The sequence below is a fragment of the Sciurus carolinensis genome, chromosome 9 (assembly GCF_902686445.1).
Source record: "Sciurus carolinensis chromosome 9, mSciCar1.2, whole genome shotgun sequence".
Lineage (NCBI taxonomy): Eukaryota > Metazoa > Chordata > Mammalia > Rodentia > Sciuridae > Sciurus > Sciurus carolinensis.
Window position 1 is genome coordinate 131,392,302 of NC_062221.1, and position 144,179 is coordinate 131,536,480.

The following is a 144,179-nucleotide window of genomic DNA, read 5'->3' on the forward strand; positions in this document are numbered from 1 at the left end:
TATGGCAGAGTCTGAGTATATTCTCAAAGACTTCTCTAGAACTCTAACATACAATGCTATGATCACATGTCTGAATTTAGACACCTTAGAAATAAAATAAAGGTCATATGCCTCACAGCATTTGTAGATAGCTATTTCTATTTCTTTTTTTATTAGAGCATTATAGTTATACATAGTACGCGGGGTTCATTTTGACAAAATTATACATGCATGGAATTTGATTCCAATCTCCATTCCCACCGTCACCCGCTTTTTCTCCCCTCCTTCCTCCTCCTATTTTCCTTCCTCTATTGATCTTCCTTTTGCCCACGTTATTTATTTCCTTTTGCCCCTTTTATCTATCTATTTATTTCTTTTTGGTTCTGGGCACTGAGCCATAGCTTTAGCCCTTTTTATTTTTTATTTTGAAACAGGGTCTCACTAAATTGCTGATGCTGGCTTCGAACATTGATCCTTCTGCCTCAGCCTTCCGAGCTGCTGGGATTGCAGGCATGTGCACTTATTATTGAGTGGTACTTTCTATACATACATGAAGGTGAAATTCCCTTTGGTACCTTTATATAAACATATAACATGATTTTGTTAGTGCACTTCATATTTCCTCCCTTTCACATCCCTCCTCCCTCTCTGTTGATCTCCTTCTACTCCACTGATCTCGCCTACATATATATGTATATTTCCATTTTTAAAATAAAGTAATTTTAAAAAGAAAAGGGAGAGAATATTATGTTCTATTGAGCACTGTTTTGAGAGGGGGTACTGGGATTGAACTCAGGGGCACTCAACCACTGAGCCACATCCCCAGTCCTATTTTGTACTTTATTTAGAGGCAGGGTCTCACTGAGTTGCTTAGCGCCTCACAGTTGCTGAGGCTGGCTTTGAACTCACGATCCTCCTGGCTCAGCCTCCCGAGTGGGATTATAGACGTGGGCCACCTCCCCCGGCTCAAATTTTTAAGGAACCTATTTTAACCCACATTTCTCTATTGGTATCAAGAATTATACAACATATACAACTACACTTCCCTCTATCATCTCCATAACCCAAGAAATTTAACATTCTCTCTCCTGTTCACCTCTTCGCAACCTAGATTTTGTTGTTGATGAAGGTAATGGAAATAATATGTAATTATTACTTGTTGAGTACTAACTACCATGTACTGTGTTTATTTTATATGCATTATCTTGTTTTTCCCAGGCTCCTAACTATTGCCTCAAATTACCTCTCAGACGTTTTAGGGATTTCTTTTAAACATGTCTTCTATTTTAAGCCTCCTTTAAACAATTTAAAATTAAATGGTACAACCACATCACCGATGTTTTGTTTCTTTTCTTTTTCTGTATTGATGTCTTAAAGCCACTTTCTTCCTGTGACTTCTCTGACACTACATAATTTCACTGTTCTTTTCCTCCTGGATGTTCCTCTCACTACTTTCTTTCTTGATTATCCTCTTCTTCCTAGCCTCCAAAGAGTGGAGGGCCTCAAGACTCAGTCCTCATACCTCTTCTCTCTTCATTTACCTGACATCTTGAGTGATGTTATCTGATCCCCATGGCCTTAAATGCCACCTTTCACAGATAGTTCTCAAATTTATATCGCAATCCTAACCTGTCTCCTTAACTCAACCTCCACTTGGATGTCCAGTAGGCACCTCAAACTTTATATGTCCCAAATCAAACTCTTGATTCTCTCTCCAGACTCACTCTCGCTCTGGCTTTCTCTACCTCTGTGGTTAGCCCCCTGGTCACCTAGGTTTTCAGGTCAAAATATTTAGAATCAATTTTGAGTCCTCTCAGCTGGGCACAGTGGCACACGACTATAATTCCAGCAGCTTGGGAGGCTGAGGTAGGAGGATCACAAGTTCAAAGCCAGCCTCAGCAAAAGCAAGGTGCTAGGCAACTCAGTGAGACTCTCTCTCTAAATAAATACAAAATCAGGCTGGGGATGTGGCTCAGTGGTCGAGTGCCCCTGAGTTCAATCCCTGATACAAAAAAAAAAAAAAAAAAAAAAAAAAAAAAAAAAAAAAAAAATTAAGTTCTCTCTCTTTCTTCTTCTTTTTTTTAATCAGAGATTGAACCCAGGGTTACTTAACCATTGAACCACATCTCCAACTCTTATTATTATTATTTTTTATTTTGAGACAGGGTGTTGCTAAGTTGCTGAGGCTGGCCTTGAACTTGGGATCCTCCTGCCTCAGCCTCTGGAGCTGCAGGGATTACAGACAAGTGCCACCACACCCAGCTTGAGTTCTCTTTTTGTCCACACTCCACAAATTCAAACCCTAGCAAATCTTGCTGGTTTGACCTTCAAAGTCCACCTGCAGTTCCTCTACCGGAATCACCTTGGTCCGAAGCGCCATTGCATTTCTCCCGGATGATCGCAGTGGACGCTTCGCTGTCTTGATGCTGTTCCTCCTTGCTCTGAACAACCCATCCATCCTTTCCGTGCTGCAGTAGGAGCTAGGGCTACAGGGGTAAATAAGCCCGCCTTCCCGTGCAGCCTGTCTCCGCACTGAGGACACAGTGGTCCTTCCTATCTTCCATCATGCTGGAATGTGATGCCAAGTCCTTCCCATGGTCCACAGACCTTAGTGGGTCTGGTCCTTGGTGCCTTTTCTGCTCCGTTTCCCGCTCTCTGGACTCTAGTCTCTCTGGTCTTATCACTTCTTGAGCTTCCCAAGACGGCCTCTGCCTCCATACTGCTCGGAGCACGGGCAGCCTCCTTCAGCTCATGGGGTCTCTGCCCAGCGCGTCCTCAGAGATGCTCCGCCCACTCCCCTCTAGAGAGCAGCCCCTCCCACGGTCTCTTTACTCTACACTGTGTCTTCATAGCTCGCGTTTTTGCCTGTGTGCCAACAAGAGCATGGCAGTGACGAGGTTTGTTGCTGTTTTATTTACTCCTGTATCGCTGAAGGCATGGTGTGCTTGTTCATCATCAGAGGGAAGAAAGGGGTACAAGCGCTGGCTGTGGAGTCAACCTCCTGGGCGCCACCACCAGCTCTGCCACCCTCTGGCTGTAAAACCTTGAATAACTTATTCTTCTACCTTAGTTTCTTTATCTGCATAAGGGGAAAGTACTGGAGAGATTAAATGAGCCACTATATGTACAGTTCTGTGATTCAGAGGAAGCCCTCAGTAAAGAGTGGGTCATTATTATTAATTTACATAATATATTTTTTCTTGATGTTTTTATTCTGCTTCTTTTTAGAATTTGTTCAGAGTAGATCCTCAAGTAATACTGTTAGGAAGGGTAAAGCAACAATGAATGTTGGACTTTCTGCATTCCAAAGACTTTTCCTTTGATGATCATACATTTGGCCCATAGCATGTACTTAATAAGTGTTTGGTATGGTATTTAGTATATGTGAAACCCTCCCTTTCTTGTCAAACTTATTCTGACCCATTTTCATTGGATTACTGTTCGGTAACTTCTTCAGAAAGCACGTGGCGTCGTATGTCATATGAAACTTTGCATGTCCCTGTTTCCTTTTGATGATCACACGCGAGTCATAGTTTGGGAAGAGAGTTCTGGAATTCCTTCAGAATTCTGTCAATATTGGTTCACTCTTCTAGCATTTGAAGAGCATTTCAGTATTTTTCCTGGATAGGCAGCCCCACGTCTCTACTTGGAAGTGTGTAGGATTTTCTATTCTGCTTTGAGATTCAGAAAGCTCACTCTGGCAGGCTCTGTTGACTGTCTTCTTTACTACTCCAGCCTAATGTTTGGTGAGTCATTTTGACATAGATATTCAAGTCTCTCTTCGGCGTAGAAAAATTTCTTTTACTGTTTCTTGATTCCTCCAAGCGAACTACTGTCTGTCGCAATTCACTTCTGTGGTTGATTCTTAGATTTCTCCTCACATCTCACATCTTATTCTTACAATGTCCCTTTCTTTGGTTTTTGTCTTTGGAGAACTTTTGTAGTTCTTCACACATCAAGTTTTGGAAGTGTCCATTTTCCTATCAGTGCCCCTACTGAAGTTATTTTGATGTGCTTAAAAAAAAATCAAGATATATTCTCCATGTTCATAGCAGCCTGCTTTTTAAGATGTAAAATCTCCCCCAAACTAGAACTTTTGAAAGTTCCCCCATGTTTTCTGCAGTATTTCCAATGTTTTCATATTTTTCTGCCTGCAATGACTCTTCCAAGCGGGTTTACCCAGGGTATTGAGCAGACTGTGCACTGGGGAATCACAGGGCTCCTGAAATCCACATTGCATTGTGCCTGGACAACAGTCATCAGAGTTTGAAACAAAAGGTTGGGACTTTTCTTAGTTCTAGTTAGAATTCATTTTCTTCTTTAATGTCATTTTGCTTATTTCCTCTTCTGTAGGTTTTATTTTTTTTTGTGTGTGAATGATAGCTTCACCATTTCACTTTTACTATGTAGACATTAAATTCACGCCCTTATTTTATCGGCAGTAAGGACATAACAGCGGCTGGAATATGAGCGGTACCCTTTCACTTTTCAAGTGTTCACCTGTGAATAGTCTCAGTTGTGTTCTCTTTGGTTCTATCTTAGGATGTTGTTTTACTGTTTTATCAACAAGTCTTTTCGTAATTCTTCTAATGACAGTTCTATAATGGGGGATTTGCACGCACTGTCGGATTAACCTATTATTACTAAATCATGATTTTTGACTGAGACCTTCTGTATAATTATCACTATCCAACCGCTCTGGGAAGACTGGAAATGTGTTTGTCCCTTACTCTCAGAAAACACGCAGTTTGATGGGGAGGGAGCACAGTTAAGCAAAAAAACCTCCATAATTAGGAACAAATTCAGAAAAAGAGATTTAAAAACATATCAGGTCCAGAGAAGAAGGAAATCAGTGAGGGATGAGCGTCATCAACTTCTGCACGGAGACCATGGAATCTTGCATGGAGCTCTAATGGTTAAGGATGGTTTGAAAAGGCAGCAAAGTGAAGCCTGACTTCCCCAGGACAGAAGCAAGCGTGGGAAGGTTTTTGTTGACAGTCAATTTCAGGACTGATTAGATTTAAAGTAGATCAGAGTCATAGATTTTAAAGTCTGGGTCACTAAGATCCTATAGAAAAAACAAAAGACAAGAGGACATGATGAAAAGACTTGGTATAAAATATGATATGGGCTTATTTCACTTAGCATGATGTTCTCCAGCTCCATTCATTCACTGGCAAATGCCATAATTTTATTCTTCTTTAAAGCTGAGTCATATATATATATGAGTCATATATATATATATATCACATTTTCTTTAGTCATTCTTCTGCTGAAGGACACCTAGGTTGGTTCCATAGTTTAGCTATTGTGAGTTGAGCTGCTATAAACATTGATGTGGGCGGGGAAGAGGCATGGAGGTAGGAAGGATAGTAGAGTGAAACAAACATTATTACCTCATGTACATATATGACTGTGTGACTGATGTGATCCTACAATATGTACAATCAGAAAAATGTGAAATTACACTCCATTTATATATGATTTATCAAAATGTATAAACGCATTCTACTGTCATGTACAACTAATTAGAACAAATAAAAAATTAATTAAAAAATGATATGGGAACCAGAAATGGGAAATTCCTAGAAAAACCCTACTTATCAAAATAGACTCAAGAAAAACAGATTTTCAGAATAACTGACAGACCCAGGCGCAGTGGTCCATGCCTGTAATCCCAGAGGCTCAGGAGGCTAAGGTGGGAGGATCAAGAGTTCAACAGCAGCCTCAGTAATGGTGAGGTGCTAAGCAACTCAGTGAAATCCTGTCTGTAAATAAAATACAAAAAAAGAAGGCTGGGGATGTGGTTTAGTGGTCTAGTACCCTTGAGTTCAATTCTCAGTATCAAAAAAAAAAAAAAAATGGCAGAAAATTTGAATCCATTACTACAGAAAGGTATAGTAAATTTTGAATCCAAAACTATTCCATGAAGATTTCAGCAAGCAATTCTAACAAACACATATTTAGGGAAGAAACAATACCAATCTTATACAAGTAGTTCCAGAAGATAGAAAATTGAATTCCCCCAAACCTTCATATGAGGAAAGTGCTGAAACTTGCTGAGGATGTTACAAGAGAGGAAAATTCAAGTCCATCATAATCTAGCATTCACAAGCAAAAAATCCCACACGTCAATCAAATCCAGCTGCATAAAAGATTATACTATGTCCCAATTAAATTTTTTTCTAAATATAACATTAGAAGATCAATCACTGGTATTCATCATGTTAGCAAAATAAAGAAAATTATGACTATCCCAGAGATAGTTTTTTGTTTTTGTTTTTGTTTTTTTTGTGTGTTGGGGATCAAACACAGGGCCCCATGCAAGTCAGACAAGTGCTCTGAACTAAACTCCCAGATCCAGAAATCCTCGTTTTCTTTTTCTTTTTCTTTCTTTTCTTTTCTTTCTTTCTTTCTTTTTTTTTTTTTCCAAATTACTGGGGATTGAATCCAGGGGCACTAAACTACTGAGCCTTATCCTCAGTTTTTTTTTTTTTTTTCCTTGATACAGTGTCTCACTAAGTTGCTTAGGGCCTCACTAAGTTGCTCAGGCTGGCTTTGAATTTGTGATCCTCCTGCCTAAGCCTCCTGAACCTCTGGGATTACAGGTATGTGACACAGTCCAGAAAAACCTTTTGATAAAGTTGTTCATTCATAAAAATAAAATTCTTATAAAATCAGTAGTGGGAGAGAATTTTCATAATCCTACTAAGGCTACTAAGAGGATAAAAAAAAGAGTAATAGCAAACTTGAAACTTACTGGTGAAATGTTAAATGTTTTCCCTTTAAAAATGGGAATAAGACACACAGGTCCATTCTCCTTTTAAACATTGTGCTGGTTCTCCTAGTCAAGGAAGAAAAATAGCAACAAGAAATTAAAGACATATAATTGGAAAGAAAAATATAACATTTTCATTATTCGTAAATGATATGTAGTATATGGAAGATAGCCAAAGGATCAACATTTACAGAAATGCAAATGGCTGAAATAGCCAAGCACTATTTAGAGGAATAGGAAAGTGAAAGAATTTGCTCTACTGGATATTGAGTGATCATGAAACCACAGAAAGTAAATAAAGTGTTTTATTGCATAGACATACAGACAGATAAATGGAAAACCATGATGGGACAATTGGATAGCATTATGGAAAAAAACTAAACTTGATCCATATTGCATACTATACATAAAATTCAATGGCCAGTGAATCATAAATGTGAAAGGTGAAATAAAGCTAGTTGAAAATGCAGAATAATACCTTCTTACTTTGGTGTAGGAAAAGACTTTCAGTCTTTATTAATTTTTGTTGTTGTTTGTTTTGAGAAAGTCTTGCTATGTTGCCCAGGCTGTCCTCGAACTCAAGATCCTTGGGATTATAGGCATGTGCCACTGCATCTTTTGTTTTTAAATTATTTGAATGAATTAATTTATGGTTGTTTTTATTAAGAGTTTTGGAAGACATACCATTGCCATAGAGAAAAGTGAAGCAATTTGCAGAATAATAATACACAATGGGATATATTTATATCAAAACAAAATACTGTTTATTTTTACACATTCAGCCATACCTGCCTAGAGGGACATAGAAATAATTTCAGTAGTATTCAGATCAACCTAAAAACTGTGACAGGCAGAGTATTTGCTGAGGGACTATAGGTATGACTTTTATAACTAAAAACAAAAGGAAGAAAGGAAAAAAAGAAAGAGAAGAAGGGAGGGTGAGAGAGAAGAAAGAAGGGTGGCGGAAGGGACGACAGGCCTAGAGTCTGAGTCACATCACCCCAGACCACAGTGGAGGGGGTCTGAGCAACCTCACTGAGGCTGTTCCCTAGACATTTCTTCCCTGCTTCCACTCTTGAGGCTGCCTTAAGCTTCCAGAATTTGCTCCTACAGACAACAAACATACATGTTTGTCTTCCGTAAGGCAGAGCTGTGGGTAGCTTTGATGGCTCCATATAGCCACTGAGTGGGAAAACATTTGATGACCGCGTGAAATAACTTCCTGATACATTCAGACACCTCACTGTGAGCAGCTGCTGGTAAATCTTGTTTATAAGACTGGTGAGTGCATTTCTGAGAGTCGAGTTATCTCCTCTAAGAATTGTATGCATTCTTAATTATTTAGTTCGCCAAAGTTTCAAAAACTCCAAAGTATAAAAATGGCTGTGCAGTTTGGAGGATGGGGACCTTTCAGGAGAGACGATAATGAAATGTCAAGGAAGAATTGGATCATCGGTGATGGAATGGAAAGTCAAGGACACAACCAAGGAACTGTAAGAAAGGGAGACACCCAACCCCACCAGGAGTGGACCAGATGTGAATGATTTCCCAGGAATGATGGCAGAGCTTGGGCAGGACGTGTGTACGACTCCTGTGCAGGGCAGGAGAGAGAATCTGCCTCTGGACACCCGAAGTTGGAAGCTTCACCTTTCCCACATGACAGCCTCCTGACTGGCCTTCCTGCCTCCCCTGCCCCCCAATCCATTCTTCACCCTCAGGTAGAGTGCTCCTTTAAGAGTGTAAATTAGATCATCTCTTGCCCTGCTTAAAACCCAGCAATAAGGACAATTTTTGTTAAGTGACAGTGCTGTATCCTTATTTTCTCAAGTAATCTTCTAAATCACCTGGGTCCTGGAGTTGTTGCCATTCCCAGCTCACCGATGAGGAGATGAAGGTAAAGGGAGCCTTTCCCAAATTGCTGCAGGCAGGATGGACGGCCCCTCTTCTGTCTCCAAGAATGTTGGCTCCCACGAGTACTGTTTTCTCCACAGCATTCGCGGCCCGCTGAGATTTCTATTTGCTGGTGTGTTTATAGTCTGCTTTTTCCACTAGAACACACGCTCCATGAAGAGAGGTGCTTAGTCTAATTTTTTCACTGCTCTATCCCCAGAGGCAAAATGATGCCTGGCACAGATTTAGTAGGCACGCAATAAAAATGTGTCAGTAGGCACTGGACAGATGAACTGGATGCTGTTCTCACAGGAGTTTATTAAATGTACCCAAGGTGACCAAGATATTAGATTGCATTTATATTAAATTGCATTTAGAGTGAGCTAGACAAATGAATGCATTCAACATGAGATATATATATATATTTTTTTTGAGAGATTAAACTCAGGGGCACTCAGCCCCTCAGTCATATCCCCAGCCCTATTTTGTATTTTATTTAGAGAAAGGGTCTCACTGAGTTGCTTAGCACCTTGCTGTTGCTGAGGCTGGTTTTGAACTTACCATCCTCCTGCTTCAGCTTCCAGAGCCCCTGGGATTACAGGCATGTGCCATCATGCCTGGCTCAACATGATAATTTTTTCTAACTTTACAATAAGAATGATGTGTGTCATCTTCATATAGTTCATTTACCAAGTGCAGATTCTGTACCAGGCATTGTTAGGCAGTGATAATTTAAAATTAAAAAATCCAGGACTTTATCTTAAGGAGTGTGTGTGTGTGTGTGTGTGTCTGTCTGGTGGGACAGGGATAAAGGATGTCACCAAACTGCATAGTAAATACAATTACAGAGACAAACACAGGAGCTGGTAACATAGAGGAAGGGCAGGTCAGTCCCAAGGGGCTTGAGTGGGGTCTCAGGGAAGACTTCAAGAGGAGCTAAGAATGCAGCTGAGTTGGGAAGAAAAAGTGGTAATGCACAGAAGCAACAGGGAAGGAGAACAAGGCTGAGGAAGCAACTCTCCAAAGGCAGAGACTCACCTCGCTTCGGGAATCGCAAGGCTGTGAGCGTAACTGCACAGTGCCAGGCGGGATGTGGCCGCGGTTAGACTGGGTGTGGATGCATGAGCCCTTCCTAGATGACCTTGAATGTCACTGAGTCTCACTTCTCCACGTGGGCTCTCTTTCCCAGTGTCTTCCCATTGGCTGAACAAGTGCAGAAATGCATGAATCAGGAATGTTACCCTCCAGCATCCCTTGCTCCAGGGGATAGTTAGGGTTTTAAACAGGGAAGCGTCATGCTCATGTCGCTGTTCTGGGGAGACACAGGACAGGAGAGGGAAGCCCCAGGCTTGTGAGGCAGGCAAGGTATCGCTGTGGGAGTGCATCTCAAGTGCCATGAGTGAGGTGGCGGAGGAAGGGTTGGATTTGAGAGCTACTTGATGGCTTCTTGGGTGGGAGGTGAGACATGAGGTCACGTCTAGGAGGTTTTCACATTTCTGCCACAAGACCTGGGTGTTGGGTGGTGCCACTCACATATTGGAGAAGCGGAGATATAGGACTCATGCCACTCCAGAGTCTAAATTGCTTTTAGAAACATCTAATGGTCAGCCAAAAGGTGGGGCCTGGAGTTCAGGAGGGAGGTCCGGGCTGGAGGAACAAATGACATCCACAGAAATCAAACAGCACAAGAAGAGCCCAGGGAGGGAGCCCTCCGGGGCAAGGATGCAGTGGTTTGGGGGCTTGTGAGAGGAATTGGTAGGGGTGACCCCAAGCTGCTAGCCAGTGGTCATGGAACCAGAATTATGGCTTGAGGGAACCATTGTCAGATGCAAAAGGACCTTGCCACTTTCACCTTGAGTGGTCCAAGAGTGACCAATAAGCCTGAAGGTTGAAAGAATTAAACCCAGGATAGAATGAGATGGAAGGAAGGGAGGAAACGGCTAGCCTGGAACCCAGCAGGAAGCAGGTGCTGAAAATTCCTTTTTATATAGTGTCTTGGGTGATGTGTAAGGTGGGCCTGCTTCTAGGAACCATGGGGATGTGGCAGTTTCTGCCTTTGAGTAACTAACTTTCCTTGGTACCTCCCAGCTTCTCTTCTAAATATGCCATGGGGTCCTGGTGGTCACCTGCCCCTGCCTGTAGTTCTGCACCCTGCTGGTCCCTACGGTACAGCACTGGAGCAGTCAGCTGTGCCCAGGGGTGGTGCTGATGGAGGCAGAATGCATGTGGGCAGGGGCAAGTCCAGACTCAAGACTCTTCTTTTGGCCCAGAGTCCCATGCTGTTCAGGCCTTTCTAGTCGTCTCTATTTCCTCTTTCTAGACCTAGCCCCAGAGAAGGGCGCCATCACACCCAAGAAATCTGATAGCTGTTTTTTAGTTATTGAAAAAATTGGTCATCGATGTTCAGTCTCAGTCTCCCCAGGTTCTGAGGCCTGCTCTGCCCATTTTATTTTAATATTTTATTTTATTTTATATTTTATTATTTTATTTATTTTATTTTGGAAAAACAGTGTGGGCATGTGCTAAACAAGCCATAAATGATTGGAGAAATTCACTTCGGGAGGCCAACCAAAGGAAGGGTCCTAATTGCAGAAAAAGCCAATGCACAAGGATGTTCATCCAGAAATTAGTTATGAAATGGACAAGCGCAAAAGTGTGAACTGAAACATCCAAGAGTGGGGGTAGGATGGGGAGCTAAGGTTCTCCTGCAGCACTTTCAGATAATTGTGATGAAGGTTCATTGAAAACCTGGGCATCCTCGTGATTGGACATAAAGGAGAAAGTGGAATATAGGATTGCATGTACAGTGTGGTCACAGTGATGTAAATAAAATAGACAAAATATAGATCCATAGTAAGTCTAGAAATCTCTAAAGTGCCAATAGTTGCTGTGCTCAGATTGTGGAATTATGGGAATCTTTTTCTCCCCCCATTTCTCAAATTTTCTGTAATGAGTTTACAGAGATCATACAATAGAAAAATGTCTAGAACAACAACAACAAAACCAAAACGGCCTGGAAGACACAGCAGCCTGGTGTGGTGGCTCCCTTCTCTTGGATTTTCAGGCACTCCGCGGTCTCTGTACTGACCCGTCCGGGGCCTCCTACTTCCTCTGACTCACCTGGGGCTTATCTATTGATCTTTGGAGGTTCACAGAGGCGTAAAGGCTTGGGACTGGGCCTCTTCTGGGAACAGACCCCCTCCCTGGGGTGGGGTGGCCAGCTCCTATCTTGGGGTGTTGGCTTATTAAAATGTGAGGAAACAATTAAATCAGGGCTTTACTGCTTTAAAGGGCAGGAAAGCTACCAGTCAGCTCTTGAGGCCCATTTCCCACAACATACCACCCCGGGTGGGGCGCATGAGGATGTCGCACTGAGCCTCTCCTGGTCCCTCAAGAGACGTGCATGCTATCATGGCCAGGGGAATGGCATCATGGGGCGTCCCCTCAGGGGAACTTTCTGAGCGGAAAGCTAGCAGAGAGTAGTTAGTATAGAGGGCAGATCAGCCGCGGCAGGTAACCTTTCCCCTGAGAGTTCCGGCACCAATGCCGGTACCTGGAAGGTCTGCCAACAAGAGGGAGGAGAAGGACGAGGACCGGGTGGCACCCAGACACAGGAGTAGGACAGCCAGCACGTGCGACAGACAACGATGAGGACAGGTGTTGCTAGGGTTTGGATCTGACTTGTCCCCCAGAAGCTCATGTGTTGAAGGCATGGTCCCCAAAGCAGCCATGTTCACAGGTGGGCCTTTGGGGGATTGATCACGAGGGCTCTGACCTCATCAGCGGATTGATCTACTGAAGAATTTATAGCTGAATGGACCATTGGGAGTGGTGAGACTGAAGGAGGTAGGGAGAGGTTGGAGGAAGCAGGTCGCTGGAGACGTGCACTGGAAGGTTAGAGCTTATCAGCGGTCCCATCCTCTCTCTCTGTCTCTCTCTGTCTCTCTCTCTCTGCTTCCTGGCTGCCATGAGCTGAGCGACCCTGTTCTACCTTGCCATGGGCCCAGAAACAACAGCCAGTGACCATGGTCTCAAACCTCTGAAACCATAAACCAAATTAAATCTTCCCCTTAAGTTGTTTTTCTTAGGTATTTTGTCACAGCAAAAGCTAACTAACACAAATATTTTCCACCTAGTGAGGGAGAAAATCACCAATGGTGCAGCAATGCCAGTTTTTGCACAGTTGTGGGCCCAGGAAAGGGGAAGGTCACCTTTCCCCTCTCGGCTCTGTGATGGAGAAGCTCGAGCTGTCTTCTGTTCCTCCTAGAATGTTTGTTATTCGGGATTCACAAAGGGAATGATGCTGAAGGGACACCCAGGGGAGGGGAGGTGGGGTGGAAGTGGCAGAGACCCATGTCCCAAATGGAACCAGTGCCCTGAAGCTGCCTACTGGACTAACTTGTCCTTTGCAAATTGTGCTTTGCAAACTTGCTTTCTGTTTTCTTCACCTTTGCCCAGGATTCTACAGTTTAAAGAAAAACTGGACCTAAATGATTAAGGTACTAACTGCTAGGGTCAACTATTTCAAGAAAAAAGAATCTTTAGATCTACAGACCCTGGAACATCTGGTGACCTTCAAATAACATCAGAATGTGCAGACCACTGTAGAATTAATGATCACTCTACCACCCACCCATCTGTGGCTAAAAATACATTCCCTTAATTTCCTATATAAACTCTTCAGTTGTGGTTGTTAGTCAATATGGTCCTTAGGAAGCTGGCTCATGGTAATACATTTTGTTCTCTACTATTTCCTTGCTTCTTGACTAATTGGCTTCTGTCCCGTGACAAGCAGACTCCCTCTTGCTTCTTCCTTGGAGACTCAGCCTAGCTGAAGTCTTCAGGTGTCATTCCCAAATGAAACTCACAGGTCGATAACCCCTGCTCAAGGGGACACAGTCCACTATCTGGAGAAATTCTCACCTTAATCTACCACGACAGACTTATTGAGCACCCTTTCTGCATCAGGATTATCCCAGAGGCCAGGACCAACAGTGAAGGGACCAAGGCTTGGTTCCCCAGAGCTGACATTCTGCCGGTGACTCAAAGGCAGCTCTGACCCATTTTGTACTGAAGGATAATTTTGAGGAGCCAGGTCCTGTTTCAGATGCTTTACATTTATAAACTTATTTCATCTTAACAGCACCTCATGGACTAGGGCTATTACTCTCCTTGTTTTTAGAAAGAAAAGTTGATAAAGAGGTTAAGTAATGTGGCTGATGTCATACAGCTGCAGAGAATGGAGCTAGGCTGGGACCTGAGCAGCTTGATTCTAAATGCCACACCCCACCTGAGAGGCTACATTGCTACTTACAAAAACCTGATGTCCCTCTCACATCGTCTCTTTTATGTCCAATGACATGTGGGAGGAGCCCAGGAGTTACTGTTGGCATCTTTCTCTCTGCTGCGGTTTGGATCTTGAGGGTGCCCCAAAGGCCTGAGGGTTAGAGCTGGATTCCAGGCTGGTGCTTTTTGGAGGGTGGTAGAACCATTAAGAGGCAGGGCCTTTGTGTTTAATCTCCAGCACTCCCCTCCCCAACAAAAGAGATGGGACCTATTGGGAGGTCTTTGGATCACTGGGGGCATGCCCTTGAGGGCACTGTGGGGCTCTCACCTCTTCCTCTTTCTCTGCTTTACTTCCCGGCCATGAAGTAAGCAGTTTGCTTTCCCACACACTCCCCCATGATGTGTTGCCTTGCCACAGGTCAAAAGCAACAGGGCTGATTCATCTTGGACTGACATCTCTAAAACTGAGAGCCCAGAGAAATTTTTCACAAGTTGATGCTATGGTTTGGATGTTTCCCCCGAAAGCCTATGTGCTAAAGGTTTTGTTCCCCAGTACATGACTTTATTGAGGTAATAAGAGGTAGCTTAAGAGGTGGGGCCTAGTTGGAAATCTTTCAGGCATAAGGAGACATGCCCATAAAAGCAATATTGAGAACCTGGCTCCTCTTCTTTCTCTCTTTTTGTTTCCTGGCTGCTATGGGATGAACATCTTCCTTTGCCACATGCTTCCTGCCATGATTTGCTGCCTTGCCACAGGCCCAAAAGCAACAGGGTAAAGTGACCATGGATTGAAATCTCCAAAACTGTGAGTCAAAATAGACCTTCCCTCTTATTAAGTTGATAACCTCAAAGCAGACTAACACATCTTTCCTTCCTTATTCAATTACCAAGCCTAGCTGATTTAACCACTTCATTTTTTCTCCAAGAGGCAGACATGTGTGGGTTTGGTCACCACCATGTCCCAGTAAAGCCAAGCTCTTGTCCCAGAGATGCAGAGCACTGGCCTGGGCAGGCTGGAACATAGGCTCCCAGTGGCGCATGGACCCTGCCATGCTGGGTATAGGACTGAGGCCCAGTAAACTAGGGTTGAGGCAAGCCAGGATGCACTAGCCTGTCACCCTGTGTTGGGCCAGATCTGACATAGGGTGGACACACAGTACAGCAGCTCAGAACCCAAACATCCACAATCAATGTCCTCAACCTTCTGCTTACCAATCATCAGCAAGAAAACCAAGTGGGGCAGACCCAAAGGAAGTTCATATTCAAGGATTAAATAATAGCTAGTACTTTTCCAAACTCTGATTAGCATAAACTTGGACAATAGCATTGTCTCAAGTGCTGTACAAACCCCTAGGCTAGAACAACCTTGGGGGCCCCTCTTGCCCTTGCAAGAGTACTGTTATTATTCTTCACACTTGAATAAAACTTATTCCTTTCACTCTTGCCTTCCATTGTCCTGTATATTTCATTCTTGAACCCAGAAAGAAGTTGGCAGTGAGCTGCTGGCGTCTGTTGTGACCTTGGAGGGCACAGCCCACCATTTAGAGCTGCAGCACTGAGGTGCAAAACAGCACCTGGTAGTAGTGGAGAAGAATCTGGCTTTGCTGGCTGTACCCTCAGAGCTGGCCCCGGCAGGCATCACCTGCTGTGATTAGCTGCTAACACTGAGACTCAGCTGCAGAGGCTTCAGCTCGCACAGGCCCCGCCCACCAGCTGAAGTGGAGAACTGAAGTTAGTCTCACACTCTGGGTTCATGAGGCCCAGGCACGTGGAATGACCACACGAGTTGAGTGACATAGTAAACCCCCGACTCACGCGTGTTGTGGAGGAATGGTTTCCCCCAATCTTAACTGCATCACTTCAGTCTGGACAGAGAACGAGCATCTCAGGCAAAATTCCGAGATGGAATCACTTACTGGGTTTGTAGGTCAGAGTTAAACCAGATGATCTAATCCTAACCCGCTCTGCCATTACGTGATGCAGTGCGAAGGCCCCCACCAGATGTTGGCGCCTTGATCTTGAATTTTCTAGCCTACCGATCTGTAAGAAATAAATTTCTGTTCATTATAGTATTCTGCTACAGCAGCACAACATGGACTAAGATACATTCCTGTGGTAAGATTAGGAGTAAGTGTTTAATCACTGTTATAATCTGTGTGTTATTTAAAGAGGTTGAAACATGGATGGCAATCTAACATATTAGAAAACCTGGGACATTAAACTTGAATTTAATTCAAAACATTTAAGAGGATGTGATTAAGTTTGTGGATAGTCTGAAGGCTATATTACTGGGGTACAGTCTAACCCTATGGCTCAAAGATGATAAAAGTTTCTTTTTGGTTTCTACTGTCATGTTACATTCTAATAGCAGGTGGTCCAGAACTGGTAGCCAAACAGTGTTGCTCTTTGAGATCTTCTAAAGAATTGGCTCCTTCTCTCCTTTGCTCTCTCTGGTCTCAGGGGCCATTTTCATCAGTGTGCTCCATGGTGGCTCACCACCACATCCAAGGGAAGTGAGAAAGAAGAGTGTCTCTGACCATTACCTTTAAGGAAATGACCCAGCGGTAGCACTCTTCATATCTGCTGGAGTTCCATTAACCCAAACCTGGTCACATGATCTCACCCTACTGCAAAGGAAATTCAGAAATGTAATCTGTGGTTGGATGGACATAAACCCATTCAACCCAGGGGTTTTAGGTAAAAGAAAACCAAGGGATTTTAGGTAAAAGAGAGAAAAAAAAAAAAAAAAAAAAAAAAAAAGAGGGAGAATTCACATGAGAAAACAGTTGGCAATTACCTGCCATGAATCCTAAGAAAACTTCACTTATTAGATTTATTAAATTTCAGTAATTGCTTAAAGACTTAGAAAGATCTCACTTGTCAGGCTTGTAAGTTTTCCATGTCAGGTGCTTGAATTGTTTTAGAGAATCAGAAATATTTTAATTTTAAATGTACTAAAAATGTTTCAGGAAATTGAATAGTAAGTTTATAAATAAAGTTATTTAGGAGGATGCACTATACCAAACTTGAGTCATTTCAACATTAATTAAAGAAAACTGAAAGTGGTTAAACTTATTTTCATATAGAAATTACAAGGTATCAAAGTGAAAAAACTTCTAAGTTAAACAAAAAGACTTAGAAGAACCTAGGATTTAAATATGATGACTTTAAAACCTGAGTATTAATCAAAACAGGTAACTATAAGGGATCCTCTAAATTTAAATGCCTTCCTCAGATATTAAGTGACATGCTTAAGGGCCTTAACCTTTTGTGTGCTGCTATCATAGAATACCTGAGACCGGGGAATTTGTAAAGAGCAGCAATTTTATTCTCTCATAGTCTGAAGGTTGGAAAGTCCAGGATCAAGGTGCTGGCAAGTTTAGTTTTATCTCAATTTCCAAGGTGGTTCCATGAATGCTGTGTCCTAGGGAGGGGAAGAAGGCTGTGTCCTCACATGGTGGAAGGCGGAAGGGAAGCAAAGCAAACTCTGTCCATGAAGCCCCAAGCACATTTACGAGGAAGGAGCCCTCATGGATGGCCTCATGGCTTCTGAACCACTTCTAACACTGTCCCATTGGATACACTTTGATTATGGAACGGACCCATTCAAACCACAGGAGAGCCTTTAAAGGGGTTTCTGTTAGGACCAGAAGAGTCTGAAGAAGGCATAGCTTCTCCCCAGCCCCACTGTTTGAGACTTTCACCTGTCTCCATGTCAGAGTTACCACAGCTACATTTCTGAATTTGTTACAACCTTCAACACATGCACCACTGCAAGAGATATCTACTGAGCTACCTATCTAACTTCCCCTCTACAGACTAATTCTCCATGCTCATAACTCACACTTTTAGAGGGTTTCAAGGTAGCTATTGGTAGCGATAGTGATATGATTTGACCTACCCTTTAGACCTGGCTGATTGGTCCAAGGGGATACCACTGACCCAAGCTAGGCTAATCAGAGTGCCAACTGAAGAACCTTGGGCTATTTCTAGGTGTTTGGCAGGGTTATTTGTAGACCAAGGAACTGAGAATGCTATCATCTATTGTGCTGACTGAAAAGCAGAGAAAAAATTATGTTGATGAACAGAGAAAAGAGCAAAAGATGGAGAACTAGCCAGTTCCAAGACTGAGTCAGCTGCATAATGCCTTGAGTCCTGGGAGAGGTCTGGGTGCTTATAATTCATCCTTTGACGGTAAACAAGCTAGAGTCAGTTTCTAGTACTTGCAACAGAAGAATTCTATCTAATAAGCATGACAATGTATTACACTCATTTTGGTGAAACAAACTTGTACATTTTATTTTCAAAAGAAATAGTTACTTGGTTGTTTCAATTAGTGGAAAATTTTAGTGTGGACCTGACTTGGGTCATATGTCCAGATAAACCCGTTAAGTCAAATTTACCAAAAATTCAACTCTAGCCTGATAGTCACTTGCAAAATACCCAACGTTGACTGAGTATGTGAAAGTAACAGATGATTAATTACTTGTGACTTATGTAGCATCTCATTATATTAATTTATAGGGAGATACTCAAATCATGAATAAAATATATGCTCTATGGCAGAAACCACATACATGTTCACCATCCTTTCCTGACTAAAGCTACATTTTCCAGCACCTCTTAAAGGTAGGGTTAGGTCATAGAAAGCCATGGAGTATGAGCGTAAGTGACAGGGACAACTTCTGGGCCACTTCATTAAAAGGAATAACACAAGACCTTCCTGCTTCTGGAATTTCATGTGAATGTGGTGCCAGAATCAGGAACAGCATCACAGGATAAAAGCCAGGTGCTATAGAGAGCAACAAGCTGGAAAGAGCCTGGGTCTCCAACCCTACTTAACGTTCAGCACTTTCCATGAGAAAGGCAAACTATCTTGCTTAAGTCACTATACTTTTGACTTTCGTTTCAGTAACTGAACCAGTACCCTAACTATAACATCATCTTTGCATGGAAAAACAAAAAAAGAAATGAGCGTTTCCTACAAAAGCTGTTGTGGCCAATTGCAGGACTTTAATGAGAGTCACTGACTCAAATAAATGCTTATGAAGTCACTGAGGTCTGACTACGGACAGCTGAGCATCCCTGGAAAAACCACACACCCTGGTGAAGTCATCCAGCCCCTGTGTGATGAGAAGACCCCAGAGAAACATGGGGACATTGGACCAGGAAGAGGGGGCTTGGTCAGAAAGCTGCCTTCAGACAGAGAAAGACTTCAAGTAGCAGAGAGGACAGAGTATTTCATATGGCCCCAGGGAACTGAATTAAGGCAAATAGGTTATTTAGGGAACTAAAGCAATAAGATCCAAATAGTTATGTCAGTCAGAGCTCTTTTTTTGGTTGCAGGTACCAGAGATTGAACTCAGGGATATTCAACCATTGAGCCACACCTGCAGTCCTATTTTGTATTTTATTTAGAGATAGGGTCTCACTGAGGTGCTTAGCACTTTGCTTTTTGCTAGGCTGGCTTTGAACTCCTGATACTCCTGCCCTAGCCTCCCAATTCTCTGGGATTACAGGTGTCAGTTAGGGTTCTTGGCTACAGACAACAGAAACAGACTCTGTCTTAGGCAAAAATGAAATTCATTGGAATAATATATGGGGGAAAATCACAGAACTGATCAGAGACCAGGAGATTGTCATGGAACTACGAATACTCTGGAGGTCTGATTACTCTTAGGCAGCATAGTTACAACCCAAGAAGCAGGAAGTCTGGTCAACATGGTGAATGACTTCTAACTGTTCAGGTCTCTGTGCTGTTCACTCAGATTCAAAGTCATTGGTCCAACTGGCTGAACTTGGATCATCCTTCTCTGGCTGAATGTGGGCTATATTGGGGGGAAATCTGGCCCTGTTAATTCTGGCATGAGAGTCAGGCATCACCTCCAAAGGCAGCCAAAATGCTTTGGACAAATGTCCTATGCCACCTCCAAAGAAACTTTCAAAGCATCTGAAGATGCTTTCAAGACCTGTACATCTGTGACCAGCATCTCTGGAATGGGAGGGACTTGTCTATTCGAGGAAGTTATTTCCTTTCCACATTCCATCATTTATGCTTATACAGTCTGTGCTAAATAATTCCAATGATGAAAGGTTCACTGTCTGGAGGGTGTGTCTCAATGTTAAGATGAATCAAGGCTGGGGAGTTTAGACCTTCTATATGTCTGGCATTCAAGACCCTTCAACTCTGGTCTCACTTTTGTTGTCTTGTGATACACTGACAGAAAACTTTCTGTCAAATCTATTCACTCAATGTCACCATGCTCTGATCCACCAAATTGTCTTGTGTCTCATCTCCCTTCTCCTGTTTATCTAAATACTTCTATTCTTCACATTCCAACTTGAATCCATATGTGAAACATTCCCAAACTGTGCCAGCCCAGAGTCACCTCTCTTCGGAAAATTTTGTCTATTCTCTTCATTAGGCAGTTAATCAGTGTCTTCTTATATGTTTTCTATTTTTTTTTTATAATTAATACTTAAGTCTTATTAGACAATTTAAATGCATTTGTCTTCTATTGCTACCTAGATTAAAACTTAAGGACATGGACTTATTATACATATTTTCACCATTTGTAGAACTTAAAAGTCATCCCATGTGGACTTTTTGTTGTTGTTGTTCTTATTTTGGCTTAATTGATTTGAATTCCAGAGTGGGAATAACTGTCACCCCTTATCCAGACAATGACCTAAAATGACTCTCTTCACAGAACAATAACAATGTAAATGATTTATATTTTTCAAGTTTATAAAGTATAATTGGTGCATGATAAACTGTACATATTTAAAGTATACAATTTGATAAGTTTGGACATATATTTATATCCATGAAACCACTGCCCCAATCAAAATAATAAATACATCCATCATGCCCCAAAAGTTTCCGTGTGCCCCTATGTAATATCTCTGCTTCACTTCCATATCAACCAACCATTGGTTTGTTTTATGTCACTGCAAGTTTGCATTTTCTAGAATTATACATAAATAGAATAATTCCATATGTATTTCTTTTTGTGTGTTTTTCTTCACTCAGCTCCACTGAGAGGCATCCATGTTGTTGAATACATCGATAGTTGGTTCCTTTTTATTTCTGAGCAGTAGTCCATCATATGAGCATGTCACATTCACCCATTGATGGTCATTGGAGTAATTTCTTTGTATGAGCACATGCATTTATTTACCTTATGAAAATGCCTCAGAGGAGAATGGCTAGCTCACATGGCATATTCCAGTATGACATTTTAAGAACTTGCCAAATGATCACATCACTTCCCAACAGCAGTGTGCGAGCATTTCAGTTACGACCTTTCCTGCCCAACACTTGGTCTTTTGTCATTTTAATTGCAACCATCCTAATAAGTATGTAGTAGTATCTCATTATAGTTTTTTTTTTTTTGGCGGGGGGAGTACTGGCTATTGGACTCAGGGGCATGCAGCCATTGAGCCACACCCCCAGTCCTATTTTGTATTTTATTTAAGACAGGGTCTCACTGAATCGCTTAGTGCCTCGCTTTTGCTGAAGTTGGCTTTGAAGTCAGGATCCTCCTGCCTCAGCCTCCCAAGCCTCTGGGATTATAGGCGTGTGCCATCGTACCCAGTTCATTATAGTTTTAATTTGCATTTTCTTAAAACTATTGATTGCGAACATCTTTTCATGTGCTTATATGCCATCCATAGGTGGCTTATTTGCCATTGTCTTTAATAATGTATTTGGGGGATTTTCCACGTCCAGCATGTATGAGGGAAAGAGTTTCTGTTGGAGGACGACGGTGCTGGCGATCAATTAATTACTAATCAACTTATCTGATCAATAAACAGAGGAGGCAATACTCTTTTCAAAAGGAAGGGGGTGTGATGGGTAGGACCATGCCAGATCTGGCCTCCAACAAGATGGAGGACCCCACCTTTACCTTTACTTATAGTCACATATGTTAAGGGGCTAAGACCGGGAGGGTTTCTTCTGTGAGGAACAGGATGTGGTGGAGTCAGGGAAGCCATTTGCTTAGAGAATTAGCATGTCCTCAGGGGTGAGCCCCTCTGGACAGGGCCACCTACTCCCCGGCTGTCTGAAACAGTCTCTCATGCTGCCAGTTTCTGGGAGTCAGACCTCAGTACCCCATGGCTCAGCCGAGCCTGATTCTGCTAAGCATGGATGACTCCCCACAATGTATCTATTCAGATATATTTTTTTTGGCCCACTTTTCAAACTGAATTATTTTCCTATTGTTGAGCTCTGAGTTTCCCTGTGTATTCTGGGTATAGATAACTCTCAGATAGTCCTCCATGTGACAGAAATGAGCCTGGTTTCATACCTTCATCGTGCTCAGTCATTGACTGGGAGCAGCCTGAGGGACATATGGCCTCGGTCATAACGCAGCAGTGGCTCCAGAGGGAAACAGCAGGGGATCTGAGCAGCATCGCTTCGTCTGTCACGTGACTGCAACAAGGTATGATCAGTGTGACATGGAGTAAGCACAGATGCTAACAGAATACGCATGGAGGATACCTGAACCAGTTTTTCGGGGTTTGGATAGGTTTTCGGATACACAATTTATACTTTTGGAGTTTTTAAAGTACAATCGGTACTGCAAATTTGATTTGAACAATCATAAAAATTGAAACTAGGAGTTAGCAAAATCACATTCAAACTAGTACCACCACTTTGGACAACCATTTGGAATTATGTAGAAAAGCTGAATTTTGCATACCATGGGAGGTGGCTTTCCATTCCTAGGTCCAAGCCTTTAGAGGAATTCTTGCATCTGTACCTATGGACATGAATCTACACGTACAAGGATATTCCCAGCATTGTTATTTGTAATAGATAACCCCAAAACAAACAACCCAGTAGAATGGATAAATAGTGGTTTAGTGTTACAAAAGAATAGTATCAGCAATGAAAATAAGCTAGATTTAATAGTGGGTTGAATCTCACAAATACAATATTGGGGAGAAAAGCAAAGCACGCAATGTTAAAAAAAAATAAGCTGTTAAAAAAATAAGCTGTGGCTTAGGAATGCATATATTGTAAGGGATCCCATGGAAACCACGCGGGACACGGAAAATCACATAAGGGAGTTTATTAAGCAAACAGAGTGTCTCCCTGCAGGGTAAGAGAGAAAATGAGAGGAAAGAAAGGGAACAAGAAAGGGCGTGCGCTAGAAAGTGTGAAGGCCAGGAGGACAGAGAAAGTGAGTAGGAAAGAGAGAAAGATGAGGAAAGATGGTGGGGTAGCTACATTAAAGCAGTTGAATTCCGCGGGGCTAACAGGGGACCAATATCGGAGAAGGATACTTGCAAGCTGACTGATGAACCAATTGCTAGCTAGGATGTTCACAGATTGACCAGTGGTTGGGGGGCAGGGAAAATGGCTGCACCAGAAAGGGCAGGGGAGCAGCTTTGTGCATTACATATATAATGATAAAAGCAAAGAAAGGGAGTGGGGGAGAGGTTGTGTTTCTACAGAGGCATGGAAGGTAATTCGGGGATTTTTACTAAATTGTTATTCTTTAAACTCTCTATGTGTTTAACTTCATTTCTTTGTATGATATAGCTCATAATATAAAAGGGAAAAAATAGGAGTAGGCTAGCTGAAGAGGAAGGTGGTGCTCTCAGCAGAGGACAAAGGTCAGAGGGAAAGTGCATACAGAACTCTGGGACGTGCGGGATGGGATGGCATGGTGAGGAGTGGCCAGGATGGAAGGGAGAGCCTTATAAACCCCAGGAAGTTTGGACTCTACCCTGAGGGCAATAGGCAACCCCTGAAGTATTTAAGCTGGAAAAAAGTGATTCACATTTGCGTTTTCAGAAAGATCCTTTGGCCACAGTAAGGCGTCTGTCCCTCACCGGAACCAGATGAGCAGCAGTGAGGTGGGAACCAGAGGGGATCTTGGTCTTAGAATGTTGTTGCTGCATGTGGCACTTAGCCAGGGCTCTGCCTGAATCCAGACAGAGCTGTGGGCCCACAGCTGGAGCCCAGTTCAATAATACTACTCTCAACATCTTAGGCCAGGCTTCCTCACCTTCAGATCAATGGCCTGTTGTTCTGCCAGGTAACACCCTGGCCTTATTCATGCTGCAACTAGGGACTTGTCAGTTCTTAATCACTGAATCATTAATAACAGGAGGTTCTTTAGTCTGGTTCCTCTCTAATGTCAACCAAGGTAATATTTGGTTGAGGAGAAAGTGTCATTCCTGATCCCAGAAGCCATCTTATTTAGATTCTGAGAGCTTTGGAGGAAAGAAGAAAAGAATTTAAACAAAAGAAAAGAAAAAGAGAAAGAAAAAAAAAAAGAAATAGGAAAGAAAAGAAAAAGGATTTGAGGATTTGCAAGTAACTGATTATTGCAGAAAGTTAACCCTCTGTAGGAATAATTGAGTAATAACATTATCTATAAAACAATTCGTTCCATTTGCAACAGTATTACAGAGGAACATCTGGTCAACATAGTTATTGAAAGCATTCTTAGTGAAAAGTTGGGAGCTAAATTCCCAAGACATTTCCTGAATATTCTAAGGTCTCAGCAAACTAGGCCAAAAGTGCAAGGTGATTTATTGTGGGAGGTATCATCTGATAGCTGCCGATTATCTTGTAATTTTAATTGTACCTAAGGGATTGTTTTCTTTGCACCATAGATACTTGCTGCTATTGTTGCTGTTAGATTTATTTTTTAAAAAATTAGCAACTCGAAAAACATATACTAGATGCTATTGAAATACTGTATACTGACCTGATATCTTCTTAACTATAAAATATTCCTCAGTCCTGCTTGAAGGGGTTTTGCCTACTGTGAGACATCTCCACTGCAAATGGTTATTTGCTTCCTGAGTTTGTTCTTTGTTGGAATTCCCTTTGCTTCCTACCCATTCTCACCTATCTGCTGTCCTGTTCTTAATAAAAGGAAAGTCCAAAGAAGTTCAGAGCAAGGGCAGGATTGTTTTGTCTAGGCAAATTAGACCCTGAGTCAAAGTATGCTCCCTAACTATTGGGTATAATTTGGTGCCTACAGGACTTGCTTCTTTTACCAAGTCTCTGTTCAACCCTGTCTGATCATGAGGGCCTTCTCCCTGTTGGACAACAGGGGAGGTCCAATCAGTCCCAGCAAATCCTAGCAAGGTGGGTGGGATGATGCTCACACAGGCATGGACTTTGAGACAATTCTTGTACATTGACCTTCATACCAGGAAGTGTTGACTGGTGGTCATGACACCCATCTATCAACATTCCTCGGGGATCAGTTAGATGACAGACTTAGTACAGGCGGAGGGACTATCCTCCCCCTTGTCTTAGTTAAAGCTCTGAAGAGAGTCTATTTAAAGCAATAAAAGATAACACCCCAGTGCATCAAATCACAATTTTGCTATGTAGATTTAGGAAGATAAAACATCCAGAGAGTTTATGAATTGAATTGCAATATGAGCATCAAGAATTAGGCGCTGAGGAGATGTGGGCGTGGCGCGAACCAAAAGTTGGTTCAGAATGTTGCTTGAGAAAAAAACTCAACACCCTGTTTGACATTTGTCCCGTGAGTCGTCCCTCAAACATGCAGTGGGTCGCCAAGTCCCACAGATTCTGTCTCCCAACACTCCTTCCTTCAGCCTCCACCGGGCCCACCCGCTCTGGTCTGCCCCTGCACCCGCTGAGCTACTCTCTGCATTCTGCATACATAAGCCCCCCTTTGAATCTCTTCCGGCCTGATTCCCTCTGTCCTTTCACCTCCAGACTTAAACCCCTTTGTGCCCAGCAGGCCTGGCCCAGGCGCACCTCTCTGGCCTCACCCCAGTGACTTGCTCCACAGCTTATTTTGCCAGGTCCTCCCGAGCTCCTTTGTTCAGCGCCTGGCCCAGGAAGCCCCGCCTCCTGGAGACCCCGCAGATGCTGTTTTATTTGCTGGCAACCCTCTCTGGCCTTTGTTCCTTTTTTAAAAAAATCCAAAAGACTTCCACGTGCGTTCTCCTGGGTTTTGCACCGGTGGAGAAGGAACATAAAGCGGTTGCATACCTCTAACATTATTGACATTTTAACATCAAGAACCCTTGTGGACCTGCGACAGGCTGTTGGGGGACACTTCACAACACTATTGGAAGAAAAACTAACTCTTCAGCAAGTGGAGATGCAGGTCTTATTTTGTCTTAAAGTTGTAGAGTTAAAAAAAAAAAAATAAGTATCTCTTTCCTTAAAAGAGATGGTAAATGTGTGTTTCCCACAAACATAATTCCCTCCCCAAACAAGCTGGGGAGGGTAAGACAGGTGAAAATTATGTTGCAGAAAACTTGGTTTCCCCTTTTTTTTACAAGTGTAGCCCAGATTTGAACCCCTTTCCCCCCACCCCGACACAGAAAAGCAAACTTAGTTGATCAAAATTTAATAAATAATTTGGAAATTGTGGGATTAAAGTTTAAAGAGCTCCCCAAATGCCTGATTAAGAACCATGTTCCACACAGTATTTCAGTCTGTAAGAAATATGACCAATAGTACAGGCAATGGAGTTAGGTAAAAATTAGGTTAGTAGTACCTAGAAGCTTACTGAGAAGAAAAAATGAATCAAAGGCAAGTGGACATTGCTGAAAGAAAGGGTCTGGAGGGAGATGAGGGGGGTGTGTAGGGGTTTAGGAGTGACCAGTGGGGTCACTGATAGAACAGTTAAAAACAAGTTTGAAAAGCTGTGACTTAATTTGGGCCATTGACGGAGAACAGCCTGGCAGAGAATCAGGGTTTTATGAGGTCCCGGTCCTAAGAGCAGTTAGCTATGGAACAATCTCAGGTCTCTGTGAAGGGAGACCCAGGAGATGCCCTGCACTGTGCCACCATGGAGGCTACCTTTTGTCGAGGGAAGATTACAGATAGATGAGAGTGACTATGACAGCTTAAAATTTGACTTGATTCTTCGATGGGAGCATTCCTCCATTAGCTGAAAATACTCATATTCCTTCACTCTCTAAGGGGTGTATTTAGAGACCCAGACTACCTGAGCAGAATGTTCTCTGTCTGCCTTACCTCTTCCCAGTGATATTTCAAACTCAGCTTTCAGAGTACAGGAGGATGGCATTTCCCTGTGGATTAATCCATCAGCAAGAGTAAAACTAACACCAGAGCACAGAGCATAGGATAGGAAGAAGAATCTGGTAAACAAAGGTTTTTTTTTTTTTTTTTTTTTTCCCTTTTTTTTTTTCCCTGAGTTGAGCAAGCCCAGGGCTCTATGTCTTGGAATAAATAATTTACCTTGTTTCCTTATCAGATTCCTTATCTACAGACAAGGAGATCCCTCATTTTATATACTTTCCACTGCCCACCTGCACTGTTTTAGTACACTGGGATCCTGGCTGAGAAGATCAACTGAGTGTTCTTCAAAGCCGAACTCCAATGCCCTTGAATAACAGGAAAGCAGGTTAGGTGCAGGTCCTGCCTTAAATCCCTGCTATTGGGATTCTTCCTTGCTTTGCGGAACGGTCACATGGAGGGGCAAGAAGGGAAAAAGGAATCAGGAAAGGGGGCCAAAGAGGTGAAGGAAAACCCCAAGAGCGCAGTGCAGGGTCATAGGCAGCAAAGAAGAGACCATTGAGACGACAGAGGGGTCCCTGACAACCAGGCCTGGGAAACAGCTACTTGGTGAGCGAATAGGAGACTAATGAACAGTTTGCAAAGGCTGGGAGGAGATGCAGTGGGGTTTGACACTCTTGGAGAAAAGTGACTAAGAAGAAAGAAAAATGACAAGTTGAGAGAGCAAGAGTATTAAAATAAGGCTTTTTTTTTTTTTTTAATTTATGTTTAAGGACAGGAGGAAGAAGCCTGTATCCAAGGAGAATTTGGGTGCTTTAGGGAGGACCAGTTATATGGGTGCTGGTGGTGGGAGACTGCAATCACATAGGAAGGGGGAGATATGGTAGGGCCTTAATAAAAGTTTGTTGATTGACTGATAGTTGCTGGCTAATAAACACTGAGATACTGTGTGGTATTGGGACTAAGTGTGCAAGTCTGGAGTTCTGTGTGATTTGGGGCAATTTGCTGAAGTTTATTAAGTCTCACTTTCCTTCTGTGTAAAATGGGAAGTGATAATACCTATCTTTGTGATGAGAATTGAATGTTAATACATGCAAAGCATTTAAATGCTTCCTGGCTCCTACATAATGAATGCTCAAAATGTTAGATATAGTGTTAAAAAACAAACAAACAGATGTCTTTGAAAATTAAAAATGGAAAACTCAAGGTCAAGTCTCATTAGATAGCAATAGAATATAAGAAGGTAGAGGTGATTAAATTTACCCAAGGTACAGTCTGAGGTTATCTTTTTTAAAAAATAGGACTGGATTCCAACTTCTGTTCTGAATCTTCTTTCCTATTTGCCCTCAAAAGAACTTACTTGAAAATTAATCAAAACTTCTGGTTAATCAAATCTTAAGCCCCCATCATATTAAATGTTTTGGAAATCTTTAGAGGTAGAGGTTTTTTCAAAAAATTATTATTAGTACATTAAATACTGCAGTAATGCTTTATTCTCCTCCATATTGGCTAAAGTTAAAAAATTGATTTGGTGAATTTAAGTTGGTAGTTTCAGTTGGAAGATTCTAAATTTGCAGCGGCATTACCCAAGATTTTAAGAAAAAAAATTTTTTAAATGAAGCCACTTTATTAGTTAAAGAAAGTCATCAGTAACTATTTATTGAAAAAAAAAAAAAGTTGAAAGGGTAGTTACCCTGTTTCTCCCTTTAAGAAATATAATGAGTCTGTGGGTGGTCAACAGCTTGGGAGGGTTTGAGGGGGTGCTGGCTCTGTGGTGAGGTGTTATGCAATCAGGCTAATTTCCTTATACTACTTGTCAAGTTAGTGGGAGGGGTAGAAGTAGCAGCCAGCTCCTCACTCACCCCTGGGCATTAGAAATAAAAACTGTGGAGCTTCCAAGAGGAAATGCTCCAAGTTGAGTCAGTTCATGGTATTGCCTTGGCCTTTGGCTTGGTACATAAATGTTTGGTTCATATTTTCCCTTTCCCAAAGTGGCTCATGTAATTGACAAAAGGAAGAAGAGGTGAAGCGGGATCATCCTAGAAAAATCTGTAACTCATTCTGAGAGTCCAGAAATTCCTTGTTTCCTTCTGTTTAGTATGCCATTCCTTTAAACCAAAGATGAAGGAAGTTGACATTAACTAGGTAATTTGAATTAATTACCTGTGTGGTTTCACTTTAGAATAACACGGGTTGTGAACAAGTCGAAGGACAGGAAATATTAATACCCAGAGTCACAGAAAAAGCTTGTGTTCAAACTCATCCTCCTCATCTGTAGTGCCGAATGGAGGTAGATGTAAAATGGTAAGGTCTCTGGGCAAGGTGACAAAGGTGCTCATGAGTTAATTCACTGAATAACACCAGCACCTCCATCTGTGTGGTAGGAGGCCGGAAGGGTAGTGTGGTACCCAAGAGTGGGTGCAGCCTTTAGATAGTCTAGATCCAAATTTTGTTTCTACTGCTGTGTATGACCTTGGACTAGTTACATTATCTTCGCATGCCTTTATTTCCTAACACCTAAAATGAGGTTAATAGTACATGCTTCACATGGCTGATGTGAGAATTTTACGAGACACTTGTAACGGCCTTAGCATGGTGCCTAATAGAATTTTCAGTAAATGTCTACCAACTATCGTTTAAGCACTTTAAAGTTGACAAATATTTCCCTTACAAACCCATTTAATGGGTCCAGCAAAGGGGAGCCTTAAGGGGCTCAATCTCTAATGGTGGAGCCTGAGAAAATGACATTTTTCCACCAGTGGCTGAAGGGTCTGAAGAGAGCCTGTGTGTGTGTGTGTGTGTGTGTGTGTGTGTGTGTGTTTTCCTGGAGGTCAGGACAGCGCAGGATGTGACCCCTCGATCCCCCCAATCCTCTTCCAGGACAAGCTCACGATCCCAGACAGTGGCTAAACTCGGCCTATCCTTTGAATGAACACTAAGCAAACATTCGAAGAATATTCGATGAAGCCAAAGTATTAGCCTTGCCCTGGGAAGAACTCATGCGTCAGGAGGGCGCGCACTACAAACCCCGGGTCGCCCTCACTGTGTCTGCGTCAGGCACCCTCTCTCGCCGTTCAAGTGCATCAATTCACTCAGAGGCAACACATCTCACTTTCCGCAAAAGGAGCCTGCACAAGGTCACGCAGCCGCCGAGAGATGGAGCTGGACCCGACACCGCGCGCCGCAGCCCACGGCCTGCGCCCACCTCGCCAGGGAGGGGGCCTCGGGTAGGCGCGCGAGGACAGCGGGCTGCGGGCGGGGAAGGCGCGGCAGGCCCGCGAACCCGAGCGGGGACGCTCCGGCCGCGCCGCGCGCCGCCGTGCGCTGGGCAGTCGGGGTCCGACTCGGACACCGCCTTCCGCCCAGAAGGTCCCTCGCGCCGGGGAGTCGGGGGCGAGGGGCGCGCGCAAGGACGAGGCCGCACCGCAGCGCACGCGCACAGCCCGCCCGCCCGCCGCCCAGGATGAGACGGAAGGCATGGAAAGTTCCAGCCGGTTCGAGAGCCGTAGGTAGAAGGCGCGGCGGCGGGGGCGGGGCCACGCGGGGGGCGGGGGCGAGCGGACTCGCGGCTTCGCGAGTCGCTCGGGACCGCGCCCAAGGGGGCCGCGCCCGCGCAGCAGCCGCGAGGACCGTGGGTCCCAGCCCGTGGGCACCGCGCGGAGCAGGGCTGTAGCGGGGGCGGCGGCGGCGGCGGCGGGCGGCGGGCGGCGGGCGGCGGGCGGGAGGGGCGGGAGGGGCGGGGTGCCGGCTGCGCGGGGGCGTGGCGCGCCGAGGGGGCGTGGCGCGCCGTCTGCGCAGCTGCCAGCGCCTTTAAGCCCGGGCTCGCGCGGCCGGAGCGTGCTTTCGCCGCCCGGGAGCCGTTCGGCCCAAGCGCCAGCACTTCCCCGCCAGGTCCCCCTCCAGGTCCCCGCCCCTCCGCGTCCCGGGACCCGGCTCGGTCCGGAGCCGCGCCTAGCGTTCGGGCATGCCCCGCTACGAGCTGGCTTTGATCCTGAAAGCCATGCAGCGGGTGAGTGACCTTCCCTCAGAGCCCGTGTTCCCGCGCGGGGACCCCGCCGCCGCTAGGCCGCCGTCCCCCGCGAGCCGGGGTGGCGGGACCGCGGGCCTCCCCGCGCGGCCCCGGGGAGGCCGGGGAGGGAGGGCGGCGGGCGTCCGCGCGGAGGGGGCGCGCGCAGGCCCGCTCGGCCCGGTCGCGTGCGCGCGGGAGGCGGGGGTGTGCCTGCGCGTGTGCGCGGCCGCGGGAGGGTCTGCCTGGCGCTCGGCCGGCCGGCGGGGCCGGGCGGCCCCTCGGTCCCGGCCCGCGGAGTCCAGTGGAAGGTCCGCGGGAGGACACGCGCGAGCGCCCGTCGTGAAGCTGCTTGTCGTCGGCCCCGCGCCTGCCCGGTCCCGCCTGCCGGCCGCCGCCGCAACGTCCGCGCTCAATAAAACGTTCTTCCAAAGCGTGTTTGTGCAGTTATCTACACCCCTCGCCTGTAATCGCTCTCACGCTAAAAAATCTTTTGACTTCTCTTTTTCTGACTTCAGCGACAGCCCTGCTGCGGGTGCCCTTAGCCCAGTTTCATTCATCCCAAGTTGTGGCCTTGCTTGCGTCTTCCGAAGATTCTTTCACCCCCACCCCCCGCTTTTGATTGATCTTGAGGTGGGGCTTTCAGGTTTGGAGGGATGATAAGCGAACCAGCAGCCCGTTCACTTCAGGTGATGGCGTGGCCGAGGACAGGGGCCGGCGGCCGGCGGAGGCAGCTCTTTCTTCGTCCTCTGTTCTGGGTCAGGCACTCCTCAAGTCGTCGCTGAAATCCCCATTCTTCCGAGAATTTGGTAATGTGTGGTGTATGCACTCCCCTCTCCCCAGCAGGTATAATAAAAAGTAAGAAGCGTTTTACCTGGTCTGCATTTTGGAAACAGCTTTCTACAGCGGCAGGGATGTGGACACATTTTATATTTGAATCGGGCTTTGGGTCATTTTCGGGGAGTAACTGTTAAACCGAGTTTAATTGAACCTGGGATCATCGTCTAGGCTGTATTGAAAAATTAACGATCACGGAGCGTGGGAAGATTGTTAGGAGGTATACTTAGCACATGGTCATCAGGGAAAGGACACCAGGGCCGCTTGATCAGGTCCAGAGAAGGCTGTTCAGGCGTGCCATTGTGTCCCCAGGCTTGGTCTTCAACACTTGGGATAAGTTAAGATTGTATTGTTTAGCCTCTTGATACCCCTCTGTCTTGGCTCATTACCAGAATATACAGCTTTAAAAGGAACAATGAAAAAAGAAAAAGACAAAATTATTAAAAAGGGAACATTTTTACTTATGTGGGGATTGAGCCCTAACTGTGCTTTTTAGGCAGTGCTACTGAACCTGGGAAATGTTGCTGAAATTCCTCCATTACCTTCCTTGTCTTAGGGATTTAGCAGGTTAGGTGATCACTCATGAGGCAGGGGGTATTTGCTCATTTTATAATTATTTTTGTTATTTCCATAATCACAGAGTGCTGGGGACTCGAACTCGGGCCTCCAGCATGAGAGGCAGGCACTCTAGGGGATGAGCTACATGGCCTTCTTATAATTATTTTTGAAATGAAGGTTTTGCACTCTGGTTAGCATGACTTCAAGTATGTTGGTTAAATGTATTTCCTTTACCATACTGCTTGTCTCTCCCCCCCCCCCCCCATCCAGGATTCACAATTCACAATTTCCAGGTGTGGAGCATAGTTTTTATTTGAGTTAGATAAGCCAAGTGTAGTGTATTTGGTTAAAATAATGATAAAATACCTCCCTTGAAATCTTTGTCTGAAGTCAGGGGGCAAAAACCCTTAGAAAGTAGATAATTTAGAACTCCCTGCAGGAGGAGGCATTAATGGCAGTAGATAAAGTGTTGTAACTATGTTGGAAGTTGTGTCCAGGGAATCCTTGACCTAAATAAACCAAGATTAAACAGTAACAAAAGCTTGTCACTTTTTTATTCAAAAAATTATCTCTGAGTTGGTTGTAAAGGTGTAAAATAAAGACTTAAAAGGTTTTAGACAATTTTGCTTGCTTTCCACTTTAGGAAAATTGGATTCTAACCATAGGGAGACTACTTGGAGGAAAATAACAGTAGGCTTATTTAATGTAAATTCTGCTGTGAGCTTGCACATCTTTAGCAGATTCTGGGGAAAACTCACCTCTAACCTGAGGCAGTTTGTGCTTCTGCTGCAGGAAGGCTGTTGCAGATCCTCAATTCTCAGTTGCATATCTTTTCATATTTTTAGATTCTGGGAAGTATATTTAACAGTGAGGTCCTTTAATATGTTGGTATTTTACCTTCCATCCTCCACATAATCCAATTATGTGTTTTAGAATTGAGGAAATATGTTAAGCAACTTTTGTAGCAGATAGGGGAGTTAACAGGCTATTTTTTTTCCCAGCCTTTTAGACTCCCAGAGCTGTTTTCCTGTTTCTTTTCTATGCCTAAAGAGCATTCCTCCTCTTTGGGGGATGTTAGTCACCCTCTTCACTCCTATTTTGTTTTATTTGATTTGTAGCTTGACTTCTTAAAATTGAGCCTAAAGTTTTTAAATAAAGATACTATGTTGAGAGTCTTAAAATATCTCTAATGTAGGAAAAGCCCTTGTGGGAGTTGCCATGGAAAGATATCAGGGTGTAGTCTATAGAAAAAGTACTTTTTTTTTTTTTTATTATATATGATTGTGTTAATCAGTCACTTAGAAGTTGCAATGCCATCTTTTTTTCTCGGTTTGCTGCTGTATTTCCAAGTTTTCATTCATATAAAAGTCTTCCCAAGAAATTTATTTGCAGGTACTTTTGAGCTTGAATTTTTTTAACGTGTGTGTATTAAAAGTTGTAATTTCTGTATTCTCCCTGCTTTTACTTTAGCAGAAAAAGTAGATAGAAGTGTAGATAAATTCTGAAATGTGCCACAGTGAAATAATAAATATTATAAAATCAGGGATTTGAAAGTGATGACAAATTTTTAAAAAGTAGTTGATTAGAACTATATTTATTCAAGAGTCTTCAGAGTAAAGATTTTTGGAAGTCCTGTCACCCCTATGTCACATAGCAGCAGAAGAGTTTTATTCACTTCTGGAAAAGACGGTATTCAAAGGCTTTAATATGGAAGGACATAGCTGCAGAGGAAAGACGAAGGCTGCAAATATCAGGCAGTCTCATCTCAATATGAGGAAGACCTTTTTTAACAACTGAAAAAGAGAAGGATTGTAAGATGGTGAGTGCTCTCTCTGCCTCTACCTTGTCTCCGTGAAATGGGAACTTCCAGGTGGATAGGAGAAGAAGGGGCTATGTGTTTTGGTGGGTGAGCTCTGAAACTCATTTCTGAGTCACTTCTCCTGAGTCTGGCAAAATGACTGATGCACTTTTTCATTTAGTAATTAGGTTTTTAAAATTGGTGTTTAATTTGAGTTAGGTAAAAGAGTGAATTGCCCATACATGAGTGATAAAAGCACATACCATGTCAGAGCCCAGAAAAACTGTAGAAAACTTTGTAGAACTATTTACACCTGGGATGGGTGTAAGGAGAGAAATTTTTAAGGAGAAAAATCTTTGCAGTACATAAAAATATTCTTTGGTTACTTAGTTTTGGAGCACTTTAATTATCGTGTCTTATTCTGTTGGCTGAGATGATCACAGTTGGCATACTTAAAGACTTGTGAAAGCCCTATGAAAATATTTTCCCTGAAATCATCTCATCATCACTCAGGAATTTTTATATGAGAATAGTTTAATAACTAGCTAATATTAATGAATGCGTGTACCATAAAATACTGTTTGTATCTTTTTGTATGTTTTTAAAATAGTAATAAAGTAGATAGCTACTTTGGAAATGTTCTTTTTCATTAAATAATTTTATGTTCAGTACTCCCATTTAGTTTTAATTTCATTGAAAAGATTGTTTTAAGATAACTCACCTGAAATAGTTTGTAGGTAGAGTTTTGTGATGTAATCTGAATTTAACCTTAGACCTGGTTTTATTTAGATATGGAAGTGAAGTGATAATTTAGTTTCTAAAATGTAGAAAACAGTAGGTTTTTTGGTTATGCAGTGAAGAAATTTTCTTGTTTCTCTTCACTTAAACCTTTTTGATTTGAAAACCTCAGTTTTGTGTTTATTCTAGAGTTGTATCCTACTTAGGATATTCTGGAATACCTACAAAACATTTACGTTCTAGATGTTTTCTGAAGGTATAGGGTGCTAACGTTGGACTGGCCAACCCCTATGTCATTGTAGCTTGGTTTGATTGACAACATTCTCTAACTAGGAAATAGCGAAAATTTCTGCTGTTGTTGGGAGACTTGACTTAAATTCATTTGGAAACATCTTTCAGATAACCATGTCTTTTTTTTTTTTTTTAATCCGTTTGGGCCCTTCCTCAGCAGCAGCTTAGCTTGTATTTTTAATAATTGCTTTGTGCTTTATCTGTTTGAAAACTATAGACAAGTTAAAGTAGTTTTTCAGTAGTGAAAGGTGTGAACTTGGTGGGCAATGTTATACTTTGATTTGGTATTAAAGTTTTCTTGGGTTACAGCTTATTGCCGCTGCAAGTGATTGAAGAAGGAGTCCTGTTCTGCCCCTGAGCTACAGCTAAGTTACAAGGAGTGGCTTGGGGGTAAGGAGTCCTTCCTCACCAGATATGGTTTGTATGTATGAAGACTGCAGAAGTTAACATTCTGCCCTAATTTTTTAAAAAGCTATTACTCATGACTTGCATATTCAACACTGACGTTTATAGGTTTTTAAAGTCTACGTTATGTCTAGTATTTTTTGCAGGCTGCTATTGAATCTTCTCACTTTTAAAAAAAATTATGTAAATCACCTTAAAAAATGTTCAAAAGCAATGAGGGCTAAAGTCTAAAGCAATGTTTTCCATTTGGTGCCATTACTCTGTTCATAGTATAGGTGTAGCTCAACTAAAAGAAATACAGAATACAGAAATTTGATTTAACATCACAGTGGAAGAAAAGGTAGAGGCATATTATAGAAAAGGTAGAATGGTTTATTATGTGATTATTCATATGAATATGTTTGCCATGTATAATTTTGCTAGTTTACATTACTGACTTTGTGTTAGAATTCATTTCTAATATTCTCATGAGTTTTATCTTTTTAAGATAAGGAGTACCTCCTTTAGTACTTATTTTAAGAAGGCAATGTTAAACCAACATGTATTAACACATAGTTGTCTCATATTTAGGGTGTCAAACTTAAGGAATTAGTCAAATGAAAATCTGGTAAGTTATCAATTTATCTGTAGGAAAATATGTGTTGAGAAGTTTGGAAAAGTATAGTCTTGTTGTTGCTCCTAACTTAAGAGTAGGGGCTGGTAGACTAACACAGAGGCCAGATCTGATCTGCCACCTGTATTTTTATGGACTGTAAGCTAAGAAAGGATTTTAGAGTTGAATAGTTGGGTGTGTGTGGGGGGGTGTTATTTATGACCATGTGGAAATTATATGGAATTCAAATTTCCTTGTCCATAGTATTGGAACATAACTCTGTTCCTTTGTTTGTTGTCTGGCCCTTTACAGGAGAAATTTGCTGGCTACTGATTTGTACATAACTGATACTAAATCGGTATGTACAAATTTCCAGATTCAGCATTTCTCTTGACTTTTTATGGTGCTATTTTCTGACATTCTCCTTTGATCCCTTCCTTTCCCTTTATGTACTGGTGCCATGTGGATGATTTGCTATATTCATAACAAGCTGACAACTCTGGCATTGCCTCTCTGTCTTCTGTGCTGGTCGTACCCTCCAGGATAGACATCCTTGGTGCTATACTCAGTGTGGTTCAAAACTTAGTGAGTTGCCTTCCCCAAAACTTGCCTGTTGGTGTTTATTGCTTCTCTGCCTTCTGTCATCTGGGACTCAACAAATCTACTTTTCATTTCTGAGATCTCAATCCCATGTAGTCTCCTCTCTGCCTTAGTTGAGCTGTTCATCTTTCTTTCTTGGACTTTGCAGTTTCTTAGTTGGTCACTTTAATTCTACCACTGAGGGGAGAAGAGTTAATACTTGCAGACACACTTATTGGAGTGCAAAATTGCTTGTTCTCGAGATACTTTAAAAGAATTAAACTTTTTAACCAGGAAATAGTAGGAAGTATTATATAGTGATGGATTTTTGATCTTTATACTAGTTGATTGTGTCAACATTGTTGCAAAATTACATCACCCATCTTTCTCAGACATTTTAAATGAAGTCTTACATCCATGACCACCTTTGATATGACTCTGACCTAAGAGATTAGGACAATTAATCTCAATTAATTGAGTTTCTTACATTCTTTATTCCATATACAAGTAAACAGCTGCTACAGTTCCCCTGCATATAAACCATTGTCTTTGATTTTCTTCGGTGCCTGTATCCCACTGCTTTTCTGGAATGCCTTCGCTTTCCACATCATTCCATCATCTCCATGAAAGCCTGCCTCAATAACTTTAACTTAATTGGTACCTTAAACAAATATCAAGGATTTGGACCATTAATAGTATAGAACATGACTTTTCTTTTGGTCACAGTTTTTGTCTTGTCACATGCTTCACTTTCTACTTTTAACAGTTAACTGCTAATTGGTGAATGTCTGTTATCTTCTTTGCTAGATAATACTTCTGAGGATCATGTTTATTTTCATTTCTGTCTTCTGCCTTGTTTTTGCATGTTAGATGCTCACTGAACTGCTTTGAGGAGGTTATGACTGATTTCTTTAGAACAATTATTTGATCTGATTCAGCATACTCACCTATGCCCATATGTTGCTTTTAAGTCAATGTATTTTCCATGGACTAAGTTGAGTTTGTATGCTTCCCAGAAGTTGGGCTGATTTCCAAGACTTTTGTGACAGATAATCTTGGTTTTGTACTTATTTGCAAACTGTGTGAACTGATGAAGTGAGTGGCAAACTGTTCCCTGAAAACCAAGCTGGATTCTTTGGAAAGACTTGAGAAAAGGTGAGAAAAGGTGAGTCATTGAAGTAATGACCGTAGAATTAGTTGTGACTGAAATGTTTAGGAGGAAAAGTGGTAATAGTCTAGGATTCTGTGTAGACTGCTTTATAAGGATCTCTTAAAACTTTCTACTTTAATGAGCCTGAAACTGTAAATTGTAGATGATGCCTTCATATAGGTGAGGCTTAGATCAAACAAGAAGGAACTTCAAACAGCAAGAACTTCAAATCTGCCATACTGTTCCCCAAAGGTTTTGGCCTCCATGTTAAGGTTGGTAGATAAATATACATTTTTGTGTTAAATAAATAAAATATTTAAGGTATGTATATATTTTAATTGGGTATGATTGGGTATGAAGACTTCTGCTTTAGTATGTGCTCTGATACTTTCGTTTTCTAAATGAGTAAAAGAACATGAGAATCCCAAATGAAGACACTGGTTGTGTTATGGTGGAATAAATGGAAGTGGCATTGGGAGAGCATCAGGAACTTCAGAGGCAGATAGACCTGTTTTTGGATTCTAGCACCTACTTCCTAGGGAACTGGACCATTTTGGACCCTCAGTTTCTTATCTGTTAAGTGGGGGTTATCCTTATACTGGAGAGCCTGTGAAAATAATGTAATGTGACCTTGGCGGTACTGGGTGGTTCAGTATGTATGTCATTAGAGTAGCTTTGTGATCTCAGGCAAGTTACTGAATTTCATTGCCTAGTTTTTCATTATTCCTTTACTGATGATACTTCAAAATATAAATTTATTATATGCAAAATGTATTTTACCATAATCCCACATTGACTCAAACCTGAAACATAGTTCTTGATCAGTTCATATTTGAATTTGATGGTGCTTACTGTTCCACTTCAGTCATTTATTGCAGTGTGTGGGACTGGTCTCATTAACTCTTTTCTATCTTCCTACTGCTAGAATTCTAGATTTTATAGGGATTGTGATTTTTATGATGCTGGCAAATAGTAGAACCATGGGCCAAATGAAATTTAATCTGGTGAGTCACATAGTTCTCATTTTATAATTTCCAATTTACTTGATTTAGATGACCTTTAAACTCCTTCAGCATTAATATTGACAAAGCTCATTTTTTAGTTGGTCAGTGGTTTACATTTGTTTATAGCAAGGCTTAGTAGCCACCTGTGGTGGCACATGCCTGTAATCCCAGCAGCTCAGGAGGCTGAGGCAGGAGGATCACAAGTTCAAAGCTAGCCTCAGCAAAAGCAAGGTGCTAAGCTAAGCAGCTCAGTGAAACCCTGTCTCTAAATAAAATGCAGAATAGGGCTGGGGATGTGGCTCAGTGGTTGAGTGCTCCTGAGTTTAACCCCAGTAAGGCATGCCCCCCACCCCCCTGCAAAACAAAACAGTGGGGCTTAGTAAATGGTAAGCTTGTTCAGTTCTTTAAAGTAATAGCAATCTCTGGTGTATGCCTGTCTTCCCAGCAACTCCTGAGGCTGAGGCAGGAGGATCACAAGTTTGAAGGCAACTTCAGAAACTCAGCAAAGACCTGCACAATTTAGTGAGACCCTGTCTCATAATAAATTAAAAACTGCTGGAGGTACGGCTCAATAGTAAAGTGTCCCTGGGTTCAATCTCCAGTACCCAACAAAACAAAAATAGTAATAGCAATTTCTAGTTTCCAACTGTGTGACATGTCTCCATTTAGGCTAAAGTATATGTAGAAGCCTCAGTGTTGCATATTACTGAAGTGGGACATGACTGTAAAAACTATCAAATTGGTATTCACCATCCTTTGAATGTCTGAGTGGTTATTTTAACTATGCATTAGTACAATTTGATTTGTACTCTTCATATTAAACTTTTAGATGTTTGAAATACTGCTTCTAGGCAAAGATAGATTTGTCTAGAAAATGGCATTTTTTTTTTTTTTTTATCCTCAGGGTTTATCTTGAAGTTTAGAATAGTTTATAATACCTGTGATCCTTGGAATATAGTACTACTGTGGGAAAAAAATAATTTAGGTACTTTCCTAAACAAGAATGTAAAATAAGGGGATGATAAATGTAAATTTTTTGTTTTATCATGTTTCTGTGGAAAAGAAATGAAGTTATTATTATCTCTATTAGCACTCTCTTTGTCCTTTTCCCTTCTTGGCTCTCACTTCACTTAACATCAGATTGGAAATTAAAAGTCTCAGATCCAGGTTGTTCTTAACATATCTTTTGGCCCATGGTTCAATTAAATTGTTTTGCCTCAGCCATTTTTACTGAGGCATTGCAGTGCCCCAGTTAGGGGAATCCTTTACTCCCTTTGGCAATACCTCAGTAGATAAGATCTTAAAAATGAAATTGCAAGTGAAAGTATAACTTAACAAAACTTTCTGCTGGAATCCTCAGTGTTCATAAATTGGCACTTAGCTGCTTTTGTTCCAGAATCTAGAATTCCTAATTTTTGTCATAGTTTAGACTTCAGTTTTTAAAACATCTTCTTTGACACCTAGCCTGGCTATGAAATGCTTTACTTTTGTTGAGTGAAGAAACAGTGCATCTCTCACAAGTCAGATTGCTTTGGATGTAGTTCCATTTGAGAACATTCTTCATGTGACCAGAAATGCAATGCTGTGCTTACTTGGGTTTCAGGTGCTGCAGCAAGGCTCCTGTGGAACAATGTGCAGTCATTGCTGTCCCCTGTGTCTGTCCTGTTTTGATTTGTATTCAGAAGCCCTATGTGTGAATTAGGAATGTAAAGCATCTGTTCAGTGCAGGTTTTGATTCACTTAAAGTGTTTTCTAATAGCGAACGAAAAGCTAAATATGAGGGTAGACTCTTTGGTAGACATTTTTTAGGATAGGTGTACTTAAGTTGTTCTGTGTTCTTTTTAAATTGCTTAACTCTGTTAACTAGATGACCTAGGGATAGGTTACTTTGAATGTCATTCTTTCGTTGGTGTGCTGCTTGCCATCTGTTTTATTGGTGGCCATGGGAAAGTGTTTGCATGAAGTATGTTATCTTGAAACTTTGACAGCCAAGTTTTCATCCCAGACAGTTGAAGCCAACAGATTCTGGTAGTAACATTGGCCTCACAGGAAAGCATTCTCATTGTGTGGACTAAATATAGTTTTTGTAAATACAGGTTGTGTATAGGAGAAAATGAAGAAAATAAATTTCTCCTGATATCATTTTCTTTGTTAAATATTTTGTCTAATTAGGATGTAATCCCTGGAAGATACTTGTAATTTTCAAGATCTCCTATTTTCTGACATCCGAGGAAAACACATTTTATGTCATCTATATCATCTACTTGTCTATCTGAAATATAAGAGGAAAGTCCAACTGTATTCAACACCATGCCCCTTTTTTTTATGTTAACTTCCTAGGTTCAATTCAGGGCATATTTTCTACCAATTCTGTTAAAATTACCTTATTTGTGGTGCCTCACCCCTGCCTGCCTTTTAAAATTTCTTGAAAAATCCTATATTCTCCAAACCTTGGAGAAAATTAGAAGGTTTTTAAAAATTTCCAGTCAAAATAATCTTTTCTAATTTCAAGATCTGTTTATGACTTGGCATCCTGAAAGAATCTGGTCTATCAGGAAGATGTTTGTGTTTACATTTTCTGCGTTAGTCACATGGGAAATGAGAAACTATTCAGTGTTGGTTCTAGGACAGTTTTTCTAGGAGCATAAAATTGGAACCAAGTAGTATGAGAACAAAAAACCTAAAGGTGGACCACAAAGTTGAATGAATCAGCTGTTTTACCTTATAAACCTTATAGTTAGTTAGGTTTAGAGGGAGGATATGAAAGTGGTGGTAATACCTAGTCTTAGTGATTGATTGAAGCAGGGGTTGTATATGTATGTGAATATTTAAGGTACATATTTGGCCCTCTTTTGAATCCTAAGTATCTTAATGGCTAGGTAGTATGATTTCTATTCCAAAATTTTTCATTTTTCCAAATGAAAAATTAAAGCAAAAAGGAATCTAGAGCCATGCAATTCAAAGTGACCCAGCCAGTATTCTAAGGAAGTCTCAGGGTAGTCATGTCTTTGAACATTGCATTTGTTGAAGTATAGTTGAAGTCCCTTTAAACTAAAGGAAATATTTCACATCTATTTTGAGTGTCTAGTAGGTGCTAGTGCTACCATGTGTTTGGGGAATATAGTGGTAAATAAGACAAAGGTCCAGTGAAGGAAACCAAAGTATAGGATAAAGGGACGAAATGAGGAAAGTTCCAGTTTAGTTAGTTAGGTTGTCTATCAATCAGTCATCTATCTTTATTTTTAAAGGTCTTCTGATAGCTATACCTGAAAGAATTGATAGGAAGTAGCAATTGTTTGTTGCTTAGTTTTTTTCCATAATCTGTCTTACTGATGTTGTATTGAGGTGCATGTTTTTCCCATCTTATAGAAGAAAAATTAGAGTCAGGCATATATAAAAGCACATAGTTTAATAACTCTCCATATTGTACTCATCACTCAGCTCCAATAGTCAGTCAACATTTTACCAGTATTACTGCATCTCCACACTGTTAAAAGAACAGTTCCATTAATACTTTTATGCTTTTTGCCTAGATCACGGATTGTTAGAATTTATCTGTATCATTTGAGAGTTAAAATCATCTTAACTGTGCCTTTCTTAGGAATAAGGGCTTTTCCCCCAATCACAACATAACTATTACACTCAGATAACATTGATAGAATAGAATAGTATTACAAAATATTCAGTTCATGTTGAAATTTAGTTATTCTAGTTTTTTTTTTTTTTTTTTTTTTAAGTTTTAAAGAATCCAATATTCAATCAAGGTTCATGCATTTAGTTGCTGTTTTTTCTCCTTTAGCAGTTCTAAAGCCTTTCCCATTAGTAACAGTGGACTTTAATACTTCTGAAAAAGGAAGTAAATATCTTGAACATTTCTAATGTTTGTGTTCTAAAATATTTTTCTGAAAGCAAATAACTCACCCTGTAAATTAAAATGCATCTAAACTGTTTCATCCTTCATAAGTATTTACTGAAATGTTAGAACAAAATAAATGCTTTATAATACCAAAAAATAAAAAATAAAAGATAGCACGAGGCCCTTGCTTAGATAAGGCCACCCAGTGTTGAAATTTCCACCCACCCCCGAACTATGAGTCAAATAAACTTCTATTTTGTACAAGTTAAAAAAAAAAAAAAGAAAGAAAAAAAGGTGGATTTGAAATGTCCAGGCCTAGTATTTCTGCAAAATTCCTCACTTAGGATTTGCCTGTAATTGCTTTCTCATGATTAGATATCAATTAAATTCCCACGACAGGAATGTTCATGGGGATGTCAATTTGTCCACTGTTGGGAGATGTTAAGCAGTTGATTGGTTGAGATAATATCCACCAGATTGTGCCATTGTAAACATTTCTTTTTTTCTTTTGTAATTAGCAATTTGTGAAGTGACAAATTTGAAACATTTTTTTTTTTCCCTCCAACAATCATCCGCTGACTTGAACATCTGGTGATTCTGAATTGGTTATTGTAGGAGTACTTTTAGCAAACACAGGTAGATAATTTCACATAAATATTTAGTGTATATCTCAAAGATAAGGACTTTTTAAAAACAAATCACAGCACCTTTATCACGCCTATCCATAACTTCTTAACATCTGGTAACTATGTTTAAATTCACTGACTTATCTCTCCACAGGTATTTCAGTCTGAATCTGAACCAGGTCACATATTTTCTTGATGGTCTCTTTCTAATAGCTTCCCCTACTTTTCTTTCTTCTCTGGATTTGGTTGATCATTTTTTGGTGTTTTATGTGTTACTCTATTCCAGGAATTGTCTGTAAACTGATAGGTAGAAATGTGACTAGCTTCAGGTTTTGTTTTTTTGTTTTACATGAATATTTCAGTGGTCCTTGAGAATAGCATCAAGTCAAGGTATATAGGCTAGGACTACCTTGTAGAGACAAGATTAATTCTTGTTGGGTATAGATATCCATCCATTTTGAAGTTCACCATCAACCTTGAATGTTTTAGCGTCCATGATAAATTACCTTAGGTTCATTATTGCACTAGAAGTTGCAAAATGATTTCTCATTGTATCATTTTTTTTTTTTTATGTATCAATTCATTGGGTTTTTTTCTGACTTATGTTTGGTTTTTTTTGGTGTCTTTTCCTAAAAATATAAAAAAGATACATTCTTCATCTTTACTCCAGAGAAGATGTTCTTGTACTTCAGTAATTCTTAAAGTGTCTTCAGTTTTCTCATCTTAATTGGGGATTAATTATGTCTGCCTTTTTGGTTTTTGTGAAGATTACAGGAGCTTGTATGTGTAAATTTAAAAATATTGATTGCACATAGTGTTTGGTAAATGCTGGTTTAAAGTAACTCTGAGGCTGAGTGTGTAGCTTAGTGATAGAGTGTTTGCCTAGCATGTTAGGCTCTGGATTCAATCACAGGTACCAAAATACTACTATTACTGCTACTACTACTACTACTACTACTACTACTAAACTAACTCAGTTCTGTGGAAGCGTTGAACTGAAGTGTAATGGAGAACTGGAACTGGAGAAGTTCTTCATGAGTTGCCATCAGCAGGAAGCTTAGATTTGTGTGGAATGAGCTGAGGGGAAGTTCTGACTGCCCACAGCAAACTGCCCTTTTGACTGGAAACAACCATCGACCGTGAGACAAGAAACACACACAGGGAAAATAGTAGTCAAAGCTAGAACACATTCCAAAATAAAGTTAATAACAATGAAGGAAGCAGGCCCCCGTTGTGGTGGGTAGGTAGAAGGGAGATAGTGGCTCTAGCTGCAAGTTTTTACTGCCTCATGGCCTACTGAGATTTTTATCTGAACAAAGAAAGGACTTCTTGGCTAGTCTGATATGTCTTTGTCATTTCACACGCCCTCAGTTCCATTAAGCTACTCTAGAGCATCTGAAATGTGCAAAATGGTATGTGGACTCTGAGCCTACATCCATGAACAGTAGAGACCAGAGTCTGTTCCCACAGGGAGTTTACATTCTGGCATGGAGGAGGCAGAATAAACATAAAAAGTTGGGTAGTATATTAGAAAGTGTTATAGAAAATAGAGCAGGAGAGGAGGAATTGAGATGACCAGGGACATCACTTGAGCAAAGGCCTCAAGGGAGAGCAGAGCAGGCCTTCTGGGAGAATGGGGTGCAGATGGTTGCCTGCATGGGAAATGGCCAGCCCCAGAGGCTTATTTGATACACTGTAATTGAAGGGGTGACTGGATTTTATCATGTGATGTTTGTAGTTTTAACTTTGTTTAACATTTGCAATATAGCCTCGAATATTTTCTTCTCAAGCACAACTTCTCAGAACATGCATGGTGTTGAGTGATCTTTTATCAACTAATATTGTTTCTTCCTCGGTAAAGAAGGGTCCACTTCTTTGAAGGTATTATTACATTGTGATTAAACTATTTACTACATCCTGGGGCAAGCTGCACAATCTCCCTTGTTTCATTTCTCACAGAGTGAGATGGTCATAATAATTGTCCTTATCTCATAATTGTTATGCACACAGAACTAAATTTAGATCTTACGTGGTGTTAGTGAGGACTTAGTTCAGTAAGGCCAGGTTTGCTGGTTTTTAAATCTCCATTTATAAGTCATTATCTTTGACAGATAGACTTTTATAAGTAGATAGTGCTGTTTGGATTCTTCCCACTACAGTTACACAGATGTTTAGTCATTGAGATTACGTGATATGCTATCACAGGCACTGTGTCTCTTATTTCATATTTTCATTTTTCTGTCAAAAAATAGGTTGTTGAAGTTTGCTCCGTATACATGAGCTGGTGTAATCCACATAAAAGTTAAAACCAGTGACAGTTTAACATTTGTTCCCCCCATATCCAAAACGTTTTATTTCTCTGAAACACTCAAAAAAAAAAAAAAAAAAAATCCATTGAGCCAACTTTCATATTGATAGAAGCAGGTTAAAGTGAATATAACTTAAGGGGTATATGAAGGAAATGACAAAATTTTTAAAATTCTGTAGGTGAATGTGATTTTATTTGATAAAAAGGTTTACTTAGAAATCATCTACTTCACAACCTCCCTTCACATGAAAACCTGGTCAAAGTAGAGGTATTCTGGTTGGTGGAGGTTTATGGGAGGATGCTGCTTCCCTTGCTCCCCTTCTCTTACTGTCATGATATGTGAGCAACTGGAAAGTCTCAGTGCAGTTAAAAACCATATGGGTCCAGTTAGGATTTCCTATTCTTAATGGTCTTTTAAAAACCTGAATAACCAGAGTCATCAGTATAATACAAATATTTTCTCAGATTTAAGGGCAAACTCCTTCACTGATTAGGGACTGTTACATAGTGCTATCTTCAGCTTCAGTTTTAATTTTAAATTGGCTGGAGTTCATGTCACTTGAATTAGGAAAACTTACTTTGGCTCTTAAGTGTCATTGGTAAAATCCTGTCATATCTGTGCTCCACATTTTTAAAGTAGTGAGAATTGAAGATTGTCCTGTGTGTGTGTATGCTTGGTACCAAGCAACATTAAGTATTCACTTGTGAATTTCCTTTGCTGAACTTTGACTCATGATGACAGACGTGAAAAGTCTGTGAAAAGTCCATAAAAATAAACTGGGGGAGTGGTGGTGGTTATCTTATTCAACCAAAGTGATATATAAGAGGAAGCTAATAGTTGATGAGGTGGTTGGAGTCTCTTTAAAATGTTGTGAAGAGAACTTGTTTAATATATTATTTCATTTATCTAGCTTTTAATATCTAGATAAGTTGTGGAGAGCCTAATATTCCTGGCACATAGTTGTAGTGTAATTTGAAAGGGCTTCATGCCTTCTGGTCCGTTCCAGTTGTGGCAAGTAAACTGACATTCACTGAGCCACTGGCCTCTTAACCCTGGGCAGTATTACAAGCTTTCTGTGTTATTCTGTGTTAAGCCATTAGAAGCTAGGCAGATGAGTCTGTTGAGGTTCTTGGAGTTGTTGCCTGAGATCCTGCAGTTAGGTTGTGACCTTTGGAACCTAGCTCTTTGAGGTTGACTCCTTTCTATTCTACTCTGCCACCTGCACATCTCTGGTAACCCACACCCACTTATTTTACAGAATCATGAAACCTGATGGTATTGAGAGCTGTATTCTGTGACTAGGGTGAAAGCAAGCCTCCAGTATGCCTATTTTTTTCATTGTTTTTGATAGGTTACACAAAGACAATTATTATTTAGGCATTTAGGTTTTGGAGATCTCTGTATGTTTATAACCCTTAGATTTCTAGTTGGTAGTATGAATATTTTTCATTTGATCAGTATAGGACCAGGTCTCATTAAGTCTACCATTAGTAGTGCTAAGCTGGTCTTGTTCAGATTCTCTTTGAGTATGTGCTCGTAAACTGACCCCAAAGCTAAATAGTGTTATTTGGTCACTTCTGGGGTCACCATATTCAACTCTGTTAGCCTACTTGTGTCAATGAATTTATTATGATGTGGATCCCTGACTGAGTTCAGGGATCATTTTCCTTGTTCCCTATTTGGTTTCTATGACAGATGAGTTTTCTTTTTAGATAGGGTGACCATACATCCTGAATTTTATAGATTGTTCCAGAATAATATCCTGGTTTGGTAGATAAATAACATGGTCACCTAGATGTCAGGAGAGAGAGGTGATCATTATAGCCGATTTATGTTTTTGGTAAGCATGTTTTAATTTCACTGAAGGAGTTTAATAGCTGATTTAAATTTGGTCATACATTTTTTTCTCTTTGTGGTTGAGCAAACACAACAGATACATATGCTTTCTCTTTTCAAAATTAATTCTTCAATTTATTTCATACAAATATCTTGACAATATCAACTGCATTCTAATTCTGTGCAAAACTATTAATAAAACATTACTTTTCTGAGAAGGAAGCCCTCTCTTTAGGTGAGAAATCTTTCAGAACACCTTTGTGTTTGAGGTTTGGCTAAATCTCATCATCACTAGGGTACATATACTGTAGAAACAATTCTTTTTAAAAAATGCTCTACCAAGGAACCAATCCACATTCTTTGCATAACTATACCTATTTTATTGGTTGTCCCACATTCTTACCTAGGAGATTTACCTGAATTGTGAACTGTGAAAAAAAGGAATAAATAAAACATGAAGCTTTTCATTTTTCTTTGTGTATTTTTCCAAAAAATAAAGGAACTTTGAAAAGTGTTCATTAAGTTTTTGTTGGAGTACAGTTTATTTCTTTAAAAGAAAAAACATAAAATTTGTATACTTTTCTTGGAACCATATTTAAGGAATGTGAAAATTATCTCCTGAAAGATTGAAATTTAAGTCTTGGATAATGTATTCATGACTGGAGTATGAAGTTGAGCTGCATTGATGATATAAAGTATTTTATTTTTTCTACAAACTAAGTTGACTATTTTGGGTTCTCTTTTTCCTTTCCCACTCTTTAGCAGGTGCTGATCTCTGGATGTATTTTCTTTGAACTGGAAAATCTCAAAACCTATCCGCAAGCTGGTGTGGTGTCCAGTGAGGGAACTATCAGCAGTGGCTTTTGAAGGGTTGAAGAGGCATAAGCAGAAAGTTGAACTTAGACTTGAACTTGCTTTTGATCACTCCTTGCTCCCTTACCTGTGAGCAGTACATATCTAGGGAAGTTAGGGGCCAGTCCTTGCATGAGGATTTCAACTGGTCTGAGCAGAGCATGGCTTAGTGCATAAATCATATTTGACAGCAAGGAACAGTGTTGATATTAACATTGCTTCCTAGTGATGGAAGAAGGAAGTGCTTGTTTTATTCCTCAGCACTTTGCTTCTGAACAAGTAAGCTGTTGCAGCAGCTATTGACAGACTCACCTACATCAAAACAAAAAGTGAATGGATGGGTTTCTCTCCCTTCTTTGGGAACTTGTGGTACTGTCAGCTGCTGCTACTGACCTCCATTGAACTAGGCTTACCTGTAAATGTTGAACAAGTGACCAGGAAGTGTTTTGGATGTTGGGTACCAGAGAGATCTTCATCAAAGGCAGGATTTCATAACTGCCAGTAATGCTTTCCATTGTAAATGAGGAAAAGTACCCTTTTAAATAACTTATGTTTGTCATAGGTTTTATTAAAAATTTAGGTGATAATTCCTAAATAATTTCACAGTATTTGTTGTTTACAAACTTAAACTTTTGGGGCTGGGGAAGGTGGTCATAAAGTATGACCGAACTTCAGGATCTGCAGGTATGAAATGATGCAATTTTTTTTTTTTTTTTGCGGTGCTGGGGATCGAACACAGGGCCTTGTGCTTGCAAGGCAAGCACTCTATCGACTGAGCTATCACCCCAGCCCCAGAGGCAGAATTTTTAATCAGGTTTCTTAGCATCATTATACTGCTTTGTGTTTAAAAAAGGGATAAAGATGGGATTGACTTTTGTTTTTTTTTTTTTTAATCTAGGCAGCTTTATGAATTAGACATAATAACCTAATTTGGTGGGGCATTAGTCTTTTTAGGCCTTGTGCCTAGCTGCTTTACATACTGGTGGGAAGTATTTTAAGTTTTTAGTACTGTTAGTGTTTCTGGTGTTTTTGTTTGGTTTTGTTTTTGGTGGTGGGAACTGAACCAAGGGGTGCTCTACTACTTAGTTGCATCCCCAGCCCTTTTTAAAATTTTTTTATTTTGAAACAGATTGCTGGCCTTGAACTTGCAATCCTTCTGCCTCAGCCTCCTGAGTATCTGGGATTTATAGGCGTGGGCCATCGTACCTGACTGTGGTCTGTTTTGAACAATTTGGAAAACAAGTATCATTTATGGGATTTAAGTTTACCATTGAATTTAAAAAGAAAATGCCTAAATTCATCATAAAGCAATAGTTTTTTCAAGCATGAAGAAATACTCTGATGTTGCTTCAGTAAAAGGAAGAAAGTTTAACATGGAGGTGTTAGGTTGAATGATAATGTTTTTCTTTAGTTAAAATATCTTTGAAGAATTAGAATTATTCTCTTTGCTAGGGGAAAACTACCAAACTCATAAAAGTGATTTAGGTGAATTTAAATGTCTGTTTTGCAGAATGGTTGTCTAAATCCAGGACTGACAAATATCAGAAGACTTATTGAAGATGATTTGTTTAATGATTAACATATGTGTTTTGTTCAGGTTTGGAAGATAAATAATGCAGTTATTCAGTCTTCCAGAAAACTTTTCTCCTCCCTCCTCCCCCTGCTTTTTATACCCTTCAACAGAAAGGCATTAAAAGGAAGAAATGCTTGAGTGCTCTACAAAACTAAACCTTGAGTGTGCCTTTATATGACTCAGAAGTTCTCTTGGAAATATTGCCTGAAGAAAAGAAAGGGAAGGAAATTACCTCTTGTAAAGTTCTTTTTATCTTCCAACTTCTCACTAGAGGAATGAATAAAATTGTAGGGTTGTTTTGTCAGTTGTTTATGTTTCCAGTTTTTTTCTGGGTGGAGTATCTTGTTTCCCTTTAGGTGTTTCAAGTTCCAGGTTATTATATGATAACTATATGCATTTTCAGTTGCACAAACTTGAGTAGTACTTGGTTTTCTGTGTTTAAATTCTCTGGAGGTAGATGCTCACCGCTAGCAAACACATTTGCTGTTCCATCTGGGACCCTAACTGGCCAAAAAGTTAGTCCCTAATGTTCTTGGGATTCACAGTATTTGAAGATTCTCTTTGGTGCCCTTATTGTAATAATTAGTACCCCTTTCTCTTTAGGGTGCTTTACAATTTTGATTCCTGTTCCAAGCTGATACTGCTACAATGAGACAAGAAAGAACAATATGCTACATAGTAACTTGCTGGAGAAGTCAGGCTGATTAGTTATGAGATTGATGAATTTTTGTTTTTAGTTCAAAATGATGAATATTCACACTGACTTTTAAGTATCAGCTGTGATAGTATAGACCAAACTTTGCTGTGGAACTAAAGTGTGTTTTTAAAGTTTTTTTTCTTTTGATAAAAAATGTCTTGTTGCGCCGTGTTTGCTCGACTGAAAGTTTCCTCATCCCTTGGTGAGACCCTCCTCTAATTCAATCTTTGTCTTTTGTCTTTGCTGCCTTGCAGGGTTGGTACAGTAGGCTTCACTAGACTTAGCTGCAACTCAGAATTTCTCCTCCAGCACCTGAGTAAATGCTGATGGTCTTGTGGAGTGTGGATTAAGAGTACGAGCTAAGTTCTCAAATCCCAATTAAGAAGCGGAGGAAAATTTAAACTGTCTCCTTCAAAGTTTATCACAACCACCACCATCAAGACAGCAAACCAAAGGACAAAGACTTTGACCTGCTGTGTTGCCCTGTATAGTCCAGTTCACGTATGGTTTGCAGACTTGGCTGAGGTTACTAATAAGTAAATAAAAAGCTGGACACTTCTGTCATTTGGACGCTTTTATTCACAAGTTACCAGAATGAGGGCTGTACTGGAGACAGCAGACATTGCCATAGTGGCCCTGTATTTTATCCTGGTCATGTGCATTGGTTTTTTTGCCATGTGGAAATCTAATAGAAGCACCGTGAGTGGATACTTCCTGGCGGGGCGCTCTATGACCTGGGTAGCAATTGGTGCCTCTCTGTTTGTGAGCAATATTGGGAGTGAGCACTTCATTGGGCTGGCAGGATCTGGAGCTGCAAGTGGATTTGCAGTGGGCGCATGGGAATTCAATGCCTTACTGCTTTTGCAACTTCTGGGATGGGTTTTCATCCCAATTTACATCCGGTCGGGGGTATACACCATGCCTGAATACTTGTCCAAGCGATTTGGTGGCCATAGGATTCAGGTCTATTTTGCAGCCTTGTCTCTGATTCTCTATATCTTCACCAAGCTCTCAGTGGATCTGTATTCAGGTGCCCTCTTTATCCAGGAGTCTTTGGGTTGGAACCTCTATGTGTCTGTCATCCTGCTCATTGGCATGACTGCTTTGCTGACTGTCACCGGAGGCCTTGTTGCAGTGATCTACACAGACACTCTGCAGGCTCTGCTCATGATTGTTGGGGCGCTCACACTTATGATTATTAGCATGATGGAGATTGGTGGGTTTGAGGAAGTTAAGAGAAGGTACATGTCGGCCTCACCTAATATTCCCTCCATCTTGTTGACATACAACCTTTCCAACACAAATTCTTGTAACGTCTCCCCTAAGAAAGAAGCCCTAAAAATGTTGCGGGATCCAACAGATGAAGATGTTCCATGGCCTGGATTCATTCTTGGGCAGACCCCAGCCTCAGTGTGGTACTGGTGTGCTGACCAAGTCATCGTACAGAGGGTCCTGGCAGCCAAAAATATTGCTCACGCCAAAGGCTCTACTCTTATGGCTGGCTTTTTGAAGCTTCTGCCAATGTTTATCATAGTTGTCCCAGGAATGATTTCCAGGATACTCTTTACTGATGATATAGCTTGCATCAACCCAGAGCACTGCATGCAAGTGTGTGGAAGCCGAGCTGGGTGCTCCAATATTGCTTACCCACGCCTGGTGATGAAGCTTGTTCCTGTGGGCCTTCGGGGCTTGATGATGGCTGTGATGATTGCAGCTCTAATGAGTGACTTGGACTCTATATTTAACAGTGCTAGTACTATATTCACTCTTGATGTGTACAAACTCATCCGCAAGAGTGCAAGCTCCCGGGAACTAATGATTGTGGGGAGGATATTTGTGGCTTTTATGGTGGTAATCAGCATAGCGTGGGTACCAATCATTGTGGAGATGCAAGGAGGCCAGATGTACCTTTACATTCAGGAGGTAGCAGATTACCTGACCCCCCCAGTGGCGGCCCTGTTCCTTTTGGCAATTTTCTGGAAGCGCTGCAATGAACAAGGGGCTTTCTATGGTGGAATGGCTGGCTTTGTTCTTGGAGCAGTCCGTTTGATACTGGCCTTTGCCTACCGTGCCCCAGAGTGTGACCAACCTGATAATAGACCAGGCTTCATCAAAGACATCCATTATATGTATGTGGCCACAGCATTATTTTGGGTCACAGGACTCATTACTGTAATTGTCAGCCTTCTCACACCACCTCCCACAAAGGAACAGATTCGCACCACCACCTTTTGGTCTAAGAAGAACCTGGTGACTAAGGAAAGCTGCTCTCAGAAAGATGAACCTTACAAAATGCAGGAGAAGAGCATTCTGCGATGCAATGAGAACAGCGAGGCCATCATCCATGTCATTCCCAATGGGAAATCTGAAGATAGTATTAAGGGCCTTCAGCCCGAAGATGTCAATCTTTTGGTGACCTGCAGAGAGGAGGGCAATCCTGTGGCTTCCTTGGGTCATTCAGAGGCAGAAACACCAGTAGATACTTATTCCAATGGGCAAGCGGCTCTCATGGGTGAGAAAGAGAGAGAGAAAGAAACGGAGGATGGAAACCGGTACTGGAAGTTCATAGACTGGTTTTGTGGCTTTAAAAGTAAGAGCATCAGCAAGAGGAGTCTCAGAGACTTGATGGAGGAGGAGGCTGTTTGTTTACAAATGTTAGAAGAGACTCCACAAGTTAAAGTCGTACTGAATATTGGACTTTTTGCTGTGTGTTCTCTTGGAATTTTCATGTTTGTTTATTTCTCCATATGAACTTAAGGCTATGATGAGACACTTAACTTAAGAAAATACTGGTCTTTGGAAAAAAAATTATGTAACTGTTGCATCTCTCAGGCATTGTTTACGCTGTAGGTTTTAGCCAAATTTTACTTAGCAGAAAATCATTTATTTGCAAGACTTTATTTTCCCAGAGATGGATTAAAGTAAATCTTCAACTTTTAAATGAAGCAAAACAGACTGAAAAGTTAAAAAAAAAAAAAAAAATGTGGTTTAAAAAATTTCCATACCAAAGTAAGGAGAGACCAATTATTCTCAGATATCTTAGAGCAGAATATATGTTAAGGTATCATGAATAAGGTATTGTCTGCACTGCCAAGTCTTGGTAGACCTTAATGCTGAAGTAGAAGATTTGCTCATTTCTAAGTTTTTTCTATCTCCGTAATTCGCACTACCATATAAAAAACAATAACTGAATTCTTACATGTTATATAATCAGTTATGTTCTGAAACTCTAATATGTGGTATGTATTTCAAGACAGGCTAGTTTGCCAGGTTCATTTTGTATGTGTGTGAGTCTGTGGATTCTGATTGCCAAAAGAGAGGAAGAATGTTATCCTGTAGGTATTTTTGGGCCACCTGTATGTGGAATGTTGGGGGGAAGGGTTGATCCAGTTCTTCCCCCCACCTGTTTTTCCCTGTGGTTTAAGGAACCACATAGAGATCGCCAAGTCTGTTTATAAAGTTACATATTAAAATTGTATTACTAAATGATTATGGGGGGGAAGTGAAATAAATGTTGCTGATGATCCCCATGTTTATTGACCAAATTAAGGTTGTTTTTGTATAGTTTTGAGAATTACCAGTTTCCAAGCAGTTTGATTAACTTATGTCAAGCAGATAATTAATCATACTCTATCAGATTTGACATTTTTTTTCCTTGTCATTTGGTAACATTCTTAATTAGATGAAAGCCCTCCGAAGTAGATTGATTTGGAAGATATGTCCAGTATCTTGAAGAAACATTTTCACTGCTTTTGTGTGCTGCTGGGTTATCATGATATATCAAGGGGAAATTTAATTCTGAGTTCATACTTCATTGATAATTTTTTTTTAATTTTTAATTTTTTCCTCAAAAGACTTAACTATCTGTACACAGTCTACATCTTTTTTGTTTGTGATCATATAAGGATGTTTCAATGCAAACCAGCCATCAGTACCAGTAAACTGAGTGCATGCTTGCCATTGGTAGATTATTTATAGGATGGATAGCATTTTTAAGAGATGCCATAAACAAGAACTTCTGGGTTTAGTAGTGTAGGATATTATAGGACTTGTGTAATTATAGGACCCTTATCTTGACATGGTTTACCCAGTTGCATCATCCATGGGTGGGAATCTGTTTTTCCTTAGGAAGAGTACTGATTGATGTTAGAGAAGAGGTTTGCAGAGGATGTAGCTCTGTGTCCTCAACACTGTACTTTTTCCCTCCCTGAAAAATAAGAAAGTTAATTGTATCTACTTTCTTTGACTTTCTTTAAACTGATACTTTTTAAATTGCATGATTTTTATTAAACTAGTACTCTTTAGGAAAATTACTTTTATAGGTACTTTCCTAGATTTTGAATCAAAACTTAGTCCTGATGTCTTTGAAATTTTTTAGTATATAAACTGATTTGTTTCTGGACTTGATTAGTCCAAAGTTGATTTCAGAAATTATCAGTTTAATGTCTTCCCATCATCAGGAGGCTTTTTGATGGACTGAGTCTGTAGGTGAAAAAGTAATTCATGTATAATAGCATGTATTTCTGAAGTGCTTAAGAGTGCCTTGTAGAATTTTTTTTCTCAATTTCATTCTTAAGGTTTATAACCTGGGGATCAAATAGATAGGGACCATCCTTTCCTTGTATGGAGGTTGAGGTTGTGACATATTCAAGGTTAGAAAACCTATTTCAGAAGAACAGAAATCTGGTCTCCAAATCTGGACAATGATTTGGTATCCATGGTTTGTGCTTTTTTTTTTTCTCAAAGTAAGTGAGAGCTCTTCCTTTGGGACAACCTTTTGGTATCAGGGAAAGTGATAGGATCTTGGGTTTTCCAAATTGGCATTAAGCTGTAGAAATTAACATTTTCTTTGACTCTGAACATACTGCTGTGGAACTCAGCAGTGAGAATTGACACATTGGCTGGGCAGCCTTCCTACCGCTTCTATTTACTTATAGATAAGTGAGTAGGAGGTATTTATGTAGATCCCACCCTTGATTTGATGTTAAGTCCTAATAGTTTGGAGTGTTTGAGCCCCCTACCCCTTTAATCTCTGCTGTTGTCTTGTATGATACATAAAATACATCATCTTGTGTCTTGGTGTATGTGTAGCAGTAGGTCAAGTTTAGAGTACTAATGTTTGTAAATAAAGAATGACTATTAGCGTATCCATTAGAATTGTTTACTCTTGCCAGTATAAACATCACTTTATTTAGACTGAAGTCCCTGAAGCTTGTCTTCCTCATTTCTTCCCAGTAATAGATAATGTGCTTGAATGAGTAGGTGAATTGCTGATGGCAGCTTTATTTCAGGGGTCTAATCTTCAGGCTATACTTCATTAGACTGATTGTTCCTGGGATATGATATATGAACTGTCTTAAGCTAGCAAAATGTTCCTGCTTTATTACTCAGTAAATGAGTCATAAAAGGTAACATTGATCTCTAAACATTATTGTGTATATTTTTATATTTGTTCAAGGTAAGTCTTAGAATTGACCAAGTGATATTATACTGACAAAACAGTAGCTAACCATTAAAGAGGTGAGGATACTTGTCTTCAAAGGTAGAGAAAAATACCACCAAATCAGCTGCAAAACGTTTCCCCAGCTCCTAAATTTCTATCTTCTCAGACAGTCTTTGTCTTCAGATCAGAAGCAGAAGATTTACTACAGAGGTTTACAAAAGGATAGTTTGCTTTTTTGTGGAACCTCTGGTTGCTCTGTTTCTTAGATTCTGTTCTGCCATCCCAAGAGTAAACAACTGAACCACTCTTATCTCTTGGCCATTCTTTCCTGAGGAGGTGATCACTTTTGCCTTTAGAAAGCAGTAGTAGTGGTGCTTTGACCCAAATTTAATAGATCTGCTCTGTGGGGCTTCCTTTCCATTTGGCCCAAAGGATCCATTGCCTTTTTGCATAGGGAGGCTGGCCAGAGTAATGTAGCCAGTAGCTCTTAAGAATGGCACCTCAAGCAATTAACAGGGACCCATCACTCTTTGAAACTTTTCATTTTAAGAGTTTGGTGGGAGGGTTACTCAGTCTAACCTGAAACTAAGCAGGGGGTTAAAAGTCTTGTCTGGAGAATTAGTCTTTGTTTCTTCATTAGCAGTCCATAGCTTTTTTCTCTTAAGGTGCATGAATCTTCTCTCTTTCAGTGTCATTTAATACAGTTATTCTCATTCTTTTCCACCAAATAAACAGGCTGTATTATTAGCCCTTAAAGTGTTAGGTCCTTCAACATTCCCACTTGGCAGTATTAGGCTTACTCATTTCCTTATGCTTTATACTCCCCTAACTCATTTTCATCTGAGGTGTGATGACTGGAAAGGGACCATATGGATATCTAGTAGTGACACCTCGCCATTCCCTAGGTTTTGAGTTGAGATATGTCCAAGGCCATTTCTCTTAAATTATGTAACTGCAGAGCTTTGTCAGGACAGAATTTTCCTGAGAAATCAAGAAAACTATTAAGTGGGATACTAAAAAGTACTAGGGTGATACAGGTGTGGACAGTTGGTAAAGGACAAACATTAGCTAAATTTATAGCCTTGGAGCCACATTAATTGAATTCTAGGGCTTGAAGCAACTTGCCTATCAGCTAGTTAAACCACTCCCCTTACAAATTGGGGTACCAGTGTATAAGATCTGACCTGCTAACTCCTGGTTTAATGTCGAGTAAAATACAAATTTATTAACACATTAGAGGTTAGAATGATATTTGATATTGATAATTTAAAAAATAGTTTAGGCTTCAGCATTCAAGATTTCTCATTAGCCAGGACTTCATAGGTTGACATTAGACCAAGCAGATTTTACAGTGGCATACATTACTGTGTGTTTATTTGTATCTCCCTACTATTCTGAGAGACTGGTCTTTTTATCTTCACATTGCTTCTTTAATTTTTTTCACCTTTCTTTCAACATTTAACCAAATATCTATTTTGTTCTTTGCTCAGCTTATTCACTTCCAAGCATACTGTCTTGGTGTATAATTACTGTCCTTTGCCCCAGTATTGAGAACTTAGGTCCAAATAATATTTAAACATAACTATTTATTAATGAAGTATTATTTCTTCATTAATTCATTAAATTTCTGCTAACTTAAGATGTTAATTCTTGAGACTAATTTTCTCAGATTTGTGTTGGTTGAATGATAAAAACATTAATAGTTCACTTTTATTCTCAAAACTCCATCTCAAAAATTAGAGAGCAATAGTGAAAATTCATGAGTCCCTTTGAAATGATGGTGGGGTCAGAATGCAGAGACAAGTGTAGTTTGCTTTAATGTCAAAAACAAATGGTGCTTGCAGTATATAAGGGTAAAATTTTGGAACTAGCATATCAAGAAACCCTTTGTACTGGCAGGTATGAGACTGGATTGTATAAGAAGTAATCTTTTGAATGTTAGACTTGGTTGACTTACAGTGTTGCAGACCCTTTTCCTCATTAAGGTCACTTCTTAATTTTTTTTTTTTTTTTTTTAATCATTTTGGTACCAGGGATTAAACCCAGGGGTGTTTAACCACTGAGCCAAATCCCTAGTCCTTTTTTTATATTTTATTTAGAGACAGCGTCTCTAAATAAAGAGTTGCTTAGGGCCTCGCCAAGTTGCTGAGGCTGGCTTTGAACTCGTGATTCTCCTACTTCAGCCTCCTTAGCTGCTGGGATTACAGGCATGTGCTTAATTTGGTATATTTTTGACTCTTAATAGAAGACTACTTGGACTTTTAGAAGAGAACTAGGCTAAGGTTCTAAGTCATAAGCTTTGTCAGCACTGAGTTCCACATCATTAACTTAGCTGTGTAAGTGTATTTTACTTAAACTTTTCAATTCTGGTAATAAGATTTTAAACTACTGATTCACCTTTAAAGAAATGTGAAATTGATGTCATTTGTGTTTCTCATCTCCTTTATAAAAGGTGGAATTTGGTTGGTTGTTTTGGGGTACCTCATTTATCTGGTAACCAACAACCATACCCATGGACAATCTTTTACCTAAAAATGAACAGAAAATGTCTGATATATTTGTATCATTACTAATCTCATGTACTTTACTTTTTAGTGGAGTATCATACATGATCTCTGACTGTTGAGTTAAACCTTAATTGAATTTGGTTATTTGGACTGGCAGCATATTTGAAGAGAGGCGTGCTGGAATAAAGTGAGCAACTTGAAGAGCAAATCAGGACAACATGAAGTGGTCCTGGATTTCTAGTATAGGAAAGTGGTTTTGCTGTCCTCAGAAAGGGAGAAAAACACTATGCCATAACTATAGCCTGTAGTAATGAAGCCCTCCCAAGCACTTCAAGACTGTTTACGTTAAGTGAACTCTGCCAATAATGGAAGTCACATCACAGTGATTTTTGACAGCAGCACAAGCTGACAGTTGATATCCATAACCTACTGGTATTTTGGTGAATTCACTCTATTCTTAGTGCTCCTGAATAAAGGAGTGTTTAGTTTTTATCAGTATGGCCTACACTTCTATAAGTGGGATGTTCTTAGCAGTTTACTTTTTTAGTGTGATAATTAGAAATTGAAATTAGGCCTGTTGCTATTATTGAAATCCCAGGTTGTCAAAGGCCAATACACATGGTATTTCATAGTAAACATAAACAACTTTTGAACTTGATGTGTTTGGATTAGTGCCTTCTGGTTATCATTATTGACTGTTAGTATGTACCTTTCCTTTTCTTATAGAAAAATTTTATTTGTTACTCCTCTTCAATTTTAGTATAACTAGTGAAGAATTAAAAAAAAAACGTATTTACATTATATGCAAACTTTTAGGTTCAAGGAAATAAGTTAGATTGATATTTGTGTTGCAGCTTAATGTTTCTTTATTTGCTTTTATATCCATAATTGGAAATTTAAAGTTACATAATTCTTACATTTTGGTTTTATCACTTATCCATTTAGGTTTGATAAGTAAATATGAGAACACGTGACAACAGTTCATATTCTATGATAGAGAAAAATTACTAAAAGTCCGTAGAAAGCACAAAATCATGTGAACACGTAATGTGTTTCTCCACACGTAGAAAGCACAAGACTGATAGTGTTCTCTTTAACCCACAAGTGCCAGTTGTGAACCCATCAAGTATTTGTTGTGGTGAGGACCACAATACTGATAGACCTGGACAATGAAGCATCTGTTACAGGTGGGTCCTAAGAGATAAGAAATTCAAAATCGTAATCTGGTTAAGTTTGTACTGCTTTGGAGGAGGGAGAGAATACAAATGTCAGGAGTACTGTGATTATATTTGGGTGTTACTAGCAAAATTGGGGTCTCTGGGTTCATTCCCATAATCTGAAACTAAAGAAATAGGGACACATTTTTTAAGGTTTTGGTGTGTAGAACAGGTAACAACCTTCTGGTTTGAGCTATAGAGCCACTGGAATTTTTAACATTTAGAGTAAATATTCTCTCTCATGAACAATGCTCTAAAACCTGGAGAAATTAACATTTTAGTAGGGCAAATACTATAGGTTTTGTTTAGGTTTGTGAGAGGTGAAGTGGCCTTTATTTTCTTCACAATCTTGACCATGCTCCATTTTAACCGAGGAGAATTTGATTCAAGAGTTCTGAGCATCAAACTAAGTCTCTTTTAAGACAGATATGAACTACTCTGCTTTTCACAATGGTACCCATAGTCTGAATGATTCTTTCACCTGTCCCATTGTCCTGCTCAAAACCAGACTAGAGGAAATCTGTGAATGTGTGCGTGAAAGATGAAATGATGTTCCACTTCACAGTTGCCTTTATTCTGCCCCTCACTTTATGCATCTCCCAATAGTACTGTTTACTAAGAATGAATAAATAGCTTTATCTTGAATTTTGCCCCTGTCAAGATACAACCCTCAGAATAGGAGTGACTGACTACCTTGTTCCTTCTCTGTTTTATGTATTTATCTTCTTAGAGAAAAACTTGTTTAGAATACAGCTGATACAGACTATTGTAACATGTTTTGGAAGAGTTAACCTGAACACTGGAGGGAGAGATTCCTCCCTGCAGCTAAAAGCCAGGCAGGTGTGTACCTACATTTCTTTAGAATGTAAAACCTTAGACTTGGGGGCTCTGAAGGGAAAGGAGTGCCAGAAGAGCAGGAAACTGGAAAAGTTCGAGGAACGTCCTTGGCTTAGCAGTATGTGATAATGCAAAGCAGTTATAACCTTTTAGTTCTGTAGAATGGGTATCCTGTACCTTTAAATTTAAAGTAGTTTGTAAAAACTTTATGAAAGAATGCTTTTGGAAATTCCTTTGACAGAAATATCTTTCATTTATAATTCCATGGAAGACTGCTTTAATTAGCCTAGGTGAAAAGTAGTCCTAGTGGTGTAAATATGTATAATTAGAATTGCCTAATTTCACTGTGAGATCTCAGACTTTTAAGTGGCAAACAGATCAACAAATCTTTTGCTCATGGACTTTTCTGTGGGGTTGTTAAAATGCAAAAGCTTTATTTTTTTTAATAATGACATATTACATTAATGTCAGATAATGGTATGGAATCTGTTCCCCTGCTTTCCCCTGCCATTATTGCTTCAGTTTATAGATTGCCAGCAGAGCTCCGAAATAGAGCAGGGGTTTGCCTGTTCTCTAATTGGACATCCCATGTTCTGTGTCCAGACCTGTGTTGGTGATCACAATATGAACTGTGTTAGGCTTCTCAGTGCTTTTTTTTTTCTTTTTGATAAGATGGATATCAAAAATAGTTGCTGTGCAAAAGTTAGTAGTCTTCTTCAAGAAGAAAACCAATTCCTTTTCTAATAATATCCTGTGAAATTGCTTCATTCATTCCTTTGTTTTTAAGCCAAATGTCAGCAGAGTACTGCTGCTTTTATCTAGTAATTTTGATATGTAAGTATTAATGCATTTTTAAAAGATGTATGCATTGAAAAATGTTTCTCCAGTGTCCTGCCTATTATGCTTCATTCACATTTTCTGTAAGAGACCTGGGGAGTGTGTATTGTGTACATGTATCATTTTAGTCAGGTATTGTAGATCAAATGTGATTATAAATGAAGTTGATGAACATTCATTTTGAGCGAGTCTTTTGATTGTAAACTTAATTTCCAATTTGCCTTTCATTGTTCACAGCTTTTTTTGTTTTAAAGTTTGGCTAATAGGGTCCATCCCATTGTGCAATGTTTTAGTTGCAAGCAGAAAATAGAATTTGGTATAAATCAGGTTACTTCCATATTGAAAGGAAAACAATTGAAACTGTAGATTTAAAATTGTTAACCATTCATGACAATTCTAACCTGACTATTCCACTGTATACAATCTGATTTTTTAAAATTGTAGACATATATGATCTTGGTTTAATGTGTTTTAAAAAGTGTTATTGTTTTAAAAATGAAAAAAAAATGAAGCAAATCTGCTAAAAGAGCTGTCAGTTTTCATTACTGACTTTGTAAAATACACTGTTCTTTGTGTACTGTGTGTTATTTTGCCAGCTGCTGCATTAGCCTTCAGAAGTATTTGGAAGATGAACTACATTTCTTGCAAAAGTACATTCCTTTCTGTGGTATTTTGTCCTGTAACTGAAGTATAGTAATTATTTTATGGAAATGTTAGCACTTCTGTACCAACTTTGAATAAAATGAAAAATTTACATTGTTTTTGACTGAGTATTTTCAGTGAACACTAAAATACCCTACCCCCCCTCCATTTACAATGCTGTATATCTCATGAGTTGAAGAGATTCTGACTCAATTTCTTATTTTCTTGGCTTGCGAGAGGTTTCCAGTGAGTTTACCCCCCATAGGCTATTGTCACTTTTAATCTTCGTAAACACTGACTTACAGGTATTGGTTGAGAATAGAATTACAGAATTACATGGATTAAGTGAAACGATTTTTCCACCTCTAGTTTTGAAATTTCAAGTTATAGGAAAGTTGGAAGAATTTAGGAAGCGCTTATCCAAATTCACCAGTAAATATTGCCACATTTGCTTTTCTATTCCTCAAATCTTATACATTTTTCAGAACTTTTTTTTAAAGCAACATTTTTTTTTTTTTTTTTATTAAGAAGTTGTAGATGGACTGCATGCCATTATATTCGCTTATTTTTCTATGCGGTGCTAAGGATTGAACCCAGTTCCTCACATGGCTAGGCAAGTGCTCTGCCACTGAGCTATAGCCCCCGCCCCTTTTCAGAACTTTTTTTTATGGCAAAGATAGTCTCAACTTTATTTACTATCTCTTGATCACATTACCCTGTTTTATTTCCTTCATGAACTTATCAATATCTGGATTTTTTTTTTTTTTTTTTGCTTTTCTTTTTTTTATTATTGTAAACAAATGGGATACATGTTGTTTCTCTGTTTGTACATGGCGTAAAGGCATACCATTTGTGTAATCATAAATTTACATAGGGTAATGTTGTTTGATTCATTCTGTTATTTTTCCCTTCCCCCCACCCCTCCCACCCCTCTATATAGTCCTTCCTTCCTCTATTCTTGCCCCCCCTCCCTTACCCCTCCCACCTCCCATTATGTGTCATCATTCGCTTATTAGAGAGGTCATTCGACCTTTTTTTTTTTTTTTTTGGAGATTGACTTATCTCACTTAGCATGATATTCTCCAATTTCATCCATTTGCCTGCAAATGCCATAATTTTATCATTCTTTATAGCTGAGTAATATTCCATTATATATATACCACAGTTTCTTTATCCTTTCATCAATTGAAGGACATCTACGTTGGTTCCATAGTCTGGCTATTGTGAATTGAGCAGCTATGAACATTGATGTGGCTGTATCTCTGTAGTATGCTGATTTTAAGTCCTTTGGGTATAGGCCAAGGATTAGGATAGCTGGGTAAAATGGTGGTTACATTCCAAGTTTTCTAAGGAATCTCCACACAGCTTTCTAGAGTGGCTGCACTAATTTGCATCCCAACCAGCAGTGTATGAGTGTACCTTTTTCCCCACATCCTTGCCAACACCTGTTGTTGCTTGTATTCTTGATGATCGCCATTCTAATTGGGGTGAGATGGAATCTTAGGGTGATTTTGATTTGCAGTTCTCTTATTACTAGAGATGTGGAACATTTTTTCATATGTTTGTTGATTGCTTGTAGATCTTCTGTGAAGTGTCTGTTCATTTCCTTAGCCCATTTGTCGATTGGGTTATTTGTATTCTTGGTGTAGACTTTTTTGAGTTCTTTATAGATTCTGGAGATTAGTGCTCCATCTGAAGGAACGCAGGGAACTTTGTGAAGTAGAGTTGCCCAATGGGACCCTTTTCAGAACTTTTGACTGAACCTTTGTGGACATAATTCTCCCCTTACCTCATAAAGGTTTGGGGTATATTATTTGAGACAAGGGAAGTTACTCATAATCATTATCAAAATCTGGAAGGCAATAGTGATTTTTAATCCAAAGGCTAGACTCTTCAGATATTTCTTGTTCCAGTATTGTTGAGTTAGGACTGCCTCCCTGCTGCTTTGGTGCTGGTATCCAACTGAGGCCCTTGCACAATTGTTTGTTAAGGACTCTTAGCACTGAACTTACATTTCCAGCCTGGGAACTTTGGGGAAAAAAAAAAAAGAAACTTTCAGAAACTAGTCCATGGCAGTTAGTTTTATGTCATTGTTTCCTTCAATCTAGACTAGTTCCTTGGCCTTTCATGATATTGGCTGATATTGATGTTTTTAAAGTGTATGGGCCAGGGATTGGGGCTGTAGCTCAGTGGCAGAGCACTTGCCTAGCATGTGTGAGGCATGGTTCAATCCTTAGCACCACATAAAAATAAACAGCCATGCTGTTCATCTACAATTACAAAAATAAATTTAAAAATTAGAATATTAGTGTATAGGCCAGTCACTTGTGAATATCTCTCCTTGATTTGGATTTATTTGATTCCTCACAATTAGATCAAGACTATACATTTGTGGCAGGAGTATAATGTAAATGATGATGTGTTCTCAAAACTTAACGTTGGGGACATGTGATGTCACGTCCCATTGTTCATATTAACTTTAATTGTATTAAGGTACTGTCAGTTTTCTCAGCTGTAAAGTGGGGAGATTATATGGGGCATTGTAAACAATTTATTCATCAAACTTGAACCCCCTAGTTTTAGTATGACTATATATTTCTTGCCTAAGTTATTACAGTGATGGTACAAAATGGCTATTTTTTCTTTGGTCATACTGAACTCAAGAGCTTCCCTTTTCCCTATGTACTTGTCAGTATGAATTCCTGGATTATTTTATTCAATAGGTTATAATACTTTACTGTCATTAATTTGCTCAAACTTTTCTACATTTAGCAAATGTGACTCCTTTCAGGGCAGTTTTATGTTCTTTGTGACATTTTTCCATCAGTGTTTTGAGTACTTATTTTCCAGCACAACAAGCAGTGAAGGCTCATCTTGTCTTTTCCTTGCCCCGGTCAGAGAGGCCTTTAGTGGCCTTTAGTAGGGAATGGTCTGGGTATGCTCACTGACACAGGGATGTCATGGCTGCTCTCTGTGTATGGAGTTATGAAGTTCTCATAAATGAGCTACTAATGACTACAGCTCTAGCCAGCACCAGTGGTTTCTTTTTAACTTTTCCTCATTCTGTGTTCATACTTTCTCCAATTATGGGAAAGCTGATAATATTAACACACTCTTTTTTTTCCCCCAAATTCTGTAACTCCTTAAATTATTTTCTTTTAGAATGTTTAATAATGTTTGACTGAATATGGAGTTCTAGACTGGAAAGCATTTTCAAAACACAGACTAGAAGCTAGAAAAATATTTGTAAACACAGGACCATATTTTTCTAGTTTCCAATCCTTATGTTTCGAATTTCATAATTACATGCCTTAATGAAAGTTTTGCTTTTGTTGTAATGAAAGTTTTCTTTTTGTTGTATCAGCCCTTAGTGGGCTCTTACAATATGGCAGTTCAATTCTGGGGTAATGGTTCTGTTTTCTCCTTTTAGGAACCACTTTAAATTCTTGGACCTCCTAGACTGGTACTTTCTGTTAAATCTTTTAATTTTCATTTCTTTTTGCTCTTTCTAGAGGAGTTTATAAACTATCTTTTTAATTTCTATCAGGTTTTAAATTTTAAGCTCCTTTGTTCCCTGAATCTTTGTTGCTTTTTGTTTAGTAGATGCTATATCTTGTATCTGAAGACACTGAGGTGTTTTCCTCCTCCATTATTTACTCCCAAGACAGTTGTTCAATTTGTGTTGGTTTTTGTACTAAGGGCTTTTCTCAGATGTGTGCTGATCTTGGTTGTCTGCTTATATTTAATAAGGTGAATTAGAAGTACTCTGAATGTGTTAGAAGAGCTTATTATCTTCCATGTTTGGCCTGGTGGTTTGTAGGGTCTTTCCCTGTCTTTAGACTGGGTCAGATTCTCCAAAGGAAGTTGTTGACGAGTTTTAAACTGAAGGGTAAAAATCCTTGCCCCCACCCCCATGAATCTGAGGGGAAAGAACAGAGGGGTCTCAGTAGTCACACTATGCTGTTTTCTTCCATAATCCCTTTTTGGTATAGCACTTCTGCTTTGTGGCTGTACAAGTGGCCTCCATTTCAGAGAATTAAAACTCCAAATATGCACCCAGGATCCCACTGCCCTCTCAACATTCAACCAACTCTTGAGTAGTTTAGTCCCACACTTAACTTCTGCTTTCAGAGGTGCTCAGATCAATTCCCAGATACTAAGAATTCTATGTTCTTGTATATATCGTTGATTGTTGGTTTTCACTGTTGCTTTTGATACACTTCTTTCTTCCTAAATGATACTTTTGCCCCTTTTTTTCCCTCTGTACCTTTTTTCTTGTAGGACTGTTTCTTAAAAATCCTGCACAATATATATGTATAGTGGGTTATTATGTTGTACACCTGGAATATATATATATATATTTTTTTTCACTTATACCTCAATAAATCTGAAAAATGATCTCTTTATGGTAGTTATGGTAGGTTTTCTAGAGGGGGCATAATTAGATGCTTGAGTTCAGTACTACAGCTTGTCTGGAAGTCCTGATGTCCACTCTTGAGTTAGCCTTTGAAAGGTGAAATTTCAGAGCTTATTGCCCCTTTCTGCCCTTCGCTGAAACAGCATATTGACTACCAGAAGTAAAGTTGGAGTTTTAAAGTTCTACTTTTCTCTTTAAGTGCAAAACTATGAAGACTATTTGCATATTAGAAAGGCCTTGGAAACTATATAATTGGTTTTTGTACAGTGCATGAATATCATCCCTGGGTACTCAATCCATAACAGATGTAGTGTAATGATTTTTATTTGTAGTCCTTAGGTTCTCTAAATTTACTGTGAACACTGAATGCTTGTCTGTTGGGCAAATACAGGGCCATATTCCTATGCACTCATTTTTATCACCTGATCCATCCTTAACCCATATTATGTGTGTTTCTGTTTAAAGGCAGCATTCGTAACATATATTGTTTATTCCATAGCATTGAGCTCAAGGCCAACAGCCCTGCAACACATGCTTGAATAAAGCTTACTTAACATGTTTTCTCCTGAAGCCACATCTCAGCCTTGTGCTTAGGAACACTAGACAGTACTTCAGCACTACAGTTGGGGGTATTGTGAATAGTGAAATCACCAACAGAAAGCACACAAATGCAAAAATCATGGCATTGCAAACATTGTGAAAAGGACATTTGTTTATAGTATTAGAGAAATGAACTAGAAAGCTGCCTTGCTTGTCCTCACCTGGGGCTGTGTGCAACAGATGGCATTCTGCATGTGTGCATGCATACAGTTGGCTGCAAAGGTGCTGGGAAATATGGATTTGGAGGTTACAAAGAAGTTCTAGTAGGCAAATGGGTAAATATGAATTCCACAGTAGTAATCAGTTGTAATTTTGAAGCTAGTGCAGGTAGTCATTACCCACAAGAAATAGAACTAATTATTAGCATTCCTGCCCAAGAACACTCATTTCCCCCTGACAGTTCTAATTTTAAGGAGTTTTCTTATTCACGCTTTCAATCCCAAGTTCTGCCTCAAAATAAATGTATTCCTTGTATTTAAAATCAGGTTTATTATTCTCCATTCCCTGGGATGTTACCTTGTTCATTTCCTGGTGTTGTAAACCAAATAACTGAAAAACTAATTTATACAAAGTAGAGACTGATTTAGCTCATGATTCAGGAGTCTGGGATGTCCAAGAGCATGGTGTCAGCATCTACCCCCTATCCCCAATCTAGTGAGGGCTTCCTTGCTACATCAGGACATGGTAGAGGACATCACATGGCAAGATGGAGCAAGGTAGCCAGAGACAGCTCTCTTACATACCAAAGCCACTCCTCTGGTAATCCATTCACCTCCCAGAGGCTCCCAAATATTAGCATGAATTATGGGGATTAAGTTTCTAACACATGCAGTTTGTGGGACACAAAACCATAGAGTGTAGCACAGGATATGGATCCTTTACCAGCTTGTCCTTTTTTTTTTTTTTTATTAACCCCTAAACAACTTTGAGGCAATTGGTCCTTTTTCACGTGCAGTCTCCAAGTTAAATTCAGTACTCCAGGTAGACGCTGCTAATGTTAGGCTGTGGTATCAAGAAATCAGTGCAACAAAATGAGGACTGCCATTCCCTTAGGTTTGCTTCCTTTTTAATTCCCATTTGAAATCTCATACCCTATATCAGGCCCCCCTGTTGGGTCCTGTAGTTGCCTGTTTCCAGAAGTTTTCATAACTTTTCAGAATCTGGTTTTATTACTGTAACATTCCCTATACATTCTAGGAGGTATTTAGTGAGTTTTTAATTTTGTCCCAAGGATTTTAGAAATTTATAAGCACCATTAAGTGTGTCTGACTGTACCTTTGTTTTTGTTTTTCACTTTGTTTATCCTTAGGTCCTTTACTTCACATCTGTTTTTGACTAATAGGATGTATATTAGCTTTATTATACATCTGTCATTTAAAAGAAACTTCCTCTTTGCAATTAAGATCTTGTATTTTATGAATTTATTTTGTATTTTCTTCCCTTTCATTTGGATTAAACAGTTACCAATTTACATATTTTAGTGTTTTGTTTTGGGGGTATTAAACCCACTGAGCCACATCCCCAGTTTTTTAAAATTTTTTAAAATTTTTTGAGACACGGTCTTGCTAAGTTGCTCAGGCTAACCTCAAATATGCCATCCTCCTGCCTCAGCCTCTGTTATTACAGGCATGCACCACTAGGCCCAGCTCATTTCTTAACTTTTGCACTTGAAATTTTCATCAAACATTTTTTGAACATGTACTGTGTTCCAGGATCTTGGCATTTCTGTCACCTTGTAAAGATGTATAAGACCTTGAGGAGTTTTGTTTAGGAAACAGTATAGATTCTATAAATTACATTTGCAAGATCTGTATAGAATGAGAGAGATAGCCAGGGGATTACAGGTACTTCTATGAAGTAGGTGAATTTCAGTGAATGCTTTTATTCCTATAACTAGTGCTTTTATATCCTTCCTCTTCCCTGCTCTTCAGAGTACAGCAATCAGTTAAAGGCCCTCTTCCCACCACTTGAATTTAATATCGCTGCAGTGGCCTAGTTGGTGGACCCACTTTGGGTCTGTTGTTCAGCATGGCATGCCAGTCTGACTCTTGCCCAAACCTGTATTTCTGATTCTGTCAATGCATATTTTAAAAGCTCTTAACCCAGTCATTTAACTGATGTTTTTATTAAGCCTTAACCTGGCATTTAGAAGATTCACAGAACCTCAAAAGAATTTACTTATAAACCATTTATTTTCACTGTCCAAATCTCTGGTTGATTCTTAACCTCCCCTGGCATCCCTTTTGAATGAAAGGATTCAGTACTGTTCCTTCAAGCACCTCTTGTGAAGAGGCTGAAATCCAAGGTGAAGGAAGGAGACTGGAATGTGCATGAAGGAGAGCAATCAATAAGAAAGATAGCTCAGTAATGTCTACCTGACAATTCCTACTCTGCTGTCCAACTCACAAGCTTGGCATTTCATTTACTTGCTGCCATAGTAACCAGGTCTCCTGCCAGTCTTCCCTTTTCTCAACTTCTTTTATTCATCTGTAAGTACTTCTGGAAGGCAGGTGAGAAAGATAGAAATGAACCCTGTAAGAGGGTTGTGGACTCTAGAATGTCCTCAGAACAGCAAGCATGAGTGCCTTAATTTGGCATTGTTTCCAGCAATGAAGTGGTATTTACAACCAGTAGTCACCCATTGAGTTTGCCATTTCTCCACTTCACTTTCAGGGAGAACTACAGTATTGCTTTGAGAAAAAATGAGCCTTCACATTCCTTAACTTAGAGTTGTAAAAGATCATTGCTTAAAATCCTTTACGAATTTTAGTTCAGCCAGAGTCATACTCTTTGGAGTGATGAAAAGCCAGCCAGCTCCTATTAAGATTGTAATTCTAATGTTTATTTGCACCTGGGGAACTTTAACAAGTCTTTCTTTTGAGGGTGGGTACTCAACCACTGAGCCACATCCTCAGCCCAATTATTTGAGGGGGGAGGGTACCAGGAATTGAACTCAGGGGCACTCAACCAGTGAGCCACATCTCCAACCCTGTTTTGTATTTTATTTAGAGACAGGTTCTCACTGAGTTGCTTAGTGCCTCGATTTTTGCTGGGCTGGCTTTGAACTCCAGATCCTCCTGCTTCAGCCTCCCGAGCCTCTGGGATTACAGGCGTGCACTCCTGCACCTGGTTTAACAAGCCTTTTTTTTTTTTTTTTTTTTTTTTTTTTAACAAGTCTTAATGCCCAGAAGTTTTGAATCCCCAGGACAGTTCTATCTGAGGGTAAGATGCAACCTCAGATGATACAGAATGTTTAAAAAAAAGCATCCTCGTTTGTAAGGCTCCCAGCTGATTGCAGTGTGTGCTGAGGAATTCATTGTGACTTTACCTTTTTGCCTGTGACTTAATTGTGAAAGAAATGATTGGTTTTATGCAAGTGAGCCCCAGACTTGTTCTTAAATGTTATTCTTTGACTCAAGACTCCAGGAACTGCATTATGGTTGAACTGCGTAGATGAATGTTAACTCTGGCACATAAATAACTGGCAACTAGTAAATTCATACAAGGGTCAGTTTCATGTAATCATGACTTGTCTGTGCAGTAGCTCTTTAAATTATTAATTTGTAGTATTTTAATGCCAGTGCTGATATTGATGGCTCAACATGGGCTTGCTGCATGGGCCCCATGGATGGGTAAGTCTGGTTTATGACATAAAGGCATTCTGCCGGCCTTGTAGATAAAGTTACTTTATCTGCTTTTTATATTTGCAAATTCAGTCAACCGTTACCTCACTAAGAAAAACTATGACTCTCTAATTTTTGACCCTTGGTCATAGGACATTAATATGTACTTAAATCAGCCACTGAACTAGTCATCAGATTGTTGTTGTTTTTTTCCTTTTATTTTTTTCCATTCTATCCTTCCAAGTTTTTTTAATTTTCATCACATACCTCAAGGAATGTATTTTCATGTTGAATTTCCCAGGTCTCCAGAATCTTATTCCTGGCTGCATGGCTATAGAATGGGCAAGCTCTTCCTTTTTTCCTTATCACCTTGGCTTCATTGGCCACTGTAGTGCCAGAACCAGACTTGGCCTGATGCTATCACATCCTTTGGTTTTGGATTCTAGGGTAAGTGATTTCTGAGCACCTGACTTCATGATTCCAATTTTTCCTGATTTCCCAAGAGACGGAGTAAGAAGTTGAAGTAGCTGACGATGCTAGAGGTACCAATGTGCAAGGCTTTTTCAGGAGCCTCAGCAAGTCATCTCTGTACAATATTTCTCTATTTTTGAAAACCTATGTGGATATGGAGTCAATGAATTCTAAGTGTTTAGGTGTTAATCTAGGACTTCACAGAAGTCACAAAATATTTTATCTTTAAAAAATTAAATGAAACTAAATTTGTGCCCAAAGGAGTAAGGTTCTCATGTAGCCATATGCAAAATGGCATGGAGTTTCCTCAAAAAATGACAGCTAATTACCATGTGATACCAAAATATATTTCACTAAAAAAAACTATGAGTTTTTATGGGTATATGTAGCCAATTCTGGGTATAATCTCAATGAAAGAAACACAGCATATTAATGAGACACCTGCTATTCCATGTTTATTGCAGCAGAGGTGGATAGTGGAGTCTGGGAATGACAGGGAGATTGTAGGGGGTGGGGGTGATAAAGAGAAGCTGGTAATAGGGTACAAAAATACAATTAGATATAGGAGGCTTAAGTTCTAGTGTGTTGTAGCACAGTGTGGTTCAAGTTAACAGTAATTTATTTTACATTTCAAAGTAGCTATAAGAATGGAATTTGAATGTTCCCACACTAAGAAATGATAAATCTTTGAGATGATGGATATGCTAATTATCCTGATCTGATCATTACTGTGTGCATATGTACTGAAATATACTAAAACTCAAAAAACTGACACATAATTGTATATACTTAATGGAATCCCATAAATAAGTACAATCCACAAATATACAAAATTATGTATCATAATATCAAATTATGATGTATCAAAGTTTTTTGGAAAGTTTTGTTTCTAAAACAACCTTTTGTTGCTTATTGTAAATCAGGTAATAGCACAAAGTGTAAAAAAAAAGAAGACTCCTTATTTATTACCCAGGGAAGACTAGATGGATCCATACTTCTTTTGATCTATGTGTATATAGTTCTTTCTTTTGGGGAAAAAAATGTGGCTATATTCTACATACTGATTTCTCTTATTAAAATGTCTTTGTGCAGATAATTAGGTTCAATTCTCTGGCTACATAAAAACATTTTGCTTGTTCAATAATGAAAATAATTCATTGAACCCCTCATTCATGAACACCCAGATTTCTATGTATTCACTGTCCTTGTAACTTTCAGTGAATAATTTTATAATTACAACCTTGTACTTGGATATAATAATTTGTTTAAATTCTTAGATGTGGTGGGATTGAAAGTATAAACATGCCCTCCAGAAAGTACATTTTTACCAACATCGTAGGTGAGTGAGTGAAGAAACTGAAGTCTTAGGCAAACTATTGCCATGGGTTGAAAAGAATCAATGGCTTCTACATGTACCAAATCCATTCTGCCCCAAATATAAATGTTTCAGTCTTTTTCCTCTTCTATCCCACCGTTATCCAGACCTGCTTGGTGAATATCCTAAGTGGCCCTCTTTGCACCTCTCAAGGGTGTTCATTTTTTAGGCCCTTCTCTAATCAACAGTCAGAAGTAGTTCTTCATCTGAGTTCTTGAAGCACGGTTGCCTTTTCACTGCAGTCTTGCCTGTGTTTCCATCTGCCTTTTACTAGTATTCTCCCAATGACCGTATTCATGTCTGTGTCATTCACTGCTTCACTTATTTTGGAGAATGGTTTCACAGTAAGCAATTTGGACATACTTGTCTGGGGAAAGACACTTTGAGAAGAATATTTCCAGATAAATAGTAAGTTCAGCCATAAAACATGTTCAGTATTTGACTGCTCCTGATTGGCCACAATGGCAGTTTCATAAGGCTCAATTTCTGTTTCTGATACTCACAGAATTTGGTGTGTCCATGAGAGATGATTCAGTTTGCTCCCTTCTGTGCTGGAGGAGAGAAGTGTGTAACTCCTGTATGACTCACTTGTGCCATACAAGTTACCTTACAGTAGCTCCCCAATAAAATCTCTTACATTTATTTCCCCCTTATTGATTACTGAATATGTAATATATACATAGCAATTTTTAGGGTTCTATAGCCTTAATAATTAAGTGCTCCTTTGTTAAGTCTGAACTATGAATCTACAGAATACAGTCAAACATTATTTTTAAAATTTGGTGTATTTTTGTTTTTGCAGAGTATGTAACAGTGGCTTATAAAATGAGACAAGTTTCACTGCATTATAGTATTTTCCTAGTACACTTGGTGTGTATTTGATTCTGTCTGTTCTTCCTCCCACTCCCCCACTTTTTAAAACTTGTTAAGTTTTTGTTTAGTAGTTACTCTGTATTTATTGCCTGTCCTGTTAACTATGATTCATGGAAAAGTAGTAGAGCAATTAAGTTTTCTATCTTTGACCTTTAAAAGGTATATAAAAGTTCACTTCCAGTTACTGGTGCATAGTAACCCATTTAGGTAAGTGGTCATGTTTAAACATGTATTTAGGTGTCTTTACATTTCTTAGGAACTCATCCTTATGGATGACATTCTGATTTTAAATAGCTTCTACGTTTGATAATTTTTTAATCCTTAATTAGCTAGAACAATTGCAACTGATGTTTTAACAAATTGTGGGGCAAAAGGGGTTCTAGAATCAAAATATGTGCTCAAACAGTTCTTGGGTAAATAGTGTCAGTGGGGCTTTGCACATTTAGGCAGGGCTGAAACTTCACACACTTGAGGTAGACGGCTGTCCACTGTTCTTCCAAGATCTGCTGTTTGCAGAATTTCTGCCATTCCCCTGGAGATCTCTTAACTGTAGAAAGGTTAGTGCTATGGATTTTCTTTTCCAAATTGCTTTAAGAATTCTCAGCAGAATTTCCAGGAATACTCTCTCTATTGAAAAAAGTTTAAATTTAAAGGAAATTTTTAAAAGAGATAAACCTTAAAAATTTAGCAAAGAATGAGAAAGCTTTTTGCCTTTACATTTTCACAGGTTTTCATATTTTCTGTCCTGGCTCTACCTGCTCGATGGGGTCCTACAGCTCAGTAGGAGGCAGACTGGAAGAGGGCAAGGTATAGGTAGCTGCCGTGTGCCCTTAAGTGTTGTGGGTTCCAGGTGTTTTTAATTTCCCAGTGGATGTGGAGGGTGGTATTGTGCTAGTTGGGTGTTCTGAGAATGAATCTCTGGCTCAAAATTCTCTTTGCCCTTGAACCTAGTCAACAAGATAAATTTGTTGGCAAGTTTCTTTTCTGCAACGTAAGTATATGTAATTAGATCAAGCATCAATCATTGATCCTCCCATGAATTATTGGTTAAAATAACTTTATTTAGAGGATTTTGTTTTACGGGAAGTAAAGATGCCCGTCTGTTGTTCTTCCCACCTCTTTGTTCTCATCTTTATTATAGAAACTTCCTGTTAGAATCGCTAGAACTGCGGTTTTCAGCATACTATCTGAGGACCCTAGGGACTCGGGCACTATGAAAACCATACAGTTGACCATTGAACAACATGGGTTTGAACTGCATAGGTCCATTTATAGACTTTTTTTTTTTTTTAAATCTGTGATCAGTTGAAAAAGCTCAAACGAACCCACATATCCTGGAAATATAGAAAAAAGGAAAAAATACATCATAAATACTTAGATGATAAGTCTATTTTATCATAAAATACCCAAAAGTATTCACAAATCTTTTATAAAGAGTTAAAATTTATACATGAACATATTTAGACTGTACGTGGCACCGTTCTCTGCCAAGAAAAAGAGAATCGTGAACAAATGTAAAGGTACAGTATTGAATCATAACTGCATAAAAGTAGAACACACTGTAATTCTGTAATTTCCTAGCTACCTCCTGTTGATGTAGTGAGCTCAAGTGCTGCAGGTATCTATTTAAAGCTCTGTGTGGCTGTAGTCACCATGTGAGCAGTTCCTCTGTACAGTAAAAAGTGATCTCTGCCATTTCTCATGTGTTTTGCTGTTTGTAATTCATATAACATAAAAATATGTTAACTGATTCCTTGTGTTACCAGTAAGGCTTCTGGTTAACAGAAGGCTATAAAGTTTGGGGATATTCAGAAGTTAGGCTTGGATTTTCAATTTTTGTAGTTGGGGTGTCAGCACAGTTAATCCTGTTGTTCAGGGGCCAGCTGTAGTGTGTAAAAGAGCAAGCTCATTGACATAAATCTGGATCCAGTGGTACCAACTTCCACTGGTATGGACTACATATTCTTCACCATCACACAGTCGCAGTTTTCAAATAAGGCAGTTACTTCCGAATGCCCTTTAGAATGATGACTGGTACAAGAATAGAGAAGAATTTATCCTTTGTAGGGGATTTAGAAGTGGTCGGGTTCAACCTTCCACCCACAGCAAATATTGTTGGAGACTGCCATCCAGTATCTTACTTGTGTATCTCAGGTGATGGAGAACCAGTACTTTACATGCAGTTGATTTCATTTTCATACAGCTGTATTTTTCAGAAATGTGTGTGCTCTGTAAAACCCAAAGACAGTTTCTCTGTAAATTTTACCCTTTGATTCTAGTCTACCCTTGAGGTCAAATCAAAAAACAAATCTTATCTTTTACATAATATACCTGCAAATATTTGAAGTTAGCTGTTGGGTTTTCTTTGTCTTTGTATACTAAAGGCTGCAGTCATTTTAGTAATTAATGTAAAAAAATGATTTTAATTTTTTATAGGATTAATTTTTTAAAATACTATTAAGTTGAATTATACTTTATCTTACCTTACCAGTGAATACTTATAACAATGTAACTTTTTTTCTTTTTAGATACACGACAGTATATTTTGACATATACATACATGAAGTGCAACCCATTCCAATTAGGATGGCATTCTTGTGGTTGTACATAATGTGAAACTAGACTGGTTGTGTTAAAATAGTCTTTTATCAGTTTTGAAATGTACAGTACATTATTATTAACTCTGGTCACTGTGCCATGCGATAGATCATTATAACTTATCCCTCGTAACTGAAACCTTTTACCCTTTGACTAACATGGTACTTCTCCCCATTTTCTATCCCACTTTCCCCCTGTAAATTAGGAACAACCATCCTACTCTTCATGTCTGAGTTCTGCTCTTTTAGATTCCACACATAACTGAAATCATGCTGTAGAACAATGTAACTTTAACATTTATATTTGTATATTTGAACTTGATGTCTGAATATTTGAAATGTTTAATATAGCCGTGCACTGAATAATGGCATTTCATCAGTGACAGACTGCATATAAAATAGTGATCTCATAAGATTGTATGACAATGATGGCATAGTTGTCTTTGTGTGAGCACACTGTGATGTTTGCACAGTTACAGAATTGCCAAATGATACATTTCTCATCATTAAGTCATGCATGACTGCATTTAGGTTCACTTCTACTAGATGAATTCTGGATATGATATCAGTATTAACAGCATTTTGGTACTAAATAGGACAACCCTAGTATTGTAATTTGGCTTCACTATTATAGTCACTACCCTGGCAGTGAGTTCTAGTTCATGTTCATTATTTCTTTTCTACATTTTTTTTTTACTCAGTCCCCCCCCCCCCACCCTACTATATGTCTTGCCAAATGTTTCATTAACGTACTGGTAGGTTGGAGGAAAGTCTCAGGGGTACTGCTTTGAGTTGGGTGGGGAAAGCTCATTACAAAGCATGCATGACTTAAAATAGATGGAATTAAATGGCTCAGAGACCTTGCAACAGAATCATGGCAGCAAGATAATTTGCTTTCAATAAACCATAGACTTTTACAAATTGTGCTAAACAGACTTTCCACCCCTAGTCTAAGGTTTCAGTTTTTTTGATCTCTAGATTTCACCAAATTAGGTAGGCTGAAATTGTCAACCTGGGTTGATTATATTAAGAGCATGTGGATGGGATGGTGAGTATAGAATCTGATCTGAGCCCTGTGGTAAGTTGAGGCTGTTGGGATTCATTAGGTGGTACACTGTGTGTCTCCCTGATGGCCCATCCTCTGGGGCATCACTTTTTGTACCTCAGTCTGTGGCCAGTCTCGTGGTTATCTGGTGCATTTTAGGGTGAATGGATTGAGGCCCTAGTAACTTCTTCAACCCATCACAATGCAAAGCAGGAATTTTCTGAATAGTAAAGAGTTTAGGTTTTGGGCCATATGGTCTCTGTTAATTATAGATCTCCCTTTAAGCACAAAATCAGCTCTAGACATTATGCTAATGCATGAATTGGCCATGTTCCAGTAAAACTATTTGCAAAAACAGGTAGTGATCTGCATCTGGCCTGTGGGTCCTGATTTGCTGATCCTGCTTTATTGTGAGGTAGGGTATATGGGACATGATGAGTGACCCTATATACAGGAAATATTTTTTCTCCTCCTTCAGTCTTTTTGAATTTGGGGGTAATTTAAAGTTGCAGTCGAATGTGACCATTTAAGCAGTCTTCAACATGACCTTGACATACAAGAGTCAAAGAAATGTATTTTGATATTTTTATAAATTATATTCTTGTTAAGCAAGCAGGCTTTCCCCATTTTTGGACAAATGTAAAAGTAGAATCTTTTTTATTTCACAAGCTTTTACTTCAGAAGCGGGTACTCCCTAGTTCATGCTGTAAACAATTCATTTGGAATTTAAACAAGACATGAAATTTTGAGATATTCCTTTTTAATCAAGCAAAGCCTAAATTAAAATTTATGATTTAGGTAACTAATCAAAAGACTTTAAGCAATCAGTAATTTTTTTTTAATCCCTCACCCAATCTTTATTTGGATAGACTGTACATCCACTGTTTTATAAGTTAATTGATGCAGTGCTAGGTCAAGAAACAGCATCTTTAATGAAATGAAATATTATCCTGCTGTTAATAATGAGGCTTCTGCAGAGATATGAAAATGTTTTTGTGAACTACTGAAATGTGAGAATTCTGTTTTCATGTGATTAGACTACTGCATATACTTGATACCATCATAATGAGCAACAGCCATAGAATCTTTACATAGTTAATGGGAAGAAATTTTGATCCCTGATTTTATTGTTTTCAGGAAAATTCTGTGTTATCATAAGGTTGGTTAAATATAGAAACATAACATTTGAGTGGGGATTATTTAAGTCAGTAGTGGACTACACCATGAAACGAAAGTGAAACTTTTCTAAACTTAAAGCTAATAGTGAATTGGTAATGTCTTAGCACTGTTTGTCAGAAAGAAAATTTATGAAATATAGTGGGTGTTCCATGGTCACCAAAATGACACTTGTTTTGCAGTTTCTGATCATTGCAGCCACAGGGAGCTATTCTTCAGTTCCCTCCTGTACTTAAGATCTTGCTTGTGGTGTTCCCCTAGTTCTGAGAAGGTTTGTTCCCCTAGTTCTGTTTGCCACGCCTCCCGCCTCCCCTGGCTGTTTTCTTTTTCCTTGCCACGGGCTCTTCACTTACTAGCTGCCTTGGCATAGCATCGCTTAGAAGCTCAATTCCAAGTCTGTAAACCTTCTCAGCTCCTTTTTTACTTTTATTTCTTGGTGAAGGTTAAATACATAATAATAAAACACTGGACCAATGTCAGACCTATAGCAGTCAGGCAGTGAATCAGAGCTGTCATTGTCCTCATTATTTAAAAATGCTACATTTTAACCTCTTGACTGATCCATTCCACACTGACTCCTGTCTTCCTCTCACCTGTTTTTTCTCCTGAAACACTTTGCTTAGACTTGTTTGCCCCTTGAGCTCTGACACTTTCTCCCTGTCATTGCTGTCCCACCTCTACCTTGGGACAACATGTTGCTAAGTGCCCCTGCACTAACCACATTATGGCTCTTTATCTTCATTCTCAGCCCCACATTCTGGAGGCCATGTCTTTTCTTAATTTTTTGTGACAAGGCAGACCCTGATATTCCTCCTGGTTGACTTTTGAGTCCTCTTGTCAGTTCTCTGATGTGTGTGCTCTCCAGGGTTCTGTTGTTAATCTTCTCTCTTTTCCTCCCCTCCTCAGGGCTTCCAGCAGCCATCCTCACAGATGACTGTAAAACTCGCATCTCTAACCCACCTGTATATTGAGGTTAAGATTTCTATCTTGGGGTTCAACCTTGGGAGCCATGGACATCTCAGACTCAGCTTGTCCTAAGCCATTCATTTTTTATTGTTCCCAGCTAGTTTCTCCAGATTTCTGTTAGCTTCTGACAGTGCTATTCTCCAGCTATCAGATTGTGGTGACCTTTTTTGCCACAGTTTACCCTCCTTCTCCACATGGCACCAGTTGGATTTTCCAGGTTTACAGTGAAGTATCTTCCTACATTTTTTGTTGTAGTTGTTTTTGTTAATGCATGTTCATATAGAGATGTCTGGAAATCCTTCAGATGTTTGAAGTTTTTTATCTCCGGGTGATTGGATTTTATATTGGCTGAATTTTATTTTTTACTACAGGCTTTTATTACTTATGTCATTGAACCCAGTCTGTTGTTGTCTTCTCATCCCTCCTTGACCTGATCTCATCCTGTGGGACTCCTGCTCTTTCCTCAGTGACCTCATGCTTTCTTACCCTTGTTCCTGTACTTGGTGCCTGGTTTGTTGTGTGTTCCATATCCAGTCTTCATTTTCAGGGCTCCTGCAGAGTAAGCTTTCCTTAACGAGGCCCTTCTCCCAGATGAATGCATTTCTTCCTTCTGTGAGCCCTCTGGTCCCTCTGCCATTCTTCTGCTTTCTGAATCTTCATTCATGTGTTTTATTAGATTGTAAACTCCATGAGGGCAGAGATTGGATCTTATCCTTCCCCCTTTTGGTTATAATCTTCTAATATTTCTTTGGGGAACTACCCCTTCTCCCACTGACCATGGTTTTGGTAGAATGGTCATCTAAGGTGTTCTGACAACAGTATGCTCTTCTGGAGTTTGAACTTTGAGTCATAACATACAAGGACTGACCAGTGATTTGTACTGATTGTACCTGACTCAGGTGTTCTGAAGAAGCCATTCATTAGTTCCTGCCTCTCAGATTCCTGGAGCTGCTCTGGCCTTAGAACTCTCTGAAGCCTGGTTCTCCATGTTTTTCCTGTATCTGTGAGCTATCATATCCTTATAATAAACATCTCTCACACTCTTATTTTAAGTTAGCCAAAACCAATTCTGTTGCTTTTATCCAGAGATTCCTACCAGTAGAGCTGTTATGATTGGAACTAACTGTACTTAATGACTTAATCATTCTAGTCCTCATATTGACTGTGATGATTCTTTTTTTTTTTTTTTTTTTTTACTTCTCTTTAAAAACGAAAACAAACAAACAAAAACCAGCCAGAGACTGCTGCAGCTTTGAAACGGACGATAGAAGCACTGATGGACAGAGGAGCCATAGTGAGGAACTTGGAAAACCTGGGTGAGCGAGCACTTCCTTATAAGATGTCTGCCCACAGTCAGCAGCACAGGAAAGCGGGGTAAGTTTCTTCACAAAGCATGTGGAAAATGTCTTTGATGGACTCAGAAGAGAATACTGATCAATCTTAGAAATTATGATTTCACAGTCAAATTCCTCTTGTATCAGGTATCATTCAGGTTGTATCATGGCAGTGTGATGTTGTAAATAGGATGCAGTTATGCTGGCCCTTGGTAGACTATAATCAGAGCAAAATAGACCATCCTACACACAGCAGGCTGATGAGCTGTCTTATGGGAGGCTTTTCTTATCAACCTGAACATCTTTGTCCCTGGCATTTTCTTTAACTTTTGCCTTTAAAACACCTCGGTGAACAGCGTGTGTCCACATGCTCAGCACATCCTTTGTGAGTATGTAGGTTGCAGAGTAGCAAATGTGCTTCTTCTGACCAGTGTACATGAGCAAAGCTAATCCACAGGAGAAATATGGTTTTACCCACTCTGACTAGTGATCAGTTTCTGTACTGGCAGTTTTGTAAATTATGTGTGGAGGGGGTTTGAAGTTTATTTAAGCTTCAGTGGTGTCTTTTTTACACCTAAGGGTTTTGGTTTGGGGGAAGAATCTTCTCATGTTTTGTTGGGTTTCCTAGGTGGGTATTAGAGAAGATGGGAATCAGTCTTTAGCACAATAGGGCAAGCCCAGGGCAGAAGATGCCACTCTCCCTCCAGTACTCAGCAGCTCTGTGCGGTGAGCAAGTCACTTAGCTATTCTGATTCCAGCTTCCTCGGGCATGGAATTCAGGTAGTCTTCTCCCATTCATATTGTCCTGGGGACCAAGCAAGATAATCTGCAGATGTGCTTTGTGGACAGAACACTGCTTCAGTCTTGTTTTGCTGTTGTGTGCGGGTGCAGTGCATGTTGGGGCCTCTGTGGAGTCATACCTCAATAGAGGCTTTCTTACTGCATTTCAGCTTCTGCTGGGATGTGGCACGTGCTATAGACCTCCTCTTTTGGTTGCCTCACATTATTTTGTGCTAGTGTTCAGCTTCTTGAGAGCACCTGGGAAGAGAGTACCTGAGCATTGCTAGGCAACAGGAAATACCCAATGGCTAGGCTTCTTCCACAATCATGACAGTGAGGGATGGAGATCGTAAGGGGTCTAGGTAACCAGCCTGCCTGCCTACCTTCCTTCCTTCCTTCCTTCCTTCCTTCTCCTAGACTTAAGCACAAATGGGCTTTAACAACAAGGCTATGATTTTGTTTAAAAAGGAGCATTTAAGTCAGGTGCAGTGGTAGGTACCTGTAGTCCCAGCTGAGGGAGAAAGATGAATTGAACCCAGGAATTTAAGACCAAGCTGGGCAACTTAGCAAGACCCCATTTCCAAAGAAACAAAAGAGAATGAAGCGGGTAAGATCTGGCTGGAAATTATTAGCCAGGTTCTCAGGTGGAAGGCGCTGCATGCACGGGGAGAAGAGTCAGTTTCCTCTTCCATGTGGTACGGGGTGTCCTTCTTCCCTTTTTCCCAGCACAGGACTTGACTTTTTTGAGGGCTAGTATGACCAGCACCCTGGGATATGCACTTCTAACAAGTGCCTAGGGAACACTGATGGTGCTCATCCAGGATCACGCTTTGAGCGCCACCATGGGAACTCTTTAGTTTCAGGCCTCTGTGTGCAGTGCTGGGTGTGTGTGTGTGTGTGTGTGTGTGTGTGTGTGTGTGTGTGTGTGGCAGGGGTCACTCTTTTCTTTATGGGTAGAATAAATTCAGGTAGTCCTGTACTCTGGATTCCTGACCACAACTGCATGTGCTTCACCAAGGACTTGTTAACAGTCACTTAGTTCGTTGGCCTTTAAAGATCTTATTTCTGTTTTTTTGTTTTTGTTTTTGTTTCTCACTTCACTGTCCTCAACAAAGGAGAAACAGCATACATGTCTGTGTAGTTCAGACATAGAAATGGGATACCCAGCTGTGGTGGATGAGGTTCAGGTTTTAAGCTTATTTTTCTGAGACAAGTCAGTGTCTGGTATTTATTTGCTTTAAAGGTACTCTTTTTCAAAATGTAGTCTCTGAAACACTAGTTTATAGAGATGGTCTAAGACAAAACAAAACAAAAATGGGGTATGTGATTGATTAGGTGTACAAAGCCTTGCATGATCTAAAAACTCACAAGCACTGGCATATAAATGGTGAAAAGCCCTTCAGTTAAATCCCTTTGACTATATTGCCTTTTAATTTTGTAATATCTGTGAATATTCTCCACAGTGACTTTTGGTCACTGAGCATATGAGGGCAAGTTTATTTTAATAACTGGATAGAGAGTTGGAATCCAGTGGCGTGTCCTGATGGGAGCTTGAAATTAGTTGGATACTCTCTTGGCTTTGGCCAGTCCCCCCAAGTCACTGACCTTGGTCATCTTTTCCTTCTGTTGGTAAATTCTTCATATGTATTGCATATAGTCAAAATGGTATTGCAGACATTTATTAAGTAGATTATGTACCTGGGTCTGCTAGAAGCTGGGAAGGCTCACTTTTAAAAAATACTTAAGAAGAAACAGAGTGGACTTGTCACTTATGCATTTAGCAGTCAAAGTTTTGGCTTTTTTCTAGCAGCCCAGGAGACCATGACATATATCTACAGTTTAGGCGAGGCACAGATTTTAATCTTGATGCTGGTTTATGAAACACTTTTAGCTGGCTCATGGAGTGAGCCTGGATGCCCTCTGAGAATCCACATTCCATTATGGTATTGCTGGTATCGTGTGCTTTTATTTTTACATTCACAAGAAGAAGTGGTCTATCTAGTGGTATCCATAGGTCTCAGGATGGTTCCTGGTGTCAAGGAATTTTCTGTCTAATTAGGGACTTGGCTGCTTAGTACTAACATAGATACCAGCAAAGGGACTGTGTGTGAAGGTGCCTCATAGCAGTAGGGCCAGACCCAGGCTGACCATCAGGTTTCTCTGTCACAGTTAGCTTCCCAGCATGTTGGGCAATTGCCACTGCCATTCTCTATCCCCACCTCCTCTCCAAATCAGCCCCCTGCTGCACACAGGCCAGATGGGCTAAAGGATAGACAGTGCCTGGCAAGGAGAGAGCCACTGCCTTAGGGTTATCACGGTTGTCTTCCAGCAGGGGACATTTTGGAAATGGTGCCATACTTATTATTTTATCAGCCTATTTCCAGGTTATGCCAAAAATAAAAATATAGTCATTATAATACCAAATATTAATTTGGCCAGTCCCTGCTTTAGAGATAGGTTATGTTCCAGAAAGTGTTGTTTGTAACTAAGAACTTGTTTTCCCATTGTAACAACTTGGTTAAGTTCCCAGTCTGGTCCACAGAAATTTACTCAATTCTTTATCTCTGAAGGTCAGAAGTAGATTGGCCATTCATGTTCACCTGAGGATCATTTTAAATTTGTTTATAAAGATACTAATCTGTGTTCTACCTGGCAGCAGAATGGAGCCTGGGTCTGCTCATCCTTATCAGGGATGGGGACAATATCTCAGATACCTTAATAAAAGCTATTCACTCTATTTTCCTATTTCCCTAAGGGTGATACTGTCTCACACCAGGTACTCCTCACCCCCACCAGGTGATGTGAACTTAAAAAACAGGGTGAAGTTGACTGGGTGCCCCTGCTGTTTGGGGTGGTTGGGGACTTTTAAGTCTCCCGAATCAGCTTTCCAGATGGAAGCTTCTGGCCTCACTCACCCATGGTGCCCAAGCCAGAGCCAGAGGGGTCTTAGGAGAGCAAGGAACTGCTCCCTGTTCTGGATTTGCTTTGGTCCCTTTCAGGCCTCTTCATGAACTGTCCTCTGTGCTTTTATGTTCCCACCTTGATGTGCTTGTCTACTCCCTGGGAAAGGCAAGGTCAGCACTGTGAAGATGCTTACTATATTCCTTGCTGTCTAAAAGGGGAAGGATATCCCCCATACGGTGAGAAACAGTGGGAGTTGATGCTTCTTACACCCTGGAAAGGAGCAGGTGGCTTACTGAGTGCTAGTTTACAAGTCCCCCTTTGCCAGAATACACAGCTTCTTCCTCTAGGGCTGCACACCCTTTGAGATCCTCTTTCCACTAGATGGGGCTGGACAGGGAGAGATTTCCAGGACAGCAGGGGGAACTGTAGAGGAAAGAAGCTGGTCCATATTTCGGTGTTGGGCTTCTGTGTATTGTAAAAGGCTGCCTCAATGGCTTTGGACTCCTTTTACCAGGTCCGATTTTACTGCTGTTAGACTGGGCTAACCTCTGGATGCCTGTAAATAAGAATTCTTCAATAGTGAAAGGGGTTCTTGCCTCTTTTCACCCCTTCTTTTTCCATTCTCATCTGCTTTAAAATTTGGATAGGTGCTTATAGCAAAGTTCTGCTGGCCTACATACAAGTTACCCTTCTATTTACGGGTAAGCAGAATGATAAAAATAACTGACTCTATGGTGAATCAGTGGAATTTTACTGACTCGCTCCCCAAATGTATCTGCAGTTTACTCCAAGAGCGCTGGCACCACCTCTAGACTAGATTGATTCTCCTCTGTAGTTTTCCCGTTAGCTAACATTTCCATGTTCTTGTGCTTTCCTGCCAGCACTAAGTCAAGGCCAGCATCCTGACCCCATTCCTGAGTGTAGGTACGCTGCAGCCTGTTTCATGGCAGGCTGTTGTGTCCTGGGAGGTTTCTTTTAAATGGCAGTACCCCAAGATTTGTAAGGATTCTGCTGCAGGTTTATTGGTTTTAAAAATGAGATCCAACAGATATAAAAAGAAATGGGGCTTTTCCATGCAGACAGTGCCTCCGTTTTAAGGTGAATAATTTACTGCCTCCGTGAAGCCTGAATCCAGAAAGGTTTAACCAAGACAGTCTAGGAACTGGCCTCCAAACAGATCTGTTTCCTATCTACAAAAAGGCTCCAAGACGCTTCAAGGCTGCGAAGCCCTCCTTTCCCCTCCCCCTCCCTCCCCTACTCCCCCGCCCACTGGGAGCCACTGAGCTTCAGTGGAAATTTCCACTGTCTGACAGGGGGAAGGGAAGGGTGTCTGAGAGAGACAGAGACAAAGAATGTAACTCCAATTCAGGCAAGCTTTTTTTGTAGAAAACTTGTAAATACAGGGTTAAGACAAAAATGCAATTAAAAAAAAAAAGCCACCACTTTTCTTCCATTTAAGTATACTACAAGAAAACAAATTTTCTCCCTTAAAACCTGGCGGAGTGGGACTGGGAGCTGGCAGCCACAGGCAGTCTTTACTGCCTGGTGTCAGAAGATGACCAGGAGGTACCCAGGGTCTGGGATGACCCTGGGGGCACGGAAAGCAGCTGTTTCCCTTGTGAGGACACTGCTGTGGATGGTGTTCTTGTTTTACAGCACTGAGCACAGTCTGTCCTGGAAGCTATTTCTCTGGGTCTTTTCAGATCTCTGTAGATTTTCAGCCTTTGTAGTAAAGAGTATTCTAGTGTGAAAATGTCTTAATTCCTCCTCTTCGGGCGTCAGTCATCTCTTCCACTTCTGCAAAGTTGGTGTGCTTAAAGTTAAGGCTTTTCTATAGGGAAGAGGGGTGCTTAGGTAAAGCTGATACCAACCTTGTAGGTGCAGAGATTGTATAATTAGAACCACACATGGGCAGACATCCTTTAAATGTAAACACTGCGAGGAGGCATTGTCTTATAGACAGTGGCAGTGCTTGTATGCAGAACCGTTTCTCTTACACCATATAGCACATGGCTGAAGGTTCTGGGAATGTGTAATGTAATTAGATTTTAGATTATTTTTCCAAAACGATTGTCTATTTGTTGGTTCAATCACTGACTAGAATAAAATGGAAAGTTAGCTCTTTGGAGTATTTTATTATTTTTTCTCATTGTAGTGTCTGCTTTTGGGCAGTTGCAGTATAGTCATAACCCTAAGTTGTTCTGTAGTGAGGAGTTTATAGTGAGGATAAGGATGGAGATAAGAGTCCATGTGTGTAGGATTTCAGGTCTTGTGTTCTGATTCTGTCTACATTGGTGAGGGCAGGAAGCAAGCATTGGTAATCTCATGGTGGCTCTGTAATCTCCTAGTTCCTCCCCTCTCTCAGGCAGCGTGAAGGTGGGGCTAAGGGTCCCCAGATTCCTCTGGAGACACTCAAGCCTCTTCTGCTTCCTGCCCTTGAACTCAGCTCCTGAATTTCAGATCCTGCCCCTGTCAGGATGTAGGGAGTGGACATCATGGAAGTTCCAAGGTCATTTTTTCCACCTAACTCTTGGGACTTGAGCTGTCATGAAAAAAGAAGCAAGACTGTCAGGCTTCAGGAACTGCCGGACCCACAACTCCAGGTGAGTTGCAAGGCTCCTAGGTGTTCACATCTGCAAAAAGCCTCATTCTCATTCTTTTGGTTATTTGTAGTTAGTTAAGCCCAGCAGCTGCAACTGTGACCGTGTGTCTGTGACTGCTGTGGCATTGCCACAGCCTCCAGCAGGAGTGGGAGTCTCACTGAAGTCGTGGAATCCTGGGTTTCTGCTAGCACAGCAGCTGGACTGTGTGTTCCAGGAAGATGTCCCTCCTCATGGTTTCAGACTCCTGAGGTTTGCCTGTAGGGCACTCAATATTATCAGTTAGGTTTGCCCTGATGATAGGACAGGGGAGAGGAGGAATCTATACTGGAAGTAACAAATAATTGATCAGGGTCCTTCATGTGTGTGTGTGTGAAGGTCATGATGGACCATTAACCTGTGTCCTTGGGTCACTCAGGCAGATAGGTTGAGTATGTCCTGGACTTCTGCTTGGTTATCTCATGGTGAGGAGGTAAGGGGCTCTTGCTTTCAGCTGGGAGTGTCAAACACAGAACACAGAAAGATCTGCCAGCCTCTGAGCCCTTCCCCCTTTTTCTGTTTGGAGGTGTTTCCTTTTCATGGAAATTTTCATGGTATAATAAGGAGCCATGGAGTAGAAGCAGTCTTTGCCACAATAGCCCCAGGCACAGATCAGCAGGGAGATAAGCGTGAAATGACAGTCATAAGCTGTGGTTTTGGACGCAAACCGGCACTCTTGTTTGGGTTTGGTTGTTGAATGAGTGTCATGAAGGAGTTAGAGAGTAAAGGAGAGTGGACTTTTGGTGGCAATGGGGAGCTTCCAGAAGCCATTTCACAGCCCAGTTCTAGGATTTCCAGACCTTTATCTAGGCCTTGGCTTCAGAGATAGATGTAGTAGGCAGAGGGAGGAGCAGTGGGGTCTGAAGTCTGGAGCTCGCCTCTTAATCTTCAGGACCTGGGGCAAATCACTTCCCTTTCAGGGCTTTGATTTCCTCCTGTGAGGGGTTGGGCTGCATTGTCCTTATTGTCCTTTCCAGCAGTTAGTCTATGATTTTGTAACTCATTTGGTTCCAAAGCTGTCAGCGGTGTCTTGTGTCCTAGAGTTGAAAGACCTGCTCTGTTTGAGTCCTGGCTGTGGCCACTTAGTAGCTGAGTGAGCTCAGGCTAATGATGAAACCTTTCTGCAGTCTCTTTGAATGATTTTAGGTTCTGAGGCTCAGGGGATAGTGTAGGGAAACTACACACTAGAAAACTCTGGGGGTCCTCGTTGCTGGGAGAGCAACTGCTGGACCCACACCAGCTCTTAGCTGTACTTCCTCTTCTTCCACTTTTCTGATTTCCCCCATGGAGTGGGGTTTCTGCTGCCCTCATCCTCCTCAGAAGCTGTTTAAAAGATATGAAAGCACTTTGAAAATTAGAGTGCTATTATTACGTAAGGACCTCTTTTTAAGTTCTGAAATAAGAGGTTTGTGATCATCTGGCTTCTAGCTTCCATCCTTGGGTAATATTTTTGCCCATATCACAAGATGATATCCAGAAGCTCTGGTTGTGTTTCTTAGGATTATTTGGTGAGTGCTGCTCTGTGAAGAACATTGTTTAGGAAGGCTGAAGATTGAGTGGTGGAGGGTGAGTTGATTGGCAGCTGTAAACACACTTTCTTTTGGAACATGTGGGCTAACTTCTAAGATAACCCACAAAAGTGCCTCAGACCTGTGATGCCGTTGAATAGAAAATGGAAGAAAGCATTTCTTGCCCATTAATGTTATTGTAAGTAATCCACGACAACCCCAGAGAGTATTGAGGAAGTTGAAGGGCAGGCTTTACTCTGGAGAGCAGGAGATGGCTGTGGACTTCCTGGAGGAGGGACTTGGAGCACTTCCAGAGATGGCAGTGATAATGACTCTTGTCACTGGCTGTCTCAGAGCAGCCAGCCCTTGGTTAGCACCTCTCTCCATGTTATCCCACACACTGCCTTAAGTTGCCAGCACAGATCTCCAAGTGGAATAAAGTAAGAAAAGGCAAAGAAAGAAGAATATAGACACTTAGAGTGTATGTTTGTGTTCAAAGGAAAACCACTGTCAATGAAGTCTGGTGGGAATGCTAGCAGATAGAGAATAAGGTCACAACTCCTGCATGGTAGCTTGGAAGGACATTTTGATGAATAGTGAGCAAAAGGACACATGAATGAATGGGAAGAAAGAAGTGCTGGGGAAGCCCCCGCCCTCTACCACCAGGTGGCTAAAATAAAATCACTGGAGGGCAAGGGAAGTGAGGAAAGGACTGATACTGGCATAGAGCAGGAAACTGGAGATTGTTCATACTTATTTTTTAGACTCTACTCCAGAGCCTTGCTCAAAGCAAGCAATCAATAATTAAATGTGGAACAAATGAGCAGTTGATTCGTTGGGTGTTTGCAACCCTATTGTCTGCTGTGTGGGAGAGTGAAATAAGCAAGTAGAATTAAGCCCTGGCCAGGTTGGTGCATAGTTTTCACAGTAAGCAAATGCACAGTGGAGGAGTTTACACCATTTCTCAAGGAATCTAGGAGTCTTCATCAGTTATAACTTCTCCCTTGTCTTTCCTACACCATTATAAGGTCATTCGCCAAGTCCTGCTCATTCACCTTCCTCAGTACTATTTTAAAATCAACAACATTATAGAGGTATAATAGACATATAATAAAACTGCACATTTTTAAAGTATACAGTTTAATACGTTTTGACATACACATACACCCATGAAATCACCGCAATCAAGATTGTAAACGTTTGTCATCCTGTCTTCTGCCCTTGAGATCCCTTTCCTCTTGTCCTCCACCCCAGGCAACCTAATTGCTCTCTTTCATTTCAGATTTGTTTATATTTTCTAGAATCTTACATAGATACAATCAGGCGGTATGTACTTTTTACTTGAGTTTCTTCATTCAGCATAATTATTTGAAGACTCATCAATAGTGTGTATCCAGAGTCTACTCCTTGTTGCCAAGTTGCATACTACCATATGTTTATCAGTTTACATTTGACTGATGTGCATGTTGCTTCCAGTCTGGGTTGCTCCAGACAACAAGGCATAAACTGTTGTGTTGACCCATGCTCTAAATTCTCTTGGGTAAATACCTAGAATTAAAATGACTTGATCATAATAGCAGGTGTATTTTTTTGTTTTAACTATTCAAGAAAATGACAAATATTTTCTCAAATTGGTTGTAGTACCTACAGTCTCACTAGTAGTGTATGAAAGTTCAGGTTTCTCAGTCCTTACCAACACTTGCTATGGTCAGTCTTCTTAATTTTAGCCATTTTAGCAGAAATCACTTTGTGGTTTTAATTTGAATTTTACCAATGATTGATGCTTTTAAGCATCTTTTCATTTACTGTTTTTTGTCATTATATATCTGATGAAATGTGTTTTCAAGTTTGTATTCTGGATAACAGTAATTTATGGAGTTTTAAATTTTTTTATCATAGTCATCTTTAATTTTAAATGAAGTCTAAATTGTCATATTTTCCTATTATGGTTTGTGCTCTTGGTGTTTGTTGTATCTGAGCACACTTGTCTTAACCCAGGGTCACAAAGACTTTCTTGTTTTCTTCCAGAAGTTTTATGGCCTTATCTTTCACATTTAAATCTATGTTCCATTTTGAATTCATTTTTTTATATGATACAAGTATGGAACAAAGTTCAGTTTTTGTATAAGGATTTTGAAAAATCTACTTGAAAATTTTATCCTATCTCTACTGATATTCACATTTATTTCCAAGGTCTGATCTATTTGTTGTTAGTATGTATAAATACAGAAATTTTTTTGTCTATTAATTTTGTATTGTACAGCTTTGCTAATCACAATGGTTCCAATCTTTTTAATAATTTCTTCAGATTTTTTCAGTAGTCATGTCATATGCAAATAAAGACAGTTATATTTCTTTCTTAACAATCTGGAAGCCTTATTTCTTTTCTTCTTCTTTTTTTTTTTTTCTTCAGTATTGGGGATTGAACCCAGGGCTTTGTGTGTGTGAGGCAAGTACTCTACCACTGAACTGCGGTCTATCCCCTTTTTATTTTATTTTCTTGCCTTATTGCACTGGCAAGAATTTTCAGTGCATTGTTGAATAAAATTGATACTATAGAAGACATTCTTGTTTGTTCCCAGTGTTAGAAGAAAGCTGACTTTCATCAGTTGTTGAAATGTCATCTGATGGATTTTCAAAGGTGTCCTTTGTAGATTCGAGGAAGGTTTCTAATTCTCTCTGGTTTCCTGAGAACTTTTTTTTTTAATCAGGAATGGGTATGGGATTTTGGTAAATGCTTTTATTAGCCCATATTGAAATGATTGTGCAGTTTTTGTTTTGTTAGTTTAATATTGTAAGTCACATTGGTTGATATGTTTTTTCATATGTTAGGCCAGTCTTACATTCTCGGTATATGCCCAATTGGTCATGATGTATTGTTCTTTTTATATATTACAGTAGTCATTTTGCTAAAGTTTTTCATCTATGCACATGAGAAATTGATCTGTTCTTTTTCTGTGATGTCTTTGGTTTTGGTATTAGGTAATGCAAGCCTCAAAACAAACTAAAATGATTTTCCTCTTTTCTGGATGAGTGTGTATTAGAAGTAGTCAGTTTTTCCCTTAATATTTGGTAAAATTCACCTGTGAAACCACGTTCTTTTTTTTTTATATTTTTTTTTATTTGTTAATGGACCTTTATTTTATGTATTTATTTATATGTGGTGCTAAGAGTCAAACCCAGGGCCTCACACATGGTAGGCAAGCGCGCTACCACAGAGCCACAACCCCAGCCCCAAAATCACATTTTTGGTAGGAATGTTGTGAACAATAGATTTAATTTCTTGTGTTAGATACAGGGCTGTTCAGTTCATCTAATTCTTCTTGTGAGCAAATCACATTTTTGGTAGGAATGTTGTGAACAATAGATTTAATTTCTTGTGTTAGATACAGGATTGTTCAGTTCATCTAATTCTTCTTGTGAGCTTTGGCACTTTGTATGTTTTCAAGAAATTTTATTACTTTATCTGAGTTGTCAAATTTATTGCAAAAATTGTTCATAATATCCTCAACTATTTTTTTAAGTTGATAATGGACCTTTTTTTTTTTTATTTATATGCAGTGCCAAGACTTGAACCCAGTGCCTTGCACATGCTAGGCAAGCACTCTGTCACTGAGCCACAATCCCAGCCCCCCACAACAATCCTTTTAATATTTTAAAAATCTGTTTCATTTCACCTTTCTCATTCTCAATATTGATAATTTGTGTCTTATCTCTTTTTTATTGATCTGACCTAGAGACAAATCAATTTTATTGCTCTCACTGACTAATGTTTGTTTCATTATTATTCTGTTTTTCTTTTTTAGAGATTTCTGCTTCAATCCATCCATCTTATCTTCTTCCCTTTTATTGAATTTAATTTGCTCTTTTTTCCAGTTTCTGGAGGTAGAAACTGACATCATTGATTTGAGGCCATCGTACTGATGTCAGTGTTTTTAGTAGTATAAATTATTTGCTATGTACTATTTTAGTGACATTCCCAAATTTTCAATATGTTGTAATTTCATTCATTTTAAAGTACTTTGTAATTTTCTTTTCATCCCTTTTGGTTCATTCTTCATTGAAATGTACATTTAGCATTCAGTATTTAGGAGATTTTCCCACGATCTTTCTTAAGATTTGAGTCCCTTTAGATTTATTGACATTTATTTTATTTTTATTTTTATTTTTATTTTTTGAGTGACATAATTTATTTCACTGTTTGCAGAGTTAGGGTCAATTACTTGTAGCATAATTGCTTCTTGAAGATAATGCAATTTTAATAAAATTGACAAGAGCCTGAAGTCAGAGGGAGGGACTGGCTATGATAACTGCCACTGACCCCTGGCCCTCCGAGAACTTGGTTCTTCGCCTGTGTCCCAGGAAGTGCACAGAGGGGACACTGCCAGTCCACCACAGAGGTGCTCTGCACTCTGACTGTCATGTGGGGTAGGAAGAGACGGACTCTGTTTTAGCTGATTTCAAACTTGTGCCCAGTCAGCACTGCTTTCCTACATCACTGCACTTCTCCTGATGTTCACGATCAGTCTTTTGCTGTGGTCTCTAGTCTTTGGGCTTACATCCATCATGGTGGCCTTGATTTAAGGCTCATCATTGTAGGTCACCAGTTTGACCCTGATTCTGAATGTAAAGGATTGAGAGTTGGTGTTCCGAATATTTGCTCATTCTTCTCTTTTAATTCCTCAGAATAAGCAGCATTTTGTCCGAGGATAGCTTTGGCAGACTCCTGGAAACAAGTCACCTACAGATTTTCTTGAAAATCTTCTATATTTGCCGACAAGACCATACAGTACTTAAAATTGGCAAATTCACTGTCACGCTTCTCACAGTGGTATAGTCCATTCTGTTGGTCAGTCACTTTCTTACAGCAGTCCTGTGTTGGGCGAGTCTGGTACATACGTTCTCTTTGTGAAGATACACCACTGTTGCCATAGAGCTAAAAGAGTCTGCCAGGTTCTCTGATTTAACCTCATGTAAGGTTTTCCAGTTGGTGTTACTTGTTCTACTGCTCCACTCTTTAAATCAGAGATGGAAACATCTAGGCTTGTCCTTGTGAGTCGAACCATCTGCGAGCTTATAGGCCTCTGGGATGTCAGGATTCACAAAGATGATAGTGCTTGAAGACAGTATGGAAAGGTCTGTCTATCAAAATTGGAAACTCTGGCTCCTTTAGTGGCCATCACAGGCTGTCTAGAACCATTGAACTTGTCAGCATCTTCTCCCCACAGAGGAGCAGCTACTGCTTCCCTGACATGTCCACTAAATAGATACTTCTTTTAGAAACTTCTTTGTTGTTAGACTTTATTGTGATTTTAGTAGCATCTTCATAGCTCTTGCAGATCCCAATTATGTCTACAAGTGAGTCTTTAGACTTGTTCTCTAAGTCACCAATGGCAGTGAAATCAGACTGAACTGAAATCAGATTGATGGTCATCTTCACAGGGCGTGACAGAAGTCTTATTATTGAAAGTCATCTCATAGTCATTTTTAACAACAGAATTGTTAATCTTCAGGGTGCCTTTTGAGAAATAATACACCTTCTTAACTTCATTAAGGGGAAAGAACTTGTCCACTTGCTCATGAAAGCAGTAGCTCTGATTTCACCACTTTCATCGACTAGTTCTATACAGAAAAGTTTCCCTTCTTGTGGAGAACCACTCCAGGTGCAAATTTGACTTTTATTGGTAACACAAGCACAAATAGTTCACTTGTGCTGGAAAGGGGTGAGGCTGGCAATGGGTACCACTTTGGACTGCATCCCCCCCAGAAGTATACAGTCGTCTGGTTCCTCCAGGTTTTCCAAAATGTCTTTGAGCACCATAAGCCACAGATGCAGAGGAACCCACTCCTGAGCTCCCATTCTGTTGCTGGAGCTTGCTGGATTGACTACTGAGACAGCAGAAGGAACTACTTGCTGTTGCCCGTGTCCTTCATTACAGGGCACTGGTTTGCTAGTCTTCAATCTAACCGTTTCGGCTGATTTCAAAACTTCTGAGTCCATCAAAATAACTACTCTCCTTCCATCTTTCAGAGTTCAGAGTGTTAACAATAAATTGATTAATATGGTCAATACAATTCCTGGATATCGTTCTTCCTCAGCAAAAAGGTTCAGCTGTGCTGCCAACAATAGAGTGTTCACTCCATCACTCCATCACTCGTGAGCAGTTGGGCACGGGGTGGACTGCTCCATTGTAAGGGAACAAAGGTCAGTGACCTGGAGGACGGGTTTTATGATTACGTCTCCCTGTTGCACTATGGCCGCAATGGCCCCCTGGCTCGGGGGGCTGACCATGGTTCCACAGTGCTCACTCCTGCACTCGCGCTCCTTGGTTCCCCAGCTTCACTGACACTTACTTTATTTTTTAAAATTTATTTTTATTGTAAACAAATGAGATACATGTTGTTTCTGTTTGTACATGGAGTAACAGCATACCATTTGCATAATCATACATTTACATAGGGTAATGATGTTTGATTCATTCTGTTATTTTTTTCCTTTCCCCCCACCCCTCCCACCCCTCTTTTCCCTCTATACAGTCCCTTCTTCCTCCATTCTTGCCCCCCTCCCACCCCCCATTATGTGTCATCATCCGCTTATCAGCGAGATCATTCTTCCTTTTGTTTTTTGAGATTGGCTTATCTCACTTAGCATGATATTCTCCAATTTCATCCATTTGCCTGCAAATGCCATAATTTTATTATTCTTTACAGCTGAGTAATATTCCATTGTGTGTATATATACATACACACCACAGTTTCTTTATCCATTCATCAATTGAAGGACATCTAGGGTGGTTCCACAGTCTGGCTATTGTGAATGAGCAGCTATGAACATTGATGTGGCTGTATCTCTGTAGTATGCTGATTTTAAGTTCTTTGGGTATAGGCTGAGGAGTGGGATAGCTGGGTCAAATGGTGGGTCCATTCCAAGTTTTCTAAAGAATCTCCACACTGCTTTCCAGAGTGGCTGCACTAATTTGCATCCCAACCAGCAATGTATGAGTGTACCTTTTCCCCCACATCCTCCTCAACACCTATTGTTGCTTGATTCTTGATAATTGCCATTCTCATTGGGGTGAGATGGAATCTTAGTGTAGTTTTGATTTGCATTTCTCTTAAGATGGTGAACATTTTTTCATATGATTGTTGATTGCTTGTACATCTTCTTCTGTGAAGCGTCTGTTCGTACCCTTAGCCCATTTGTTGATTGGGTTATTTGTATTCTTCGTGTAGAGTTTTTTGAGTTCTCTATATATTCTGGAAATTAGTGCTCTATCTGAAGTATGAGTGGCAAAGATTTTCTCCCACTCTGTAGGCTCTCTCTTCACATTGCTGATAGTTTCCTTTGCTTAGAGAAAGCTATTTAGTTTGAATCTATCCCAGTTGTTGATTCTTGCTTTTATTTCTTATTCTATGGGAGTCCTGTTAAGGAAGTCTGATCCTAAGCCAACAAGTTGAAGATTTGGACCTACTTTTTCTTCTATAAGATGCAGGGTCTCTGGTCTGATTTCAAGGTCCTTGATCCATTGTGAGTTGATTTTTGTGCAAGGTGAGACATAGGGGTTTAGTTTCATTCTGTTGCCTATGGATTTCCAGTTTTCCCAGCACCATTTGTTGAAGAGGCTATCTTTTCTCCATTGCATATTTTTGGCACCTTTGTCTAGTATGAGAAAATTGTATTTATTTGGGTTTGTGTCCATGTCCTCTATTCTGTACCATTGATCTACCTGTCTATTTTGGTGCCAATACCATGCCGTTTTTGTTACTATTGCTTTGTAATATAGTTGAAGTTCTGGTATTGCAATACCCTCTGTTTCTTTCTTCCTGCTAAGGATTGCTTTAGCTATTCTGGGTTTCTTACTCTTCCAGATGAATTTATTGATTGCTTGCTCTATTTCTGTAAGGTACATCATTGGGATTTTATTTGGAATTGCATTGAATCTGTATAGCACTTTTGGTAGTATGGCCATTTTGACAATATTAATTCTGCCTATCCAAGAACATGGGAGATCTTTCCATCTTCTAAGGTCTTCCTCAATTTCTTTCTTCAATGTTTTGTAGTTTTCATTGTAGAGATCTTTTACCTCTTTGGTTAGATTGATTCCCAAGTATTTTATTTTTTTGAGGATATTGCAAATGGAGTTGTTTTCCTCATTTCCCTTTCAGATGTTTCATCACTTGCATATAAAAATGCTTTAGATTTATGTGTGTTGATTTTATAGCCTGCTATTTTGCTGAATTCATTGATGAGGTCAAGAAGTTTTCTGGAGGAGTCTTTTGGATCCTCTAAATATAGAATCATGTCATCAGCAAATAGTGACAGCTTAAGTTCCTCTTTTCCTATTCGTATCCCTTTAATTTCTTTAGTCTGCCTAATTGCTCTGGCTAGAGTTTCGAGGACAATGTTGAATAGAAGTGGTGAAAGAGGACATCCCTGTCTTGTTCCTGTTTTAAAACGGAATGGTTTTAGTTTTTCTCCATTAAGAATGATGTTGGCCATGGGCTTAGCATAAATAACCTTTACAATGTTCAGGTATGTTCCTACTATCCCTATTTTTTTCTAGTGTTTTGAGCATGAAGGGGTGTTGTATTTTGTCGAACGCTTTTTCTGCATCAATTGAAATAACCATATGATTCTTATCCTTAAGTCTGTTGACAGGATGGATTATGTTTATTGATTTATGGATTTTAAACCATCCTTGCATTCCAGGGATGAACCCCACTTGATCATGGTGCACGATTTTCTTAATATGTTTTTGGATACGGTTTACCAATATTTTGTTAAGGATCTTTGCATCTATATTCATCAAGGATATTGGTCTAAAATTTTCTTTCCTTGATGTGTCTTTTCCTGGTTTGGGTATGAGGGTGATATTAGCTTCATAGAATGAGTTTGGTAGGGTACCCTCTTTTTCTATTTCCTAGAATACTTTGAGAAGTATTGGAATGAGATCTTCTTTGAAGGTCTTGTAGAACTCGGGTGAGAATCTGTCTGGTCCTGGGCTTTTCTTGGATGGTAGGTTTTTAATGGCTTCTTCTGTTTCATTGCTTGATATTGATCTGTTTAAATTGTGTATGTCCTCCTGGTTCAGTTTGGGAGGAGCATGTCTCTAGAAATTTGTCAGTGTCTTCGGTAGTTTCTATTTTGTTGGAATGCGGGTTTTCAAAGTAGCTTCTCATTATGTTATGTATCTCAGTGGTGTCTGTCGTGATATTTCCTTTTTCATCACGAATTTTAGTAATTTGAGTTTTCTCTCTCCTTCTCTTTGTTAGTGCAGCTAAGGGTTTGTCTATTTTGTTTACTTTCTCAAAGAACCAACTTTTTGTTTTGTCAATTTTTTGAATTGTTTCTTTTGTTTCAATTTCATTGATTTCAGCTCTGATTTTAATTATTTCCTGTCTTCTACTACTTTTGCTGTTATTCTGTTCTTCTTTTTCTAGGGCTTTGAGCTGTAATGTTAGGTCATTTAGTTGTTGACTTTTCATTCTTTCCTGGAATGCACTCCATGCAATGAATTTTCCTCTTCGTACCACTCTCATAGTGTCCCAGAGATTTTGATATGTTGTATCATCATTCTCATTGACCTCTAAGAATTTTTTTATCTCCTCCCTGATGTTTTCTGTTATCCATGCTTCATTCAATAGCATATTATTTAGTCTCCAGGTGTTGGAGTAATTTCCCTTTTTTATTTTGTCATTGATTTCTACTCTCAGTCCATTATGATCTGATAGAACACAAGGCAGTATCTCTATTTTTTTGCCTTTCCTAAGGGCTGCTTTGAGGCATAACATATGGTCTGTTTTCAAGAAGGTTCTATGTGCTGCTGAGAAGAAAGTGAATCCGCTCGTTGATGGATGGAATATTCTATATGTCTATAGGTTATTGATTGTGTTATTGAGTTCTATGGTTTCTTTGTTTGGTTTTTGTTTGGAAGATCTATCTAGTGGTGACAGTGGTGCGTGAAAGTCACCCAGAATTATTGTGTTATGGTCTATGTGATTCCTGAAATTGAGAAGGATTTGTTTGATGTACAGGGATGCACCATTGTTTGGGGCATAAATATTTACTATCGTTATGTCTTCCTGATTATGGTTCCCTTAAGCAGTATGAAATGTACTTCTTTATCCCTTCTGACTAACTTTGGCTTGAAGTCCACTTTATCTGATATAAGGATGGAAACCCCCACTTTTTTACTGAGTCCATGTGCATGGTAGGTTTTTTCCCATCCTTTAGTCTGTGGATGTCTTTTTCTATGAGATGAGTGTCTTGCAGGCAGCATATTGTTAGGTCTTTCTTTTTAATCCATTCTGCCAGTCTGTGTCTTTTGATTGATGAGTTTAGGCCATTAATGTTCAGGGTTATTATTGAGATATGATTTGTATTCCCAGTCATTTGACTCATTTTTGGTTTTTAAGTTGGCTTGGTTTCTCCTTTGAGTGTTTTTTCTCTAAGGTAGTTCCTTCCTTTGCTGACCTACATTGTTGTTTTTCATTTCCTCCTCATGGAATATTTTGCTGAGAACATTCTGTAGTGCAGGCTTTCTATTTGTGAATTCTTTTAGCTTTTGTTTATCATGGAAGGATTTTATTTCATCTTCAAATCTGAAGGTTAGTTTTGCTGGGTATAGGATTCTCGGTTGGCAACCATGTTCTTTCAGAGCTTGAAATACGTTGTTCCAGGCCCTTCTAGCTTTTAGAGTCTGGGTTAAGAAGTCGGCTGCTATCCGTATTGGTCTCCCCCTATATGTAATCTGATGCTTTTCTCTCTCAGACTTCAAAATCCTATCTTTATTTTGAATGTTAGGCATTTTCATTATAATGTGCCTTGGTGTGGATCTGTTGTGGTTTTGTGCATTTGCCTCTTGTATTTGACTTTCCATTTCATTCTTCAGTCCTGGGAAACTTTCTGATATTATTTCATTGAATAAATTGTTCATTCCTTTGGTTTGTATCTCTGTGCCTTCCTTAATTCTAATAATTCTTAAATTTGGTCTTTTCATGATGTCCCATAGTTCTTGGAGATTCTGTTCATGATTTCTTACCATCTTCTCTGTTTGGGCAACTTTATTTTCAAGATTAAATATTTTGTCTTCATCGTCTGAGGTTCTGTCTTCCAAGTGGTCTAGTCTTTTGGTGATGCTTTCCATTGAGTTTTTTATTTGGTTTATTGTTTCCTTCATTTCAAGGATTTCCGTTTGGTTTTTTTAGAGAATCTCTATCTCTTTGTTGAAATGATCTTTTGCTTCCTGCAGGTGCTCTTTCAGCTTATTGGTATTATCATTCAATGCCTGCATTTGCTCTCTTATCTCATCCTTTGCTTCGTGAATCATCTTAATCATGTATAATGTGAAGTCCTTTTCTGACATTTCTTCTACCATACTGTCATTGGATTCTATTAATATAGAATCTAGATTTGTTTGGATCATTTTCTTCCCTTGTTTTTTCATGTTGTTCATGTATCTTCCCCTCTAGCAGTGCAGATTTGGGGTATTGCAGATTTCCCCCTATAAGCTTATAGTGGCCCTATTGGTTTCCAAAACCCTTTCTTTAAGGGGAGATCAATATTAGCAGTGCCCAATTCAGACACTATGCAATCCTAGACCAAATAGCTCCTATGAGGACAATAACAAAATTGTCATAATAAACAGAATGAGTTCAAATATTATCTTCAGTAAAACAAACAGATTTGCAATAAGGTCTGCAGTTTCTAATGGAGGGCAAAGAGGATGCAGAGGATGCAGAATGTGGCTGTTAATGGGATAAGAAAAGAATATACAGAAGTTCTAGATAATAGAAAGGGTGACAGTCTAATCAAAAGAAATTGGATGTTAGCATGCTAAAAGGGAGAAAGAGACTCTGAGGGGACAGGTAAACAAAAGGAAAAGAGAGCAAGAAAAGTAAAGAAATAAAAACTTAAATTTTTTTCAATAAGGAGAAAAAAGAAAATCTACAGTATAACAGTCATATAGTAATGAAACCTCCCAGTGTTCAGTAGCCTGATCCATGAGAGGTACCTAACAGTAAGCTTCAAGCCTCCAGCAGGCGTCGCAGGATGGGTTTTGCCCCACCTAAATAAAGATCAGAGCTACGGCTTCCAGGATTATCCAAGATGGCCGTCTCTGGCTTCGAAATGTGTCGGCAAATGGGGAGCTGCAGCTCAGGATGTGGACGTGGTCAGCAGGAGGTCCTGGAGGCGGGATGCGATTGGTCAGGCAGGGGTCCTGGAGGTCCAGTGTGTTTGGTGTGGTTGTAGGATCCTGGAGGCCGAGTACAATCAGTTGGTCTGGGATCCTGGTCATAGGGCGCTGTCAGTTGGTCTGGGGGTCCTGGCGGCAGGGAGCAGTCAGTCGATGTGAGGACCCCAGAGGCAGGGAGTGATGGGTCGGGCTGAGGGATCCTGGAGACGGGGCTCAGTCAGTCCAACCAGGGGTCCTACGAGGCCTGGCTGTTGTCTCAAAATGGCGGCAGCCAAGTGTAATCAAACCTGCAGGTACTGTAACAGTGAACTTCCAGGCAACAGCAGGCAGCTGGTGCTCCACCAGCGGTCGGCGATCAGTTTGCTGACTGTTGTTGGATGATCGGGAGGTGAACCTCGTGCGTTGGGTGATGGGTAGGTGTAAAGCAGGCGATGGACAGGCGAGAGGCAGGCAAATGGCGGATGATAGACGCCTGACAGTGAGCAATCTTCACTCAAAAAAGGCGTCGATATGCTGGCAGACTGCAGGTGATCACAGCAGACAAATGGGGTAAACACCAGGGGATCGATAAGGAGCAAAAACTGCCTCACCAAGAAACAGATATCCTCTGCTTGAAACCAGAGTTACGGAGCGACAAGGAACGCAGCCTCCCTCTAGTTCGCCATCTTGGATCTACCCTGATACTTACTTTATATCTGAGAAAATCTTTGACCCGGGTACACGTTCTGTGTCCTGCTTTGGCTGGATGAAGGTTTCTGTAAATGTCAGTTACTTCCAGTTGGTGGGTGCTCACTTTTTGTTATCTTTGCAGATATCCTGCACACTGGTTTTCTCAGTTACTGTGGGAAGAATGCGAAGAGTTTCCAATTGATTGTGAATTTGTTTCTCCACCCCGCCCTGTGAATTCTTGCCTCCTGTGTGCTGGAGCTCTGGTAGTTGGTGCTCCACATCTGGGGTTGCTGTCTTCTTGGTCTGATACTACTACAGCCACTTGAGCTCTATTTTGATTAGTGTTTTTGCTGGCACATGTTTTCCTTGAAGATTTATTTGAATGCTTCTCCCAGTAGTTTTGACTAAAATAAGCAGTCACTCAAGAAATTTAAGCTGTGTGTAGTGGTACATGTCTGTGATCACAGCAATTTAGAAGGCTGAGGCAGGAAGATTAAGTTCGAGGCCAGCCTCAGCAATTTCGTGGGACCCCATCTCAAAATAAAAAAAAAGGGCTAAGTATGTGGCTCAGTGGTAGAGTACCCCGAATTCAATCCTCAGAACCACAAAAAAAGAAAAAATAATAAATTTTGCTTAAAAATTTTGAACTCTTTTTATTGAATTACATAGAATGTCATCCTTTTTTTGTGACCTGCTTACTTGCAGAACTTGTCCATTTTCAGTGGGGTCTTTACTGCTTTCTGTGAGAATTGCACTGTGCTTGCCAGCATCACCACAGTGTAAGAGTTTCCCTGGACCTGCTGTGTGTCAGGCTATTCAGGATGCTGGGGATGACAAAAAAGTCCTTCTTTCTATGGCAGTTAGGTTTTAGTGGATTGGGGCACACAGTAAACAAATACATAGTATGCAGGGTGACAGAGTGCTCTGGGAAAGGAGGAAAGCACCGAGCAAGGGAGACAGTGATGGGAGGCTTGGTGGCTGGGCTGGGTGTGCCACTTTAGGGAAGTCAGAGATGGCCTCTTGAGCAGGCAACACTTGGACAGAGCCATGTGGAAGTGAGGGATGAACTACATGAAACTTGGACAAAGGACATTTCTAACTGCAGGAGCAGTGAGGGCGAAGACCCGGAAGAAAGGCATGGCTAGAGCCATGCGGGCGATGTTGAAAAAACGGTCAGCTAGAACGTCGCCGAATCGGAACGACTGGGCAGACACAGCTCTTCAGACAGGCTGTGGTCCAGATCAAAGAGTGCAAGTGTGGCTCCAAGTTTCAGAACCACGAAGAGGGGTGCAGAGGAGGGAGGGCGCTTTGTTCTTGGTGGTGTCCTCCAGCAGGTGCGGTGCCCTGGGCACCGGGGCGTGAGATGAGTGCGCTTTCTTTTCCTCACCCAGAGTTGAAGGCATTTTCTTTCTGTTCCTTGCCATTTCTTGAACCTACAATGTAGTCTTTTTCCTTGTTTGTGAAGTTGACCACTAGTCAACTGTACCTCTTAGGCATATTAAGTCACCTGTAAAATTCTTTGGAAAGTTAGAAGACCACCTTTGGATGTTTTCACAAAGAACAGCAAATGATGGTTTAAAAAATCCAGTCTTATTAAAGGACAGAAAATTCTGTCCTTACCCCATAATTTTACAGATTTTCTCATATTTCCCACTGTATGTGATGTCATGCCTTTTTGCTGCCATAAAGTTAGTTTATATTCATGTTTTCACAGGAGTATCGTGGGGAATGCCAGGGAGGTTGGGTGTATACTGCATGCTGTAAGCTGCGTTTCTGTTTTAATGAAGGCATGTATGTGTTTGTGAGTAGTTGATGTCTATCTGGGAAGAGTCAAATGAAAACATTGATCATTGTAGAACTGTTACACTTCAGAACGCAGGAATTCACCGATTTCTATTCTGTTGCAGGTATTTCTTGGTGGATTTTTATGCACCAACAACAACTATCGAAAGTATAATGGAGCACTTGTCTCGAGATGTCGATGTGATTAGACCAAATGTTGTAAAACACCCTCTGACCCAGGAAGTAAAAGAGTGTGGAGGCATCGTTCCATTCCCAGTTGAGGAAAAGTTATATTCTGCAAAGAAGAGGAAGTGAGAAGATTGACCAGATTTTAACCTTGTGTTGGATTGTCTGGGGCCTGGGCAGCGAGAGTGAGGAGTGAAAAGTGTGGCCTTTGTGTGGTGGGGTGAGCAGGTGCCGATGGCTTTCTCTTGATTCGCTTTGCTGCCAGAGGCAGGAGAACTGCTGTCTGCTCTGTCGCCTGTGGTACCTGCTAGGTCATTCTTGATTTCATTTGCATTGTGTAATTTCTGGTCAGGGAGAACTTTCTCCTTAAAACAGTAACACAATTTTAAAGAGCAAAATATAGACTGACTTGGATTGTGAGCTAGTAATTCAGAACAAATAACCATGCAAAAATAAAAATTGAAGACCCATGTATTATGTGAACAACTTTTGATCAGAGTAATAAATATTTTACAAACTCTGCCAGGTGTGTTGCCTCTTCACCTGCCTCAGCATAGTGCACCTCCCAAGGCCTCCTGGCTCTAACCTGGCTGTGAGTTTCCAGTACTTGGGGGCCCTGAAGTTCGTGGGTGGGACCAAGTCTGTCCTGGACCACTTGAGATTTCACAAAATCAGAAACCTTTTTCTCTCACAAGTACTGGTCATTTTGGTGAGTGCTCCTCTTCATGGAGGGACATGTGTATTCTGGGGCTGTTGATCTCTGGCACTATTTCCTGTCCTTCCTTTACCATTGGCACCTGCCTCTTCCATGTCCCTCAGCCCTGGGCAGCCCTCGGAGGAAGGAACCTCCCAGCAGTGGGATGCCCTCTGTGAGAGGAGAAGATGGGGCTTGTTCCTGGAGTGGTCATGCACATCTCATCCCCTGTCTCCTGAGGGACCGTGACTTGGAAAGACAGAAGCAACCCTTCCACCTCGATGCAGTGCCCTGCACAATGGTCGGTCACCATCGCAGATGAGAGAACGTCAGTGGATAAAATGGAGGGGAGGTGAAAGTGCCAGTCACTGAAATCCTTGACTTGATTTATGTCCTGAAGCAGGAGGGGTGAGACGGAAGGGCAGAGGTGGGCAGGAGAGGCTGGGAGCAGCCTCTAAGACTGCTCTGCACAGGGCCACCCGTTTTGTCACTTTTCTGGTTAAGAGCCCAGCTTCAACTTCCTGGTGCAAAGGCTTATAGAAAGTGTCTTTGAAGAGCAGCAGTTGAGTAAAGAGGGTGACCGAGAACTGCAGGCTGGAAATAAAAGGGATGAACTAGAGATTATCTGGGGGAGATGAAACTTCCTGTTTCATTAGGAATTTCCTGAAACTTCCGACGCTTGGCCAGGGCTCACAAGAGCCCGCACCTGGCCACCAAGTAGTAGGCATCTCGGTGTGCTTCTGCCCAGGTACTGCTTGAGGTGTGCTTTCTACTTCCTGTGGGGTTGAGGTGCACACCAGGTCATGAGTGGCATTGGACAGTCATCCAGCCTCCTCGAGTCCCTTGGGAATGTCACCTTGATGCTTTTAAGCATCTTTTCATGTACTGTTTTTTGTCATTATGTATCTGATGAAATGTGTTTTCAAGTTTGTATTCTGGATAACAGCCTCTGGCTGTTGTGTGCCTGGTGTATGAGCAAGGCACCTGTGCAGGTGATTTCCAGGCTGTGCATTTGCTGTCTTCCTACCTGGGCTGGTGCTCATGGGCTGTCATGTTGGTCCCCCCCATTCAGTGAGTAACCACGAGCAGAGTGCTAAAAGTAAAGCAGTGGGTTGGGCACGGTGGCGCACGCCTGTAATCCCAGCGGCTCGGGAGGCTGAGGCAGGAGGATCGCAAGTTCAAAGCCAGCCTCACCAATGGCGAGGTGCTAAGCAACTCAATGAGACCCTGTCTCTAAATAAAATACGAATAGGGCTGGGGATGTGACTCAGTGGTCGAGTGCCCCTGAGTTCAATCCCTGGTACAAAAAAAACAAAACTAAAGCAGTGAGCAGGGACCGTCCCTGTTCTCATTGGAGCAGAGGGTAGCTGGGAAGGTGCAAACCTGTGTGGTGGCCAATGGAAAGTGCCACCAGCGGTGGGTGCAAAAGGCGTAGGAACGTAAGGCCTGCAGAGTGAGATGTGCAGGGACACCCGAGGCCCTGAGAAAGCAAGTGGAGGGAAGGAGGAGGGGGCATGCCAGGACATCGAGGACCCCGAGGACTAAACACGGAGGGATAGGAGATCGCCGAGGGGAAATGAGCCGCAGAGGGCGGACTTCAAAGTGGCTGCGCTCTCCGGCTCACCATCCTCAGCTCTGCCGCCTTGACCATTTGTGCACCACCCTGGACGAGATCGGTCTTCCAGAAGTGCTTTGTTTGATCTGACCCATGTTCATCGCTTGACCCAGCTGCCCTTCACACAGTGACTCGGAGGAGGTATTTGAGTTGTGATCAGGGTTGACAACATGAGTGACGTTTAGGCTCGATCCTCTCAGCGTTCCCACTCTAGTGCCTAAAGTCACTTCCCTTCCCAGTCTTGGGTGAAAGGGTTCATTTTTGCCAGTCTCTCTGCCTCCTGCCTGGGGAAAAGTGTGCTGACTCACGTCTTCCAGGACAGAGGTCCTGAGAGGAAGCCAACGGTCCATCCATGACAGTAATGCCTGCAAGAGTCAGCAGCAGCCAAGGCAGGACATGGCCCAGGCAGACCACAGGCCCATGGCCTTGAGGCACACTTCAGAGGGAAGCTGCCCCGTGGCATCTGGGTCACAGATGCTGTCGTTCAGCAAACCCTGGACACTGGAGCATTCACAAAGAGGGAACATGAAGCCTTAGCAGGCCCTTCAGGTGTCTGTAACCAAACACCAGTTTTATGCTGATAGAGATGAGTTGGGTATTTGGTTAAAAGATGGGAGGACTTTGAAGCCAGAGCTGCCCTTCTCTGCCTCTGGATCCTGCTGAGCTTGGAAGAGCAGGTGCCAACCCTGCTCACTGAGGATACCTAGCCAGATTCAGCGTGGCCTTGGTCCCTTTACCCTCCTCACCTGTGTGAGGCAGATCTGCTTGTTTTGTAGATCCGGCAACCAAGGCTTAGAAAATTTTAAGTAATTCATCCAAGGCCACAAAGAGGGAAGATGGGATTGGAGCCTGTCTGATTCCAAAGGCCACCTGTAGCCTGCTGGAGGTGGACACCGTGGTTTCAGCAGCCCTGGCCATGGTGCAAGTGACCTGCTCCCCTGGGCCCTTCTATCTCCCACCCAGACCGAGGCTCTGGGCTTTGTCCCCATCTTCACAGTGGGAGGGTGGCCAATGGAACTGGGACTTCTTGGGAGTGTCTCATTTCAGGTCGAACAGGAGAAAATGTTTGTTTCCTGGAAACCAGGCCTCCTTTTTTGCATGTTTCTGCCTGCTCCGTATTTCTCACAGAGTTTTTTTTTTTTCTTTGTACATTTGTGTACTTAGAGAGCACACATGGCAGGTGCAGCTCTGGGCAGGATCAGAGACGCCAATGTCAGTGCCCCTGACCTACAGGCCCCCACAGATGGGGGAATGGGAATATTCCGGCTATCTAAAACTCAGGCCATAATAAAAACAATTAGATTCAAGCCAAGCACCATGGAAACGGGGGAGGGGGGAGAACTGATTCATTAGTACTTGGAATAGGAGTGGGGCTGGGAAGTTTTCCAGCAGAGCTGATGTTTGAGCTGGCGTGGGAACAAGTAGTGTAGGGGGGACCGGGAGGTGGCAGTGCCGCAGTGTGTTCTGGGAGCTCCCCAGAGCAGGTGAGTACAGTTGGTGGTGGGAAGGAGCTTGGACTGTTGGGACCATGGACTGTGTCGGGAGGAGACTGGAAGTCAGGGTCTAGGACCCCCTCTGCCAGGGGTGCCTCAGGGCTGCTAAGGGTGTCTTGAAGGATCGTTGTGAAGAGCCAAGGGTGGCTCCTGTGCACATAACCTGGCGTAGGATGTGCATCCTAATTGAGCAACCCCATGCCTGCCTATGTGTTTGTGAGGAAGGAAACTGTTCTATAGACTCACCAAGAAGTAGAGAGGGCCGATGTGAGGTTTTCAGATGTCCACGAGGTAGGCAGGGCAGAGAGTGGATGTGCTTGCTCAGTCACCCTCAACTGAACAGGGTGTACTTAGAAATGTGTGTGGGAGCATTTGAGAAGGACAAATCATTCTTTGTGTGATCTGGGCTGTTGCCATTTGCATTAGGAGGTTAAACAGAGACAACTGCACCTGTAATGACCTTGCAATGTCACCTGCCAATCCCTGCTCTGTCCACCTGCACCTGGGAACAGGCAAGAATGGTGACTTTGATGGGAAGTTTCCAGGGCAATTTGTGAGATTCTTGGTCACCTTGAAAAAAATTCAGTAGTGGAATGAGCATAGAACTTTGGGTCAGAGTCCCGCTCCAGGGTCCTGGCTTTGCCACCCACCAGCCACTTGACCACAGACAGTTTCTTCCCATCTTCAGTGTCTTTGGAGAAAATGTGGCCAGAGAACCAGATGGTCTTGAAGAGCCCTTCCAAGCCCATTTCTGCCTGGTTTCCTGAGGGTTGTTCTCTCCATGTTCAGGAACTTAGTAGCTAGTAGGGAGGGGGAGAGGGGGGTTAAAAGGGTCACTTTGGGGCATCTTCCTTGAACTCTTCTCTCATCTTCTGATAAATGGCTGTTGTTTTCATAACCTGCCCCTGGGTCCTGGGGTTGTCTGTTGCTGATTCTAAACAGAATAGGCATGGCACTGAATTGCAAGAACACAGCAAAGAGAGCCCTGGAGGCCAGCTGCGTTCACATTGCTGGGATGGGATTCTTTGTGTTCTCTGAAAATGAAGCTCTGAGGGATGTAGACTCAGAGCCAAATGCAGGTAAGGAGCATTCTGACAGGCGACAGGAGGAAAGAGTGTCACTTCCCAGGAACCCACAGGTGGTGGTGAAGTTCAGTTTTTGGAGAACCACACCATGACCCCCCAAATCAACCTCTTAAGCCTATGGTAACAGCAACAATGCTCACATAACTGCACACTCCTGGCTCCCCTGACTCCATTGAGACCGGCCAAGGCAGATTCCCCGAACCAGACTTACCTCCCAGGTGCTCCAGTTCTTTGACTGAAAGGAGGACAGAACCCTTGCATCCAAACCTGTCCCAGGAACATGGACATCATCACATTTCCCAGAGGAGATTTGCCTGAGACCCTACCACTGGGAGTGGAAGAGACAAGGATGCTTTGCTCAGCAGACAATGCCAGAAGAAAGGATTATGCATAATGGACTCCTGACTCCTTTGTTCCACAGAAGTGGGAGACTCTGTTGTTCCCATAAAGCTCCTATGGAGCTAAATGTTGGGACACAGCAGTAGCCCCTTTTGTCCGCATGGATCTGAAAGTGGAAGCACCTCTGTGAAAGAACTTCTTAACAGGTGTCGAGTTCTGTTACTTGGTACGGCCGCTCCTCATTATCTGCAGTTTCTGTATTTGTAAATCTGACTTCACTCAAATTAATTTGTAACCCTAAGTAGATACCTGTGGCATTTTGTGCTTGTCGATACAGCGTGGGGTACAGTGTTGGAGTGGCCTGACCATGATGTTTACTGGCATGTGTGTTTTTGCACTTCCATTCCAGGGTTTAAAATGCACCCCCAAGCCAGGTGAGGTGGCGCACGCCTGTCATCCCAGTGACCCCAGAGGCTGAGGCAGCAGGATTGCGAGTTCAAAGCCAGCCTCAGCAACTTAGACTGTAAGCAACTGTGAGACCTTGTCTCAAAATGAATGAACGAACAAATGAATGAATAAATAAATAAGTAAATAGGGCTGGGGATGTGGCTTGGTGGTTAAGCACCGTTGGGTTCAATCCCCAGTACCAAAATAATATGCACCTCCAAGTGGAGTGTCCAGGGCTGTTAGTGTTCTAAGCTCCAGAAGATTGGGACCTGCCTCTTGGAGAAACTATGTGATGGATAAGCTTTGTTCAGGCACGAGTTGTGATGCTGTTGGCCTTGAGTTCCATGTTACCTAGTGTTTTTGTCAGCTTTCTCATCGCTGTGACCAAAAGACCTGAGAAGAACAATTAGAGGAGGAAAAATTTATTTGGGGCTCATGGTTTCAGAGGTCTTGGTCCATAGACCAGACAACTCCATTTTGGAAGGCTGAAGGTGAGGCAGAATATGGTGGAAGAAGAGTGTGGCAGGGGAAGGAGCTCAGGACGTGGCCACCAAGAAGCAGAGATGAAGCTCTGCTCACCATGAACAAAATATAAACCCCCAGCGACCTCCTTCAGCCACACCCTACCTGCCTACGGTGACCACCCAGTTAATTCCTACCGGGGGAATAATGCACTGGTTATGTTAAGGCTCCCATAACCCAATCATTTCACCTCTAGACTCTTGCATTGTCTCACATATGAGCTTTTGGGGGACTCCTCATATCTAAACCATAACACCGAGTCAACCACATATAATAAACAGAATGTCTTTAAAAAGAAAAATACACACAATAGGTTATATATTAATGGGTTGACACAGTGCTGTGACCAGAGGCCAACCTAACCCTCTATTTCCCCTGGGAGTATGATTCCATATTCTTTAATTCAGTGTTCACAGTGTCTTCACAGAAGATATCTGCTGCTAATAACAAGAATCATCTGTATTTGACTCTGGGATTTGTTCTGTGTTTTTATGATGAGGGCCTCTTTGACATTTTTCTTTAATTCCCCAATTTTATCTGTGATAAAGGAGACTTATGTCCCCACCATTGTTCTTACTCTGCTTATCTCATCTTCCACCTTCCTGCCTCTTCTCTGCAGTCACATGTTTATGTTCCTGGCCACCAGCTCCCATTTGCTAGGGAGTTATGACATCAACATGAGTCAGGTACCTTCCCTTGGAAAGAACACTTGGAAACCACCTCTGCAGAAGGGATGGAGATGAGGCCAGGATCCCATGCCCCCTCTGTCTTCCGGCCTCAGGCAGGTTTGGTGGCGTTTGGTGAAGAAAGCCACAGAAAGGGATCAGCAGACAGTCGGTATAGCAATCCCATCTCCAAGTGCAGGATAGCTCTGGGACTTCCAAGTACTCTCCAGATAAGTCCGTTTTAATGATCTTTGCAAAGACTGTCAAAGGTTGTTCACGTAACCCAACACAAGGAATTTGAAGGGTGATTTTATAAAGTTAGAAGCTATAACATGTTTCAAAAGTTTTCTTTTTTCTTCTATACACTTCTCACCAGATCTGAATCTCATTAGGACCTGGTTTGGGTTCAGTCTGTACTTCGGTGGGACATGATGCTATAGCAGTGATTGTCCCCGCTGACAACACAGGTCATACCTACTCTGCTCTCTTTGCTAAAATTTGCACCTAGATGAAGAAACCAGAAACATTCTAATTTTTAAAACATTCAAACAAGCCTCAAAGAACAGAAGATAATAGTACACATTTGAGGAACTGCCAGTGTATAGTTGAATAGATACTATATCTTTGCTGTTTATGCTTCAGGTTGAGTAAAGAAAGAAAGTGTTAGTGAGATCCGGAATCCTTCCTACCCTCCCTATCCTGTTCTTTCCTGAGGACCATCATGCTAAGGTAATAACATTTTGATCCATGTTTTATACATTAATTGTATATATGTGTGTGTGTGTATACATATATATATGTACACAATTCACAACATTGCTCTCTGGATCTTAATTAACTAAAGGGATTCAGGGTAGGTGACCTTCAGCAACGTGCTTTATTTTCACACGACACTATTATTTTGAGATCTAGCACGTAGATACTTGCAGGCCTAGGTGACTGATTCTACATCCCAGTCCCTTCCCTGTCTGTTCATGGGCATGTCCAGTGTGGCACTGTCCAGGGCAGTGCTGATTACCAGGGTGTCTCCTGAGACCTGTGTGCAAGATCCCAGCAGAAGCTGAATTGCTGACCCATTGAGTAATTTCATCTTTGTGTTTCTTGCTTGTTTACTTGTTTTTTTGCAGAATGGGGACTGAATCCAGGAACGCTCTGTCAGTAACTCTGTCCTCACCCCTTTTTTTATTTTGAGACAGGGTCTCTCTAAGTTGCCCAGGGTGGCCTAGAACTTGCCATCCTCCTGCTTCTGGAGTAGCTGGGATTACAGGCGTTCCCTACAGCGCCCCATGTGGTATTTTCCTCTTCGATAGTTATTAACAAACTTCTTTCGGACGTCATTGTATTGATTTACACACCCATTGGCAACATTGGAGAGTTCCTGTTTTTCAACCCCTCTCCCAGTTCATGGTATTATGTTTTTAAAAACTTTGCCAGGATAATGAGTGCCAAGAAGCATCTCTTTTTCAAACTTATGTTTTCTCTGTTATTAAGTATGAACTTACTTTCATGGTAACAGTCCTTCTGGGTTTTTCCCCTGTTAATTGCTTGTTTATATACTTGGCTGATTTCTTTCCTGGATTGTCTGTGGTTTTTCTAACCTAGGATAACAGAAAGGCAGTGCTGGCTGTGTGGGTGCTGTTCAGAAGAGCGTTCACGACCACCACCCTGCCTCGCCCAGCGAAGAGGGCCCTGAATTCTACACGGTTGTGGAGACACCCCGTTCATTCTTGGACACCCTGACATGTCACCTGCCTGCCCACCCCCACACCCAGCCTGACTGTACTATTTGCCTTGAGGACTTGGGGAGTAACTAACAGTGTCCAGAGCCCTTTATTCTGTGTGTGTGTGTGTGTGTGTGTGTGTGTGTGTGTGTGTGTGTCTGGGGATTGAACCCAGGGGCACTCTATCACTGTCACACCCTACCCCGCTTCTTATTGAGACAGGATCTTGCTAAGTTACCCAGGCTGGCCTTGAACTCGGGATGGATGCTCCTGCCTCAGCCTCCAGAGCAGCTGTAGCATTTACCATGACACCTGGCTTGCCTTCTGTCCTTATTGATGGGGGTCATCAAGAGAATCCCGGCGTTAGAGATTATCCCTCGCCCTCGGCAGCCCAGTTCCTACTCAGTTCAGTATATTCCATCCTTGACCCCCTCCCTCTCCCACGCTGAAACCTGTGTGTCCCCAGAATTTAAGTCATCATCCAAATTTCTGATCTCCTCAAACTCTTATAAAAAATGTCCTTCCTTTGGTTGTTCCAACTGAAGCTGGGATCTCAAAGCCCTTGCTTTCCCTGTAGTGCTCTCTCCCTACTGGGCCTGGAGGTAGGGCAGGTGTCCTCCTTGATCCTACGCCCCATGCAGACCATAAACCCTCTCCCATTCTAACCCTAGGCTGGTACCTCATGCTAGCAGGCTAACCCACCGGGTGCGACTGGTCATCTCAGGACCCCAGGCCACATCCTCTCATACCTTGGAGAGTTCAGCTCCCGGTCCACCGTCCTCTTTCTAATTCAGGCTTGTGACTCTGGGTGATGTCAGTCACCTACTTAGGGATCCTTCCAGGGCCCTGGCCTCTTAGCTACCTGGTGTCCCTCCTCCATCTTGCCATCCATCCTACTCAGATGTCTGCTCCCTGCTTATACCAGTAGATGCACGAGCCAAAATCTGTTTCAGACACCTGCCTCTTGTCTCTCTGGTCCGCTCACTTTTGTCCCTTGGCACCAACAACCCAGTCCCCAACCCCACTGAGACCTGCCACTCCTACACCCTTTCCTTATCTCTCTCCTCATGCAGTCACTTCCCTCCCTTCCCAGCTTAGGTTCCAAGTCAGTGGCCACGATCAGCCCCCTTGAGCCTCTCCTGTTGGCTACCGTCACTCTCCCTGCCACACTAGAGCAGGGGACCGTGGCTGGAGAGAAGCACACCTCTGTCCAGTGGGCCACTCGTGCTCCCCGCACGGCATGCTTTCCTGGTCCGCTGGTTCTCCACCTTCCCGGGTGAACGTCTGCTTTCCCCTCTCCTTGGGCTTCCAGTACTTCTGGTCCATTTCACCCACAGCTTCTATTTTATGGAAAACAGAATTTTTACCTTGCTTCTGTTTTACCATCATTTCACCTTACTTTTATTTTACTGGAAAAAAAAAAAAAAAAAGAAAGAATGAACACAATCAAAAGGAAAGTTCCACAGATGCTCAGAGTGCAGCTCCGGTCCTGCCATGGGTCACTGCACCTCCACTTCCTGGTGAACACACGATGCTCCAGAGGGCTCACATCTCCTCGGCGCCCCTTGTCCTGCCGTGGACATTGCTCCAGTCCTGCAGCGTCAAACGCCCCGTCTTCTGGTCATTGCCATCGGAACAACATGCTGTTAGTTCTTCCTGGAGTGTGTGCGGTGGCAGGAGGACACCTTGGAAGACTTACCTATGTTCCTTTCGTTGTCTCTCTTTTCAGTCTCTTTAATGAAAATAGCCTCTGAAGGAAAGAACCCAGCCTTTCACACTGCAGAGCACCCACTCCCCGGGGACCCCCATCAGGCCTCTGCCCCCACCATGCTTGCTGGGGCCCAGGTCTCTTAAACCCAGGGCCCCTCCCGGGCCTCCTTCACTCCTCATCAGCAGCACTGAACGCAGCCGCTGGTGTCCTCCTAGCAGTGCCTCCGTCGCTTGGTGTCTAGGGCACCTAGGCCCTGCTTGCTCTGACTCTGGGCTTCTTTGCTGGTCCCTCCTCACTTCGTCCTTTTAGTGTTAGAGTGTTCCAGCCTCAGCCTCTCTACTCTTAGCTCCTGGTGATTTCACCCAGACTTGGGTTCTAATTACCATTTATGTATGTCCTGAGATGCCCTACTTTCTGTCTTCAGCCTGGATTTCTCTCTGGGGTCCCCACAATATCTCTCATGCATCTTCTTGTAAAAGCCTCACCTGGCACCTCGACTTCATTCTCCATAGCTTGAGCTCCTGCCTCCTTCCCAGGCCCTCTCTTCCAGGAGCTCAAGCCAGTCTTGGAATCCTCTGGACTCCTTGCTCTCCTTCACATCTACCAGCGGGTGCTCTGGGCAAATCCTGCCACCTCACCTGCAGAACACACCCAGAACCTGACCACTTCCTGTCACCTCCGCTGCCACCACCAGAGTCTCTCTTAGACCACAAGAGCCTCTTGTTTCAGTGTCTGGTGTGGTGTCGCCATGACAAAGTTCCCATTGGAGGCTTGTAGTTGTGTTGTTCTCTCACTGACTGAGCCAGTGTCTCTTCTGAATAAATAAATCGCGGTTGGTAGATCCCTTCTATTTTGCCTCACAAATTTATTTGAACTACTGCAAAGACTGGTTCTGAGACAGGACTGCTTTTGTGTTGAACTGGGTTTTAGTGACGTGTGCACCAGCAAATGCTGTAAAGAGTGAGACTGATCTGGACAAGGGGAGTATGGAGGATCCTGGGTGTCCACCCGTGTATCATGTTGTTTTGTGGAAAAAGGCACTTTCGAGACCTGACAACACAGTCTCATTTCTTTATAAAAATTCAGGAGCAAAGACCAAAATGCTGCATACCAACATATGAGTGGTATTTATCTCTGAGGAGTGTGATGCTGGGTACTTTTTGTTTTCTTTCATGAAGAACGATTTCTAATTTTTAAAAACAGTGACCATGTGCTGGAAACACATTGGAAAAAAAAATAATAACAATGAAGAAAGACTGAGCAAGAAAAATACTCCGAGAAACCATCTAAGGGGTTATTACAGCAAACCTTCCTGCACTGCAAACACGTGAGCATGGCCAGGCTTTTATTTAGAGAAAGCTAATGTGATTTGGAAGATAGCACGCCTGGTTTGTGAGGTCATTGTCCCTGGGGGCTTATTATGCTCTCTCTGGTCATAGGAGAGACCCAAGAGGTTCTCAGCACAGCACAACTACTCATAAAATCGAGATGATAACAGTTGGATTATTTAGCCTAACAGAAATTGCAGCTTAAAAATTAACTTGAAGTAAAGAGTTTTAAACAAAGACTTCAATCTTTTTCACAGAGGACAGAGCAAGAAGAAGTGTCCCTCAGTGGATCGACAGCTCAAAGAAGAGATCCTTGCCAGGGAGGCTGGTGAGAACCTGGCATGAGCGGACAGTGCGCTCTCTCAGCCCTAGGAGACTGAGATAAAGGAGTCAGCATCTGTCACAGGAGACTCAGGGAGATCTGAGCCGGCTGGCCAGGAGGTTCCTTGAAGTTCTGATTCTTTGATGTCTTGATGAAGGTATAAATCCACCTTGCCCATTCCTGAACTACATGTCCTGGAACTCAAAGTGTCTGTATTCTTGGCTGGGACTAGCCTCCAGAGAGTTGGTGGCCATCTGTGTGATTGGAATGCGGCCAGGATACCACTCCTACTGCCGGGTCCTGCTGTGTGAATTCCTGCCAGGTGACAATCATTTTTCGGTCATCAAGAGCCCAGTGGGGTGTAAGTGATACACTTGTGGTTCTTTTTTTGTTTTTTGTTTTTTTTCCCCTAAGTTCAGAAGGAATAAGGTTAGAGACTTTGAGGTAACTAGTTTAGAATTTTCTCTCTGGAGAGGTCGTTAAAAAAACTTATCTGAAACTTAGACGTAAGGCAAAGGGACATGTCCACTCAAGGTCATATGGGGAGCATTGTTTGACAGGCTCACCCACCGGTAGTTTCATTCTTGAGGAGAATATACCTGTGTGTGACTTTACTATTTACTAGCTGATAAGCCTGGACACAGTAAATGTACACGTTAATTTGTCGATTTCTGTCCCTTAGTGAAGACAACCACAAGGGTCATAGACTTATTCCCACAGAGGAGCATTCACCAGCTTCCCAGCTAATCTGGCAGTCATTCCAACATTTTATTTTGTTCTTAAATGCTGGTAAAATTCCACAGATGTTCTTTGCGCTTCTTTACTATCCAACTGGCTTAATGAGTTGAATATTGATTTTATATTTGTTTAAGAGTCGTGTGTTTAACTTTGTAAACTTAATGCTATGACAGGAAGGCGAGGAGACGCTAGGGCTTGGTCTACGGTCATTCCGTGGAGGAGCAGGATGGATCAGGTCTTATGGGTAGGGAGCCCCTTGGTGAGCAAGCGGTCACTGGATTGTTTTCTAACCTTAAGCGCTAGCCGAGAGCAAGTTCCCAAGGAGAGGATGTGGGTGGAGCCAGGGCCATCAGAAGGGAAGGAGGGGATTTCTGAGGGCTGTTAGGATTAGATTCAGAACCAAGGCCCCTGGCAGGTGCAAATGTCAAACTGGAGAAGAGATTTCAGAGGTGGAGGAAGCAGGGAAGACAAGGCCTGGGTGTAACTGGGGGAGAAGCTGGTTGAAGTGGGCCTGGAGCCCACTGGAGCAGAGGCGGTGAGGCAGCCGGTGGCGGGAGCCAGAAACCCCCTGTGCTCCCTGGTGGTGACAGTCCCTGGGGGTGGCGACAGGAGTGCCTGCCCTGGGCGGCTGGAGGAGAGCCAGGCCCAGGCACGGTCGGAAGGTCAATGAGGTATGCAGAGCAAAGGAGAGGGCCGGGAGTGCCACAGAGCTGCGGGGGACAGGCCCAAGAGCACCGGTGGCCAGAGGGGCTGACGTTTTGGACCTCACTCAAGGATTTTTCAAGATGACAGACGCAAATGGAAGAAGCTGGCCTTGAGAGCCTGACCACCACAGCCATAGTCTGGGCGACACAGCAGAGGGTCGGAGTGAGGTTGTGGCCCGTCCTGCCCCAGGCACTGAGGTACAGGCTGTCCTCAGACTCTGACTTGTCTGGGGTGGACATCTCATTCTAGAACCTGGTCAGGAAACAGGCGCCTCTGTCTTCCAGGCACCTGCAGATGGGGAAGGTTCTAGAGGAGCAGACCCACCTTCTCTCAAGCCATACAAAGCACCACACAGCCCTGGAAGCCTTTGGACCTGCAGGGCCGCGTTTTAGTATGAGATGGCCACCTGGAGAGGGCTGAACCCCACCCCACCTGCCATTCTGGGGCTGCCAACCTGGCCCTTGTCCGAGCTCGCCACTGTGCTGCACCCTGACTGCTGCTCCCCACAGCGGAGGGTTTAGCGCCTCCACCCAGGGGCGCGAGCTTCTCCCGAGGCACCCACTAGGCTCCCCTGTACTCTCTTGTGTGGGCGCTGCTTCCCCCCATGTGCCTCTCAGCGGCAGCTATGAATTCCAGTTTTATCTCAGTTGTGTTTTTCACTTGTTTGCCTTTGATTATGGTTTAGTCTTGAAAGGAAAGAGGCCTACACCATCCAGCTCCCTTTTTTCTTTCTCAGATGGAGTAACAAAGCTTATTTATAGTGGAATTATTTTTTTCCATTATGGCACGTTTGGTTTTATTATTCTATCACCTTGCATTTTGAATTGCATAGGGGAAGAAACACATAAAGGAATATTCCATCCGGCCCACCCGCCTGGAGCTGACTGAAGAAAAAAGAAGACAAAACATACCGAGGAGTCACTCGGTACCAAAATGTTTTGCCCTTGACCAGCAAAATTACACTTCTGTGTGAACCCTGTCAAGTCAGCGGAAGTGGATGTGAGGTTCAAAGTAGCCTGAGGCAGGAGGATCCTTGAACTCAGGAGTTCAAGGCCAGCTTGGGCAACATAGTGAGACCTTGTCTCAGGAGAAGAAGGAGAAGGAGGAAGATTCAAAATATAGTCAAGGCCAGAATCACACCCTAAGTCCATTTCTTCCATCACTGATGAGTCTCTCCAAGCCTGCACTATGACGCTGCAGAGCACAATCCTTACACTTCTGCAAAGAAGTTGTTCCTTTTGCTCCAGGACTCTTGTTAGAAACTTTGGTCACCACACCATGGTTACCCAGGTTACTTCTCTATAACCCTGGTCTTTGCTCTCGTAGGCCTGGGAAGAGGACAAGGAACACTTCTCCCCTTAGAATCCAGGAGCCTTGACTGCTGAAGCTGGCTTTTAAAAGATTTGGTTGTATTTCATATAGATGCTGGTTACATGTTCTGAAGTCTTAGGTTCCAATCCATGTTTCTCACTGGTTTTATAGCATTGGCCTAAGTAGGTTCAGTCATGCATTGTTGAACGGCAGGGGTGTCTTCTGTGAAATGAATCATTAGGTGTGTTTGACATCGTGCAAACACATCATGTGAGTGTACGTACACAAACTAAGATGGCTACAATATGACTAGGTGACCTAATATTATGGGACCACCACCATGTGTGTGGTTAGTCACTCGCCAAAATGTTGCCATGCATAACTCTCTAAACAAGAGGCTTATGCATCTTCCTTCATTTCTAGGAGAGAAAATGGAATCACAGGCGAGAGCTCAGCTTTGCTTGAAATCCCCAAATTTAGGGGAAGAGCGTTCATTGAAACTTATTGCTTCTGCTTCAATTTGTACAGATAAAAGGGAAGCAGATCTTTGCCAAATTGTATGCTGTCCAGGAGGGGTGGATGCTGAGGATCCCATTTTTCTGTAGTTGCATGTTCTTCAGCTGCTTTTAAAAGCATCCTACCAATATGGAGAGATTAGAACCCTCACCACCATGGATGCGAATGCAAAATGATACAGTTACTTGGGAAAACAGTCTGGCCGTTCCTAAAAAACATTAAACATAAAGTTAGTATATGATCCGGTAATTCACGCCTAGGTGTGTATACCCAGGAGAATTGAACACTGCATGTGTGTGCAAAAACTTGTACACAAATGATCATGTCAGCATTGATCATAATTTTTTCCTTAAGGTCAATGAACTCTCTCTCTCTATTATCTGTTTTGTTCCTTGTCCAGTCCTATCTTTTTGGAAACAGCTCAATAGTAGTGTGAATAATATGATCTCCCCTCACCCCAATTCTTCTGTTGATGGAGAGGAGTTCTACGCCTGAGGTCAGATTGGGCCCACAGCCTCCATGGCAAAGCCATGGACTTGTCACAGCAGGCCTATCTGTGTTCATCTGTGGAGACCCAAATCATAATATTGCATGTGGATTTACCTTCCTTGAGAACTTAGTTCCTTTTTTTTTAAACACATTTTTTAATTTCATCATATTTATTCCTGTGCTCTGCCTCAAGCTCTGACAAATTTGAATTTTTCCAAAAGCGCCGAGAAATGCATTATTCCAATTATGATTGTTATTTGTAGTTGTGCTTTTAGTTAATAATAATGAAAAGATGGGTTTCAATATTTTTTCCTTCGGCTATTTTATTCTTTTGCATTCTGCATTTCCATATTTTGCTTTCAGTCTCCTCATTGAATTTTTGATCTCTGAAGTAGCAATTTTAAATAGCTATCCAATGGCATATGTATCCACAACAGAGAGTGTTGCCAAGCACACAAAATGAATGGACTCCTTATTGAAATGCCGAATGCCTGCGTAGCAGAGTCCATACGTAGAACTGCGACTGATCTCCAGAATGGGGTTCCATGTTGAACTTCATCAGGACGACAGCGTCCAATGGCTTGAGAGTTTCACTGAACTTAGTAGTTCCCTAATGCTATCTAGCAAAACAATGTGATTCTTTTTTCTGCATGGTCTCAGGTGCCCACTGAGGTCCACATCCTGGCTGCTCTGAAGCGCTTGCTGTGACCCACACTTTCCATGGTGTGGTTCTTTTCTGGCTCGTGAGCACTCCTTTCCCTCTGCCAGTTACACTCTTCCTCCCCTGTTCACTGGGACCTTTCCTGAACCCGAACCACCCTGGGTGCTCTCCATGGGTTTCTGAAGAGCCTTGCTGTGACTTCTCAGCTGGTTCAATATGTCTGTCCCTCCTTCCTGGCTAAGGGTCCTTCCTGTGCCATGAACCTCTTTGGCCGTTGATGAGGCCTGTGGATCTTATGTCAGAATCATGTTTTTGAATGTGTAGAACACCTTGGGTTCTGGTTCTGGGCAAGGTAGAGAAAGCACATTCCATCCTGTTTCCCAGTGAATGCTGCTGTGAATCCCACGTGGTGTATGGAATAGCTACTCAAAGACTCCAAAAAACGAATGTTAGCTGACTGACCAGGAAGACAGAATCCCAGGTCCTGCTGGCCTGGTGATGAGTTATCATTTCTTCTTTTCCAGAATCACCTGCCCTTGATTCAGCACAGCCTGGTACCCAGAAATGCACACTGTCCCAGAGGGAGAGAGAGAGAAAGACCCTGGGGAAACCCGGAAGGAGGTCTCCTAATACTAAGGAGGGAGAAATCCCGTTCTGTTTTTTATTTGCTCCCTTCTCTTGTGTCCCAGCTCCCAAGCAATCCTGTGAAGCCCGGGGCAGAAGACCTTGCAGAACTCTTCCTCTCAGGAAGGGGACTCTTCCCTATTATTAGAGAAGCTGCAGTCCCCAGAGGGTGAGAAAACCCCCCCTCTCTGTCCTCCTACAACTTGTCCCAGAACACAGATAGGATTGTGGGAGGTACATAGTAGAAAAGGCTCCTGGGAACTAGAAAGTACCAGAGAGCGGGAAGAGCCAGGAAAAGGAGCATTGTGACGTTGTTTATGAATTCTGGCTCCCTGCTGAGATGTACAAAAATAGACCTGACCGTAAATAACATACCATCCACTTTGAGAACTGAATTACAAAACAAAACATCACCCAGATCCCAGGCTGGCTGCTGGCCGCTCTGCAGTACGTGGGGACAGATCTGAAATCCTGGAAAACAGAACTGATACTGGAACCACAACCCATGGAAGACTGGAACTTGTGACCCACATTCAACCAGGTAACAAGACATTTCTTATAGCACTTAATGAAATCCAGTCTTCTCACGTGATCATCAAAATGTCCAGGAGATAATAAAAAACTGCTCGCACATATGAAGAATCTGGAAGCTCTCAACATGTACATGAAAAGAAAATCAACAGATGCCAATGTTGATGACACAGAATTTAAAGCAGCGGTTACGAAAATGCTACCATGTATGTGTTTTAGTACTGGGGATTGAACCCAGAGGCACTCTACCGCTAAGCCATAGTCCCAATGTTTTTTAGGTTTTTTTTGTGTGTGTGTGACAGGTCTCTCTGGTTGTCAAGGTTGACCTTGAACTGCCTCAGCCTTCCAAGTCTCTGGGACTGCAGATGTGCACCACTATATCCAGCTGACATTCTTAAAATAAATGAAAGGACTAAAAATATTAGAAAGAAATTGAAGCTATCAAGAAGACCCAGAAAGACATTGTAGAATTAAAAACTCATATAACTGAAACAAAAATCTCACTGGATGGACTCAATAGAAGGATGGAGGTGACAAAGGAAAGAGTCTGTGAACTTCAATGTAGATCAATAGACATTATGAACTCTTAATAATTCAGGGAAAAAGGATTGAGAAAGAACAGAGCTTCATAAACCTGTGAGGAATTACAAAAAGGCCAACAATCTTGTCTTCAGATTCTTGGAAAGAAAGAAGAAAGAATGAAGTGCATACGAAAATTTGAAAAAACAATGACTGAAAGTTTCCTAGATTTCCGGGAAAATATAAACCTCCAGATTTCAAGAAGTCTAGGAAAAACCAGGTACAGTGGCTCACACCTGTAATCCTAGCAACCTGGGAGGCTGAGGTTAGAGGATCACAAGTTCAAAGCCAGCCTCAGTAATGTAGTAAAGCACTATCCAACTTAGCAAGACCCTGTCTCAAAATAAAACATAGAAAGGGCTGGGGATGTGGTTCAGTGGTGGTAAAGCACCCCTGGGTTAAATCCCTAATACCAAAAAAAAAAAAAAGAAATCTAGGAAAAATAAATCCATGCCCAAAAAATAAAATCCATGCCCAGATACATCATTATCAAACTGCTAAAAACTAAAGAAAAATATTGTCTGTAGTGGCCAGAGAAAAACAATACATTACTTAAGAGGGAATATGGTTCAAATTGCTACAGATTTCTCCAGAAGGAAATGGAAAATTTTTCAAGTGCTGAAAGAAAAGAGCTGTCAACTTCCAATTCTATTTCCAGTAAAAGTGTCCTCCAGGAATAAAGACAAATGAAGGCTTTCTTGAGTGAAGGAATACTAAGAGGGTTCATGGTCGCTAGCCCTGTTGATACAGAAGTTCTTCAGACGGATGGGAAATGACACCAGAAGGAAAGTGGGAATTCCAAGAAGATATGAAGAGAGAGTAACAGAAATGGCAAGTACCTGGGTAAATATAATAGACTCTTCTTCTCCTGAGTTCTTTAAATATGTTCGATGCCTGAAAACAGAAATCACGACGTTGTTTAGAGGGGTTCTTGGTATAACTTGGTGTAATGAATGAGTCAACCGCAACAGGAGGGAGGATAAATGGGAAACTACAGGTTGATAACATACCACTTGAGGTGGTAAAATATTAATTCCATACAGACTGTGAAAAATTAAGTATGTATAATTTAACACCTAGAGTAAGCACTTTAAAATTACATATGAGATATTTAGCAAAAATGCAAGCGATAACTGGGCTTGGTGGTGCACTCCTGTAATCCCAGGTAATTGGGAGGCTGAGGCAGGAGGATTTCACGTCTACCACCAGCCTCAGCTAGTGAGACCCAATCTCAAAATAAATAAATAAATAAATAAATAAGGTTGGAAGTGTAATTCAGTGGTAGAGTACCCGTGGGTTCAATTCCTAGTACAGGGGGAAAAAAATGGTGAAAGAGATAAAATACAAAATGTTCAAAATAGCCTAAAAGAAGTCAAGAAAATAAAAAACACAGAAACTAAAGATAGACAAACACACAAGAAGTAAAACATTAAATGTAAATTAAAAATGATTATGTTAAATGTAAATGGACTAATTAAAACAGATTGCTATGACAGAATTTTAAGATGACTCAATTATATGGTGTCTACAAGAAACAGATAGATAATAGATAGATAGATAGATGACAAAGTAGACTCCAGAGTCAAGAAAATTACCAGGGATAGAAAGATGTAATATATAATGCTTTTCATTAAGAAGACAAAACAATCCTAAATGTGGATGTACCAACCAAACAAGAGAGCTGGAAAATACTCAAATGGCGCAGAAACTAACAGAACTGAAATAAGAAATAGATGTTAGGACAAAAAGACTGGGTAGGACACAAATCTCACACCTCCTCTCAGCTCTTTATTCAGGGGGATGAATGGAGCCTGTGGACCCACTTCCCTGGTGAAAAATGAGCCACTGAACAAAGAAAGGGACTGGGTTTATATGGGTTATTTTGTCAGTGTGCTTGGATAGTCAGGAATGTGGGCCCTTTTGGTCAAGGTCTGTGGACAGTGCCTAAAAAGGATTTTGCTTTGGAGGAGATGCGCCTCCTAGAGACTGTTTCCTTTTGAGGATGGTAACACGTCCTCTCTGCCTGCAGCCAGTATCTGGAAACATTGGTCTTGGGAGATGACAGCTGTCAATGCACCACCTTCATTTTTACTTCCTTTTCTTTTTCTCAGGTCTCATTATTTTGGGAATTTCTTATTCTCCGTGTCTATTAATAGGCAAGTCCACACTCATAGTTGGAGGCGTCAGCATTGCTCTCAGTGATGGACAGAATTCAGTAGACAATCAGAATTCAGTAGACAATCAGAATTCAGTAGACAATCAGCAGAGAACCAAGCAACACTATAGACAAGAGGTCCTGATTGACATTTATAGAATGAGCTTCTGAACAACAACAGAATACACTCCCTTCTTAACTTCACATGCAGTTTTCACCCAGACAGACCATATCCTAGGTCATAAAACAAACTTTAACAAATTTAAAGACTGAAAACCATACAAAGTATCTTCTCTGATCATAATGCAATTACACGAAAAATCAATACGGAATGAGAGAATTTCCATACTTTTGGAAATTAATCAGCACAATTAAACTTGTAAATACTTTACAGGTCAAAGAGGGAGTCTCATAGAAATTAGACAGCATTTTGAACTGAATGAATATGAAACACAATAAATCAAAATTTGTGAGATGCAGCCAAAGCAGTGCTTACAGGAAAATTTATACCATTAAAACACTCATATTGGAAAAGAGAAAAATAACAACCTCACAATCTAAGCTGCTGTCTTAAGAAATTAGAAAAAGAAGAGCAAAATAAAACTGAAGCAAGTAAGGAAAGGAAATAATAAGAGCATAAATCAATGAAATTGAAAACAATTTCCAAAACAATAGTGCAAGTCAATGAGTTTTGTAAAATTGATAAATTTGTAACACCATTGGCAGAGAGGAAGAAAGAACACAAATTACCAATATGGGGAAAGAAAAAGAGGCCATTACTGCAGACTCTGCTTATTAATTTGACAATTTAGATAAAGTGGGAAAAAAAATTCTGCAACAAGTAAACAAAAGTCACCCAAGAAGCACATGGATAACTATCACTATTTTAAAGTTGAATTTGTATTTTAAATCCTCTATAAAAGCAACTTCCAGGCACAGATTCTAGCATACACTACCAAATATTTTAAAAAGAAATATAATGAGTTCTATGTCATTCATTGTATTTTCTTCCAGAAAACGGAAGAGGACAGAACACTTCCCAAATTACTTTACACAGTCAGCTTACCCTATTACCAGAGCCAAAGATGGTGCAATAAAAATACTGAATAATCTCTCATGAACACATTGCAAAAACATTAGCAAAATATTAGCAAATACCCAGCCATACAGAAGCATACAAAAAGACATTTAACATAATTGACCATCAGGGAAATGCAAATTAAAATACTGATGAAATATAACCACACGCATATTTGAATGGTGAAAATAAAAAGTACTGACAATACTGAGAACTCACAATAATGCAAAGCAATCGGAACTCTGATACATCACCATCAGGAATGCAAAAGTGCACAGCCACTCTGAAAACCACTTGGCAGTTTCTTATAAAACTAAGCACACACTTAACATATGACCCAGCAATCCCAAGTGAACGGACAACTGATGGCCACAGAAGTCTGCATGAGTGTTTACAGCAGCTCTGCTCGTGATCCCCAGTAACAGAAAACAATCCAAATGTCCTTCAGTGGGTAAACAGGCTGTGGCACATTCCTACAATGGAATACCACACCATCAGCAATGAACAGGACTGATCTATTGACACATGCCACGTGAATAAATCTTAAGGATAGGTGGAGGGAAAGGAGCCAATCTCGAAAGTTCTGCAGGACCATATGATTCAATTTATGTGAAATTCTTGAGAAGATAAAACATGTGGCAGAACAAATCAATTATTTCCAAGAGTGAGAGGCTAACAAAGACTACTACCTCTTAAGTGCTCTAATTTTTCCCCCATTCAAATTCAGGGACCTCTGGGTTCTAATTGTTAACCACTTGGGGGGAGAATCTATGAATCCTGTATTAAAAACCCTGCTGTAGCCCTGTGTACCCTGTGTAGAAAATGTGTCCATTTTGTTCATCCTTCTATGCCCCACTTCTAGTAGGATGGCCTGGCACATAGTACATGCTCAATTATTTGGTGAATGAACAAACTAGCAAATGATTTAAGCATTTAACAGTGCCTTGGGAGAGTCAAAGAAAGATCGGTGCATTTGTTTAACATGCAGTCACTGTTGGTAATTATTAGCTGGACTCCCTCTAATGGCTCTCTTTACTGTACTCCTCCGTTTAGGGCACTGACCAAGTTTTGTCTTGTGTGGCTGTACCTGCACTATTTCTGAGCATTTCTCCAGTTTCTGTCCTGTGTAGGGAATACAATGAAATATACAAGTCCACAATGACATGCCTATAGTCACTGAAGGTGGTAGATAGCTGTCAGTGTTTGGACTTTGAGATTTAGCAGGCTCTGCACAACAGGAGTCAGTGGGGCAGTGCTGAGATAATAACAAGATTCCCTCAAAGGGCCCCTAGAACTTAATCATCAAGAGGTTCTGGAAAAGTACAGACTGAATAAGTTGCTACACTTTCTTGACCCTGCCATGTACCAGCTATCTTTTTTGATGGTCTCTGGGAGGGCTGTTTCATAGTCCTAAATAAAAGGTTGGGAGAGGCTAATGCCTTCGGTCAAGTCCAATCTAAGATGTCCTTGATGGTAAGAACAACCATTATTTTATACATGGATAAGAAAGAAAGAAACCCTGCCAACGGACTCCAATGGATGACTTTAATGAGAATCTTGAATGGCATCTGAATCAATCACATCAGATTCCTTTTAAATTAATCTTTCTTTCTTCTGAGGGGTTTGGCAATGCAACAGATGTCTCAATAACAGAAAGCAACACAGCTTGCTCAGCTCATGGGTACCTTCCTTTTCCAGGTTTCTAAAGCACTGGGTTGTTCTTTGCAAGAAAACGTGGACTCATGACCATTCCTTCTGTGACAACATTCTTCATTAATATCACATTTACATCCTGCTACTTGGCTTCTGTGCCCAAGTACAAAATAGCTTGTCATTTCAATGCTGAATCATAGGAAACTTTTGGAGGACATTTTTTTTTCCACGTATTTTATTTGCTTTATTAACCATTACTTGCTAGTGGCTATTATTAATTACGTATAAATTCAACGAAAGGTATGAGTGGTTAATGTATCCACAATATATTCTCGACATGTAATCAACAGAAATACAGAAACAGCATTCCTGGCTTTCTTTCACTGTGTGCGGGGGCAGCCCTGGGGCTTTGTGCTGGAGCACCAACTCACCAAAGAGGGCGAGGGGTGGGACTCACAGGAGGCAGCCTCGGAGCACCTGAGGCCCTGGGTTCAGTCCCCAGTGCTGCATAGAAATACATAGAGCTACAGTTCTATACCATTATTTAATAAAAAGAAAGGGTCTTATAACACACATTATCACGTAGTCTCTGAATTTATTTCTAAATAGCAGTTCAATGCTCACATTAAACTCACAATGTGTATATTCAACTGAAGCAATAATGACGTAAATTGCTATAACCCAAGGGCTTTACTTAGGAGTACCAGGGCAATAATGTCATGACTGCCAGTTGGTGATGGATTTTTAAATTTTTTCTCTACTGGGGATTTAATCCAGGGTTGCTCTACCACGGAGACTATTCCCAGCCCTTTCATACTTTTTTTATTTTGAGACAGGGTCTCACTCAGTTGCCAAGGCAGGTCTTGAACTTGCCATCCTCCTGCCTCAGACCCACGTAGCTGGGATTACAAACTTGCGCGGCCATGCCTGGCGGCTGATGGCTTTTGAAGGGCACTGTTGATTAAGATGCATCCCAACTTCAGGGATGTTAAGTTGGAGAGTTTTGCACTTAGTACGTGCTTCTTGAGCTTCCTGCTTGCTGGGGAATGTTCTAAGGCTGTGGTGGTGAACACGCTGGATGACTCTCCTGCCCACATGGCGCTCATACAGAAGGAAGGAGAGATAGTAAATGAATAACCAGAAAAATGATCATGCTATTCTAAGTACAACGAAGGAAATAAACAGGAAGCTGAGGCGGAGCCTCATGGTGGGGCAGGTACAGGGTGTATACACACGTCTGTGATAAGCCTTCTCAAATCTTGCTGATTTCCAACTAAGTCAACATTTAGATTCTGGTGTCGGAGTCATTGAGAGCTTGAGGAGGGATCAACTGTCCCAAGGTTTCAGTCCCCAAACAGGCAGTCCCAGGCTTCCTGGAACTGAAGACCACCATATGGGAGTCCCAGCTTGGTTTCTTTTTTAGTTTAATATTTTATGACTAACAGAATAAGAATTTTTTAAAAAGCCAAATAAAAATTAATATTTTATGACCATTTCCAGGGTCTGATGAAATTTGATACTAAGAAACTACAACTGTGACTTTTATTATCTTTCACTTTCATCTCTCCTATTTTCATCAATAGAAGTAATTCAGTAGATATGACTAAAATCTTATAAGGAACCCTTAAGGTATTCAGTCACCCAACAACACTGATTAAACTCCTACTTAAAGTCCTTTGTGGGCTAAGATGATAGGACAAGGTAGCTCCAAGGGCTGAGAAATCCTGTCTACAACAGCCAGAAAAGAGTACAGCACATACCTGTAATTCCAGTTGCTCAAGAAATGGAGGCAGGAGGATTTTGAGTTCAAGGTCAGCCTGAGCAACTTCAGGAGACACTGTCTCAAAATAAAAATGAAAAAGGGATGTAACTAGTGACAGAATGCCCCTGGGTTCAATCCTCAGTACAGATATAGATATAGACATAGATATAAATATAGAGGATATAGACATAGACATAGGCAGATAGTTAGGTATATTAAGGTGGTGGCATAAAGGGTGTCCATCAAAACCTCTGACCCGGACAAGGTGGGTGGTTGATGAAGCAGGCTCAGAAGGGCAGGGAAAGCTGCTTTCTTTTGTAATTTTACTTTATTTGGATGGACAATATCAATCAGAGGCTCTGCAGAAGGGTAATTTTCTTTGCCTTTGAAATGAATTAAAGGCAAAACCAACTCCATCCTTTCATGTTAGGACTTATTTTTGTAAAACTGTACCTTTCTGGTTTTTAGCTAAAAGACAAGCCGAAGTCTGGATTATATCTGTTTCTGTGGCTATTGGAAACATCTACTTTTCTCTTTGAAACAATGAACTGTGTATCCTTGGCTTTCCTTCAAGCAAGGAGCCACCATGAGAAGTTATTTTCTAGTCTGTGTGCAAATGTGGTGATCAGGTTGCCCGTGACAATACAAGGCAGAGGTCCTTTGCTTTCCCGGCTGGCCTGAGGACTGTCTGACTTCACGATGGCATAAAAGCGATGCACATTCGGTATGAATCATGCTTCAAGTTTTGAATTGTGATCTTTTTCCCAGGCTAATGATGCACACTGGATACTCTCACAACCCTGGGCAGTGCAGCGTGCCCACGGCTCCCAGCCAAACTGGTGACCCTGCCACCACAGAATCCTCTTCATCCCGCAATTACTTTCCGTAAAATGCTTCAAACATTCTTGGCCCCCAGTGTGCTTTCCACTGTGCACATCGATGGTGAACCCACCCCAGCATTCCGGTTTTCACATTCAGTACAGTGGTAAATAAACTATGCAAGATATGCAAGACCAGTTTAACGAACTTTGTGTCACATGGTTTTGCCCCACTGTTGGCACAAAATTCAGGTAGACTGGCCTTGGAGGTAGGTTAGGTGTATTAAATGCATTTGCTGCTTCTGATATTTTCATGAAGAGGATGTAACCTCGTCACGAGTCCAGGGGTACCTATACTTGTGTTAGTTTTCACAAGGCCACGTGGACTTCCTGCTTGATCTTTGCTGTTCAGTCCCAGGATGGACACGAACAACTCAAATGCCTACGCTAATATTTGAAGGCTACTATGTATGTGACTCCGCTTCTTTCTCCTTAAACACTTTACATTTCATTTTCTCTCATATCTCTTGAGCACACCATTTTCTCTTTAAGGACCCGTTCTGTTGAATGTCACAGCCAGTGTTAGAAGCATTGTTATTTGAATTAAGCAGTCCAACTTGCCAGCAGTCCAACTTGCCACGTGATCACTCCTGTAGATCATTTTTTCAAAAAAGATGGAAGTTGTCATCTAGAAATCGGGGAGGGCATTACTTCCTCCACCTATTCCAATGTTCTAGCTCATAGATGTCAAATAAATAGAACATCCAGTGTGTGTGTGTGCTTGGAGCTGCAGAAAAGTTAAGTTGAATTTGGAATCAACATTTCAATTAGATATGCTGTACAGGCTGATTTTATTTGCAAGCTGAATAGCTGATGTCAAAAATAGATTTGCCTTTCTTTCCAAAGTGTGGACAAGGGCCAGTAAGTGGCAAAAATAATCACATGCCTTTCTTGGACTCCCTACTTTCACCCCTAAGGGTTTTCTTGTGTTGGAACCAACAATTCCTTGGATGGGAGCACAGAATAGGCTAGTCATTATTTTGAGATTTAGGGGACTGCAGATTTTTGGCAGGGCTCCCTTGTTTTTCTAGAGTAGTAGGCAAGTTGTTGGACAAAAGGCAAGAAGCTGATCCACGTCGCTAGCTTTGGGTTCTTTATGAACAAATGGGACAAATTGAGCAGCTGGCCTGCTCACCTCTCTCTTTGTTTTGTGAGATAACAGCGCTGGTGGCTGCGGTGGTGGGGTGTCTCCATCCTGGTCTCCTACAAAATGACCAGCGCTTCCGCCTTTTCCTCTTGGCTTGCTGGCTGCTATAGGAAGACCTAGGGGAGACGTCTGCTTGTTGCCAGCACAGCCACCGAGGGGTTAGAAATAGAAGAATTGCTTGTAGAGAGAGAACAATCACTCCATTGTCAGACTCCTTTTTCACTTTTCATGCAAACGCGGGGTTGCTCTGTAGCACAGTCGGAGGTACTGTGTTGGGAAGGCTTTGCTCGTGGCAACGTTTCCTCTGTGCTTTCTGCTGCTTCTTGCATTGGAAAATTCCATCCTTTAACACTGGGATTATATGTCACCGTTGCTGAAATCATAGACAGAGTCCACTTAATTTGCTGCAAGCATGAGCAACAGCCAGAGAATGCGAGAAGATAGCATATAAAGAGAGGATTGAACAAGGTCAGTGAACCAAAGAGCCAGCAGGTCACAAACCCTCAGGGGGTCATGAAAATCTTCCCCGGTTTCCTGTCTTTGGGAGCAAAAATGATGCCTGTTTAAATTTAATTTTTTTTTTTTTTTAAGTATTTAAGGTTGGTCATGGTGGTTTCAGCTGGGTGATGTATTCTACGGCTCATTCTACTAGTTTCTGCACGTTCACATATTTTTTAAAAATTTCAGCGATACCTTTTTAGAAGGTATTCGAGTACCTTTTCTTTTGTCTCAACGTTTCCGGAGTCTCTGAGCAGATACCACATGCGCATGCGTGACAGGAGGGCCGCTCAAGGGAGCATGCTCAGCTTTGGCCTTGGTCAATTTATCTGCGAGCAGAGCCCCGGAGGTGGTAGCCAGGATTCTTGCAGTTTTTCACGTGGCCTTTATTCTTATTCGTCTGTTCTTTGGTCCATATCCTAACTGGAGCATTTATTAAAGATAGGCGCACAAGCAACACAGATGTTGGAATTCACGTTAATAACTGAGTACACGGCTTCATGATGATCTTCACTTTGTCTGAGGAGGGCCTTTTCTCTCATGGCAGTCTGTCCCTGGGATGATACCTCTGGACATCAGGAACCCAGAGAAGGAAAAGACAGTGACTATTATGCTTGATTTTGATTTTCATTTATAGAGAACAAATGGTCGTACAGAACAATACAAATAGCAGCTAGTTGGTATTTTAAACACACAAGGTAAGAATTTCAGACATAAGATAATGAAAGCAATTTTTCATTTTACACCCCCAGCCCTTCTGATTTTTTAAATTTTGAGACAGGGTCTCACTAAATTGTGTAGGCTGTCCTCAAACTTGAATCCTTCTGCCTCGGCCTCCCAAATAGCTGAAGTTACAGGTATGTGTCAGAAGTTTCAACCTATATTTTAATCTTGACCCTGAACAACTGACAAAATAACTTTTTGGTTGTTGTTGTTGTTACTGAGGATTAAACCCAGGGACATTTTACCACTGAGCAACATCTCCTCCTCCTCCTTCTTTTTCTTCTTTCTTCCTCTCTTTTTCTTTCTTCTTTCTTCTTCTTCTGACAGGGTCTCACCAAGTTGCTGAGTCTGGCCTGCAACTTGGGACCCTCCTGCCTCAGCCTCCCCAGTCTCTGTGATTACAACCGCACACCACCATGCATGGCTAAAATAACTCTTTTATTGAGTTCCTCCCTGTATCTGATGACTTTGAAATGGTTGTCATGAAACTCATTGTTTAGTCACTGTTTCCTAGATCTTGTAGGAAAAGGTTGAGGTTTCTAGAAATGGGGCTTGTAGGCACGTGGTAGGTTTATGATTTTAGACACACTCCTGAAACTTGATCTTAATGCTTACAGTAGGCTAAAATATGTTGACTCAAAGATTATAGTTAACAGGAAATTTGATAATTACACCTATAAATAAAAAATGTTATTTGCTCCCAGTTTCTTCTGTGTATATCACTCCCCTCTGGCCTCTGTCCACATCAGCCATTGCTGGGGCAGCTAACTTCCTGCAGGTGTCCCTGGATGGTGTCTTGTCTTGGTTGCTCTGTGTGTCTCCTGTTCTCCTCTGGGCTTCTCTGAGATGGTTTTCTAGCATTAGAGCGTGTGAGTCAAACACCTGGGAAGCAACCCTGGACCAGGAAGTGAGAGGGTAGGGTAAATGCTCCCCTTTTCTTTTCCTCAGGCTGGGACTCCTGAGGCATGTTCCTCACGACTTCTTAGAAGGCCGCAGAAGTCATGGAGCCCTTCACCACCTTCTCTTCTCTCTTCCTGGCCGTAGTCCCTCCAGTCCCTGACACCTGTCTGCTGGGGTCCCTCTCCAAAATCACCTTCCCTTACAAAAGCCCTGGTTGCTGCCTTCTGAGGGGAATGCACTATAACATGAGCATGATATGCTAGAATCAAGATGCGAATTTGAATTTGGATTGTATTTTCTGTGAGTGGGATGCAAAGAGAAGTTTGGAAAGCTTTGGACCAGATGGCCATAGGAATCACAGCATTTAGAATTAGAATTGCCAGGTTCTTACCCAGTTTGGATCCAGGTTTATGAGTATCTGAAGCTCCCACCAAAATAGTAAGAGATCCCCAAACCTTGTCAAGCATGAGGAGTTCCTTTGGATGTGTGAAACATCAGCAAAACCCAGAAAACAAAACCAAACAAACATTTTCACAATTCATTCAGAAATACTCAAATCTCGTAAATTACCTGCGCTATTTCTAGGTCTAATTATGAGCCGAAGTGAGGTATTGGTGAGAGATTGTGAATCCCACCCCAGGGCCTGCAGGGAAATGTAGAGGAGAGCCAGGGAGAGCTGTTCTGGTTCTGTCATGATCCATTCCACGGAGGGTGGGCTTTCCATCAGCCAGGGATGTGGCTGGCTGCTCAGGATTCTGAATAGCTAGTTACCTCTAGAATTTCTTTGTATTCTGTGATCGAGGCCAGTGGTTCTCACCTGGGTAAGACCATCTTTTTCTAAAGACACTTCGACTAGGAGGGAGGGTAGAAATGCCAACTTGGGGGGCCCATCTCAGATTCATCAGTCTGTTTCGACAGTTCCAGACCATTCTGAAGCTGGCCCCTTCCCTCTCACCTGGACCTGCAGGCTTTGGAACCATCACTGTTGATTCATATTCTCTTCCACAGAATGGGCTCAGGAAACGAGATGACTTGATTAGCTGGCAGGTGAGAAAAAAGGGGCAGGCAGTTACCCGGCTTACAAACAGAGCATGTTCTGGACTCCGGAAGTCGGCTGTTGGGGAGGTGAGTTGTTTTCCGAGGAACGAGCGTAGGGGTACATTGAATGCTGAATTTGGCTGAACTACTGCTGTGTCACAGTGAATAAAGCAGGTCACAGTGTGCCTCAAGTATTAGCGACTCAGCAATGCAGGACAAAATCAGCGCAGCGCAGAGACAGTATTTGCTAATGGTGGTGGTCAAAGCCGAGGTGGATGGGGTGAGCGAAGGAGGCTGTGGGGCTGTTGAGGCTCTGAAGGAGTTCCTGGCCTTTAGTTCCCAGAATGTCATGATTCTGGTTCTTTCAGGCGGACTTTTCTTAAATGGGGTCCTGGGCTCTTTTCCTCCTTTTCTCGGAAGGCACATTTCCCCCCGGGGATGGGAGGTAAAGAATTCTGAGACAAGTCAGGAGCAGGACAGAGAAAGAACTAAAGAGAATGTGGGTGCATCTATTCACATCAGCTCCCGGGGAGACCGAAGGAACTCGAGCAGGGAGAGGAAGCCAGGCAGGGACAGCCACAGGCTTCTCTCGAACATTGGCCACACAGAGGAAAGAAAGCAGAGGAGAAATGACCACTGACCATGTGGTGGGAGCTGCCATTCCTGCTCGCTGTACCCCTCAGTTCCACTCCCTGTCACCGGAGTCCTTGACCTCTCCTTGACCCCAGAAAGGCAGCTGACAGGCCTTGCCAGCTGCCCCTAAGATGGTGTGGCAAGATCGACTGGACCGACCCCCTTTTTCTCCCTAGAGATTTGAACTCAGGTACACACAGGACACGTGTTCACGCCATGATGGGTCTGTGGCCACCCCGATCGCTTCCCACATTCACAAATCAGACTTCTAGTTAGGCTCCTGGGTGGTGAGACGCTTGCTTTCTGGTTTCATGACGCCTCGATGCACCATTCTATTTTTATATCATACAAATTATTGGAGCTGCCAGCGGAATGGCTGGATTTGGAGGAGTGTGGTAGCCCTAATGGAATTAATTAATTGAATAATATTGCCTGACAAATGGCTTCATTATACCCAAGAGGGCCTGTGACTTAATTACTGATGTCATTTATCTCTCTATTTGCACCCCAACAATAAGCGACTCTTTCTCATTAACGTTGGGTCATCTTCCAAAAGGAAGAAAAGAAGCCAATGTAGCTGGAAAGGGGGTGGGGGAAGCAAAGTCTTTGTTCCCCACCTCATTATCCTGATAAATCATAACAGACTGCTAATTAGATGGGCAGGATTAACCACTGACTCCTGCCCAACAATTACCTCAGAAAGAAACCCCGCTGAGAACATTTCCTACCCTGGGGAGGAGATGAAAGGAAGTCTGTAACAGAAAAGGGGACCCTTATCCCAGCCAGGTTTCAGGATCACAGTTGTCAAGACAAATTTCTAGACTGAAGAGCTGGGGCTGTTTCAGGTATGTCACCTGTGTGCCATGGCCGCGGCTGGGTGTCTGATGTAGCTCTCCTAATCCAAGTCTTAGGTCATGGTCCTCCGAGCCTCCAACTATCCCCAGGAGATCAGAACCTAATTAAGCAGAGGAACAGGTGTAAAGAGGATCTGATTTGATCTGGCCAATTTAATTGCTAAGATTGGACTTGTGTTTGGTAACTGGAAACAGTGAATTAACTACAGCCGGAATACAGCTAATCCCTCAGTCTCGCTGCGAATGTGTATAAAACAGACTGGACTCGCTGGAGAAACAAACAAAGAAGGATTTGCAGCAAAGATAAAACTTCATCTTTGCATGGGAAGAGCTGAGGACGGATGCAGTTATACAGAGAGGGTGGCTATATGTCCTCATTGCTTGCTGGGACAACCCTGACTTACGCCTGTGAGCTCTGCAAAAATTTTAAAATGTTCCAGTTTGGACAGTACAGTGAATGGTTATTGCATTTCATGTCATTTTTTTTTTTTTTTTTTCTTTTGCAGTACTAAGAATTGAACCCAGGGGCGCTCTCCCACTGAGCTATAGCCCCAGCTCTTTCTGTTTTTTGAGACAGGGTCTCACTTAGTCTGGCCTTGAACGCTCCATCTTCCTGCCTCAGTCTCCCAAATTGCTGGGATTATAGGTGCATGCCACGCCTGAATTTCATGCCATTTCTTTTTTTTTTCTTTGGTACCAGGGATTGAACCCAGGGGCACTTAACCACATCCCCACATCCCCACATCACCAGCCCTTTTTTGTACTTTATTTAAAGACAGGGTCTTGCTGAATTGCTTAGAGCCTCACTAAGTTACTGAGACTGGCCTTGAACTCACAATCCTCCTGTCTGAGCCTCCTGAGTCACTGGATTTATAGGTGCGTGTCACTGTACCCAGCTTCATGTCAGTTTTAGGCTGGTCTTTTTTTTTTTTTTTTTCTTTTCTTTTCTTTTCTTTTTCTTTACCAGAAGACTGATTTATAGGTTGATTTGTTTCCCCCCCAAAAGATGCTGGAGTCCTAAACCCCCGTACCTGTGAATGTGACCTTAACTGGAAATAGGGTCTTTGCAGATGATTCAGTTGAGAGGAGGTCATTAGGGTAAGCCCAAATCCAATTTGACCAGTGTCTTTATGAAAAGGGGAAATTTGGATACAGAGGGTCACAGGAAGAATATGTGAAGGCAGAGATGGGGGACACTGAGATCACCAGCAACCGGGGGCAGACGTGGGTCAGAAATTCCCCCTCACAACCTCAGGAGGATGCAACCTCTGATCCAGACTTGGTCAGACTTCTGACCTCCACAACTGTGGGACAAAAAACGTGTGTTGCCTAAGGGGTTCTTTGTTACAGCAGCACTAGCTGACTTATCCACGTGGGTCCTGGCTTCAGAGTGTCTGATCGATACTCTAGTTGGTCTTGATTTGTGCAGCTGACAGAACTGGACCATCTTGGTGGCAAAGGCTGGCTTCAGGGCTAGGTGAGAAGCTGGCCAATCAGTGCATACCGATTTTTCTTCTCCCCTGTCCTGGGAGAAGAGGGTGATAGAGACAGCCCTGGCACTTGGCTCTAAGGAATTGGCAGTCTGGTGGGAAGACAGGCTGTGCAGGTGACCTTTTGTTCAATTAGGTAATCGTGAACTTGTCTGCATGTGTCCAGGAGGGAGGGAAGCTCACCACGGAGGAGCCATTCCAAGCTGGGCTGAGAAGAAGCAGCCGCCCCAGAAGGAACACCTTACCTGAGACCTGATGAACCAGGGAAGGGCGACCTGGATTTTAAGAGGCAGCAGGAGGGCTGGGTGCAGCTCAGTGGCAGAGCACTTGCGTAGCGTGCATGAGGCCCTGGCTTCCATCCCCACTACTGCAAAAAATAAAAAGGCAGAGGGGAAGCAAGTAGGAGGTCTCAAGGTCAAGGGGGCAGGGAGCCTGAGCACACACCAAGCAGCCAGATCCCCCAGAGAGAGCCACCCCGGCCACAGTGCTCTTGTTCTTCTCAGGCTTCATGGCCTCAAGTCACCAGAAGTCTAGAGCATCCCTACCACGAGGCAGACGCCAGGCGAAGGGGAGCTTCCAGGTAAGACCTGATGGCCCAGAGCTGGGAAGGAGGGTGCAGCAGCCTCCCAGGACCAAGCCACCGCTTCTGTGGGGAGAGCTCAGAGCAGGGGAGGACAGCACCTTGGCAGTGCCCTGGGCAGGGAAGAGGGATGGGAGAAATTTAAAAAATGCGAATCTTGGTTCAGAAGAGAGGGACTCTTTGATCCCTGACCTTTCTGGCCAATAATTTTTATGTGACTGGGCTTGAAGAGATCACAAGTCATGTCCAAAAATGCTGATTATGTCCAAGTGTATAATGTGATTCCTATTTCCCTGAAGCAGAATTTGGGTTGCCACTTGTCTCAGTTTTCTTCAGACATGGTAGACACTCCAGAACATTCTATGGACCACTTTTGTGGTGGCCTCTTGCCTTTGAGGATCCTGGTCACACTTTGTTGAAACTGGGTTCACATTCTTGGGCTTTGGACTCCACATCCAGAACCTACCGGGATACCATCTTGAATTTTGGCATTCACCTTTTTGTCTAGAGTCTGGGGAAATAATGACACCTATAAGTCCAATCTGTGCAGGGCCTGTTTTTCAGTGCTAACTCTGGCATTCCTTAGGTGCAGCTCCACCAAAAACGGGCAACGAATGGTGAGCTTTTCAAGATGGATTTCTAGGTTGGTTGTTAAAGTCGGTTTCTCTTCTCTGTTTAACTTCAACATCTGTCTCTGATGGGCCCAAGACAAAGAGTTTTAGTAAGGCGAAACTGGGCTCTGATTGTGTAGGCATGGCCTGTCTTATGTAAGCCTACAGGTCTGTGTTTCAAAATGAAACAACAATAATAATTAAAGTTTCTCTAGGCTCCTTGTGTCCAAACCAGTCTTGCAAAACCACCTTTGGATGAGCTTTAAGTGTCAGCAAATCAGAAACATGTGGATTTAATTTCCTTTGAAATACACCAGGGGGAGAAGGGGCAGCAGGACTTGGCAGCCAGCTGCTTAGGGTTTGCCAAACCCCAAATATCTCGCACTCTGTGAGAGTCATTATGCTGGCCCTCCAACGGTGTCCTCTGGCCAGATCAGCCACTGCATTGCTTATGGTACCATCTAGGCTTTCTCTAACCATTATGTTGTTATTTGGGTCCATTTTGGTTGCCAGAAGGATACTGTTAACACCACCCATATGCTGTAACAGGACTTTGGAAGAGGGACCCATCCTGAACGAGGCGTCAGGTTGCTCCAATCTTATCTAGATCAACAGACCATCTCTTTAGCTATTACTGTGCCTTGAAAACCCAAACCAACTGTGGGAGAGGTTTTCCAATTTGACTTCTAGATGGGAAATATTTAGCTTTTTTGCTAGATGATGGTGTCAAATATTTCACTACCTACCATCCAACATTCACGCACATAATGTGAAACACGCCCATATTCTAGGAAAAGCACAGCCCATCCCACCATTAAGCTTCAGGGTAAATGTGGGCCCACAGTCTTCTGGAAATGAAGGAACAGTTTCAGTTAGAGGAGCCGACCTACACGGTGTGGTGGTTCTGAGACCTCTCCAGGACCCACAGACCCAGACTGGAGAGTAAGATTGTGTTAATGAGCTATATCACTCTCTGGACCATTATTTTTCTTTTTTTGAGATGAATAACTCCCTTTTTCTCCTATGTTTTCAACCATCCCTTTCTGTCTAAAATAATGCAGTACATTAAAAGTAAAGGATAGCCAGTTGTGGTGGTGCACACCTGTAATCCCAGCCACTCGGGAGGCTAAGGCAGGAGGATCACAAGTTCAGCCTGGGAAACTTAGTGGTACCCTCTCTTAGTGGCACGCCTATAATCGCAGCTGCTCTAGAGGCTGAGACAGGAGGATTGCAAGTTCAAAGCCAGCCTCAGCAAGAGCGAAGTGCTAAGCAACTCAATGAGACCACAGTGAGACCCTGCCTCTAAATACAAATACAAAATAGAGCTGGGGATGTGGCTCAATGGCCTAGTGTCCCTGAGTTCAATCCCCAGTACCAAAAAAGAAAAGAAAAAAAATTTTTAAAGGCTGGGAATGTAACTCAGAGGTGAATGCCCTGGGCTCAATCTCTAGTACCACCACCACCCTCCTCCAAAAAAAAAAAAAAAAGTTTGATTCCTTAAAAAAGCACTTTTTGCACCTAAAACAACTAATACTTTGGTGCCTGCTATGTGTCATATGCTAAGTCTTGTTGTCTTCATTTTACTGAAGAGGCAATTGAGGCAACCTCAAGGAGACTGAGTAGCCTACAGGTCACACAATGAGTAAGTGAAAGAACTGGAACTTGACCTTGGACTGTCAGGCTTATTCCAGCAGCAGTGCCTCTTATCTCTTTTGTGAGGTTAATTTTATGTATCAACTTGACTGGGCCTTGGGGTGCCCAGGTGTTTGGTCAAACATTATTCTCAGCATTACTATGAAGGTGATTTTAAAAATAGTATTAACATTTAAATTGGTACAGATTACCCTCCATAATGTAATAATAATCTGAGTACAGATTACCCTCCATAATGTCAGTGGGTCTCATTCAGTTTGTTGAAGGTCTGAGTTAGAACAAAAGGTCCAACTTCCCCCCAGTAAGAGGGAATTCTCTTGCTTGACTAATTGAAATAGGGACATGAATTCTTTCCCTGCCTTTAGACTTAATCTGAAACATCAGCACCTTGGGCATCCCAAGCCCACCATCCTCCAGACTAGAACTTATGGCATCTGCTGTCCTAGTTCCCAGGTGTACAGCACCTTTGGCTCTCCTGGGTCTCCGACTGGTCAGTTCACCCTGCCGATCTTGAGACTTGTCAGCCTCCATTGCACAAGTCGATTCCTTATAATACATCTGTTAATATGTGTGTGTATATATATATATATATATATATATATATATATATATATAATCTCATTATCCTTATTGGATGATGTAAAATCCAAGACCCTGCAGTGTGCAAGATTGTTGACACTTATCCTAGGTGAGTACTTAGTCCATTTACTTCCAGGTCCGCTTTGCAAAGCCAGCACCACCTTAAGGTTCAGAAGAGGTACCCTGTTCTCCCCAACCCCTTCTTCTCTTCCCAGTGTCCATTCTGGTGAGCTGGGATTATAATTGACCTGTTAAACATTGAAGGCATGTTCTGAATGTTTCAATAGTTTTGTTCATTAAAAGCAAATGGAAGATCAGTGAAGCAATGTTGACATGTCTTCAACTGCTCTTATCAAGTAGTTGAAAGTTCAGAAGGAGACAGCTGTGGCCTTCTGTGCTGTTATAAGCAGTGACACAAAATTCCTGAATAATCCACTTATCCTCCTCCATTCTCCAACCTCCCACTCACCCCAAGCATATTCCCCCAGAAGTGGGACTTGAACCCATGCGAGGCAAGCATTATACCACTGAGCTACTTCCCCAACTCTTTATTTTGAGACAGGGTCTCACTACGTTGCCCAGGCTGGCTTTGGACTTGAGATCTAGTCTCAGCCTCCTGAATTGCTGGGATTACAGATGTGAGCCACCTCATTCAACCCACCCCAAGCATGTTTTATGCTGAGATGACTGCAGAAAACGGATGCAGGAATGAATGGTGCATTTGTCTTTGGGTCAGTGTTTCTTGTTGAGCCCGAAACCCCCCTCACATGCCTGCATCTGGTTCTGCAGGAGTCAGTGAGCTGGCGGCAGAAGAGGAAGGGCTGGAACAGACTTCAGAGATGCTGTAGCAAGTGGGACTGAAGCTTAAGAGCAGAGATCCCTGGTCTTAATGAATGAAATTCAGCAAGTCCTCCTCTGGAGAGCGAATTCCGGAAGAGAATTGTGGGATTAGGCAAGTGGATGAGATTGAGTTAGGACAAGGGGAATGAGACCTTCCCATCCTTCTCAAAAAGTTTGTTTTTAATTGACACATATTAATCATACATATTGGTACAGTGTGAAGTTTCCATACATGTGCATGCTGTGTAACGATCAAACCAAGGCGTTTAATAGGCTCCTCGTCCTTGGACTGGGATCATGTGTCTTTCCCTATCTCTGAGTCCTAGGACAGTATCATTTCCAAAGGTCTAGTTCTGTGGCATCAGACCACAAACTAGTTGCGGCGAGCTGCAAAGAAGAAAAGAGCATTTTCCATTTAGAAAGTGAGCCTCCCACGCACTCGCTCTGCCTGAAGGCTGAAGCTGTGACCTCCACCGGCACCTCTCTAATGGATAATGGGTAGTTTTCTGTACTTTGAAAAGCACTGCGTTTTGTCTTTGCCAGTCGAGTAAGCTTTGCCGCCAGGTTGGACACGAGCTGCCGTTTCTCATGGAAATGGCTTTATTCCATTATACCCACGTAGGGGCTTGATTTCATAAAGTGGTTCAAACACACCAGACCACGGACTCTTGAGTGGAGGAGGAAAATGGAGATTAGTGAAACATTTGCTTTGGGGGAAGAAATCAAGCCAAGCGCTCTTTTCATTTCCACTGACCTCAGAGGTAGATATCAAGTAATGTGGCTGTTCAGGCCTAATTATTCGCAGAGGGGCAAACAGGGCTCGTGTTCTGTGCCTCATAACCTCCATCCTCTCCCTCCCAAAGCTCAGGATCAGCAGTCTCAGATGCCAGTCCCAAGTGGCCGGGTGCCTTTGATGGACCTTGACATCACCTGCTCACATTCCATTCCCTCAGAATCGTTCCTAGCAGCCAGCCAGCCCCGGTGTCATTGGTCATGGGACTGAATAACACTGATATCTTTCTACAGGGTTCCCCTCTGGGATTTCTCCAGCCTGCAAAGAGGTCTGATTGAGGTTCTGAAGCAGTCTTTAAAAATATTGATTCAAATTGAAATCACCTTAAAAATTACAGATCCCTAATTCTACCCTCAGATCAATGAAATAAGAGTCACTTGGGGATGAGAGGGCTTGGATGTTGGAGTTCTAAAAAACTTCCCAGGTAGCTTCTAACGTGCAGCCAGGGTCGAAGAGTACTAGAGAAAGGAACTAGAAAAATTTGTGGCTCTGTTTGCAGGGATTTCTGGGTCTCTGTCTCCTGCTGATCAGAGCTGGTTCTGCGACATTTGTAGGTCCTTCACTTTGTGTAAGCAAAGGGCCACAGCAGAGGGATCATGACCCTGGGAGGGGCTTCACTGTTGTCTCTGTTGTTAAGGACACGTATTGCACAGGGTAAGCCCTCCTGGCCGGTGGATGGACACACACCCAGACTCAAAACCTCTCCCAGTTGGGAAACCCTGGTGGTGGTCACCTGGCCGGGCATGCAGGGTGCACAGTAGCTACAGCTGCTGTCTTCAGGACCTCAGCTTCTGATCAGTTCCCTAACTTTTCATCACTCATAATCTGATCAATCTGATTTCCCATTGATTACAAAGGCAGTTCATTTATGCTGGTGATATTAAAAAACTCTTTTATCTTATGACCCTGGGGGTCTTTCTAAGCTCCATTAATGCCACACCCCTCTTCTACCAAACAAAAATATCCTAATTTTTGGTAGCCCCTGGCTCAGTCCAAATATGACAAGAAAGCTCGTGAGAAATCTGCTTTAAAAGGTTGAAAGTAATGGATGAAAAAATGTCGTCTGCAAACCAGAGGCACAGGAAACTGGTGTGGCTTTCTTACCATACGACAAAGCAGACGTCTGTTGATCCATCCAAACCCACTTTTGTATTGCAACAGTAAAAAAGACTTTACTGGGGTCTTAGAAATTGCAATTCAGAAAATGCAGATTTAGACAGTTCCAAATCCATGTTCAGAAGAAGGCAGGGGAGGTGAGAACTTCTGTGAGCAAACAGTGCTGTTTTATTAACAAGCAGTAAAAATTCTTTTGTGGGGAAATGTCATTTGGAGTTGAGAACAAGGGCTGCTGTCAGGAGCTGTGTGATTGATAGAAGATTAAGAAAGAATGTATGTACTTGGTAAAAATGTGCACAAAATCCAAGTGCCACAGCCTTTAGAGTGCATGTCGACTCTGGTTCCACATCACAACCTGTTCTAGGTCAAGGTTGAAGGTGATCAAAGCTCACAGTTCTGGGCAGCAGCGTGAGTTGTGTGCAAGTCCTAAGACTTCTCCAATGCCCTCTCCATTCCTTTTTGAAAAGCTCTTTCAATGTCCTTCTCATGATTCCTCCTTATATTTTTGCATTTCAAGGTAAGGAGTATAAACAGAGGCAGTCCCTCCAGATGGTCTCTCCCACCCTTGCCACTGCTCTGCCTGGGTCCCAGGGCCATGTTCATAGGGCCAGGAATCTCAGGAAGCATGCGGGAAGCCTGGGTAAGATGTCTCTTGGTCATTTTGTGCTACCAGAACAGAACACTCAAGACTGCAGAATTAATAAGGAAGAGAGATTTATTTCTTACAGTTCTGGAGACCCGGAACTCCAAGGTTTGGCCCTGTGCGTGGTGAAGACTTCTCGTGTCACCCTGTAACAGCGGCTGCTCCTTTGGGAGTTATCCTTGGCAGAGTTACTGCCACTTCCCTCCCTTTGCCCTTCTGCAAGCCTTCCATCCCCTGCCTTTTGTCTGGCACCCTAAATTCTAAAGAGAAGTCCCACCGAAATGGTAAAGATGTTAACTACTAAGTCATCTTTTTTTTGATCTACAGAACCCAAAACATCTGGCAATCTTCAGTTCTGTATCAACCAACGCAAAGCATACAAACTGTTGTGAGGTTTAATGTGCAGAGGAAGAATATATCTGATTTTTAAAAAGTACAGGAACTAGCCCCAGGAGGTTGAAGTGGATTGCAAGGATCTGGCTAGAGGGGAGAAAAAGGGAGAGGGGGAGGGGGAAGGGCAGGGGGAGGGTCCCAGGTGATGAAGACCTCACTCAGTGTCCACTGTCTCATCCTCCATCTTCTTCAGGGCTAGCCCTTGAACAAATCGGATTCCCTCCCATCAGTTCCAGTCTCCCAAGTATTGGCCCTCAAGTGGCGAGCAGCCCTGACCTTAACCTGGTAACGATCCGGGTCAGAAGGCAGAGGGGCAAGAAGGTACACACAAGAAAGAGCAAGAGGGGCTTCTCTGACAACCCACTCCCCAGACAATGACCATCGATTCATGAGGACAGAGCCCTCATGACCTAACCACCTCTTAAAGGTCTCACCTCTCGACACCGTTGCATTGGGGAGCAGGTTTGGGGAACTTTGGGGAACATATTCAAACTGCAGCAGAGTACCTGGGCCCCCACCCCCGGGTGTTCCACAGACACGCTGAGGTCCTCACAACACACTGCTTTGCTCTGGACCTCCTCCCCTCTTTCCCTCTTCTCTCTCTTCCAGGCTCTGGCATAACCTTATCCCGGAATTTAGCTTTCACCAAAGCTAAAATGCACCGGTGGGGTCCCTAGGACCGCACCACTCACAATCTGTGACATAGCAGTACCTGTGTCATCCAGGAGCTTATGAAATGCAGATTCTCAGCTGTACCCCACCACTTGCCTCATCAGAATCTGCATTTAAATGAGATCCCAG

General features: G+C 41.6%; 2 protein-coding genes and 1 pseudogene across 3 annotated transcripts; 2 read left to right on the top strand and 1 right to left on the bottom strand.

Annotated features, from left to right (window-relative positions):
- Positions 1-30,753: 30,753 nt before the first annotated feature.
- Mrps6 (mitochondrial ribosomal protein S6) lies at positions 30,754-103,786 on the top strand. Of its 2 annotated transcripts, XM_047565340.1 has the most exons (4): positions 36,148-36,173; positions 36,471-36,516; positions 80,501-80,640; positions 103,205-103,786. In XM_047565340.1, exons 1-4 carry the CDS (start codon positions 36,163-36,165, stop codon positions 103,392-103,394), a joined length of 387 nt encoding a protein of 128 aa, XP_047421296.1. In that variant the 5' UTR covers positions 36,148-36,162; the 3' UTR covers positions 103,395-103,786. The 2 variants fall into 2 exon arrangements, with proteins under 2 accessions (XP_047421297.1, XP_047421296.1); XM_047565341.1 differs by lacking the exons at positions 36,148-36,173; positions 36,471-36,516 and adding an exon at positions 30,754-30,942.
- Slc5a3 (solute carrier family 5 member 3) lies at positions 30,807-53,650 on the top strand. The gene is made up of 2 exons (XM_047565339.1): positions 30,807-30,942; positions 50,895-53,650. Exon 2 carries the CDS (start codon positions 51,235-51,237, stop codon positions 53,389-53,391), a length of 2,157 nt encoding a protein of 718 aa, XP_047421295.1. The 5' UTR covers positions 30,807-30,942; positions 50,895-51,234; the 3' UTR covers positions 53,392-53,650.
- On the bottom strand, positions 92,922-94,723 carry LOC124993470 (replication protein A 70 kDa DNA-binding subunit-like; annotated as a pseudogene).
- Positions 103,787-144,179: the final 40,393 nt, after the last annotated feature.

Bases quoted from the DNA above. Each gene is read 5' to 3' on its own strand.
- Slc5a3 (XM_047565339.1), top strand. From the start codon at position 51,235: ATGAGGGCTGTACTGGAGACAGCAGACATTGCCATAGTGGCCCTGTAT.
- Mrps6 (XM_047565340.1), top strand. The intron at 36,517-80,500 runs GTATGTACAAAT...AACAAAAACCAG, and splicing joins ACATAACTGATACTAAATCG to CCAGAGACTGCTGCAGCTTT. The intron at 80,641-103,204 runs GTAAGTTTCTTC...ATTCTGTTGCAG, and splicing joins CAGCAGCACAGGAAAGCGGG to GTATTTCTTGGTGGATTTTT.